The 135782-nt window shown below is 54.4% G+C and overlaps 10 protein-coding genes and 1 non-coding gene across 44 annotated transcripts in view; 4 read left to right on the top strand and 7 right to left on the bottom strand.

Annotated features, from left to right (window-relative positions):
* Positions 1-8368, bottom strand: part of RCN3 (reticulocalbin 3) — an 11929-nt gene extending 3561 nt beyond the window's left edge. Inside the window, exons 1-5 of one of the 2 annotated variants that reach the window (XM_003127328.5) lie at positions 8024-8368; positions 7375-7622; positions 5328-5530; positions 3826-3998; positions 1317-1377 (exon numbers count right to left, since the gene is read on the bottom strand). In XM_003127328.5, coding sequence (XP_003127376.1) covers positions 1317-1377; positions 3826-3998; positions 5328-5530; positions 7375-7613 — 676 coding nt within the window. In that variant the 5' untranslated portion in view covers positions 7614-7622; positions 8024-8368. Of the gene's footprint in view, positions 1-1316; positions 1378-3825; positions 3999-5327; positions 5531-7374; positions 7623-7881; positions 7995-8023 lie in introns of those variants that run through there. The other variant, XM_013998651.2, reaches the window with a different exon arrangement.
* FCGRT (Fc fragment of IgG receptor and transporter) lies at positions 8522-26612 on the bottom strand. 7 transcript variants are annotated; one of them, XM_021093552.1, is made up of 8 exons: positions 26466-26577; positions 24773-24888; positions 17291-17377; positions 16728-16979; positions 16325-16600; positions 10304-10576; positions 9542-9658; positions 8526-9012 (listed from the first exon to the last, which is right to left on the bottom strand). In XM_021093552.1, the coding sequence occupies exons 1-8, from the start codon at positions 26474-26476 to the stop codon at positions 8933-8935; spliced, it is 1212 nt and encodes a 403-aa protein (XP_020949211.1). In that variant the 5' UTR covers positions 26477-26577; the 3' UTR covers positions 8526-8932.
* On the top strand, positions 26727-26803 carry MIR150-1 (microRNA 150-1). Its single transcript, NR_128420.1, has one exon. It is a non-coding gene; the product is annotated as a microRNA 150-1 (primary transcript).
* RPS11 (ribosomal protein S11) lies at positions 27918-30301 on the bottom strand. Of its 2 annotated transcripts, none has more exon segments than NM_001244070.1 (5): positions 27918-28095; positions 28526-28655; positions 28906-28981; positions 29177-29308; positions 30011-30301. In NM_001244070.1, coding segments are annotated over 5 exon segments (477 nt in total). In that variant the 5' UTR covers positions 30026-30301; the 3' UTR covers positions 27918-27971.
* Positions 38963-55943, bottom strand: RPL13A (ribosomal protein L13a). 14 transcript variants are annotated; one of them, XM_013998642.2, is made up of 15 exons: positions 55075-55117; positions 54691-54757; positions 53874-53993; positions 53571-53624; positions 53228-53371; positions 52622-52760; positions 46313-46500; positions 42883-43107; positions 41305-41380; positions 40876-40941; positions 40593-40694; positions 40309-40394; positions 40066-40125; positions 39683-39805; positions 39373-39488 (listed from the first exon to the last, which is right to left on the bottom strand). In XM_013998642.2, the coding sequence occupies exons 2-15, from the start codon at positions 54721-54723 to the stop codon at positions 39402-39404; spliced, it is 1503 nt and encodes a 500-aa protein (XP_013854096.1). In that variant the 5' UTR covers positions 54724-54757; positions 55075-55117; the 3' UTR covers positions 39373-39401.
* ALDH16A1 (aldehyde dehydrogenase 16 family member A1) lies at positions 56070-78810 on the bottom strand. 11 transcript variants are annotated; one of them, XM_021094740.1, is made up of 18 exons: positions 78002-78176; positions 72463-72565; positions 71151-71277; positions 70128-70306; positions 69967-70044; positions 69661-69842; positions 69422-69574; positions 68775-68960; positions 68318-68413; positions 67980-68116; positions 67716-67821; positions 67503-67633; positions 66983-67150; positions 66475-66676; positions 62479-62664; positions 62023-62145; positions 59842-59949; positions 56070-59114 (listed from the first exon to the last, which is right to left on the bottom strand). In XM_021094740.1, the coding sequence occupies exons 1-18, from the start codon at positions 78089-78091 to the stop codon at positions 58905-58907; spliced, it is 2565 nt and encodes an 854-aa protein (XP_020950399.1). In that variant the 5' UTR covers positions 78092-78176; the 3' UTR covers positions 56070-58904. The 11 variants fall into 11 exon arrangements, with proteins under 11 accessions (XP_020950399.1, XP_020950397.1, XP_020950400.1 ...); XM_021094738.1 differs by having other exon boundaries at positions 66983-67327; positions 78002-78167; XM_021094741.1 differs by having other exon boundaries at positions 66475-66695; positions 66983-67107; positions 78002-78167.
* On the top strand, positions 78015-83543 carry PIH1D1 (PIH1 domain containing 1). 3 transcript variants are annotated; one of them, XM_005664716.3, is made up of 10 exons: positions 78015-78149; positions 79268-79361; positions 79665-79731; positions 80103-80282; positions 81775-81836; positions 81935-82016; positions 82404-82533; positions 82760-82835; positions 83148-83291; positions 83421-83543. In XM_005664716.3, the coding sequence occupies exons 2-10, from the start codon at positions 79272-79274 to the stop codon at positions 83448-83450; spliced, it is 861 nt and encodes a 286-aa protein (XP_005664773.1). In that variant the 5' UTR covers positions 78015-78149; positions 79268-79271; the 3' UTR covers positions 83451-83543.
* SLC17A7 (solute carrier family 17 member 7) lies at positions 86099-96594 on the top strand. Its single transcript, XM_003127311.4, has 12 exons — positions 86099-86315; positions 90305-90557; positions 91622-91740; positions 92019-92133; positions 92212-92299; positions 92489-92575; positions 92672-92814; positions 93479-93628; positions 93802-93934; positions 94565-94675; positions 94838-94965; positions 95163-96594. Exons 1-12 carry the CDS (start codon positions 86254-86256, stop codon positions 95457-95459), a joined length of 1686 nt encoding a protein of 561 aa, XP_003127359.1. The 5' UTR covers positions 86099-86253; the 3' UTR covers positions 95460-96594.
* On the bottom strand, positions 96716-99468 carry GFY (golgi associated olfactory signaling regulator). Its single transcript, XM_021094736.1, has 3 exons — positions 98141-99468; positions 97756-97929; positions 96716-97095 (listed from the first exon to the last, which is right to left on the bottom strand). The coding sequence occupies exons 1-3, from the start codon at positions 99300-99302 to the stop codon at positions 96896-96898; spliced, it is 1536 nt and encodes a 511-aa protein (XP_020950395.1). The 5' UTR covers positions 99303-99468; the 3' UTR covers positions 96716-96895.
* On the top strand, positions 101566-102844 carry PTH2 (parathyroid hormone 2). The gene is made up of 2 exons (XM_003127313.4): positions 101566-102144; positions 102633-102844. Exons 1-2 carry the CDS (start codon positions 101933-101935, stop codon positions 102805-102807), a joined length of 387 nt encoding a protein of 128 aa, XP_003127361.2. The 5' UTR covers positions 101566-101932; the 3' UTR covers positions 102808-102844.
* Positions 106616-130726, bottom strand: CCDC155 (coiled-coil domain containing 155). The gene is made up of 20 exons (XM_005664724.3): positions 130538-130726; positions 127903-128039; positions 124177-124281; positions 123584-123770; positions 123065-123129; positions 121842-121908; positions 121444-121605; positions 121067-121184; positions 120684-120734; positions 115247-115324; positions 114965-115021; positions 114661-114720; positions 113868-113932; positions 113618-113705; positions 113206-113328; positions 110971-111029; positions 109109-109154; positions 107275-107339; positions 107070-107198; positions 106616-106972 (listed from the first exon to the last, which is right to left on the bottom strand). Exons 2-20 carry the CDS (start codon positions 127943-127945, stop codon positions 106828-106830), a joined length of 1713 nt encoding a protein of 570 aa, XP_005664781.2. The 5' UTR covers positions 127946-128039; positions 130538-130726; the 3' UTR covers positions 106616-106827.

The raw sequence follows: 135782 nt of genomic DNA, 5'->3' as shown, positions 1-135782 counted from the left end.
GCCTGGTGGGCGCTCTATTATCCCCATTTACAGATGAGGAAACTGAGGCTCGGAGAGGGTGAGGGGCTTGTTCCTGGTCACAGGGTTGGGGGTGGCAGGTGGGGGCAGGCAGGCTGGCTCTGGTCCTGTCCCAGGAGCACCACCTTGCCCGCCTCCTCTGACACCCACCCCCCAGTCCAGGTCACGGCCCATGGCGCCCTGTCAGTACTGCGCCGTGGCCTTCCTTGTACCATTCAGCAGTGATGACATTAATGTGGGGGGAGGACCCTGGTGTCCTGCCCACATCTATGTCCCCAGAGCCCCCACAGGGAAGGCAGGGCAGCAGCCTGGGTGTCAGCGTGGGACCCTGGGGTCAGCCTGCCCGGACACAAATCCTGCTCCACTTCAGGCAAGTATCTATCTATCCCTCTGGGCCTCAGCTTCCTCATCTGTCAAATGGGCTAATAATACCCATCTCAGGGTGGCTGTGAGGAGGAAATGCATTTATAGGATGTTAACCACTTAGAACTGGGTCTAGCCCGTGGGAAGAGACTGTGTTTATCAGCTACTGCTCTTATTCAACTGTGGTGCTCCATGCTTTCTTACGAAAAAGAGAGAGAGAGATGAGAGAGATTTCTGTCTTCCCCCAAGATATAAAAAAGTAAAGGACACTTAAAAATGTCTTGCTTGCGGGTTTGTTCCACGAAAGCATTCTGCAGAGAAGTGCTTTCACATGCCAAAAACTTCCATTAAGAGCCTTCTCTTCAACCAAATTCTTCGCCCCCTGAGGACAAGGACAGAGGCCAGACCAAGGGGGAAATCTGGGGGTGTCTCAAGGGTGCCCCCAGATCCCGAATAACAGGAGACGCCCTGTGTGCTGTGCAAATGCAGGCAGGTTCAAGACAATTTCCTTGAAGTTCTACCCCAACCAAACACAGCACCAGAACCCCGATTCTGTAGAAATTCCAGACCCTCCCAGGAGGGGACCTAGGCCTTGAGACTCTGCTCTCTCCTCAACCATCCACATACAGTAGGTGCTCAATAAACGTTCCCTGGCCCTGGCACACCGTAGGTGTTCGATAAATGCTTTTTCTGTCTGGCACATGAAAGGGACTTGAGCAATGTCTCCAGGGCCTGGCATGTGGTAGGGGTTTGATAAAGATTTGCTGGGCCCAGCAGAGGCACCTGCTCAGTAAATGTTTGCTGGCTGAACGGACCCAGGCAGGCGCCCTGCCCGCACTTCAGAGGGCCTTTGCTCTAATGGCTGATACACATCAGCCGCCACACAGGCCAGGGAGAGGGCAGGCATCCTGGGGAGGAACCCGGGGCCCACTCACCAATGTACTCCTCCACCTGTACGTAGCCGTCTTTGTTCTTGTCCAGATCCTCCAGGGTCTCCTGGGAACAAAGTGACGTCAGGACTCCTGAGGGGGCTGGATCCCTAGGCTCCTCCCTCTGGGAATCTCACTCTAGGTGGCTCTGGGCTGGCAGTAGAGCAGCTGGGCATCCCACTCCCTGGGGGGCATGTAGGAAATTGGGAGGCTTCCCTGGGTCCTCGGTGGGTGGGGGCCAGGCCACCCAGGTTTCCCATGATGCACAGGCTGGTCCCTGACAACCTTCCAGCGACCCTGTCCCAGGGCAGAAGCCTCTTTTCATTCAGCAGCAGAGGCTGGACCCTGATGCTTTTAGCAATCAGCATGGTGTTCCGGGGGGATCTTTTCTTTATTTTTTTAGGGCCACAGATGTGGCACATGGAAGTTCCCAGGCTAGGATACAAATCGAGCCAACCAGAGCCACAGCCAACCACAGCCACAGCCACAGCAATGCCAGATCTGAACCACGTCCATGACCTATGCTGTAGCTTGAGGCAATGCTGGATCCTTAACCCACTGAGCGAAGCCAGGGATCAAACCTCGTCTTCATGGATAGTTTCGGGTTTTTTTGTTTTTTGTTTTTTGTCTTTTTGCCTTTTCTAGGGCCGCTTCCCCGCGGCATATGGAAGTTCCCAGGTTAGGGGTCCAATCGGAGCTGTAGCTACCAGCCTACACCACAGCCACAGCAATGCCAGATCCGAGCCGCATCTGCAATCCTTAACCCACTGAGCAAAGCCAGGAATGGAACCCACAACCTCATGGTTCCTAGTTGGATTCGTTAACCACTGCACCACAACGAGAACTCCAGTAGTTTCGGGTTCTTAGTACTTTTTTCTTTTTTGCTTTTTTTAGGGCCACACCCGCGGCATATGGAGTTTCCCAGGCTAAGGATTGCATCAGAGCTACAGCTACCCACCTACACCACAGCAACACAGGATCCAAGCTGCACCTGCGACCTACACCACAGCTCACGGCAACGCCAGATCCTTAACCCACTGAGCAAGGCCAGGGATTGAACCTGTGTCTTCAAGGATTCTAGTCAGATTTGTTCACTGCTGAGCCACCATGGGAACAGTTTTAAATGTATTAATTCATCTAAAACCTATAACCACCCTCGATGTAGCGATCGCCATCAGTACCACTGTTTTTACAGATGAAGAATTACAGATCCAGAGAGGTTAAGTAACTTGCCCAAGGACACACAGCCAGGAAGCTGCAGGGCTGGGATTTGAACGCAGGTCTCCTGGCCTCAGAACTCTGGATCCTAATAGGCTTGCCATGGACTCTCAAAGAAGCTCTGGCAATGGAGACATAAGAGAGGGGTTACTGGACTTCCCATCATGGCTCAGTGGTGAACAAATCTGACTTCTATCCATGAGGACGCAGGTTCGATCCCTGGCCTTGCTCAGTGGGTTAAGGATTTGGCGTTGCCATGAGCATAGGTCGCAGATGCGGCTAGAATCCTGTGTTGCTGTGGCTGTGATGCTGGCCAGCAGCTGTAGCTCTGATTCGACCCCTAGCCTGGGAACCTCCATATGCTGCAAATGCAGCCCTAGAAAATAATAATAATAATAATAATAATAATAATAATAACAGTAATAATTTGTGGAAAGTTAGGCATGGTAGAGGTGGTCTAAGTCCTTCTGTAAGAGTGAACCCCAATGTTAACTATGGGCTTTGGGTGATAATGATGCATCAGTGGGTCCATTGCCTGTAACACAGGTGCAGTCCCCCTGTTGCTCTAAGACATGTACAGCAACCCCTGTGAGCGATGCTGACCGTGGGGGATGCGTGTACAGGAACGGGGTACAGGGGAAATCTCTGGACCTTCTGCTCAATTTTGCTATGAACCTACAATAGTTCTAGAAGTTAATGTCTAATGGGAAAAAAAGAGAGGAGAAAAAAATTCTCCCATTCTGAGTTCCTGCTGTGGTGCAGTGGCTTAAGGATCTTGTGTGGCCACAGCTGGGGTGTAGGTCACAGCTGCAGCTTGGATTCAGTCCCTGGCCTGGGAACTTCCACATGCTGCAAGTGAAGCAAGAGAAAAAAAAAAAATCTTCTCACTCTAGAATAGAGACAGAGCTGGCAAAAAACCTATAAAGGACTAGAAGATGGGGAGCCAGCAGGAATGGCCTCAGCATGGACACCGCATGTCGAGGGCTGGGGTTTTCCTGGGATTCAGCCAAGATGGGGGCTCCCTAAGGCACTCTCGGGGGGATATGGTTTTCTAAAGGCAGGCTGGGTACCTGGATGCCAGATGTGAGCAGAGAAAGGGGGAGGCCATACCACCCTGGGAGCTTGGGGGGTGGCCAGGGGAGATGTTGCCCCCCTACTAATCTGGGGTCCCTGGGGAAAGGGCGGGAGGTCCAGGCGACGGGAGCCCCAAAGGTGAGCACCACGAGGCTAGCCCTGGCATCAGACGCCTGGGTCCCGGGAAGAAGGTGGGCGGCAGGGCTCCTCGGGCCCCACTCACAGCGATCACGATGTCCCGCATGTGCGGGAACTCCTCCGGGTGCAAGAAGGCCGTCAGCTCCTCCCGAGTGGCCATGGAGTCCCCATCCTGGTCAGCCACCCGGAAACGCCGCTCATCCCGAGCCAGCATCTTCTTGTAGGTCTCAGCATCCTCCACGTCGTGAAATTCTTCACCTGGGGGAGGAGGGCTCCTGTGAGGTGGGATTTAAGCCAAAGGGAAAGAACTCAAGGGAGTACAGGGCAGGGAAACCACCACCAAATGAATAATAATTAATAGTAGCTACCTTGTAGTGAGAGCTTCTGATGTACTAAGCTTTTTTTTGTTTGTTTGTTTTTTGTTTTTTTGTTTTGTTTTGTTTTTTAGGGCCACACCTTCAGCCTATGGAGGTTCCCAGGCTAGGGGTTGAATTGGAGACGAAGCTGCTGGCCTACACCACAGCTAAAGCAACTTGGGATCCAAGCTGCGTCTGTGACCTACACCACAGCTCAAGACAGTGCTAGATTCTTAATGCACTGAGCGAGGCCAGGGATCAAACCTGCAACCTCATGGTTCCTAGTCCGATTCATTAACCACTGAGCCACAGGGGGACCTCCTGATGTGTTAACCTCTTTATCTACAAAACTGCAATCAGCTCTCACAAAGAGTGAGCAAAGTGAGTGCTTTCATTCATCCTCACTCGATGAAGGAGAAAAACAGCTCTCAGAGAAAGGAAATCACTTGCCCCAGGTCATGCAGCCAGGAATGATGAACTCTGAGTTGACACTGGCCCATTGGGCCCTGAAGTCACGCACTGGTGCAGCATACTGACTCAGCTTGCTGGACAGAGAGCAGAGGAAGGCCATTCTCAACACAAGGAACAGCAGAGCATAGAAGTGTAGAGGTTTGAAGAGCAGGGTGAGTTCAGGGGAAACTGCAGAAGATCCATTTAGCTGGGGCAGAAAATGCAGCAAAACAGAGGGCTGGGTGAGGCTGCTGGGTGAGGAGTTCCCACGTGGGGACCCTGGGGAGCCAGGGACAGTGGGCAGGGGAAGGTCAGCATCAGCTCTGAGGGTGGAAAGATCCCTCTGGGGGTGTATGAGCAACCGGATGCTGGAGGAGGCTTGGGTCAGGGTCCAGGAGGGAGAGAACAAGAGCTGGGGCCGAGGGCTGAGGCACGGGGGTGGAGGGGAGGGAGAATCGAGAGTCAGCCAGAGTAAGTGGCTTTGGAGTTCTCGGGATGAGAGGTCAGAGGTCAAGGGTCATGCTGATAGGGCTTGGGAGGTAGATGTCCCTGTCAGGGATCCAAAGTTCCCCAAAGGGTGTCAGAATGAGAAGCCAGAGATCAGGAACTGGGGGGGTTTCAGGGTGATGGGGTCCTTTCTAGAAGCGAGCGGTCCCGGCCAAGGGTCAGAGGTCAAATACCAAGGATCTAGTTAACGGGCTTAAGGTTCTCAAGATAAAGATGCCAAAAAGGTCCCAGTCACGGTGTGTGTGGGGAGCAGGAGTCCGGTCTCGCCACGTACCAGGCTCATAGTGGCCGTAGGTGGCATTGCGCAGCTCCTCCCAACCAACACGCCCGTCTCGGTCTGTGTCGTACGTGTTCCAGGCCGAGCTCACTGAGTCCCGTATGTGCCGCTGCTGCGTGTGTGCGATCCATGCGCGGAGCTCGGCCAGCGATACCCAGCCGTCCCCGTCCCCGGCGCGGTCCATGCGGTCCACAATGCGCCTGCGAGAGCGGGGGCGGGCACGCCTCAGTCTCGGGCCCCCCCCCCCGCCCCGGGCCCCGCCCTCTCCCAGGCTCTCGAGACCCACCCCCACAGACGGCTGAAAATGTGGTACCCGAGTCGCCGGGCGGGGAAGGCGCCTGTCAATCATTGGCCCCGCCCACCCGGGGCCCCGCCCCCTCCGTCTAGGCTCAGCTCCCGGAGTGATAACGTGCTCTCCTTCCCAGACCCAGAGGGCCTCCGGCTGGCGCTGATGTCCACTCCACGCCCGCTTGGGGGAGGGGCCTAGGGCAACCCGAGGTCCCGCCCTCCACTCTGGCCCCACCCGTCAACCTTGCACGTGCTCCGTTTCGCCCTTGATTTGGGGTTGGGGGCAGGGGACGGGGAGTCACACTGTGCCCCTCGCCCGCATGTGCCCCGTCCCAAGACTGGCTCTGAACGTCGACTGCCACGGCCCCATGTGCTCCAGACCTCTCCCGGTCTCTCGCCCTGGCTCTGCGCCCCTCCCCCTGGCTCTGCGCGTCTACAGGCCACCTACCCCTCAAGGGGCCCCTGCCCCGCCCCCTACCTGGCTGCGCGCGTCAATTTCAGACGCTTATCCCTGCAGCCCTGAGATACACCTCGACTCGCCCCTTTCCGCTTTCCCAGCCGTTACCAGGCTTTGCCCTAAAGCCATCAGCCCCAGCAACGCAGGCTCGGCTTCCACCCTCTCCTCCCCGTGCTCCAGCCTGATCCTGTGCACCTCCACGTCGCAGGTCAAGCCCCTCTAGGCCACACCTCATGCCCCTTCTCTCAGGCCACGTCTATAGGCTCCCAGTCCATTTCCTCTCCACTAGCAAGGCCCTGCCATTGATCTGTGTCTTTCCCCCCTACCGCTAACAGACCCTCCATAGAGCTCTCCTTCCTCTCACTGTCACAAAGCCCTCCTCCAGCCCCCACCCCCCGAGACCCAGTCTCCAGGGTCGAATTTGAGAGGGCCCTGCCCAGGTCGCTGACCCCCTCCCTCCCCAAGGTTTGAAGCTGTGGTTAAAGAGGTTGGGCTTTAGAACCAGATATTTAGGTTCAAATCCTGCCTCCTCCTCTTGCTGGCTGTGTGACTGCTGGCAAGTCACTTCACCTCTCTGTGCCTCGGCTTCCACCTCTGGAAAACGGGGGTAAATAATAGAATCTACCCTACAGCGTGGATGTGCGGATTCAACGAGCTAAGCATCAGAAAGCACTGAGAACAGTGTCCAGCTCTGTAGTAAATGCGACCCAAATGTGTTAGCCTGTCACTGCCCTTCCTCCCCATCCCTCCTTCTCCCGACCCCATCCATGCACAATATCCCAGCCAGCAGACTGCCACCGCCGCCATGCCCACCTTGACTCTGTCCCCCTAGTCTCTCGTCTCCCTCCCGGTCCATTGCAGTCACCTTCTCACTGGGCTCCCTGCTTCTTGCTCCCTGTAGTCTGTTTCCTGCATGGCAACCTGGGGGGGAGTCTGTTCAACCTGAGGGCAGCTCACATCCTCCTTTTGCTCAGAGCACTCATCTCACTCAGAGAAAAACTTCAATCTTCACTGTGGTCCCAAGGCCCTCCGACCTGACCCCTTGGTTGTCTCTCTGCCACCCCCTGTTACCTTTCTCTCTCTTCCAGTCTCTTAGGCCTCACTGATCCTCAGACATTATCAGGCACATCAGGTTCAATCCTGCCTCAGGGCCTTTGCACTTACAGTTTCCTCTGCCAAGAATGTGATGCCCCCGTATACCCCCATGGCTCAAAGAATATCTTCTCACTGAGGCCTCCTCCCACCGCTGTCTTTAAAATTACAACCTTGAATCCTCCTCCCCTTCCATCTCTTTCCTACCCCAGACGGGCTTGGCTTTCCTCTGGGCTGAGTTGGTCGAATTCCTTGGCCACGTCTCGTCCCAGAAAAGCCTCATGGTCATATTGGAAGTTCCCGTGAGCGTCATCATGAGGGGCCTCGCTCAGGGGGGCTGCCTGGTGCACCCTCCCCTGGCCATGAGGGCCGGCTTCAGGGGACGGCTTCCCGTGGGCTCCGCGCCTGAGCAGCAACAGCAGCAGTAGAAGTGACGGTCGCCACATCGTCAATTCCTGAGGAGGGGTGGAGGCTACAAGTCAGGGTAGTAGCCTGGCAGAGATGGGACAGGAGATGGGGGTGGGGACAACCTAGGACAGGACAGAGAGTTGGTCGCTGGCTGCCAAGGTTTGGGCTCAAAAAAGGATGGTATGGGGAAAAGGGAGGTGGGGTTCTCAGAGGTAAAGCCAGCTGTGGGGGCCGAATCTTCTGAGGAAGTCCTAGAGCCGCAAGTGGGGGGATTCAGGCGGGAGACGTGGCGCACTTCCCACGCACAGCTCAGGGCGCGGCGGTGGCCAGGGAGAAATCATGCAGGCTCCTGGGCATCGCTTTCAGCCTGGTCCGCAATCCTCCACCCAAGTGGCCCCTCACCGTCCTCCCTGGCAGGCCCTCCGCCCTCGCCCCCGCCCCCCTTTACCCAGTTAGGCTGCTTCACTTCACTCTGCGTGCTCCACGCTGCGTTCTCCAAAAAGATGCCCAATTTGGCGGCTCTCCCGCTTGGCCCCGCCTCCTGCAGCTCAGAGGCCCCGCCCTCCGACCAATGAGCGCTCCTGACGGCCCCAAGGGGCGTGGCGGATGGGAGCCGGGAGGGCCACCAGCGCCCCTCGCCACGTCCACAAAGGAAAGTGCGGCCCGGGAGGACAGGGTGGGCAACGCCAGAGTCCTGCGACCCAGAGAACTACAACTCCCGATAGGCATCGGGGGACCCTGCCCTACTATCTCCGTTTACTCTAGCTGAAAAGCCTCACGGGAGATGTATTTTTGCCCCTTTTGTCCGCATGTTTTAAGAAAGAAGAGGCAGAGGAGAGTCGTTCCTTTCCCTCAAAGAGGAGACACCTTTTCTATTCCGCTCCAGTAAGGAGTCAAATCCGACTCCAGCCAAGGATTCCTCAAATTGCCTGACACAGTGTAAACATTCGGTAAATATTTGTGAAATTTATTAATTAAAAACACATGACTTGGTATATAAAATTGGCAGATTCCACCATGCCAGCAAGTTGGCCTCTGGAGAGATTTGAAGCCCAAGGCTTATACCATTTAATTCCCCCCACGATTGCCTTAAAAGGTGAAACAATGAGAACACAAAGAGTCAGGCCCAAACCCGTGTTATATATGTGGAGGTGGAATACAGCCATGTATATCAGGAGGGGGAACTGAGGCAGACCACAGGAGGAGAAATCCAGAGGGAGGACATCCGGCTCCTTCCAGAGGCTCAGAAATACCAGGATTCCAGGAGGTCTCACAGCATGAAGAGGACCTGACTACAGTAGCTGGTGGCAGCCAGGATGGGGGACCAGCAGGCAGTTGCTGGGAATGCATTCATATCCTAAGATTCAGCATCCTTGGCCAGGTCGGGGGTGGGCAGGAGGGCCCCTACGTCGTCCCCATGAAAAGAGATCCAAGGGGCTGAGGAAAGAGGAGAAGGGGAGGTCGTCAGAATCTTGAAATCCCCTGGGTATCCGCCCCTCCCCTACAGGTGTGTGCATCTGTTCCTGCCTCTGTCCTGCTCTGAAGGTTTCTATCCCACTCTGTCTGTTTCTCCCCCCCAGTTTTCTTTCTTTTCTTTTTCTTTTTTAGGGCCACACTCTCAGCATATGGACGTTCCCAGGCTAGGGGTTGAATTGGAGCTGCAGCTGCCGGCCTACGCCACAGCCGCAGCAACGTGAGATCCGCGACCTACACCACAGCTCACAGCGTGGCCAGATCCTTAACCCACTGAGCAAGGCCAGGGATCGGACCTGCATCCTCATGGATACTAGTCGGGATTGTTAACCACTGAGCCACGAAGGGAACTCCCTGCCAGTTTTCTGTCCCCATGTCTCTCTAAGTCTCTGTCTCTCTCTGTCTGGATCCCTGTTCCCCCAGGAATGTGTCACCCTCTTTTTTGGGGTTTCCGTCCCTCTCACGGAGGCACTTCCCTCTCCCCGTCCCACACCTGGCAGCCCCTTCCTCATCCTCCTCCACAGCAGAGCTCCTCCTCCAGCCACGATCAAGAGCAGTAGGAAGCCGACCATGATTCCAACCACTGGCATGGAGGACTTCGCTGGGGATTCTGCAGCCAGAGAGGTTGTGAGATGTTTAATGGACCCTCCACCACATCTGAGTCAGTCCCTCCCAACCTCAGAGATCTCAACACCACGTTTTGGGGAGTGGGTGTGGGTCCAGGAGAGGCCACTCAGATGATGCTCTAGATCTAGAAAGCCCCCAGGCTGGATGTCAAAACCAGCCGTGGCAGAAGGGGTCTCAGTCACTCTCGAGGGACCTGTAGCAGCAGGGTGGGTGGTGGTCCAGCTTGGAGAGGAGGGGCGAGCACAGAGCAGCAGCCCATCAGACTCATAGAGGACTGGCAGCAGCAGACAGCGAGCGCCCAGACTCCGTGAAGACTAGTCAGCAGCAGAAGGACGGAAGGTGGTCAGACTTACGGAGGACTTCCCAGAGTGGTTTAACAGCTGGCCAGATGGTGAGGCTAGCAGCAGCAGGACGGAAGGCAGTTAGACTTGGGGAGGACCAGCAACACAGGACAAAAGGCTGTCAGGCTTTGGAAGAACTGGCAGTGGTGGGGCTCAAAGCAGTCAGGCTCAAGGAGAACTGGCAGCAGTGGGCTGGAAGGCGGTCGGGCTCAGAAAGGACGGCCGCAGCAGAGGGGAAAAAGGCAACCAGGAGGAGGGCGTATCGCCCTCCCTCCGCGGGACCTCACCCAGCTCGACGGTGAGGGGCTGAGCCAGCCCCGCGTGCTGCACCACACAGCAGTAGTGGTGCTCGTCGCCGCTCTTGACTGTTAGCGACGACCAGGCATGGAAGGAGCCGTCGCCGTTGGGGCCGATGTCACTCTCCCCGGAGCCAGCCGCCAGCCCGTTCCGGAGGAATCGCAGCTGCAGCTCCGGTGGGTAGAAGGAGAAGGCGATGCAGGTGAGCACGGAAAAGCCCGGCGCGGTGCCGGGTCGGGCCTTCATGCGCATGGAGGGCGGCTCTGCAGAGAGACAGGCCGACGGGTCTCAGCCCCAGGCCCCCGGACCCCCGGGGCCGGCCGAGTCCAGGGCTGAAGGGGGACACCCAGAGGTCTTCCTCCCTTCCGCGTTACCCGGCAGCGCCCCCACGCGGCCTGCGCTGTGCGGAGCCTGGAGAGTAAGAGCGATGGGGAGGGGCCTTCGCCGGTGCAGACGCCCAACCCAGGCACCGCGTTCCTTCCTGCAGGGACACGTACTGAGCACCTGCCAAGGGCCAGGCACCCTTCTAGGCACAAGGGATACAGCAGTGACCAAGACCGACAAGAGTCCCTGTCCTCATGGAGCTCATGTGCTAATGAGGGGAGAGAGATGAATATTTGCACGTGTAGAGATGAAAGGGAGAGAGTTCCTGTCGTGGCTCAGCGGTAACGAACTCGACTAGCATCCCTGAGGACGCGGGTTCGATCCCTGGCCTCCCTCAGTGGGTTAAGGATCTGGCGTTGCCGTGAGCTGTGGTATAGGACACAGACACGGCTCAGATCTGGCGTTGCTGTGGCTGAGGTGTAGGCCAGCAGCTACAGTTCCGATTCGATCCCCAGCCTGGGAACCTCCATGTGTCGCAGCTTCCGCATGGCCTGGCCCGCAGCAGCTTGATGTAGGGTCTCAGCTCCTAGACCAGGGATTGAACCCCAGCTGCAGCAGTCAAAGTGCCGAATCCTAACCACTAGGCCACCAGAGAACTCCCAAGAAGAAATGTTTTTTTTTTTTTTTTTTTTTTTTTAGGACTGCACTTGTGGTATATGGAAGTTTCAGACTAGGAGTAGAATTGGAGCTGCTGCTATGATCCCCAGCCTTGCTCAGTGGAATAAGGATCCCATGTTGCTGTTATTGTGGCACAGCCACAGCCTGAGCCTGATTCGACCCCTAGCCTGGGAACTTCCATATGCCACAGGTGCAGCCCCCCCCCAAAAAAAATCCTAACAGAATCTTTTTTGGCAGAAATCGACAAACATAAATGTATATGAGGATATAAATGACATAGACTAACCGAGGCAATAAAGCTGAAGAACTTTACTGCTAGATGTCAAAACTTTCTATAAAGGTACATTAATCAAGTGAGTGAGGTCCTGGCTCAATTTCAGTCCAGTTTATCAGTGGAATAGAAGAGACGAGAAAGAAAGAAAAAGGAAAGAAGGAAAGTAGTGAAAAAGAAAAGAGAGAGGCTAGAAGCAGATCTACACTTACTTTAGGAAAAAGACTTCCCTGCACTTCACGGGGATGAAGGGATGATGGTCTTGCAACAAATGATGCTGGGTTGGAGTTGCCGCCGTGGCGCAACGGAAACGAATCCGACTAGGATCCATGAGGTTGCAGGTTCGATCCCTGGCCTCACTCAGTGGGTTAAGGACCTGGTCTTGCTGTGAGCTGTGGTGTAGGTCGCAGATGTGGCTTGGATCCTGTGTGGCTGGGACTGTGGTGTAGACAGCAGCTATAGCTCCGATTAGACCCCTAGCCTGGGAACCTCCATGTGCCTCAGGTACAGCTCTAAAAAGCAAAAAAAAAAAAAAAAAAAAAAGGAGTTCCCATCCTGGCTCAGCGGAAACGAATCAGACTAGTATCATGAGGATGTAGGTTCGATCCCTGGCCTTGCTCAGTGGGTTAAGGATCTGCCATTGCTGTCAGCTGTGGTGTAGGTTGCAGACGTGGCTCGGATCTGGCCTTGCTGTGGCTGTGGTGTAGGCCAGGGGCTACAGCTCCAATTTGACCCCTGGCCTGGGAATCTTCATATGCCGTGGGTGCGGCCCTAAAAAGACAAATAAATAAATAAATAATAAAAACCAAAAAAAAAAAAAAAAGAAAATGATGCTGGGTCAAGTTGATTACCGTGAAGGACTTGCACCCTCACTTCACTCCATTACACAATGAACTTGTGACAGATCATATAGCTAAATATGGAAACTATTTATCAGTCAAGCTGCTAGAAGAAGACATAGGAAAATGCCGTTGTAACTTTGAGAGAGGAAAGTTTTCTTAAAAAGAACACACCAAAGTGCTACAGAATAAAAGATCGGTAAATTAGTCTTCATTAAAATTAAGAACTTTTAGGGAGTTCCCGTTGTGGTGCAGTGAAAATGAACCTGACTAGTATACATAAGGATGCAGTTACATCCCTGGTCTCAATTAGTGGGTCAAGGATCTGGCGTTGCCGTGAGCTGTGGGGAAGGTTGCAGCTCTGATTCGACTTCTAGCCTGGAAATGTCCATACTTCCATATGCTGAGGGTTCGCAGCCCCCCAAAACTTAAGAACTTTTGTTCATCAAAAGGTTTCATCAAGAGAGTGAAAAGACAAGCGACAGACGGAGAGGAGTTATTTCCCCTAGAACCACCTGACAGATCCAACGTTCATATTCAGTATATATTAAGAACTCCAATGAGAAAAAAAGACAAAAATTCCAATTCAAAAATGGGCAAAAGGAATTCCCATTGTGGCGCAGAGGAAACGCATCCGACTAGCAACCATGAGGTTGCGGGTTCGATCCCTGGCCTCGCTCAGTGGGTTAAGGATCCGGGGTTGCTGTGGCTGTGGCAAAGGCTGGCAGCTGTGGCTCCGATTGGACCCCTACCCTGGGAACCTCCATATGCCATGGGTGTGGCCCTAAAAAGCAGAAAAAAAAAAAAAAGGCAGAAGATTCAAACAGCTATTCAAACAGCTAATAAAGAGGGCACCTGTCTGATAATGTGACAAAGTACTCAACCTTGGTAGTCATCAAATCATTTACCTGATTTTCATGTATCATCCGATAAATGAAAACTGAAATCACAATGAGACACCACTACACACCCAATAGAAGGGTTAAGATTAAAGACAGACAATACCACATTCTGGCAAGCCCTTGGAGCAACTGGAATTCTCATACATGGAGCAAGCAAAAAATTGGTTCAACCACTTTGAGAAAATGTTTAGCACTACCTCCTGGAACTAATTCTATGCCTACGCTTTTTTTTGTGTGTGTGTGTCTTTTTAGGGCCACACCCGAGGCATATGGAGGTTCCCAGGCTAGGGGTCTAATTGGAGCTACAGCTGCCGGCCTACACCACAGCCACAGCAACTCAGGATCCGAGGCATGGCTGTGACCTACACCACAGCTCAAGGCAACGCCGGACCCTTAACCGGCTCAGCGAAGCCAGGGATCAAACCTGCATCCTCATGGATGCTAGTCAAATTCATTAACCACTGAGCCATGGCAGGAACTCCTATGCCTACACTTTGATACAAGAATTCCACTTACATGCAGCTCTAAAAAGCAAAAAAAAAAAAAAAAAGAAAGAAAGAAAAAAAGTGCACATGCTCATAGTTACATGAAGTTCAAAGTCAAGCAACGGCATGGTGACAGAAATGAGGGTTGTTAGCTTGGGGGATATGGAATGTAAGGGGTCACAGGGAAGGATCCTGAGGTGCTGTCAATGTTTTATAGATTTATTTTTCTTTCTTTTCTAGGGCCGCATCTGCGGCATATGGACGTTCCCAGGCTAGGGACTGAATCAGAACTGCAGCTGAAGCCTACACCGCAGCCACATACCCCTACACCACCAGATCAAGCCGCGTCTGTGACCCATTCCACAGCTCACAGCAACGCCAGATCCTTAACCCACTGAGCAAGGCCAGGGATCCAACCCACATCCTCGTGGATACTAGAAGGGTTCTTAACCCACTGAGCCACAATGGGACCGCCACCAACGTTTTAGATCTTGATGCAGAGAGCAGGTACATAGGCATATATAAAAATTAACCAAGCCACTACTTGAGGTAGGTAAGTCACACCTCAACAGAAAGACAAAAAAAGGGAGTTCTCGCCACCTTACACCAGCCAGAATGGCCATCATCCAAAAGTTTACAAACAGTAAGTGCTGGAGAGGATGTGGAGAAAAGGGAACCCTCGTACACTGTTGGCGGGATTGTCAATTGGTGCAACCACTGTGGAAAGCAGTATGGAGATTCCTCAGAAAACTAAACATAGAACTACCATTGGATCCAGCAATCCCACTCCTGGGCATCTCTCCAGAGAAAACCACGATTCGCAAAGACAGGTGTACTCCAATGTTCATTGCAGCACTATGTACAATAGCCAAGACATGGACACAACCTAAATGTCCATCGACAGAGGAGTGGATCCAGAAGATGTGGTACATATACACAATGGAATATTACTCAGCCATTAAAAGGAAAGAAATAATGGCACTTGCAGGAACATGGATGGACCTAGAAATTATCATGCTAAGTGAAGTCAGTCAGACAATGAGACACCAACATCAAATACCATCACTTACATGTGAAATCTTAAAAAAAGCATACAATGAACTTCTTTGCAGAACAGATACTGACTCTCGACTTTGAAAAACTTATGGTCTCCAAAGGAGACAGGTTGTGGGGTGGGGGGATGCCCCGAGGGTTTGGGATGGAAATGCTGTAAAATTTGGTTGTATTGATTGCTGTACACCTATGAATGTAATAAAATTCATTAAGTAATTTTTAAAAAAGGGAGTTCTCTTGTGGCTCAGTGGGTTAAGGATCTGATGGTGTCACTGCAGCAGCTTGCATTCTTGCAGTGGCGCAGGTTCAATACCTGTCCCAGAAACTTACATGTGCTGTGGGTATGGCCAAAAAAAAAAAAAAAAAAAAAAAAAGACAAAAATGAAAGATGCTATAATGAAGGAAGGCGTGGACAAAGCAATGGCACGAGAGACATTAATGGGGATGGGAGAGAGGCACGTTTCACCAGGGTGGTCAGAGGTCTCTGCTGGAGAGCTGACATCCAAGGTCAAATCTCAAGCAGGAGAAGGACCCAGTCATGGTAGGATCCCAAGGAAGAGAATCCAAAGCAGAGCGAACAGCAGGTGCAAAGGCCCTGTGGAGGTGAAGAACCTGGCATACGGGAGGAAGGGAGGAAGTCCACTGTAGTTGGAGCCACTGTCAAATTACAGTAGCAGAAAGCAGCCAGATTATCTGGGGCTTGCAGGCCTCTGGGCAGAGTTTGGATTTTAGCCTAAGACTAGTGGGGATCTATGGGATGCTTTTAAGTAGTGGCGGAATGGGAGCTCATTTATTGGTTTGTGGGGGTTTTTTGGCTGTGCCTGTGGCATGCAGAAGTTCCCAGGCTAGGGGCTGAACCCGTGGCACAGCAGCAACCCAAGCCACGGCAGTGAAAATGTCGATCCTTAACCCACTGAGCCCACCAGGGAACTCCGCGTTTAGGGTTTTTAAAACATTTCTCTGACTGCAATGGAGGAGAGTCTGCAATGAGGGCGGAGATGAGACGGAAGCAGGAATTGCCATGTGGGGGCCGATGAGGAGGAAAGAGCTCTAACTGCAGCCCTTGAACTCTCTAGACATGGGTGTAATTATAGCTCAGAGTGACATGTGCTGTATATGTAACAGAGGTCACTGTGGGCGTCCCAAAGAGGCAAGCGAAACCTCACAGGCCAGAGGGGAACCTGATGCCGGTGGCATCTGGCACCAGGGGAGCTGGCAAAGATGAAGGAATGGGAGGGCTGCTGGGAGCTCAAGGGACTCTGGGTGATTCTGTCTGGAGCAGATGGAGAAACGTCAGGAGAGGGACAGAGGTCAGGCCGCGTGGGGCCTCAGGGCCAGGCTGAGGGGCAGCTGGGCGTGGAGGAAGACCCCCTGGGACGCGGCTCGGGAGGAGGGGGTAGACTGAAGGCCAGGGGGTCGGGAAGGAGAGGCCTCGCGGGACCCTCAGGGGGCTGCTCACCCTTCCACTCCAGGTTGCCCCGGCCCCTCTCCAGATGCCCCAGCAGCCGGTGGGGACAGGAGTAGAGCAGGAAGGTCTTCTCCTTGTTGACCGCGTCCGGCTCCTGCATCCACTTGGAGCCAATGGTCCGGGCCTCGGGCCACTCCCCATCCCAGGTGCCCAGCTTGGTGTCGAACTTCATAAACTCCTCGCCATTCAGGGCGAACGTGGCCACAGGCACCGAGACATTGTCGGGGCCCAATTCGCAGCCCAGAAGGCCCTGCAGGGTGAAGGGCCCTGGGGCGCCGCCAGCCGCGTGAGCCGCGCCCAGGCGCCGAGGCCACAGCCCCCCGCCTCCCTCCCAGCCAGGACCCAGGCCGCCCGCCCGCGTCCCCTGCCTGCGCCCCCGGGGTCCCAGGCCCACCTCCTTCCTCCAAGGTTTTGAGAGCCTCGAGAAAGAGCTTCTGCTTGTTCCTCAGGTCTGCGGTCTCCTTCTCCCAGTACCAGGACACCTGGCTTTCCCAGACCCAGGCGCCGTAGGGCTCCGCCTGGGCGCGCAGGTTATTGTAGCTCAGGTACTGCTGGGGCCCCAGCCAGCCCGACACCCAGAAGGCGGGAGCGCCCGGGGTGGGGGCGGACACGGCCGTGAGGTGGTACAGGAGGGAGCGGTGGTTGTCTGCGGGAGACACGGGCGGAGGGGGCGGATGGGGCAGTGACCCTCGCCCCGAGGGGGAAGAGCCGGCACCGCGGACGGAGGGGCCAAGGCAGCCAGCGGGCGCCGCACGCAGACCGAGGGCCAGCGACCCAGCGAGGGGGGCCGGGAGCTTCCCAGACACACCGCCAGAGGGAGGAGGCGATGAAGCCCAGGGAAGCAAAGGAGGAAGTGCCCGGCTCGAGCGGGGCCTCGGATGTTGCTTCCTTTGCTCTTTTCCCGGCCGCCGGCACCTCCCCGGTGCCCGGCCGCCCCGGCCCCGGAGCCCCCCTCACCTGCGCGCGGCGTTCCGGGCAGCAGGAGGAGCAGCAGAGCGAGCCACCAGGGCTGAGGCCGGGGGACCCGCATCCTGAGCGGGAGACCTGGGGCGGGAGGGGGCGCGTGACTCCCTGGGACCCCCGCCCCGCCCCGCCCTGCGTCCCCCAGTCCCTGCGGCGGCGGGCTCCGGGGCTCCTGTCCCGGAGAGTGACCGAAAGGCCCGCCTCCCCGATGAACTTTCACCCCTTCGTTTGCTCCGTCGGGGTTAATGAGTGACAGAGTCTGGATAGGCCGGGAGGCGGCGGAGGCGGCCCCTCCTCCTCCTCCTCCTCCTCCTCCTCCTCCTCCTCCTCCTCCTCCTCCTCCTCCTCCCTCGGACCCGCGAGTCCTCGGCTCCCGCCCGCCCGCCCGCCCGCCCCTCCTCCCTCCGACCCAAAGGTCCAGACCCGGGGCTCCCTCCTCCTGGAGAGCCGAGAACCCGGCGCCCGGCCCTCGCCTCCCAGGCTCTGGGGCCCCAGCCCCGCTCACAGCAGCCGCGATCCCTTCCCGCCGGCGGCCCCAGCTGGCTCCCGTGACTGGAGACCCCAGTTCCTCTCTCACATCCTGTCCGGAGAGGCGCCTCCACTCCGGGAATATCCAACCCCGCCCCCCAGCTGCAGGGCACACCCCGGGCCCTGGGCCCAGCCGGGAGCTGGTCTCAGCCTCTCTCTAGAAACTTGGGTCCTTTTTTTCCCCCGTCTCTTTCTTTGTGGCTCCCTGGTTTGAGTTTTGTTTGGGGGCTTTGTTTTGTTTTGTTTTTCGAGGGTGCCGGCGATCCAGCAAATTCATGACAACGTTGGGAGTCAACCTTATCGGAGCCCCACCTTTAGAGATCGGCGCAGGCCCCCTTCTTACCTCGTCAGCACCCCCCCCCAGGTCTTCACTGGCTCCTGCTGTGATAAGTCTTCCAGATACTTCCACACTTCCTCCTTTGAACCCCTCCCCCAGGGTACCCTTAAAGTGCTCCTGCGGTACTTTGATAGCTTCTGATAGGACCTCAGTAACAGAGTCCTGATATACCTTCGTGCTTGGGGGCCTCTTCCAACCCCCCCACCCACCCCCGCAGCCCACACTCCCGCTATAATGCTTCCATTCATCCGTTTTATTGCGGTAAAATGCACAAAACAAAAGCGTTCCTGTTGGTGACATTTAGTGCCTTCTCTGTTGTGCCACCACAGCCACTACCTAGTTCCAGAACCTTTTCATCATCCCCAAGGAGACCCCGTACCCCTTTAAGTAGCCCCGCTGCTCCCCTCGGCTCCTGGCAATCACCGATGTGTACGTTCTGTCTCTAGGAATTTGCCTCTTCTGGATTTTCAGAGAAATGGAATCCTACAATATGGTGCCGTTTTGTGTCTGGCTTTTTTCACCATGTCCAATACTGTTTTCAAGATTTATGCATGTGGTACCATGTGTCAAAACTTCATTTCTTTTTTGGCCTCGCCTAGGTCGTGCAGAATTTCCTGGGCCAGGGATCAAATCCAAACCACAGGTGTAGTCAGAGCCGCAGCAGTGATGCCAGATCCTTAAACCACAGAGCCACCAAGGAACTCCCTTAATTTCTTTCTATGGGTGAATAATATTCTATTGTCTGGATCAACCACATTTTGTGGATTCATTAATCAACTGATGGGCATTTGGGTCGTTTCACTTTTTGGCTGTAGTAAATAATGCTGCTGTGAACATCTGTGTCTAAGTTGAGTGTGTGTTTGCGTGCGTGTGTGTGCAATTTGTTTTTTGTTCTTTTCCTTTTTACAGCAATACATGCCATGCGGCATCTGGAAGTTCCCAGGCTACGGGTCCAGCTGAAGCTGTAGATATCAGCCTATACCACAGCCATAACAATGCGGATCCTTAACCCACTGAGTGAGGCCAGGGATTGAACTTGCATCCCTGATAAGAACCTCAGTCGGGTTCTTAACACACCGAGCGGAAATGGAAACTCCCATTTTTTGTTTTGTTTTGTTTTTTGCTTTGCTTTTTAGGGCCACACCCACGGCACATGGAGGTTCCCAGGTTAGGGGTCGAATCAGAGCTATAGCTGTGGGCCTACACCACAGCCACAGCAATGCTGGATCTAGGCTGCTTCTGTGACCTACACCACGGCTCACAGCAATGCTGGATCCTTAACCCACTGAGCGAGTCCAGGGATCGAAAGCACATCCTCATGGATGCTGGCCGGATTCGTTTCTGAGGAGCCTTGACGGGTACCCCCTCACTTTTTGGGGATTTTTTTGGAATCACTGCATTCGGTTCTTTTGGATATATAGCTGGGAGTGGACTCGCTAGGTCATATGATGTGTTAGTCAGGGTTCTCTGGAGAAACAGAATCAACAGGATGTATGCATATATATAGAAAGAGACTTATTATAAGGAATTGGCTCATGTGATTGTGGACACTTGGCGCATTCAAAATCTGATAGGGAAGGCTGGCAGGCTGGGGACTCCGGAAAGAGTTTCAGTTCACGTCTAAAGGCAGGCAGTCTTGGAGTTCCCTGGTAGCTCAGCAAGTTAAGGATCGGACATTGTCACTGCTGTGGTGCAGGTTTGATCCCTGGCCCAGGAACTTCCACATGTCACAGGTGTAGTCAAAAAAAAATGTTTTGGTTTTTTTTTGTCTTTTTAGGGCCGAACCCATGGCATATGGAAGTTCCCAAGCGAGGGGTTAAATTGGAGCTGTGGCTGCTGGCCTACACCACAGCAACAGCAACGCCAGATCCTTAACCCACTGAGCGAGGCCAGGGATTGAACCCCTGCCCTCATGGATATTAGTCGAGTTCGATACCACTGAGCTACAATGGGAATTCTGCAGCCACATTTGTTAAGAAAATTCTTTTGGTGGGGGCACAAGCCACATCATGGTGAGGAGTCTGATTTACTCCGAGCTCACTGCTTTCAGGGTAGATCTTATCCCCAAATAACCTCGCAGAAACATTCAGAGTACTGTTCAAACATCCAGGCGCTGTGGCTCGGCCAAGATGACACATGAATTTAACCATTAAAGCTATGGTAGATCTGTGTCCACCTTAGGAAGGGATCACCATGCATTTTCATTATTCTCCCTGGGTCCTGCTAGAATAGCCACTAAGAGCCACCCTGAGGCTCTTCCTACAATGATGCTGGAGGATCCTGCTTCCATGTCCCTTGAGTCCTAAAATAACTTGTGGAATCTGCCATGCCCAGCTGTCCCCTCTATGTCCCTTGGGATCTGGCTATGTCTCCAGATCACCATTCCAGCAGCCTCTGGGCTCTTGTTTTTTTTATTATGATTATTATTATGATTTTCTTTTTAGTGCTGCATCTACGGCATATGGAAGTTCCCAGGATAGGTGTCAAATCAGAGCTGCAGCTTCCGGCCTACACCACAGCTCATGGCAATGCCGGATCCTTAACCTGCTGAGCGAGGCCAGGGATCGAACCTGCATCCTCATGGCTACTAGTCGGGTTCTTGACCCACTGAGTCACAGTGGGAACTCCTGGGCTCTCATTTTAAAGAATGGGGGTTCAATTCTTGGCCTCCATTCGTGGGTTAAGGATCTGACATTGTTGCAAGCAGTGACATAGCTTGCAGATGCAGCTCGGATCTGGTGTTGCTGTGGCTGTAGGTCGGCAGCTGCAGCTCTGATTTGACCCTTGGTCTAGGAATTGCCATATGCCGCAGGTGCAGCCCTAAAAAGGAAAAAAGAAAAATAAAAGCCCTCAGGGAGTTCCCTGGTGGCTCATTCGGTTAAGGACCCAGCATTGTCACTGCAGTGGCTTGGGTTGCTGCTGTGGTGCAGGTTTGATTCCCGGCCCAGGGACTTCCATACACCATAGGAACAACCGAATAAATAAATTAGTGGAGTTCCCATCGTGGCTCAGTGGTTAACGAATCTGACTAGGAACCATGAGGTTGCGGGTTCAATCCCTGGCCTTGCTCAGTGGGTTAAAGATCCGGCATTGCCGTGAGCTGTGGTGTAGGTTGCAGATGTGGCTCGGATCCCTCGTTGCTAGGGCTCTGGTGTGGACCGGTGGCTACAGTTCCGATTCGACCCCTAGCCTGGGAACTCCATATGCTGCAGGAGCAGCCCTAGAAAAGGTAAAAAGACAAAAAAAATAAAATTAAATAAATAAATAAATAAATTAGTAAAAGGCCATGGTCAAGTCCCCATTTCAGCCTCCTCTCCTTCCTGTTAGAATGGCCTCAGGGTTTAGCCACGAGGCATCTCAGAGGTTGACTGGAACATCCCCGGTATGGTCCCTCATTCCTGCTCCAAAAGAAAAAACCCTCAAGGTCCCTTAATGCCCACTAGGAATCCTTAGGGGATTCCTAAGGTCCTACTGTCTTCAGGGGCCATTTATAGTATCTGCTATGAGAAAAAAAAAAAAAGGAGTTCCACTGTGGCACAACAGGATTGGCAGTGTTTTGGGAGCACCGGGACACAGGTTTGATCCCTGGTCGGGCACGGTGGGTTAAGGATCCAGCACTGCTGGCAGCTGCGGCCTGGGTGGAGGCTGTGGCTTGGGTCGAGGTTGCAGCTTGGGTCTTGACTGCGGCTTGGATGTCTGAGCCCTGGCCCAGGAACTCCAGATGCCTCAGGGTGGCCAAAAATGGAAAAAAAATAATAATAATACAGCATCTGCTGGCTGGCTCCTGACTTTTCCCCAGGGTCCTCTGTCCTAAGGATCCCTGCCTAACCCTCTAGATCCCTGGGGGTCCTACTATCATGTCCCCAGGGGTCCACCATAAAGCAATCGAAAGCCCATTAGGACAGGCGCTACTGTGCAGCGCCACTGCCAAAGGAAAGCATGGGGTCGGGTCTCTTTCCCAACTTCTTTTTTTTTTTGTTTAGGCCACTGGAATCATATGGAGGATCCCAGGCTAGGAGTCGAATTGGAGCTACAGCTGCCAGCCTCTGCCACAGCCACAGTAACTCGGGATCTGAGCCACATCTGCCACCTACACTACAGTTCACACCAACGCTGGATCCCTGCTAGCAAGGCCAGGGGTTGAACATGCATCCTCATGGATACTGGTTGGATTCATTTCTGCTGTGCCACAAAGGGAACTCCCTGTCCCAACTTTTTTTTTTTTTTTTTTTTTTTTAGGGCCACACCCATGGCATATGGAGGTTCCTGGGCTAGGGATACAATCTGAGCTACAGCTGCTGGCCTATACCACAGCCAGAACAACTTGGGATCCAAGCCACATCTGGGACCTACATCACAGCTCATGGCAATGCTGGATCCTTAACCCACTGAGCAAGACCAGGAATCGAACCCAAATCCTCATCCATCCTAGTCGGGTTCGTTAACCATTGAGCTACAAAGGGAAGCCCCCTCCTTGTCCCAACTTCTAAATGAACTATTCATGGTCCCTTCCAAACAGCTGCTCCACCAGCGTGGGGAGCTCATCCATGAAGCCAAGTTGGCCCCTGGGCACTAGGTACTACAAATGGCTCCAGGCAGCCGAGTTGTCACCCTGAATCTCTGCCTTGACATTCACCCCTTCTTTCTGCACCTACCCCGTAGTGCCCCCTCCCCCGTAGCAATCACACCTGAGTTCACAACCAAATTCTCCCCCTTCCAGGTGGGCTTCTCTGAGCCTCAGTTTCTTCATCTGTGAAATGGGATAATAACTGTACCTACCTAAGTAGAAAGGCTTCAACAGGTCAAAGGTTTGGCCCGGGGCACACAGCAGGGCACAGCAGTAACCTGTTCCCTTCAGGGCTCCTCTCCCACCCCAGGATGCTGTTAAGGTCCCCGGGGTTGCTGAGGAACTTAGGCTCACAGACACCAGGTCCTGAATCTGTCTCATTCACTCTGGCATCCCCAGGGGCCAACACAGGAAACATTTGCAGAATGAATGAAGCCAAATGAACAACCCTGGGCTGGGTGGATGTGCCCCTAAAACTTTTTTTTTAGGGTCACACCTGCGGCATTTGGAGGTTCCCATGCTAGGGGTCGAACTGGAGTTACAGTTGCCGGCCTATACCACAGCCACAGCCACAGCAGATCCGAGCTGCATCTGCAACCTGCACCACAGCTCACGGCAACACCGGATACTTAACCCACTGAGCGAGGCCAGGGATTGAACCCACATCCTCATAGTTCCTGGTCAGATGTGTTAAACTGAGCCATGAAAGGGACTCCCTTAAAACTTTCTAGAATGCCTGTGGTCTCCTGCTAGAATCTATATCACCCCTGGAACAATCTGTGGCTCTCTGCTGTTTCATAGAACTGGGACCTATTGTCATATTAGACCCCAAGGTCTTCCCACGATGGGCTCAGGGCAGGGCTGCTCAAACACACAAAGCCACTCAAATCCCACCTCCCTAGACTCCACTCAGCCCTCAGGGCCAGTTAAATGAAATCAGGCACCTGCCACACACATAATACCCACGGGCTGGTTCTGGTATAAATGGGGGAGCTGCAACCACCAACAGGACCTGTTACAAGACCCTGAGGCGCCGCTGTAACCCATTATTCCTAGGCCCCTATAACAGACCACCACCGGGGCTGAAACAATGCTCGCCAGGCTGGCTATCACAGTATACTCCTAAAAAAGGACAAAGAAAGGAAAAAAAGATCCGGTGTTGCCGTGAGCTGTGGTGTGGCTCGGATCTGGCGTTGCCATGGCTGTGGCTAGACTGTGGCTACAGCTCCAAGTAGACCCCTAGCCTGGGAACTGCCATACGCCGCGGGAGCGGCCCTAAAAGGACAAAAGACAAAAAGGAAAAAAGAAAAAAAAGGCGGAGGGTTCCCTGGTGGCCTAGCACTTATGGATCCGGTGTTGTCACTGCTATGGCGTGGCTTCAGTCCCTGGCCTGGCAACTTTCACATGCCACGGGCACCTTCCCACCTCACCCCCACCCCGGAAAAGAGACAAATACTCCTGTGGCCTGCTGCTGCGGCAGATGCGAGGCCACAACACATTACGACACAGCCAACATCTACCCTGTTTTCCTTTAACAGACCCGACGCCTGCATCATGAGAGCCCAGGACCACCCCCCCCAACCAGGAAACAGTGCTTGGAGCAAATTTCCCTGGGAAATGGCCCTTGGGGCCTCGGATAGGAGGCATGCAACAGAACATCCCAGAAGCATGTTGAGTCTCAAGATCCGTCACGAACCACCAGGATTTGCGATAGTAGACCCAGGATCCCACAGCCACGTGACACCTTTGGGGCCACCTGCCAAAGACTCTTGTCCCTGGGCCCGCCCAGACCTCACTGGGCTTTTCTCTCACAATAGGCTCAGGACCGCACCGGGATTACTTTCCTAAATACCACTAACTAGGACTGGTTCTACCCCAGGAACACTTGTGAGTCTACTTCATCCTCCCCGTGGGGCGGGGAAGTAAGATTTTACAGATTAGGAAACTGAAGCTCTGTGGTTCCAGGTAAATCACACCCAAGGTCACCCAGCTTGGGTGTGGCAGGGCCAGACTTTGGACTCCAGCCTGCAGGCTTCGTGCTTACGTTTGGAGGTTTCTCTGCCTGTTCCCTGCTTCCAGTTACTCTGCGCCTTGAGACGTGGTGTAAGCCGACAGGTTAGGGAGTCCCCGGGAAAGAGAATCGGGCACGGCTTTCTTGACCTAAGAGAAGCCATTTTGGCCTGAGCCATTTTGTGATCTAAGCCTGGCCACCATGCTTGTTCTTCAACAGGACTAACTAACGATCTTCAGGGAAGGAAGGGAAGGCAGGAGCAAAGGAGAAGCAGCCCAGAAACACTAGTTCAGAAACAGAGTTCCTCCTCAGAGGACCCAGACAGCTGATAGTCTGAGTTCTGCAGGAAGTAGGGCCCCCACCCAGGCGGAGGTCGAGGTTAGCTTGAAGATGCTGACCTTCCCCACTCCAGTCAGCTAAAGCGCTGTTGACCTTTGCCCTGGTTCTAAGCTGAAGTCTCCTCTGCCCAAGTCCCTTCATAAACATGCGTGGCCTCTTCGCTTAAAACTTCCCCAATTTTGGGAGTTCCCGTCGGGGCGCAGTGGTTAACGAATCCGACTAGGAACCATGAGGTTGCGGGTTCGGTCCCTGTCCTTGCTCAGTGGGTTAACGATCCGGCGTTGCCGTGAGCTGTGGTGTAGGTCGCAGACGCGGCTCGGATCCCGCGTTGCTGTGGCCCTGGCGTAGGCCGGTGGCTACAGCTCCGATTCAACCCCTAGCCTGGGAACCTCCATATGCCGCGGGAGCGGCCCAAGAAATAGCAACAACAACAACAAAAAAAGACAAAAAGACAAAACTTCCCCAATTTTGCTGTTCAGGGTGACACTGCTTTGAGACAGATTTCTAGTGTTCTCCTTACTTGCTGCGAACAAGAAGTCCTTCCTTCTCTCAATCTTTGGCTTGACTGTGACCTTGGGCTCAACACCCACCAAGAGGGGAACCCAGTTTTCAGGTGACACGAGGAGCCAAGCCCAGCCTGGGAGAATGTGGGGATTGAGCTTGGAACTAGTTCCAGGCGCCTGGGAGGCAGGGGCCCCTGCCTTTCTGGAGCCAGTATTCTAGTGGTCAGCTGGTACACAAAGAATCACGCAGCACCACAAAGGACTGGCACAAGCCAAGCGTACGCCATAAAGCACTGTTTCCTGTGTCTGTAGGACCACTAGGCAGGGAAGGGTCATCGGGAGGGTTGGAGGTTTTGTCAAGTGACAGGAGGTTGGCGAGAATCAGGCTACATGAGGGAGGGAGTTGGGGGGAAGCCTGGGTTAGAGGTTCCGGGCAGGGAGCACAGCCAGGGCAAAGGCGCAGAGGAGGGAGCGTCTGGGGGTGCAGGCAGAGGGGATGCACTGAGGCTGTGACAGGGGCTAGGAGCTCTATCTCTAGCTGTCACAGGGCGCCAAGAATGGCAGGTACAGTGCTCTCCCCACTCATCTGGCCAAAGAACTGCTACAGCCCTGGGGGCTTTCTCCTTGGATTTTTGCAAAATGACCCACCGGGGCTATCAGGTGTCCCCACCAGGCACACTCAGGCTGCACCTGAGACTAGGGAGCCTGACGACGGGGTGCCAAGGAGACGCCCAGCAACACCCTGCTGGGAGGAAGCAGGGGAGCTGGGCTGTTGTTGTTGTAAACACGGCAGCCCCACCCCAAACGGAAACACCTGCTGGTGGGGGCTCGGGAGCGGCCTCCGATCCCTCTGGTCTCTGTCCCTCCACTTCTGAATCTCTTACCTCGCCTCCATACCTGGTCCCCACTCTCTCTGGGCCCCGTACCCTCCTCGGGGTCTCTGTCCCTCTCGGAGCGGGCGGGCGGGTGGGGCGGCTCGCAGGCGGCAGCTCGGGGCGGCGCCCCCTCCTGACCCGTCCCTGCCCCTTCCTGCCCTCTTTGATGCGGCCCCACTTCCTCTGGCAGGAACCCCCGCCCTCCCTGGGCCCGGGTAAAAAGGAGCCCCCGGGCCGGTCCAGAGGCAGCAGCGGCAGCTTCTCTCTCCTCTCGGCCCTATCTCCCAACCCTTGTACCAGTGCGTGCCTCAGTCCCTGGTACAGGAATGGGGGGCAGGGACCTGGGGACCCCAGCAGCGCCAGGCCCCCAGGGGCGAAGTCAGCAGGGTGACTCCAGCGCCCCCCCTTTACCCGTGCCGCCTCCTCTGCCGGCCGTGGTTCGGTGAGGGTCTCCCTCTCCCCATCCGTCCCCTTTGGTGTGCATCTGTCACCCCTGTCACCCTCCTGTCTTGACCCCATTCTCGTCTCTAACCCCGTGTGGGCCTCTGGAGCCATCTCTGCCCTGGCCCAGTTCAGGGACCAGCTGCAGCCCAATCTCTCCTCTCCCTGCTCAAGGTCTCTGGTTTTCCTCTGCATCAAACAGGAGCCCTTCCCGCTCCTGCCAACCACTGGCTCTCACTTCTCAAGTTTTCTCCCCCACACTCAAGGGTGCTGACCAGCCCTCCCCTTTCCCTTCATCTGCCTGACCCTGCCCCACTTCTCCCCACCCCAAGGACTGCGGCCACTGCTGAGCAGCCTGCAAGCCCGCACGGAGTTGGCTTCCCAGGTGGCCTCTCGGCTGAGCTTGCCCTCAGGGGCAGCTTCCTTACGTGGCTTTCCAGGCAAGGGTCTCCACCATCCCAGACCTAGAGCTCAGCTACCTCCAGGGCCCCAAGCAGCGACCTTGCCCCAGAGTCTGCTAAGCTGCCAACAGGAAGCTCACTCAGGTGGGGTGGGTGGTGGGGCTTGCAGGGGGGCAAGGGGGGCATCTGGCTTCCTGCCCACTCAGGCCCATCAGGAACAGTCCAGTTGCAGGTTGAAGAGAAGACCTTCAAAGCTCACAACCGGGCAGCTGTGAACTTACCCCCCCATCCCCCAGAGGGCCCCTACTTCTTCCTCCCCCTCCCCACAGAGGCCAGAGAACCCAGGAACCTCCACCCTCACTCACTTCCTCCCCAGAGACTGGGGGGGGGCACCACCAGGTGGAAGGCCTTTTCACTGACACCAAAAGGTGACAAGGACCAAAAGACCAGAGGAGACAGTGTCATGATCCGAGTTTTGTTGTCACCCAGAGGGAGCAGGAGGCAGGACCTGGTGTCCAGTCCCCTCTTCCTGCCCCGGAGAATGGAGAACGCAAAGAACCCCGGCGCTCATGTCAACCCCCCCACTGCCCTCCGGCGGGGGCAGATACCGGAGCCTGGCCCGCAGCTGGGAAAATAGCTTTATTTTGTTCAGGGCAGTGGATGGGGTGCAGTCTCAGAACTTCTGGAACTGCTTCTTGGTGCCAGCAGCCTTGGTGACCTTGAGCACATTGAAGCGCACCGTCTTGCTCAGGGGCCGACACTCGCCCACTGTGACAATGTCGCCGATCTGGACGTCCCTGAGGAGGTGAGCGGGGCCGTGTCACGGGGTGGGGGGAGTGGGGGAGATGGACCAGGAGGACGGGGCAGGAACCTGCCCCGAGCAGAGGCCTCTCAGGCTTTGGCTCCTCCAAGGCCACCAAACTCCTCTCTCCAGTCCCATCTGTCCCCGTCATCATCTCCAGAGGGCAAATCACGTGCAAGGAACTGAAAACTCGAGGCCACGCAAACAGCGCTCCAACGGCTCCAGGAATGGAGGCCCTCCATCTATCACCTCCCTTTTGCAGAGAATTGGAAGCTTCTGGGGACCGTGGCTGGCTTACAGCCTCCCCTGCCATCCACCCCCCCAGCTGCCGACCCCCTCCACGTGGCAGCTAGGGCGCAGGGGGGGTCCCCGTGTCCCCCACACCCACCTACCTCCTCCTGGGCCCTGGGGGCCACGGCGCTCACCTGAAGCAGGGGGAGAGGTGCACGGACATGTTCTTGTGGCGCTTCTCAAAGCGGTTGTACTTTCGGATGTAGTGGAGGTAGTCTCGGCGGATGACGATGGTCCGCTGCATCTTCATCTTGGTCACCACGCCTGGGGAGGGGGCGGGGCAGAGCCTAAGTCAGGCCCCTGGGGGGGCATCGGGGCCGCTGGGCAGGTTCCCAAGAAGCCCTGCTTCTGGCATCATCTATGCATAACAGCTTTCTCAGCAGTGCCCGCGGTGGCCCTCTGAAGACCATCGTGAAATTACTAGACATCACCTGCCAGTACCCCCAGGGACCAGGAGCCGGTGCCCCGCCTCCCGCCGCCCCCCTCCCCCAGGACCCAGGCGGTCCTCACTCACCAGACAGGATCCGCCCTCGGATGGAGACGTTACCAGTAAAAGGGCATTTCTTGTCAATGTAGGTGCCCTCGATGGCCTGAAGGGAGAAAGAAGACTCGTGAGCCTGGAACAGTACTTCTCCACCACACTAGGGGGTGTGGTCCCCCCTTCGACACACACTGCAACTCCCAGCAGCTCTAGCAGCCGCCACTCAGATGTGGGCGGGGCAGTTCAGTTGGGGCACACGTGCCAGGACACAAAGACTCCCTCTTTCTTCTGAGGCGGCCCATACCTCCTTCGGTGTCTTGAAGCCCAGGCCGATGTTCTTGTAGTATCGCGGGAGCTTCTCCTTGCCAGTTTCGCCAAGCAGGACCCTCTTCTTATTTTGAAAGATGGTCGGCTGCTTTTGGTAGGCACGCTCGGTCTACCGAAGAGGAGAACAAGGCAGGTAAGCCGGGAGCAGGTAGTAACTTGGCCTGGAAAGCTCTGCAAAATCCCCCTGGTCCCATCCTCTCCGGCATTTATTCCCAAACGCCGGCCTCCAAGGCCCAAGGCCCCAGAATTATCTTCCAAGACACTCATTCAAATTTACTTCTAATTCAGACTCCATTCTGAACCCGAGGCTACTTCGCCATTTTTGGTCTAAAACACCTCCCTCCGCCCGCAAAATTCACCCCTTAAAACCCAAAGATAACCCCCGCTCTAGACACCTTTGAGCAAGAATTATTCACGAAAACACAAAAGACCCCCACCCACGACTCACTCCTAATACATGCGGTTTCAGAATTTAGATGCCAAAACGAAGGGCTCCCTGGAATAGCCTTTAGAACTTAGCTCTCACAATATTAACCCCACAGCCCAAGGCTCCCATTAAAACACCCTATAAGCTTTGAGTTTTAAGAAACCTGGGCCTTCATTAAATACCAAATGCGGAGTTGGCAAAACATAAGAGGCACTAATCAAGATTAACGCCCAGACACGCGCCTAGTTTGCCTGAACTAATCCCTGGGAAATGGAGGATTTCCGGAATGAACCCCTAAATAGCGCGCGTAGTCCCGCTCTCCCCGACAGGCCTCTGAAGTCCGGGGCCGCCCGCGCAGGGTCGATGTCAGCCCCGAGCCCGCACCTGAATATCCGCCATCTTCCCGGCCGCTAGAAAAAAGGAAAGGCGCAGTGTCGTCCGGGTTTCCTTATCGACTGCACAGGGGCCAGAGAGGAAGTGACGAAAGAGGGGGCGGGATAACACGGCTTGGGGCGGTGCCTTAGCGCGGCTTGGATTGACGGACAGCCGTACCTAAGCACGCTATTCGGGGACTACACGCATGCTGACCGGGCCACGAAGGGCAGCGAGGCGGGAAGAAGCCGACACCACATCGCGAGAATCTTAGGCCATCTTTGCGCGCAGGCGTACTAAGATACTTGGAAGGCGTGGCCAGCTTTGAGCCTGCCTATGTTATCGCGAGAGTTGTTGGGAGGCGGTGGTCCCGTTTCTAAAGGCAATGGGATCACGTGGGTTGGGGGGGGAACCTCGTGTTTCTGTTCGCGCAGAGTTCAAATGGGATGTGGTGGCGGCCATCTGTTTGCGGGGCGGGAGACCGGAAGATCATAGGAGCCTGCATGGGCTGCCGCGCCGCCATCTTTGTGAGTGGTGGACACTACCCCTGGGGCTTTCAGTTTAATGAGGTTTAATGCTTCTGTGAGCGATTTCATTCCCCGGACAATGGTTGAATGAAAATAAAAATCAAATAATAATGGGATGGCTTTTTGCCAATTGCTGTAACAGCGCTGTCCGATAGTAACTTTTCACTATGTTGGAAATGTTGTGTAACTGCGCTATCCAATGTGGGCAGCCACTAGAGCTTGAAGTGGGGCGCATGAGACTGAGGACCTGAATGTTAACTTTACTTTTATTAGATTTTTTTTTCTTTTTCTAATTTTCTAGGGCCGCATCTGTGGCATATGGAGGTTCCCAGGTTAGGGGTCTAATTGGAGCTGTAGCCGCCGGCCCACACCACAGCCACAGCAACGCGGGATCCGAGCCGCACCTGCAACCTACACCACAACGCACGGCAGCGCGGGATCCTTAACCGACTGAGCGAGGCCAGGGATCGAACCCGCAACCTCATGGTTCCTAGTCTGATTCGTTAACCACTGAGCCACGACGGGAACTCTATAGAATTTGTTTTTCTTTTTTATTGTTTTTGCTTTGTTAGGGCTGCTCCCAGAGCACATGGAGGTTCCCAGGCTAGGGGTCCAGTCGGAGCTGCAGCTGCCGGCCTACACCACAGCCACAGCAACACCAGATCCTTAACCCACTGAGTGAGTCCAGGGATGGAACCCACAACCTCATGGTTCCTAGTCGGATTTGTTCCTGCTGCACCAAGATGGGGAACTCCGCATTAGGTTTAAATTTAGGTAGCCACTTGAAGCCAGAATCTATTGTGTTGGTCAGTGCAGATCTATGATTGAATACTGACTTATAAGTTGTTAGGAAGCAACTAAGAGCAAGTCCCATGTGCTAACACTCTAAGGGTGGCTTTATTACCATTTTGCAGGTGGGGAAATTGAGGCACAATTGCTCCACGTTTCACAGAAAATGAGTGGCAGAGGTAGGAATTTAACCTGGGCAGTATGGATCCAGAGTTGCTCTTCCTTTTTTTTTTTTTTTTTTTTGTCTTTTTAGGGCCGTACCTGTGGCATATGGAGGTTCCCAGCCTAGGGGTTGTATGGGAGCTATAGCCTCTGGCCTACGGCACGGCCACAGCAACATGAGATCTGAGCCGTGTCTGCAATCTACACCACAGCTCATGGCAACTTGGTTGATCCATTGTTCTTAATCACCTGCCTTTAAAGAAGGAAACCTCAAGTCTTAGTAATTAATTAAATAAATATTCTTATTATAAATTAATTTATGGCCGTGCCAAGGCTTGCAGAACTTCCCGGGCCATGGATCAAACCTGAGCCACAGCAGTGGCAATGCTGAAACCTTAACCTGCTGACCCGCTAGGGAACTCCCTGTACATATTCAAGCTTCAGGAGCACCTGTTACATACCAGCCCCCTGCTGGGCAGTGACGGCAACAACCCAGGGTCTCAAGCCAACTTTGAAAAAAACGAAAAGAAAAAACAAAACAAAAAAGAATAGAGTGCATATATTAAAAAAGAAAAAAAAAAGAAAGAAAGAAAACCAACCTTGATAGCTGTCCACTGACCTGGACCTTGTTGCAGGATTTCAAAAGCCAGGAGTGTCTATCGTGGCTCAGTGGTAACGAACCTGACTGGTATCCATGAGGACTGGGGTTAAAGATCCCTGGCCTCGCTCAATGGATTAAAAAGCCCACATTGCCATGAGATGTGCAGGCCAGCAGCTACAGCCCCAGTTCACCCCCTACCCTGGGAACTTCCATATGCTGTGGGTGCAGCCCAAAAAGACAATACATAAATAAATAAAAAGGTTTCAGGTGTCAGAGCTTGGCACAGATAGGTGTTTTATGCCTCTTTCCTTAGTTAAGTCTTGGTTAAAGTTTCCCCTAACTCTAGAGCTATGCTTCACATTCACCAAAGACCTCAAATTGAGGCTTTTGCCAATACGTCGAGCTCATAATCAAGGCATATATGACTTAAACGTGTTTTTTTCCTGGTCCAAACTGCTGTGAATTAATCATTTCATAATAAATCCTGGGAATTTCTGCTGTGAGCCAGTGGGATCTTCTGGGTTAGGGATCCAGCGTTGCCACAGTTGAGGCTTAGGTTGTGATTTCGCCTCGGATGTGGTCCCTGGCCCACATATGCCTATGGGAGCGCCAAGAATGAAAAGATAAATAAAATAAATCCTGTAACAGTATATTGTTGTGGGTGTTTTAAATGCAATTTCTTTTAAAAAAATAAAAGTTGATTTCTTCAGTGTCAAGATTTAAGTAAAGATTTAAGCAAATACTATGTAAATATTTAAGTAAAAAGTTAGCTTCTTGGAGTTCTCACTGTGGCATGTGGGTTAATGATCCGGCTTATCTCTCTTGAGGCACCTGTTTGATCCCCAGCCCAGCACAGAGGGTCAAGAATCCGGTGTTGCTGTTGCTGTGGTGTATCTCCCTGGCCTGGGAACTTCCATATCCCATAGGTGTGGTCAGAAAAAAAAAAAAAGATAAAAAATTTAAAACATATATATATTTCTGAAGTTAACTTTTTGGAAGTTCCCATTGTGGCTTAGCGGTAATGAACCTGACTAGGATCCACGAGGATGTGGGTTCCTTCGATCTCCGGCCTCTCAGTCAGTTAAGGATCTGGTGTTGCCGTGAGCTGTGGTATAGATGTGGCTTGGATCCCGCATCACTGTGGCTGTGGTGTAGGCTGGCAACTGCAGCTCCTATTCCACCCCTAGCCTGGGAACGTCCATGTGCTGCAGGTGCAGCCCTAAGAAACAACAAAAAAAAAGAAGTTAACTTCTTCAATGTAAATATTTAAAATAGGGAGTTCCCATTGTGGCTCAGCAGAAACGAAACCAACTAGTACCCTTGAGGGCTGGAGTTCCATCCCTAGCCCAGCTCAGTGGGTTAAGGATCCAACATTGCTGTGAACTGTAGTGTGGGTCAAAGACACGGCTCATATCTGGCATCGCTGTGGGTGTGGCAGAGGCCAGCAGCTAGGCCCTAAAAAGACAAAAGAAAAAAAAAAAAAAGCTCTTATAGACAGAGAAGGCCAGGTGCATAATGTGTATACATTATATATATAAAATATGTATATATATTGTCTTTTACATTGTAATGACTTCACAAATGTAAATGCTACAAACTTGCAAAAAAATCACTTGCGGTTGAATTGTTTACATTTCTTTTACACCTAACAGCTTTGTGCATTCTGAATGATACACGATTTTGGCCACACCCACGGCATATGGAAGTTCCCAGGCCAGGGATCAAACCTGCGCCACAGCAGTAACCTAAGCTGCTGTGGTGATAATGCACAATCCTTAACCCACTGCGCCACCGCCGCAAGAGAACTCCCCTCAAAGATAAAATGATTAAAGTTGTCATTGTCATTGTTTCAGAACCTCTGGGGGGACTTTTCATTTTCATAGCAGGTTCTAAAGCCCCTATCTTCCCTGCAGTGACCTTATAGTAGCTTTACAATTTATTTTTTGGCCACACTGGCAGTTATGGGGAAGAGTTCCCAGGCCAGGGGTCAAACCCACACCACAGTAGTGACTCCTTAACTGGCTGAGCCACGAGGGAACTCCCTACAATTTATTTTTTGAAGAAAAACTAGGTTCTGGAGTTTTTAATGTCTTGGAAAGGTTTTATAATATGTATTTTAAAAACAAACAAAAAAGCAGGACCTGGAGTTGCTGTCCACAAGGCGTGCTAGAGTCCATACAAAAATTAACTTCGAAAAAAGCCTGGAAGGAAATGCATGACAAGGCCCTGGTGGTTAACACACCTCCAGGTGGTGAGATTTCCTGTCTGATTTTTTAAAAGCTCGGTATTTTGCAAATTGCTCAGAGGAGCCGGTGAGATTTTGATGATAAGACAAAAGCAAGGCAAAGAAACACTGCTTCACTCTGAAGGGGTTAGGACAATTTGGGGCTGTGTAGGTCCTTAGCTTCTAAACATTTTTGATCACAACCCACAGTAGGCAATGCTTTCTGCATCATTGGATTGACTAATCACCCACACACAGACACACATACCCCTCTTGATACCCATGGCCTTCCTTTTCTAAATTAACTCTCTCTTTTCCTTCCTGTATTACACCGATTTTTTCCCCCTTTTATTTCTATTCAATTTCAATATTACCTTAAGGCTGTTTTCAGTGCACCACACTGATTTTTTTTTTTTTTTTTGTCTTTTTGCCATTTCTTGGGCTGCTCCTGCGGCATATGGAGGTTCCCAGGCTAGGGGTCGAATCGGAGCTGTAGCTGCCGGCCTACGCCACAGCCATAGCAACGCAGGATCTGAGCCGAGTCTGCGATCTACACCACAGCTCACAGCCATGCTGGATCGTTAACCCACTGAGCAAGGGCAGGGATCGAACCTGCAACCTCATGGTTCCTAGTCGGATTCATTTCCCCTGAACCACGATGGAAACTCCCCGGAAACGGCTTTTAATACAAAACCTTCCCCGGTGCCCCACTCTTGGGCCAGGGTCTCCCAGGGTGACTAGAGCCCAGGGGATGAGGCTGACTGACCTGGGGCTGGTGGGTCTGCACACGGCTGATGGGCACTTTGCTTGGAACTGGAGCTTTGGAAACAATCCTTCTGCTGGCCCCGAGGTTCTGATTCTCTGTATTTGTCCTACAAGAAAGATTAAGGTTATGCACAGAGATGTCATTTGCACTCTCCAATGGAGAATGATGTTGAGTAACTTCTCATGTGCACCCTGGCATTGGTGTATATTCTTTGGTGAATCATGGTTTTTTTTTTTTTTTTTTTTTTTTAGGGCTGCACCCACGGCATATGGAGGTTCCCAGGCTAGGGGTCAAATCGGAGGTGTAGCTGCTGGCCTGCACCACAGCCACAGCAACACTGGATCCAAGCTGTGTCTACAACCTACACCACAGCTCACAGCAACACCGGATCCTTAACCCACTGAGCGAGGCCAGGGATCGAACCCGCACCTCACTGTTCCTAGTCGGATTTGTTTCCGCTGCACCACAACGGGAACTCCTTGAATGGTGTTTTCAAAATTTGCTTAAGTTTTATTTGCTTGTCTCCCTGTTCCCTGTTACTTTTTTGGTTACCCCCTCAATGAACAGGATCAAGCCCACATCACAGCAGTGACAATGCCAAATCTTTAACTGCTAGACCACCAGGGAACTCTTTTGAATGTCTTTTTTTTTTTTTTTTTTTGTCTTTTTTATTTTTTTAGGGCTGCACCAGCGGCATATAGAGGGTCCCAGGCTAGTGGTCAAATTGGAGCTGCAGCAAAATACTGAGCATTTAAAAAACCAGACACGGAGTTCCTGTCGTGGTGCATCGAAATGAATCCGACTAGGAACCATGAGGTTCAGGTTCAATCCCTGGCCTCACTCAGTGGGTTAAGGATCTGGCGTTGCCGTGAGCTGTGGTGTAGGTGGCAGACGCAGTTTGGATCCTGCGTGGCTGTGGTGTAGGCCAGCAACTTCACCTCTGATTTGACCCCTAGCCTGGGAACCTCCATATACTGTGAGCATGGCCCTAAAATTTGGAAAAAAAAAAAAAAAAAAAAGACAGGAAATCTCACCTAATCTCACCACCTGGAGGTGTGTTAACCAGGGCTGTGTCATGCATTTCCTTCCAGGCTTTTTTCAAAATTAATTTTTGTACTGACTCTAGCACGCCCTGTGGACAGCAACTCCAGGCCCTGTTGTTTTTAGTTTTTGTTATTATTATTATTATTTTTTTTTTCTTTTGTCTTTTTGTTGTTGTTGTTGTTGTTGCTATTTCTTGGGCCGCTCCTGCGGCATATGGAGGTTCCCAGGCTAGGGGTTGAATCGGAGCTGTAGCCACCGGCCTACGCCAGAGCCACAGCAACGCGGGATCCGAGCCGCATCTGCAACCTACACCACAGCTCACGGCAACGCCGGATCGTTAACCCACTGACCAAGGGCAGGGACCGAACCCACAACCTCATGGTTCCTAGTTGGATTAGTTAACCACTGCGCCACGATGGGAACTCCAAGTTTTTAAAATAAATATAAAAACTTTCCAAGTCATGAGAAACTCCAGAACCTACTCTTTCTTGCTTGCTTTTTAGGGCTGCACCTGAGGTTTATAGAGGTTCCCAGGCTAGGGATTGAATCGGAGCCACAGCTGCCAGCCTACAACACAGCTGCAGCAACACCAGGTCTGAGCCGCATCTGTAACCTACACCACAGCTCCTGGCCATGCCTGATCCTTAACCCACTGAGCTACGCCAGGGATCGAACCCGAAACCGTATGGTTCCTAGTTGGATTTGTTCCCGCCCACCATGACGGGAACTCCAGAACCTACTTTTTATTAAAAAAATAAATTGTGGGGAGTTCCCCGGTGGCTCAGCAGTTAAGGAGTCACTGCTATGGTGTGGGTTTGACCCCTGGCCTGGGAACTCTTCCCCATGACTGCCAGTGTGGCCAAAATATAGATTATAAAGCTACTATAAGGTCACCGCAGGAAAGACAGGGGCTTTAGAACCTGCTATGAAAATGAAAAATCCCCCCAGAGGTTCTGAAGCAATGACAGTTACATCCTTTGTGTGTGTGTTTTGTCCTTTTTAGGGCTGCGCCCGTGGGATATGGAGGTTCCCAGGCTAGGGGTCAAATCGGAGCTGTAGCTGCTGGCCTGCACCACAGCCACAGCAACGCCAGATCCACCAGATCCGAGCCGCGTCTGCAACCTACATACACATCTCAGGGCAACGACGGATCCTTAACCGGCTGAGGGAGGCCAGGCCTCAAACCCATAACCTCATGGTTCCTAGTTGGGAGTGTTTCCCTTGGGCCACAACGGGAACTCCTATGATGACATCTTTAATCATTTTATCTTTGAGGGGAGCAGTGGGTTAAGGATTGTGCATTGTGGTGGCGCAGTGGGTTAAGGATTGTGCATTGTCACCACAGCAGCTTAGGTCACTGCTGTGGCGCAGGTTTGATCCCTGGCCTGGGAACTTCCATATGCCGTGGGTGTGGCCAAAATCGTGTATCATTCAGAATGCACAAAGCTGTTAGGTGTAAAAGAAATGTAAACAATTCAACCGCAAGTGATTTTTTTGCAAGTTTGTAGCATTTACATTTGTGAAGTCATTACAATGTAAAAGACACTGTCTATTATGTATATATAATAGATACATATACTATATGTGTGTGTACATATATATGTAAGGCGTACAACAAATACACATTATGCACCCTGTCTTCTCTAAGAGCACTTTTTTCTTTAGGGCCGCACCTGAGCACATGGAGGTTCCCAGGCTAGGGGTAGAATTAGAGCTACAGCCATCAGCCTACACCACAGCCACAGCCAACGCCAGATCTGAGCTGCGTCTATGACGTACACCACAGCCTACTGCAACAGAAGATCCTTAACCCACTAAGGCCAGGGATTGAACCCGTGTCTTTGTGGATACTAGACAGATTTTCACTGGATGAATGAGTGGGAAGTGTTAAAAAATTTTGTACTTTCAAACCAAATTTATTTTTAAGGGATAAGCAGCTGATACTTCCCTGCTGTGGGGGTTTGATCCCAGGCCATAGGCAATGGGTGCTGCAAAATAAAAATCCCCCCAAAATAAAACAAACCCTAGGAGTTAAAACTGGTTTTTCTGTCATTTCTGGAGGCAGCTCCACTGGAAAGTGGGGGGTCCATGAAGAGTAGGGACACCAGCTGCTTATGAAATGCAATCCAACGGGGTCTTTTGGATATTCTGGACATGAACAGAACAGCAACTTTGTTAGATGGAAGTTGTATTATAACCTGTTTTGTGATCTACAGTAAAATACATACAATAAAATTATACTCAACTACCAAGTACTGCCCACCTGTTTCAACCAGCCTTGGTCAAGCTGGATCTATCATCCTCTCAAGGCCGACATCTAAGTGAAATGGGGTTGGGACTCACATGGGCAAGTGTTGAAAGGTGTCAGGGGCTGTGTGCCCTCTAACCCTTGCCCAGGCAGATCCAACAGGCCATGTCTCATTCTCACGAAGCACCAGAACTTCAGAAATTCCATTTTCTCTAATGCCCAACAGGCCTTCGAGTGTCTCCTGTGCAGGTTTCCTCACAGCCCAGCACAAAACCTGAAGAGGCCATGGCCCAGGAGGGACTGGTCTGGAAGGTTGGCAACGCCATACTTTGCAGCTGAATTGGGGAGACAAGTGCATGCAAGCTGGGCCACAAGAGGCCAGCCACGCAGGCCATTTCTGAGAAATACCAATCCCGCAGGCCAGTCAAATTCCTTGGCAAGGACCGTCTCTGCCAAGACCACCTTCCAGGGAGGGCAGGTTCTAATCCCCCATTCGTGGGAAGAGCACAGCCAGCTTCATTCTTCTGCCTTCCCCTCCCTGCCAAGGGCTTTGCTCCCTGGGGCCTGCCTCCACAGCAGACACACACTGCAAAGACGCCGAAGTCCTTCAAAAATAATTTATTAGTTCGGGATCACAATGTATAGGGGAGATGCCCTGTGACCCTTTGGCTGCACCTGTTTCCACAGCACCTTTGCGCAAGAGCCCCCGACTCACGCTGCCTGGCCAGGCAGCCTCTCACCCCCTAACAGCTGCAGAGTATGGTATCCGCCCGCCGGAAGGTTTAACAGATGCCCTGGGCACAAGTGGAGGCCCTTCCTCTTGGTTCACTCCTGCCAACAACACTGCACCTGCACAGCCCTCGGCCCTGTACTTCTAGAAAGGCCTTTCTCGACCAGCAGTAAACAAGGCCCCTTGGCTACACCCAGGCTCCTAAGCTCCAGGCTGCCCGTGGCCCCTGGAGGTCCCCCACATCCTAGGGTGGCGATGGAGGAAGGGCAGGCCAGGCGACGCATGAAGAATAAACAGTCAATTTTATTGTGCTCAGACTAGGAATCCATGGGTCTTGAGGACCTCCGTGAACCTGTCGATCTTCTTCTCTACGTTCTTTTCCGCCTGCTTCCGCAGCCTCTGTGGAGCGAATGACACCATCAGCAGCTGCTCCCTGGGACACCCCCAACCCCCAGAGCCCAATCTCACTTTCCAGAGCCTCCCACCCCACTGGTGGTGGGCAGAGCCTTCCAAGGGCACAGAGCCCACTTTTTCTAGCTGCCTGATCCTGCTGGGAACGTGACGCCCCTCCTGCTCCAGCCCCGTGCCCTCACCATGAGCTGCTTCTTCTTGCGGTAATGGATCTTGGCCTTCTCCTTCCTCTTCTCCTCCAGGGTGGCTGTAACTGCCTGGTACTTCCAGCCAACCTCATGAGCCAGGCGTCCCAGGTAGGCGAACTGAGGGGAGGGGAAGGGGGAGCAAAGCTGTAGGAGGAGACCAGGATAACCAGGGAGGGATTGGGGAGAGGCCTCAGCTCAACCCCCCAGGGCTCCCCGCTCCTCCTGGCATCAGCTGAGCCATTGGCAGTATCGGCACCGTGGCATCCGCAGACCATCGTGAGAAAAAGCCATCATCTGCCAGTCTTAGGCCCTGGCGGGCACACCCCACACGACACCCAGGTGCCCAAGCTGTCACTCAGCAGGACCAGAGAACTCACCTTCCGCGTAGGCTTCAGACGCACCACCTTGAGGGCGGCAGGCACCACCATGCGCTTTTTCTGTTAGAGAAGGAGAGGGGCTTAAGGGACCTGGTGTGAGGGACAGACAGGGAGGAAGGCTGGCGAGGGCGGGCGTCTCAGCCAGTGCTGTTTTCATGAGGATCAAACAATGTAGGTAATCGCGGAACATCACGGACGCTGGAGCCACGGCTGCTGCTGCTGCGGGAGCTGGGCCTCGCTCACCTTGTCATAGGGTGGCGGGATCCCATCGAACACCTTGAGACGGTCCAGGGCGGCCTGCCCTCGCTTGGTCTTATGGGGCAGCATGCCTGGGGGCAGAGGACAGCGGGCCTGCTCAGCGGGCCGTGCGAGGACCCTGCCGCAGCGAGGTGGGCAGGCAGGCAGGTGGGTGGCCTCAGATGGTAGTGCATGTCCAAGTCATATCATGGCCAGAAGCTCGAACACAAGTGGGAAAGTCATCACTGGCCACCTGCCCTGTCACCCCCCCACCCTCAGGCCCAGCTCACCTCGCACCGTCCGCCAGAAGATGCGGCTGGGGGCTCGGAAGTGGTAGGGGCCTCGGGACGGGTTGGTATTCATGCGCTTGCGGAGGAAGGCCAGGTACTTCACTGTCAGAGAGGAGCATGTCTAAGTTGCAGTCGGACGCCGGACGCCAAGTCCCCCCAGGGCACAACCATTAGTACCGGGCCTGTTTGGATCAACTGCCAACGGGACTACTTTTGGAGCCAGTGAAGCCTGAGAAGCCCACAGCCCAACCCTCTCCAGCCCTCTTTGCAGGCCCTAACTTACGTTTGTTTCTGTAAAAATTGCCAGAAATGTTGATGCCCTCACAGCGCACAACCACCACCTTCCGGCCTAGAGTGAATGGAAAACCAGGCGTCAAGGAGGGGAAAGGTTAAGGACCCGCCTGTTACCCAGGACCCTGAAAGAAAGGAGACCCCTTCCTGCCTGAAACTGGCCACAGTGCACAGGGCAGGCGGGGAAGTCTCCTGCCCAGTCACAGAGCACTACTCGGCAGAACGTTCAATCTGTTGGACCCACAGAAAAATGTCTGAACGCAGAGCCCCCAACCCGGGAGGGGAGGCGGCTGGCAGGTCTCAGAGCGGTGCATGGGGTTGATCTCATGGTCGTGAGACTCAAACGAAAGATGGTGATTGTTGCTCATCACTGACCTTGGAGCTCAGATCCAGGGGAGCTGTGGACCAAGGGCAGACTTACCCAGAAGTACCTGCTTGGCCACAATGGCCGCCAGGCGGCCCAGGAGATGGCCTCGGCCATCGAGCACCAGCACCTGCTGGAGATAGGATGAGAGGGCTCAGAGGCGCCCACAGCCTGCCTTGACACCCCCACCTCCATCATTCCTTCCTACGTGTTCATTTCACCCGCTTCCCAGGGTGCCTGCTAAGCTGGCATGAGACCCAAGGTTCCCTTTACAGATGAGGCCAAGAAGGTCAACAACTAACTCAGGATCCTGGTGAGTGAGCTAAGATACCAAAGAGTTCCCCTCCAGCTTGCTCAATTGGCAGGAATTTCTGTACTCAGATTACGTTTGATGGTAAAAGAAACTACAATGCGAACCAACCGTGGCCACACTGAGCATCCAGGGAGAACGTGGGACCTGGATGCAAGCTGTAAAATCTTGACAGAATCCCATCCCGTCCCTATCTCAAAGGGTTGCTGCATGAATGTCAAAGCGAAGAAAACCAAGGTTCAGGGTGGGTGATGCGAGACAAAAAAACCCATGCTGGCCCTGTGTCTCCGAGTGTGAACTGGTCAACTGCTTAATCCATGGCTTGTCAAGAGTCAAAGTCCCCGTATCAGGTGCTTGCTATACAAGTTGGGATTGTTGAAAAGCAGCGTAAAAGGCTACCGACGCTAAAGCCAGATTCCCTGCCAATGTGACTTTGATCAATCAGAACCCTCCAATCTCCAATACCAGCCTCAGGAACACTGCGATAAATTAAACGAATTACACAAAACATAACGCAAGCTGTGCCAGACACCGTAAAAGCCGGGACGCATGTTCTGAGAACCCTATCATATGCCTGGCTCCAAACTTGGTTTTCCCTCCCTAACCATAGACCCATCACGTGCAGACCCCCTCCAGAACCATCCTCCTTTTATTATCCAAGAAGTCACACAAAGAAATCAGGCAGTCAGAGCACGGCTGCTGCTGCCTTCCTTGAGGGCCTCCAGGTGCTTAAGGGCAAAAGATGTGGAGAGCGGTAGAACATTCCATCCCAGTCCTCAGCACCAGCAGGACTCCATCAACCCCGAAGCAGAGGGACAAAAACCAGTTGGCTCCCGCATGCCCTGTAGGCAGTTTTCTCAATCCACTGCAAAAGATTTCCTGCCAAAATACCCACAGTTGGGGAAGAACCCAGGAGGCCGAAGGAACCCACGGCTCTGGCCGGGCCTAAGTACCCTCCATTTTGGCCAATCCTCTGCCGCCGCGGGGCGGCCTTCCGCGTGCTTCCCCAGCGCTGGGGACACAAGGGTCTACTTGGGCCAAGAACAAGGTAAACGAGACCTAGTTTTTAAGTATCCTTTCTTGTGCTGAAGGCCCTAACACGGCTCCTCAAGGGAAGAACGACGCCGCATCCTGGCCAGCCCAGAACGCAAAAGCCATCTTAAATAGCCGTTTTGGACTCCTCTTACCCTAATGGCTTTCTGTTTTGGTCAGTTATCGATCCTAAATTCCTTCCACAGCACACTTGCGGGGGAAAAGAGGTCCAACCTCGGCCCGACCTGCACGACCCCGACCCCACGCCGCCCCAGCCCGCGCGGAGCCGATACCTGCCCCTCCGCCATCTTCGGCAGCTGCCTGGGAAAGAAGGAACTCTTGGCGCAGGGTTTCTTATCCCTTGAAACAGGGGCGGAAGAAGTGACGCAACAAAGGCCGTTTCCCGTCTTTTCATTGGCCAGAGTGTCGAGCGCGTGCGCAGAAAGGCCCCACTGCAAGGCGGGTCTTCTTCTGGCTGACCAATCAGTGTCGTTCCCATCCGACCTGGGCGTCCACGGCTATACCGGGAGAGATCGCATTGGGGTAGGGGGCGGCCCTGCTGGGGCGGGGCCCTCCAGCCTCCGCCCCGGTATTTCTGAGGGGCTAGCAATCCTCGCGCGAGCTGCCCGCGGGGTTTGCAGAAAGCGGGGTGGGCCCAGGGCTGGAGGCGAGCGCCGGGAAGGCGGGAGGAGAGAGGCAGTTACTCCCTAGAGCAATGACTGGCTGCTGGGCGCGTGGTGGCAGCTCTCAGTCTAGGCTTAGAGATCTGGATTCCGGTGCCTGTTTGGCTTCCTTGCGACCTGGCCAAATCCCTGGCCGTATCTGGGCCTCAGCGTCCCCATGTGTCAAGCAGATGGAGCTAATCTTCCCGATGAGGTCTCATGTTTGAAGGCATGACTTCTGGATGCCTGAGTGCCCCACAATGAGCTTCGGACTCTCTGGACAAAGCTTTTGCTTTGGCTGTGCCACTCGGCTGGGATGGCCTCCCCTCCACCCCACCTTCTAAGATGCGGCCTGAGTTCTTTGCTCCAGAGAGCCTCCATGATAGCTCAGGCTGGCTCAGGTCCCTTCTCTGGGCTCCCACAGTTGCCTATACCGCTTCCATTAGAGCGTGTGTAATCCTGTACTCAGGGCCCTCTGTGTCCCTGTCCTCTCCAGGGACCAGGAACCCTGAGAGGGCTGGTCCCAACCTCTGGGCCCCCAGGAACCTCAGAAAGTAGGTCCTGAATGAAACGTTGCCTTAACTGCAAAACCAACACCCAAACCCAAACTGCGCCATCCACACCCTGTCCCCTCACAGACAGGCCAGGCTAGAGCTGGCAGAAAAGAATGATTTATATACAGTTTCCTGGGGCTAAGGGCTTTGTACAGAGGGGGGAAGGTGGGGCCGGGGTCGGGTGCTGGCGTTGCCTCCATCCTGGGGAGACAGTAACAGGGGCAGCGTGGCCAAGGAAGGGACCAGTCTCTAACTGATTTCCTCCAAGTTCCGCTCTGTGTCCTCTGGCAGGTGACTCCTCTCTCTGGGCCTCGGCGTCTTCCTCTGTAAAACGGGATGGTAGATGACTCGTGGGCTGTCTGAGGCTCCACGGTCAGAGGAGAAGAAGGCCCATGCTCAGGGCTCAGCACAGACTCGGGGCCCCAAACAGCTCCATTCACAGTGAGCTCTCACTGTGTGTTGCGGCAGCCCTGTCCAAGAGGACTCTCTGCAATGGTGGAAGCATTTTAGTTCTGTGCTCTCCAGTACGGCCATGGTACTGACCTCATGTGAATGCTGGGGACACCTCAAAAAGAAAAAAAAAAAAATTCCCTTGTGCATGGCACATTGGGTTAAGGGTCTGGGGCTGTCACTGCTGTGGTGCCGGTTCAATCCCTGGCCCAGGAATTTCTGCATGCCACGGGTGCAGCCAAAAAAATAAAGAAAACTTTATCTTTACTTTTAAAAATATGTGGCTACTAGAAAATCGAAAGTCACACGTGTGGAGGAGCTCCTGTTGTGGTGCAGTGGGTTAAGAACCCGACTAGTATCCATGAAGATGTGAGTTTGATCTCTGGCCATGCTCAGTGGGTTAAGATCTGGCGTTGCCGTGGCTGTGGTTAGGCCAGCAGCTCTGATTGGACCCCTAGCCTGGGAACTTCCATATGCTGAAGGCAAGGCCTTAAAAGGAAAAAAAAAAAAAAAATCATATGGGTGGGAAGTTCTCTTGCGGTGCAGCAGGCAAAGGATCCACTGGTGTCACAGCAGTGGCTCAGGTGGCTGCTGTGGCGCAGGTTTCATCCTGGGCCCAGGAACATCCACGTGCCATGGAATCCTACACCCGTGACTTGTGTTCTATTTCTGGTGACTTCACTTCCATGGTAGGATTATTTTGAGAGTCTTTTGTAGGGTAAGGAAGCTGAGGCAGAAGAGTGACAAGGCACTGATGCTGGAATCAGAAGGCCCAGAGTCAAACCTTGGCCATGAGTTCTGTGACTTTTGGCAAAGGATTTACTTACTATCTGGGCCTTGGTTTTAGCCTCTGTGAAATGGGCATAATAATGGCACCAGCTTTTCAATTAAGTGAGTTCATTTTTAGAAAGCTCCAGTAAAAGGCCTGAGGCACTGGGACACTCAATGTGCCCCAAAGTATTTTTTTTTTGTTTGTTTGTCTTTTAAAGCTTCGCCTGCAGCATGAAAATTCCCAGGCTAGGGGTCCAATCAGAACTACAGCAACCAGCCTATACCACAGCCACAGCAATGCATGATCTGAGCCACATCTGCCACCTACACCACAGCTCATGGCAATGCTGGATCCTTAACCCATTGAATGAGGCCACGGATTGAACCTGCGTCCTCATGGATACTAGTTGGGTTCTTAACCCACTGAACCACAGTGGGAACTCCCACAAATGTTTCTTGTTAGATCCCTCTGGGCCCATCGGGAACCCACGGGCCCCTCCGCTCCTTCCTCCCTGGGGCAACTCCTGCCTCCTGCCCCCACTCTAGTTCCCAGGTTCACCTCCTGGGCTTGCTGCTGTCCTGGGCAGTGAGCCCCAGCTCCTCACCTCGCCTCTGATGCCTAGATGTTTCTGTGCTCTTTTTCCATCTCCCACCCCCATCCATCTCCAGCTGGGCGAAGCTTCTAGAACACCCTGAGCTTTTTCACACCTGGAGGGCTTTACAGAGGGGTCCACTCTCTCCTGGCTTGTGGACTCCAGCACCCAAATCTCTCCCCCCACTCTGGGAGGGGCAGATCCTGCCCACGGGACCCTGGCGAGCTCTGTGTCTTCCCCTAATCTCCCTCCTCCCCCCAGGCTCCCGTCTGGGCCTGACCCAGGGTCTTCGGGCACCACTGCCCCAGGCCTGACAGTCTCCAGCCCCATCCCTCCAGCTCCCTGAGCCCTGACTCTGCCAGGCCCCTCCTCTCCATCCCCGTGGCCCTGGCTCAGGCCTCGCCTTTCTCTCTGGACCTAGCCTCCTCTTTGGCCTCCAGTCTGTCTGTTTCAGCCTGTCCCTCTCCATGGCCCCAGAGGGGACTTCTCGCATCTGGAGCTGACCCACGCGTTCCCTGCCTACAGCCCTCCCGTGCCCCCCACACCTCCCACCAAATCCAGGGTCTTCAGCTCCGTGGGGCAATAGCGCTCCAGGAGCCTCAGGGGGCAGTGCCTCTTGGGGACCGGAGGGGCAGGGCACCTGCGGCCCCCGCCTCTGCCACCCCTTCAGCTCTACCCACCCCGATGGCTCACCCGCTCCCCGGGGCAGGGCATCCTCCGTCTCCTCCTCCTCCGGCGCAGGCACCAGGCAGTGGCCAGCAGCAGGAGGGCGGCAGGCAGCAGCAGCAGGAGCAAGAGGAGCAGAAGAGAGGCCTGAGGTGCCGGCAGGGATGTGGCCTCCAAGGCCCCAGGACTCCTTGGGGGCAGCAGGGTGGAGGGGTCTGTGGGAGAGAGGGGGCTGGGTGACTGAGGGGAAGGGTCTGGCTAGGCAAGGACAAAAACGGCCTGCCTGGGGCTGGCTGTGTGGCCCCAGCTGGGCTCCTCACCTCTCTGGGCCTCAGGCTCCTCATCTGTAAAATCGGGGTGATTTTTTTTTTTTTTTTGTCTTTTTGCCTTTTCTAGGTCCGCTCCCATGGCATATGGAGGTTCCCAGGCTAGGGGTCTAATCAGAGCTGTAGCCACCCACCTACTCCAGAGCCACAGCAACGTGGGATCTGAGCCGTGTCTGTGACCTACATCACAACTCATGGCAACGCCGGATCCTTAGCCCACTGAGCGAGGCCAGGGATCGAACCCGCAACCTCATGGTTCCTAGTCGGGTTCGTTAACCACTGCGCCACGACAGGAACTCCAGGGGGTGATTATTTTTTATTTTTTACTTACAATTTTTTTTATTATAGTTGATTTACAAGTCTGTCAACTTCTGCTGTACAGCAAAGTGACCCAGCCATGCATATATACTTTCTTGTTTTTGTTTTTTCGCTTTTCATCATATATCCACTTTCTTTTTCTGAGGTGCTATCATGTGCTATCACAAGTGACTGCATATGGCTCCCTGTGCTGCACAGCAGGATATCATTGCTTCTGGGGCGATTAGTTTAAGGACACACACGGTCACAAAGATTAAATGAGTGAAAATACAGAAAACGCTTAGAAGACTATCTGACATGTAGGGAGGTTGCATTGGATTTTATCATCTAGTGCTGATGCATTGATCCATTGACTTCCCCCAATTGTCTGTGACCTCCACGAAGGCGACAGGAAGTTATCTGTCTTGTCATCAGAACCTACCACTCAGTGCTCACTAAATACAGTTACAACAGTTTGATTTACATAAATATTTGAGTGAATGAACAACAGATCATTAAACATAAAAGATATAACGTGTGATGTAACGATGGCTCACCAGGTCCCATCAATCTGTTCCCTCACCTCCATCTTCTCCCCCTCACTTATGTGGCCTCAGTCACTGGGGCCACCTCCCCATTCCTGGCACAGTAGGCAGGTTTCTGCCTCAGGGCTTTTACATTAGCTACTCCCCCCCCACTTTTTTTCTGTTTGGCAGTGGCCTGCAGCAGCTTGATGTGGGATCCCAGTTCCCAGACCAGGGATTGAACCTGGGTCATAGCAGTGAAAGCGCGGAATCCTAACCACTTGCCCACCAGGGAAATCCCTGGCTGTTCCCTTGCTTGCAACCTGCAGTGACTTTCCAGGCAACCCCCTCAGACCATGGTTCCATCACCCTGTTTTAATTTGCCTGCGTGCCCCTCCTTCATACTCAGATACTCTCTTGGACTTCCCGTGTTGCTCACAACATACTCAGATACTCTCCTGTTTAATCATCTGTTTACAGGTTTCTTGTCGCCCTGATGAGCACGTCAGCCCGCTGTGTACAGAGACATGGGCTCGATCTGTACTCTGTCACCAATGCCAGGCAGCAAGGAGGTGGTTAATATAACTCGCTTGAGGAGTTCCCAGTGTGGCACAGCGGAAACAAATCTGACTAGGAACCATGAAGTTGTGGGTTCGATCCCTGGCCTCGCTCAGTGGGTTAAGGATCTGGTATTGCCATGAGCTGTGGTGTAGGTCAAAGACACAGCTCGGATCCCGCATTGCTGTGGCTGTGGTGTAGGCTGGCGGCTACAGCTCCAACTTGACCGCTAGCCTGGGAACCTCCATATGCTGCGGGTGCGGCCCTAAAAAGACAAAACAAAAACAAAAACAAAAACAAACTTGGTTGAGTAAATGTATGCAAATAAATGACAACATTAAATATAAATGACTACATAACTGGACATGCAGGGAGAAACTGAGAAAAACAGAATTAGAGTAGAAGGTTGTTTTTTTTCTTGGCTGCACCCACCACTTGGGGAAGTTCCTGGACTGGGGATGGAACCCGTGCTACTTCAGTAAGGGGAGCCACTGCAGTGACAATACAGTACCCATAACCTGCTGTGCCCCAAGGGGATGCCTAGAGTGGGAGAGGTCTTTCTTTTTTTTCTTAAGGGCCACACCCTCACCGTAAGGAGGTTCCCACGCTGGGGGCTGAATCAGAGCTACAGCTGCCGGCCTACACCACAGCCACAGCAACGCCAGATCCAAGCTGCATCTGTGACCTACACCGCAGCTCACGGCAACGCTGGATCCTTAACCCAATGAGCGAGGCCAGGGAGCGAACCCGAAACCTCAAGGTTTCTAGTCTGATTCATTTCCACTGCGCCCCAATGGAAACTCCTAGAGTGGGAGATTCCTCATCATCCCTGGCAGAACTTGACAATCTGTAGACAAATCGGGGAGACAAATACAAGGACAGAAAGACTGGGGATGGTATCATGGCAGAATATATACACCCAGCCTCAACTCGGATCCTACCAAAACAGTAATCCTTCTTTTCCTAAGACCATGTTCAGTTACAAAACTGATTATATATGTGGCTGTGAAGAAAACGTTCATAAACTGAAAAAGTGAAGTTTTCCCAGAGAATAGCCTCTCGACACATTCCAGTAAAGTTATTTTGTTTTGAAACTTTAACGCTGGCCGGTCCAATGTGGCAGCTACACGCCTCGCACGGCGACCAAACACGTGACCCTGGCTGCTCTGAACTGAGATGGGGTGTCCATGAAAATTACACACCGATTCTTAACAACGTAGTAGGGAAAAAAAGATGTGAAATAGCTTATTTAATCATTTTTTAAAATATTGGCTATGTTTTGGAGTTCCCTTGTGGCACAGCGGGAATGAAAATGAATCTGCCTAGCATCCCTGAGGATGTGGGTTCGATCCCTGGCCTCGCTCAGTGGGTTGGGGATCTGGCGTTGCCATGAGCTGCAGTGTAGGTGGCAGACACAGCTCAGATCCCACGTTGCTGTGTGTGTCTGTGGTGCAGGCCGGCAGCTATAGCTCTGATTTGACCCCTAGCCTGGGAACTTCCATATGCTGTGGGTGTGGCCCAAATAAGAAAAAAAAAAAAAAAAACCTATGTTTTGAAATGGTACTATTTTGGGCTAAAATATATTGGGTTAAGTAAAAGATTGTGAGTTAGTATAATCTGTGATTTAAGTAATTATTTAAAAAATTATAGGAGTTCCCATTGTGGCTCAGCAGGTTAAGAACCCAACTTGTATCCATGAGGATGTGGGTTCAATCCCCTGGTCTTGCTCAGTGGGTTAAGGATCCAGTGCTGCTGTGGCTATGGTGTAGGCCAGCAGCTGCAGCTCTGATTTGATCCCTGGCCTGGGAACTTCCATATGCTGCAGGTTCGGCCCTAAAAAAATTTAACTAAATTTATTTTTTATTTTTTATTTTTTTTTGTCTTTTTGCCATTTCTTGGGCCGCTCCCGCGGCATATGGAGGTTCCCAGGCTAGGGGTCTAATCAGAGCTGTAGCTGCCAGCCTACGCCACAGCCACAGCAACTCGGGATCCGAGCCGAATCTGTGACCCAGACCACAGCTCGTGGCAACGCCGGATCCTTAACCCACTAAGCAAAGCCAGGGATCGAACCCGCAACCTCATGGTTCCTAGTCGGATTCGTTAACCACTGAGCCACGATGGGAACTCCAAATTTAATTTAAAAAGAAAAAAAGAAAAATAATAAAATTATAAAAATCTAATGCAGTAACATCTTTACAGCGAACAGACTACTGGTTGTCACGGGTGTGGGAAGGGAGTTTTAAGAGGGGGGATCAAGTTACACAAACTCACACTGGGTTACAAGATGGTACATGAGTGATAAAATTACATAAACACACTGTTTTAGGGGTTGAATTGTGTCCCTCAAAATTCATATCATAAAATCCTAACTCCCCATACCTGGGAATGTGAACTTATTTAGAGACAGGGTCTTCAAAGAGATTATCAAGTTAAAACGAAGTCAAGTGGTTGCAAAGGGGGCAGGATGGGGTGGGGGAGGGATGGAATTAGCAGAAGCAAAGGGTTTTTTTTGTCTTTTTAGGGCCATACCCGCTGCATATAGAGGTTCCCAGGCTAGGGGTCGAATCGCAGCTGTAGCCACCGGGCTACACCACAGCCCCAGCAACTCGGGATCTGAGCTGCATCTGTGACCACCACAGCTCATGGCAACGCTGGATCCTTAACCCACTGATGGAGGCCAGGGATCGAACTTCTGTCCTCATGGATGCTAGCTAGATTCTTTTCTGCTGAGCCTCAATGGAAACTTCCAGCAATATGCAAATTATTAGACGTAGGATGGATTAAACAAAAAGGTCCTCCTGTGTAGCGCTGGAGACTACATCCAGTACCCTGTGCTAAACCATCACGGGGAAGAGTAGGAAGAAAAACACGTGAATATATAACAGGCACGTGGCTGTGCAGCAGAAATTAACAAACACTATAGATCAACTAAACTTCAATAAAATAAATTCTTCTTCTTTTTTCTTTTTCTTTTTAGGGCCGTACCCACAGCATGTGGAGGCTCCCAGGCTTGGGGCTGAATCAGAGCTGCAGCTGCCAGCCTCCACCACAGCCACAGCAACACAGGATCCGAGCTGCATCTGTGCCATGAACCACAGCTCACAGCCTTGCCGGATCCTTAACCCACTGAGCGAGGCCAGAGATGGAATCCGCATTGTCATGGATTCTAGTCAGGTTTGTTAGTGCTGAGCCACAACGGGAACTCCCCTAAACATTTTTTTTTAAAAAAGTTAAAGTAAAAAAGTCAAAATGAAGTTATTAATGCCTAATTAGTCCCTAATCCAATATGACTTATAAGAAGAAGATCTTTTGGGGGGGAGAGTGCCCTAGGAACAGGAAAATGGCCCTTTGCCAGCCCTGGAGAAAGACCTGGAACAGATCTTTCCTCACAGCCCTCAGAAGGAGCCGGTCCTGCTGACACCTGGATTTCAGACCCAAGAGTAATAAACTTTGGCTGTTTAAAATCACCGCCTGGGGTTCTTTGTTACAGTGGCCCTAGGAAACGAATATGCACATATATGTTGGGTAAACTGAGTGCAGCCAAGAAAAAAAGAAAAAAGAAAAAGTTTGAAAAATAAAACCACCAATAATATGCTAAAAAACAACAAATATTGAAAAAAAAGTGAGTTTACCTTTTTTTTTTTTTTTTTTTTTTTTTAAATGGCCGCACCCGCGGCACATGGAGGTTCCCAGGCTAGGAGTTGAATCAACACTATAGCCAATGGCCTACACCGCAGCTCACAGCAATGTGGGATCCTTAACCCACTAGTTGGGTTCGTTACTGCTGAGCCACGAGGGGAACTGCCCAGGCCAGGGACTGAATCCAAGCTGCAGCTTCAATTTATGTGGAAACTGTGCAATGGCAGATCCTTCTTTAACTTACTGCCCTTGGCCCAGGGTCAGACCAGTGCCTTCACGTAACCCAAGCTGATGCAATTGGATTCCTAACCCACTGTACCACAGCGGGAATTCCTGAATTTTTTTTTTTTTTTTTTTTTTTTTTTTTGGCTTTTTAGGGCCCCACCGTATATGAAGGTTCCCAGGCTAGGGGTTGAATCAACACTATAGCCAACGGCCTACACCACAGCTCACAGCAGTGCCGGATCCTTAACCCACCAAGTGGGGCCAGGGAGCAAATCTTCCTCCTCATGGATACTGGTCAGGTTCGTTACTGTTGAGCCACGATGGGAACTCCCCTTTTTTCTTCTTAATTTTTTTTTGGGGGGGGCTATGCCCAAGGCATGTGGAAGTTCCCTGGCCAGGGACCGAACCTGGGCCACAGCTTTAACAAGAGCCACAGAAGTGACAATGCCAGATCCTTAACCCTCTGTGCCACAAGGAAACTCCCTTAACTTCTGAAAAACACTTGGCTACAAGAACATTCACGTTCAAATGTATGGCTCTCACTCTGCTCTCATTCTGTTTCTACGGGACAGAGCTGCCTTAGAGAAACAGGCAGCTATGGTTGTTCCCTTCTCAGAGATGGGCAAACTGAGGCCCAGAGCTGGATGAACTTGGGGGGACCTGTCCAAAGTCACACAGCCCATGGAAGCAGGGTGGGTTCTGGGGAACCCTGAGCGGAAGGGGTGAGAGGTGGATATGGGGTGCAGAGGGGCACTGGGAGCCTTTACCCGGCTGACACTGCAGCTCCAGGCAACGGGAGAAATTCCGGCGGGTGATCCAGGGCTTCAAGGCCACCAGCTGCTGGGAAGTGTCCTGCAGGAGGTGGGAGATGTTGGCCTGGACGAAGCGAAGACAGCTGGGGAGGGGCTGGGGGCAGGGGAGGGAGACGTCACCACCGCATCGCCCCCAGCATCACCTCAGGTCAAGGGCGAGGCCTGGGTCTCACAGAGCATTTGCACTCCTGCTCCCCCTGGTTGCTAGGGGGAAGCGTTCTTAGCAACACCTAGCAATGGGGCTCCGTCAGACCCGGATCAGGGGGGAGTTTAGATCCCCTCCTTCTCCTGGTTGCCAGGGTGAGAACCTCCTTAGCAAAACCCTTCAACAGCGCCTGAAGAAATAAACTTAGAATTGGTGCATTGGGCCCAGACCCCTGGCCATCCTCCAGAGTTTAGCAAAATGTCACTTCCCAGCATGGCAGCCCCCAGGGGGACTGGGGGTCCAGTTCCACCTCCCTCCGTCAAAAGAAATCTCCAGTAGGGCCTAGCAGACCTTTGCTTCCAATCCCTAGGAAAGCATCATGCTTGCCTGGCTTGCTCCCCAAGTTCAGGGCTGACCTGGAGGGCACATGAGGTGACAAAGACTATCTCGGTGTTGACAGCCTCCAGCAGCTTCTGCATCTGGGACCCAGCCACGGTCTTGAGCTGTCCCATCCAACGCTGGGCCAGGACCAGGCGCCAGAACGCCCCGCAGAGCTCGTCCTGGGGAGAGATGGCCCAGGCTCTGGGTCCCCAGGGCAGAGGGGGCCGGGGGCTGGGACCGGTGGGGGCTGGGGGAAGAAGGGGCCAGGCCCGGGGGAGGGGGAGGAGGGGGCTGCACCAGCCTGGCCCCCTGAGGGGTGGTGCATCTTGCCCCTCTGCTTCCCACCTGCACTCCAGGTCCCTCCCATCTGTGACTCACGTCCTGCAGGTTGGAGGCGACAGTGACTGGGTAATCCTGAAGCAAGTAGTCAGACTGCGGGAGAAAACGGGGTCAGACGGGAGGAAAGAGAACTATGGGGATGGGGGGGATCCAGAAAAAAAGAGGACAAGGACGGGGGAGAGTAAACGGGGACTGGGGTGGGGGACAGGGACCCAGAGTCAGGAGAGTGGACCCACAAAAAAGAGGGTCTGGGGGGGTACAGGTAACCAAAGAGACCTGGACAGGGGGAGCTCAGACCCAGAGACAGAAGCTCGGCCTCAGAAGGGGAGCGTGGACGCTCACCAGCTGGCGGATGGTGTTGGCGAAGGTGGAGGAGATGGGGCTGTGGGGGAAGGAGCAGTCCGGGCTCCCGAGAAGGCCGGGGCTCAGCAGCAGCAGCAGCAGCAGCAGCAGCAGCGAGGTCTGGGGTGAGGTGGGGCGGGGGCTCCGTTGGCTCCACGCAGGGCCCCTCCCTGGACGCGGCTGCCCCCTCCAGCACCCTTCCCTGCCTCCTGGCCGGCCACCTCTTCCAGGCTTCAGCCCCCCCTACCTCCGCCCCGTCTGGCTGCTGAGTGCCCATTTCTAATCATCTTCCCCTGTATCTCTGCCTCTTGTCCGCCACTGACCACTGACCTGTTCGCCCTCCTCTGCCCTGTCTGTCTCGCTCCTCATCTCCCCAGCCCGGCCCATCGTTCTCCGTCTCTGCTCACTTCTGTCCAGGATTTTCTGTCCATCCCTCTGCCCTTCCACGCTCATCTCTCCTGTTCCTCCCTCGACCTGGGTCCTATCTACCTCATTTGTACCCACCTCTCCGTGTCCTGCCCTTCTCCTGTCCATCTATCCCCACCCCACCCACCTCCTCCATCCCTGTCCACCCACTTGGGTCCATCTCTCCTCCCCATGCATCTCCTCCATCTCCGTCCACCCCGTCCATCTCCCCCACCCCTGTCCATCTGCCGCCACCTCTGTCCATCTCCCCCACCCCATCCATCTCCTCTGTCTCTGTCCACCCCTGTCCATCTCCCCCACCGCGTCCATCTCCCTCACCCAGTTAGTCTCCCTTCTGGGCTGCCCATCTGGACACCGACTTTCCCCCACCTTGTCCCCCAGGGATACGCACAGTTGGGCTCCAGGCTGGCGCCGGCACTACCATTTCGGCCGGGGGCCCCTCATGCCTGTGGCCGGATCTCGGAAGGGACAGAAGAGCGAGTCTCGGACCCCTACACCCCAGCCCCTTCCTCGCCCGCCCCTTCACCTCCCCGCCCCTCCCCCGGTTCCTTGATGTGGCTAAGTTTCCGCCTCCTACTCTATCGGGCTTCCTGCGTGAGCCCCAGTTACGGTGAAAACTCCTCATCTCCCCTTCTAAGAACCCCGACGTCCGGTGCCGGAACCCTCCCCGGGCCAGGGACCCAGGAGCCCGACCCCAAACCCTCTCCGCTCAGATCCAGGAGAGGGACCCCGGCCCCGCCCCTCGGGGACCCGGAGCCCATTTCTCCTCACGCACCAGGCTTGCCCCAGCTGGGTGTGGAAGGGGCCACGGCGGGTGACAGCCAAAGATCGAAAGTGAAAGGAAATTTTTGGGGGGAGAAAGTGAACTGGGGTGGACCAGGCTGTTGCAAGGAGCGCCACCTGGCGGTGACAGGTGGCCACCGACGCTGACGCTGCAGAGGGCGCCTCCGCGGGATTGGGGCTCAAGAGGGCTGAGAGGGTTGATCCTGGGGTGGGACACAGCGAATCTGGGGCTGGGGGGATGCAGAGCTGTCTCCAGCTAGAAGCAATGCACACAGGGCAAGGAGGAGGTCACCCTGAGCCCTGAGCCTTCACACCCCACCCCCAACACAGGTCACCTTGCACATCCAGGCAAACAGCAGCTACATCCTTCCAGGAGTTCAGTCCAAAAGCCTCCGAGTGGTTCTCTTTCCTCTCACTGCCTGCTGACAGTCCAGTTCGCCAGCAAATGCGTCAGCTGACCATTAAAGTGTATCCAGAATTCAACCTCGTCCCCCCCCCCACCATGCCACCACCATCTTCCACCCGAATATCACTGTCCCTATGCACCTCGCCAGCCTTCCTAGCTCAGCCACCCTTCTGTTCTCCAGGCAGCCAAAGACCTCACGTCCCTCCTCTACTCCAAACTCTCCCCTGGCACCTGCCACAGAGGTTTAAGTCTTTACTGTCACCTAGACAGACCTGCAGGATCTAGCCCTGTCCCTTCTGCCCTTACCTCCACAACCAGCCATGCTGACCTGAGGGAGGCACACTCCGGCCCCAGGGCCTTTGCACCGGCTGTTCCTTCAGCCTGGAATGCCCTTCCCCCAGACACCCAGGTGGCTCAACCGATGATCTCACTCAGGTCTTTGCTTAAATAAAACACAAGGCAAAGCCTCCCCCCCAACCCCTTTTCAAATTGCACCCCCACCCCCTAGCACTCATCCCAGCTTTGCTCTCTCCCCGTCACTTATCACCTTCTGACACACCATTACAGAGTACTTATCTTCCTTTTTTTTTCTTTTAGGGCCCCACCCGTGGCTCATGGAAATTTACAAGCTCGGGGTCCAACTGGAGCTAGGGCTGCCCACCTGCGCCACAGCCACAGCAATTCGGGATCTGAGCTGCATCTGCCACCTACACCACAGCTCACGGCAACGCCGGATCCTTAACCCACTGAGCAAGGCCAGGGATCGAACCCTCATCCTCATGGATCCTAATTGAGTTTGTTAACTAGTGAGCCACGACGGGAACTCCTGGTGGGTTTTTCGGGGGGGGGGTTGTTTTGTTTTTCCTTTTGGCCATACCCAGGCCAGGTACGGAACCCATGCCACAGCAGTGACAACGCATGCTGAGCCACCAGGGAACTCCAATCAATACTTGTTAAATGAACGGGAGTTGGCGTTGTGGCTCAGTGGGCTAAGACCCTGACACAGCGTCTGTGAGGATGCAGGCCTGGCGCAGCGGGTTAAGGATCTGGCGTTGCTGTGGCTGTGGTGTAGGCTGGCAGCAGCAGATCCGACTCAACCTCTAGCCTGGGAACTTCCATATGCTGCAGGCATGGCCCTAAAAAGAAAAAAAAAATTTGTGAAATGAATTTGTTAATTTGTGAAATGAAGTGGATGCTAACTTCCTTCCTTGCACGCTGGGGAGGCTTTGGCTGTTTCCTGGAAGTCCTTGCCACTTCCAGGTCAGTCGTAGGAGGGCCTTTGTTATGCACGGCGGGAGGTGGGGGGAGGGCGCGGCTGGTTAGGACCCGAAGGACCAGTCATGTGATTAGAGGGTTGGGGCTTTGAGGCACAGGATGTCGCTTCACTCGCTAGCTCACCTCCACTGAGCCGGGAAGGGGAGGGAGGCTAGAAATTGAGGTCAATCTCTGTCTCCATCTTCACATGGCTTTTCCCCTCGCTTGTCTTTTATAAGGACACGTGTGTTTAGATGCAGGGGGCACTTGGATAACCCAGGAGAGCTCATCTCCAGATCCTTAATTACATCAGCAAAGTCTATTTCCTTTTTTTTTTGTCTTTTTAGGGCCGCACCCACAGCATATAGAGGTTCCCAGGCTAGGGGTCGAATTGGAACTACAGCTGCCGGCCTACACCACAGGCACAGCAATGCTAGATCCAAGCTGCGTCTGCAATCTACACCACAGCGCATGACAACACCAGATCCTTAACCCACTGAGCAAGGCCAGGGATCGAACCCGAAACCTCATGGTTCCTAGTCGGATTTGTTTCCGCTGTGCCATGACGGGAACTCCAAGCAAAGACTATTTCCAAAAAAGGTGACATTCACAGATTCCAGGGGGAGAGGACGTGGACATAGCTTTTGGGGTCACCCCTAAAACCACTAGTTGCCTCAAGGCAGTTTCTCACCTCAGGCCCTTTGCACAGGCTGTTTCTTCTGCCTGGGATGCTCTCCTCTCACTTTATTTATTTATTTATTTGTATTTTTACGGCAGCATCTGTGGCATATGGAAGTTCCCAGGCTAGGTGTTGAATTGGAGCTGCAGCTTCCAGCCTACACCACGCCACAGCCACATGGGATCCGAGCCGCATCTGTGACCTACACCACAGCTCATGGCAACGCTGGATCCTTAACCCACTGAGCGAGGCCAGGGATGGAACCTGCGACCCCTTGGATACTAGTTGGGTTTGTTACCACCGAGCCACAACAGGAACTCCTTCCCCTCCCCTCACTTTTTGAATCTAATTAGATCCTCTTTGTTCTTCGAGACTCGCTGCATCACTGACCATAGCAAAGAGCAAATCAGAACTACAGTGAGCTCTATCACCTCCCACCTGTTAGGAAGGCGATGCTCAAAAAGAGTGTTGGGTGTGGAGAAAAGGGAACCCTTAGGTATTGTCGGTGGGAATGTAAATTGCTAAGCCACTGTGGAAAAAGTTCTGAAGATTCCTCAAAAAATAACAAGTAGAGGAGTTCCCATCGTGGCGCAGCGGAAACGAATCCTATTAGGAACCATGAGGTTTCGGGGTTCGATCTCTGGCCTCATTCCTTGGGTTAAGGATCTGGCATTGCCGTGAACCGTGGTGTGGGTCGCAGACGCGGCTCGGATCTCGCGTGGCTGTGGCTGTGGTGCAGGTCAGTGGCTACAGCTCCGATTGGACCCCTAGCCTGGGAACCTCCATATGCCACAGGTGCGCCCTAAAAAACCAACCAAACAAACAAACAAGTAGATCCCTGGTGGCTCAGCAGGTCCAGGGTTGTCACTGGTGCGGCACAGATGCGAGCCCTGTCCTGGGAATTTCTGCTTTCAGTGGACTTGGCCAAGAAAGAAAGAAAGAAAGAAAGAAAAAGAAGGACGAAAGGAAGGAAAGAAGGAAGGAAGGAAAACAAAACAAGTAGAGCTACTTTGTAATTCAGCAATTGTACTTCTGGGTAAATAACAAAAATAAATTAAATCAAGGTCTCAAAGACATACCACACTCCTGTGTCCACTGCAGTGTTATTCACAATAGCCAAGGAGTTCCCACTGTGGCTCAGCGGTAATGAACATGAGGGAAAAAACAAAAACAAAAAAACCCGAAAAACAAAAGCAAAACCAAAAAACACAACAGCCAAGATATGGAAACGACCTAAGTGTATTGATTAATGGAGAAAGAAGATGTGGTGTATGTGGGAGCAGCCCAAGAAATGGCAAAAAGAGGAAAAAAAAAAAAAGTCTTAACTCTTCTCACTACAGATAAAAAAAAGTGATGTGAGGTGACAGGTATGTTAATGACCTTGATTGTGGTAATCATGTCACAATGCATATGTATATTAAATTATCACGTTGCACACTTAAAAAAAAAAATCACATTGGGGAGTTCCCTGGTGGCCTAGAGATTAAGGATCTGGTGTTGTCACTGCTGTGGCCTGGGTTCCATCCCTGGCCCAAGAACTTCTGCATGTGGTGGGCAAGTAAAAAAAAAAAAAAAAGAAAAAAAAATTACATTGTAGGGAGCTCCCTGGTGGTCTAGTGGTTAGGATTTGGTGCTTCCATTGCTGTGCCCCAGCTTCAATTTCTGGTCTGGGAACAGATCCTGCATCAAGCCACTGCACGTCGTGGCCAAAAAAAAAAAAATCACATTGTACAACTGAAATACATGCCACTTTAATTTGTCTACTGAACTTCAAGAAACCTGGGCGGGGGGTGACTCAGTGAAGGCGGCATTTTCCTTAGGAAGATTTTTGCCACCTCTCTCGCCCTCACCTCACACAGATGCACACACTCGAGCTGGGAAAGGTGTCTTCTACAGTCTAGTACTGTTCCTGCCACCCCAGGTCAGGTCTGTGTATCTTTCAACCAGAGCTGAGCCCACATCTCCTCTGTTCACAGACCCTCTATGGCTCCTTAGTACCCTTGGGACATTCTCAGCCCCTGCTGACACCTTGATTGTAGCTCAGTAAACCCATTTCAGACTTCTGACCTCCAGAATTATAATACATTTACGTTGTTTTATTTAAGCCACTAACTTTTTTTTTTTTTTTTTTTTTTTTTTTTTAGGGCCACACCTGCAGCATATGGAGGTTGCCAGGCTAGGGGTTGAATCAGAGCTGTAGCTGCTGGACTATGCCTCAGCCACAGCAATGCAGGATTCAAGCTGTATCTGTAGCCTACACCACAGCCCACAGCAACGCCATGTCCTTAACCAGGGATTGAACCTGCATCCTCATGGATGCTAGTTGGATTCATTACCACTGAGCCACAGTGGGAACTCCCTAAGCCACGATCTTTGTGCTAATTGTCACAGCACCAACAGGAAACGAATACACCTCTCACCCATGACATGAGGTCCAGGAGGCTAAGCGCCGGCTTGTTCGTGCCTGTCTTCCCAGGCACTCGACTGATTTGTGCGAACCCAGAGCTGATTGGGCCAGAAGTGGATACCTGTTCCAAGACAGGCCAATCAGATTTTCTCTCCCTCAGGTGTGGCGCGAGGCTCCTCTGTGGGGTGGCTGCAGGTCCAGACCCACTGCAGTGGGCTTTGGCTGGTTAAAGCCACAGGACTAACAGGAAGGGCACTGAGGCAGCCCAGGGCATCTGGGAAGAAGTTATCGAACCCCAGAGAGGAACTAGGGCCTTCCAGGGACTTTCCTGTCCAAACATCCAGATCCTGGGAGAGGTGATCTATTCTGCCCAGCTTCTGGCAAATACTGACGGGAGGCTGCCTGTTCTCATTTGCCCCAGGACAAAAGCAACCTCGAATTAACAGCATGATCTGTGTACCCATCACAGAATCTACCCAATGAGGCTGGGATGATTAGCCCCAATTTATGGATGAGGAAACTGAGGCCCAGAGCAGTTAGGAAGCTCTCCTAGAGTCACATGACTAGAAAGATCTGGCATGAAGCAGGCAGACATATACAAGAGACTCAAGAGACCACATGGCCCACAGCAACAGGACCTGTCTCAGCTCCTGCCTGCATTCAGGTTCTCAGGACCTGGGGTACCTGCCCGTGTTTCTTGCCCACCTTCCATATCTCTGTAGTCTTCCAGAAAATTCCCTTTTACCCTAAGCTAGTGTGAGTGGGTTCGTTGCATCAGAAAGAATTCTAGGAAGTTCCCTGGTGGTACAGTGGGCCAAGGATCCAGTGTTGTCACTGCTGTGGGCCAGGGTGGCTGCTGTGGCATGGGTTCGATCCCTGGCCCGGGAACTTCTGCATGCCACGGGTACACCCAAAAAAATAAAGAAAGAATTCTAAAACAGTGGTATGCCGGAGTGGCTTGTGGGAGCTGACTGTTAAAAATTCAGGAATTGTCAGCCCATTCTGGAGCTTGAAATTGACATGATCAGAGCGTTTACACCACGGAAATGGGCCAAAGTTACTTACCGGGGCTTTTATTTTATTCCAGAGAACTACTGTATTTTATTTTATACCAGCACACCATGGATTATGAGGCAATGCATAGGCAGAGAGTGCCTGTGAGCAGAAGCCACCGGATGGAAAAGATCAGAAGAGACAAGCGTCCCTGAAGCCCTGTCCGAGATTTCTCAGAGTCCCCTTTATCTGTTCCACAAACACTGCGTTGTCTGGGCGCCAGCCCACTGGGTGGCGGAGGCTCAGGACTGAAATGGCCTCAATAGACCAGAAGCTGCTATTTCCTCCCTTCCTCCCCTCAGAAGCAAAGCCAAGATTGGTCAGAGTTTATTGGAAGGCACGGGAACCATAATAAAAGGAAAGTTCCAGACGTCTGGCATCGGTTGGGGTCCATCTCATTTGTCCCAGATGGAACCGAATGGCGCTTGGGTGATCAGTCCCCCATGGGCAGCCACAGGGCCTTGGTCCGTGCTGCCCGCAGCCCCAGCTCTGGGCCTGCCCCCTCGGCCTCCTGATCCCAGGCCCGTGGGCAGCCTCTGTTCACCCACACCGGCTTGAGGTTTCCTGCTGAGGCCCACTCCACAAACTGGGAGCCCTGGCGAAGGGAGACAGAGGGCTCAGCATTTCCACTTGCTTGGTGGCTAAGCAGCTGCTTCCTTGGCAACAAGGACTATGACTGAGGAGGAGCCTAAAGGCCTGACCTAGGCTCTGTGGCTAGAATGTTCAGCTCCTAGCACGCAAACCTTCCAGATGCTGAGGGAAACAAGGCTGACCTTTCTGGCTGTGGAATTTCCTTCCCTTTAACAGCCCACATTCGAAGGAATGGGAGCCCGAGGTTCTTGTTGACAAGGAATTCCCACCTCTTATCATCGGGGAGGGGGGGGTGTTTAAGAGGGTGGGCATGGGCTGCTGGCTCTGTTACTAGGGTGTGGTCCTTAGCAACGGGTTGTCCAATGAGGTTAGGTCTTTGGGTGGGGAAGGCTCTCAGGTCCTTGTTGCTAAGGAGATCCTCAGAACCTGGTGGCCATGGGGTCTCTCCCCCTTAGCACCGGGAGTTCTAAGGGGGTGCAGCCAGGTTCCCAGAAAAGGAAGTCCGTGTTGGTGAAGCTTAAGACACTGAAGATGGCAAAATGAAAGGTACCTGGGCGGATCCGAAATACCACAGGGCCTGGATGTCCTGGTGCAAGGCCAGGCAGCGGGTCAGGTGGTCCGGGTCTCCTGTCACCACATTCACCAGGCCCGCTGGCAACAGGGCAGCCATATCCTAGGGGATGGGAGAGCGGGTCATCCAGGGTTAGGAAGAGGGGAGTCGGAGGTCCCCGGGCACTGGGGTCAGGGTGAAGAGGGAGCATCTGGGGAGTGGCCGTGGGGGTCCTGGAAGGAATGGGACTGGGGTCCTGACGGGTGATGGCTCACAGTCTAGAGAGAATCATCAGCGGGTCTGCAAGGAATGAAGGCTTGGATACCAGGCTGGGGTTACCATGGTTACCAAGGGGGTGGCGTGAGAGCTGAGCTCCTGCAGGCTCTGGGGCACCTTTTATCCATCTACTGCCCCAAAGGCTACTGGGAGCAACAGCAGGCAGGCAGGCAACTGTACCTGGCAGACCTCCAAGGCAGGGATGGGACAGGCCCCACTGGGCACCAAGACCACGGTGTTGCCGTGGGCCAGGGCGGGAGCCAGCAGAGACACGAAGGCAAGCAGGGGCCACTCGTCTGGGCACACAATAGCCAGCACACCCAGCGGCTCCCGCAGCCGAAGCACGGGGCCTCTCAGCTCTGCTACCTGCAGGGACAGGCAGGAGGTCAAGGGCAGGGCAGGGGAGCCTGGCTGCCCCCCACAGGCTTCTCTATTACCCGCCCTTTTTCTTCTCGCATCCCCAACTCTGATTCGCCATAATAACTCCGATATGGAGTTCCCTTGTGGTGCAGCGGGTTAAGTATCTGCTGTTGTCACTGCAGCAGCCTGGATTGCTGCCGTGGCTGGGGTGTGATCCCTGACCTGGGATCTTCTGCACGCCATGTGGGCATGGCCACCTCCTAGCCAAACAAAAAACTCCTATAATAATAACATAACCAGGTGACAGTTCACAGCACAGACTCTGGAACCAGATGCTAGGTTCACAGCAGCTCTGTGACCTTGGCTGAGTTACTTAATCTCTTGGGGCCTCAGTTTCCCATTTTTATTTCTTTATTTATTGCTTATTAGGGCCAAACCCGCGGCATATGGAAGTTCCCAGGCTAGGAGTTGAATTGGAGCTGCAGCCGCTGGCCTACACCACAGCCACAGCAACAGAGGATCTGAGCCTGCAACCTACACCACAGCTCATGGCAATGCCATATCCCTGATCCAGTGAGCGAGGCCAGGGATTGATCCCGGATCCTCATGGATGCTAGTTGGATTTGTTTCTGCTGTGCCACAATGGGAATTCCAGTTTCCCATTTTAAAAATGATGACAATAGGAGTTCCTGCTGCAGCTCAGCAGTCATGAACCTGACTAGTACTCATGAGGATGCAGATTCAATCCCTGGCCTTGCTCAGTGGGTTAAGGATCCAGCCGTGTTGCCGTGCGCTGTGGTGGAGGTTGCAGATGTGGTTCAAATCCTGCGTTGCTGTGGCTGTGGCATAGGCCGGCAGTTGCAGCTCCAATTCAACCCTTAGCCTGGGAATTTCCACATGATGTGGGTGCAGCCCTAAAAAAAAAGAAAGAAAAAGAAAAAGAAAGAAAATGAAGATAATAATAATGCCCATCTCAGAGATTTGCTGTTAGGATAGAATGAGTTAATATGTATAGAGATCTCAGAACCTGGCGGGTGGGTTTGCGTGCGTGCGCTTGCGCTCGTGTGTGTGTGTGTGTGTGTGTGTGTGTGTGTATTTTAAAGCTTTATTGAATATAATTGATTATCACTAAACTGAATGTACTTTAAAGGGTAAAAAAATTTTTTTTGGCTGCACCTTCAGCATGTAGAAGTTCCTGGGACAGGGATTGAACCTGTGTCACAGCAACAGTGACCCAAGCTGCTACAGTGACAATGTCAGATTCTTAACCTGCTCTGCAGCAGGAGAACTCCAAAGGTTACAATTTGTTAATTCTTTTTTTGTGTGTGTGACAATGCTGGATCTTTAACTGCGAGGCCACCAGGGAACTCCTGGATCGCACATTTGGCTACTATGAATAAATGTTAGTATATACATTTGTGCCTAAATCGTTGTATGGGTATATGTATTCATTTCTCTTGGGTTAAAACCTAGAAATCAAATTTATTTAGGTAAGTAACTAGGAATCATGGTGGATCATATATTAAGAATATATTTAGGAGTTCCCTTGTGGCACAGCAGGTTAAGGATCCAGCATTGTCACTGCAGTGCCTTGGGTCACCACTGTGCTGCAGGTTTGATCCTTGGGCTTGGTCATGGCCAAAAAAATTAAAAAAAAAAAAATAAATAAAGAGTTTATGTAATTTTTTAAGGCTACACCTGCGGCATATGGAAGTTCCCAGGCTAAGGGTCTAATCAGAGCTGCTGCCAAGATCTATGTCACAGCCATGGCAACCGGATCCAAGCCGTGTCTGCAACCTACACCACAGCTCACAGCAATGCCAGATCCTTAACCCACTGAGCAAGGCTAGGGATCCAACCCACATCCTCACGACACTATGTTGGGTTCCTAACCCACTGAGCCACAACGGGAACTCTAATTGTTTTTTTCTTTTTTTTTAGGACTGCACCCATAGAATATGGAGGTTCCCAGGCTAGGGGTCCAATTGGAGCTATAGCCACCGGCCTACACTGCAGCCACAGCAACTCGGGATCCAAGCTGTGTCTACAATCTACACCACAGCTCATGGCAATGCCAGATCCTCAACCCACTGAGCGAGGCCAGGGATCGAACCCGAAACCTCACGGTTCCCAGGAAGATTGTTTCCATTGAGCCACAACGGGAACTCCCTAGGTTTTTTGTTTTTTTGTTTTTGTTTTTGTTTTTTTTTTTTTTTGTCTTTTTGCTATTTCTTTGGGCCGCTCCCGTGGCATTTGGAGGTTCCCAGGCTAGGGGTCCAATCGGAGCTGTAGCCACTAGCCTACGCCAGAGCCACAGCAACGCGGGATCCGAGCCGCGTCTGCAACCTACACCACAGCTCACGGCAACGCCGGATCGTTAACCCACTGAGCAAGGGCAGGGACCGAACCCGCAACCTCATGGTTTCTAGTCGGATTCGTTAACCACTGCGCCACGACGGGAACTCCTTTTGTTGTTTTTTAAAAGAACTCTAGGAGTTCCTGTTGTGGCACAGTGGAAACTAATCCAACTAGGAACTGGGAGGTTGCGGGTTCGATCCCTGGCCCCGCTCAGTGGATTGAGAATCCGGCATTGTCATGAGCTGCCGTGAGCTGTGGTGTAGGTTGAAGACATGGCTCAGAGCTGATGTTGCTGTGGTTGTGGCTGGCAGCTGTAGCTCCTATTGGGCCCCTAGCCTGGGAATCTCATATGCTACAAGTGTGGCTCAAAAAAGAAAAAAAAAAGAAGAAAAAAAACTCTTTTTAAGAAACTGCCAAACTATTTTGCAAAGTGGTTGCCCCCAAGACAGTCCCGCCAGCAGGGTGGGAGTTCCAATTTCTCTGTGTCCTCACCAGCACTGGTAAGGTTGGTGATTTCAGCCATTCTAGAAGGCGCCTCCTGATACCTCTCACCAGAGTGTGCACTTGTACTTCTCCAGCGACTAAGAATTTTGAGCATCTTTTCATCTGCTTGTTGGCCATCCACAGCAGATGTGTTCGGAGCCCTTGGCTATACCTCAGACATTAAGCTCTTAGCTCAGTTTTCGTAACAACGTCTCAAGGTCAATACCGTCAAGTAACTCGCTTGCCTTCCTTCCTCCCTTCCTTCGCTTCTTTCTTGTCTTTTTAGGGCCGAACCCATATGGAGCTGGTATATGGAAGTTCCCAGGCCAGGGATCGAGTCCCAGCCACAGTGGATCTTCTGCTAGGGATCGAGCCCACGCCATCAAAGAGACAACGTGGATTCCCCCTCCTTTTTTTTCTTTTGACAGCCGCACCTGAGGTGACAATGTGGAGCCTTAACCTGTTGCACCACAGTGGGAACTCCACAACCAGCTCTCTTTCCATTCTCTTCCTATTATCTCTAGTCCTGGTTGCACCTGAGCCAATGGATGATTCACTGAATCCTCATGCTTTTCTTCACTGGCTGCCAGATATTTCAGACCAACCCAGGATCCATATTTGGTTGCATATTATTATACATATAAATGAAAACAAATTTCATACCAAGCAATAATCTATGCAGCATACTGTATATTTTCTATCCTATTCTTTTTTGCTAAAAACAAAATACAAGATACCAAAACAGGCCTATGACCCACTAAATTAATTTTATGACCCAGTAATGGATCACTAACAACAATTTGAAACACTATTCTATGAGGTGGGCTGGATACCCATTACACAGACTAGGAAAATGAGGTGCAGAGAGGTGAGGCCACTTGGGCCTGGATCCCCAGTCTGGCTCATTATGGAGCCCTTGCTCTGACCCCACTCCAGACCACCTGCCCCGTCTGCCAGCTCACAGACCCCTCTCACCTGTAGGGTGCAGCCTTGGGCCTGGACGCGGGCCCCCCATGCCCGAAGCCGCCTCACGCTCAGCTCCACCTCTGCCTTGGCCACCTGGAGCTCCACTCCGTGTCTCTCCAGCCTCGAGGCCAGGGTGGACTCTCGGCGCTGCAGGGCGGCTGCCAGGGCCCACAGCAGGGCCGCCCGGGCCCCTGGTGACTGTCCTACCCAGCTGCGGGCAGACGGGGACACTGCGGGTGGGCTTCCCATCCTGACTCTTCCCGGGTGCCCCACCTCTGCCCACAACCCTCGCCCCGAGGGTCCAGGCCCCACAGCCCATCCGCTCGGGGAGGAGAGGGAGGGGCCAGAACCACATCCCACGAGCCCTGGGAACTCAGACTCCTCAGCCCGTCCTCCCTCGGGGTCCAGACCCCATGTCCCTTCAGCATCAGCCCAGTCCTGGGGTTTCAGACTCCCCTCTCTGACACCCCAGGACCCCTGGGCTGTTGTTGCAGGTTGACATTCCCCCGCTCCTTACCCAGGGGCGGCCTGGTGAGCGGCCTCCACGGCCCCACGGATATCCTTGGCTCCGCCCTCAGCCACGTAGCCGTGGAGCTTCCCGTGGGAATCCCAGATGGGCCTGGAGCTCCGGGCGCCAGGAGCCTGGAAACGGCCCCCCACAAAGAGCCCATAGGGGGGTGCTGGGCTGGAGTAGGGCGAGGTGTGAGGGTGGCTCCTGGGGCAGGGGCGGCTCAGACCCCGGGCCCCAGGCCAGGGGATGCGCCGCTCCAGCTCCCAGGAGCCTTTGCGGGACCCCACATTCCCGGCCCCGCGAGTCTCAGAGACACGGAACTTCATTTCGCAAAAGTGATTCTCATCAGGCCTGGCGGGTGGGGCGGTGAGGCTATAAGGCCCAGATGCAGTTCTCAGCGGGACTCAGGGACCTGTCCGTGGGTCTAACGCAGCTCCTTCCAGCCCACAGGGGAGCCCGTCACCGCCTCCCCCTCCCCTGCCACGCACCAGGGGTTCTGGGAGTTGTAGTTCTCAGAACAGCTCACCTAGGCCCTGTTTCAGGCCCAGCTGGCAGGGTTGAGGGAACAGCGAGGCCAAAGGTGTCATAGTTCAGATTCTCGGACAGGTAGGGCAGCCGGGCAGGGGTCCCTGAGGGCCGCAGATACTCATAGAGACCCTGGGAGAAGGATGGGGTTGAGAGAGCGGGAGGCGGGTGCAAGGTGGACGCCGCCGGGGGGAGCGGGGAGGGGGCCACTCACATCCAGGCCCCCGTGCCAGGAAGACCCACTCTCCTTGCAGCCACCTGTGGGCACCGCCGGGTCTCTGAGACCGTGGGCATTGATCCAGACTGTGCCCATCCTGAGCCTGTGAGGAGAGAGAAAAACAGAACGTTGAGGGGGGAGGGGGGAATCAGAGCTGGGGGTCGGGCAGGGGAGAGACCCACAGAGAAGGAGCGGCATGGAGGCGGAGCCTCGGGCCATCCCGACAGGCCACCCTGTGTGTCCCAGAGGGTGTCAACTGACCCGTAGGCCAGCTCCAGGGCCTGCCCCAGTCTCTCGCTCCAAACGCTGGCACTGCCTCCTCCGGGCGTCCCATTGGCCAAGGCCAGTGCCTCCTTGGCCGTGCGGAATGGGGAGGCCACGACCAGAGGCCATGGCACCTGGAGGGGGTGACAAGGGGGCTCAGGCAGCCTGGCCAGCCCTTCCCTCCAACACCCCACCCACTAGGAGTCCAGCCTACAGCAGCCAGCAGCCCCCAGACCCAGTCCAAAATGGTCACCCCAGGGGCCTCTGTGTGTTGCTGCTGCCCATGTTGGCTGAGGATGGGTGGACAGACGTGTCTGGGACCCTAAGGCGCTCACCTCCGCCTGGGTACACGGGGAGGCTGGAGGCAGGTCAGAGATCAAGGTTGGGGGAAAGAATGGGCTGTCTGAGGGCACACTGCCAGCCTGGAACACCTGAGGGGGAAGAGAAATAGGTCTACAAGCCCATTTCTGCCCCCGCTCAGACCCAGGATCCAGCCCCCAGCCCCTCCTCCCTCAGACCCAGGAGTCCAGACCCCCAGCCCCTCCTCCCTTGGACCCAGGATCCAGGGCCCCCAGCCCCTCCTCCCTCGGACCCAGGAGTCCAGACCCCCAGCCCCTCCTCCCTTGGACCCAGGATCCAGCACCCACCCCCTCTTCTCTAACACAGGCTCCAGGCCCCCAGGGCTCCATCAGACTGAGGATCCAGGTCCCCAGCTCTGGCCCCCTCAGATCCAGAAGTTGCATCTTGAGGTCCCTCCTTCCCTGGCACCTCAGAGTCTGCACCCTGGCTCACCTGCGCACCCTGTCTCTGGGCCTCGCTCACATAGCGCTGGGCCTGGTCACGTGCAGCAGTCCCCCGGGCGCCCATGTCCACAGCCCCATCCAGCCCTCGCCCTCCACGAAGCCGCCCCATCCGCGCCTGGAGCCGCCTCATGGTCTCATCCCACACAGACTCCTGGATGAGGAGCCTGAGGCCCCCCTGTTAAGAGACGGGGGGGTCAGGGTTGGCAAACTTGGGGGCCACATAGGCGGGCCACAGCCCCACAGAGGGCAAGGCTGGGGGACATCCATGTGCAGATCAGAGGAGGGTCAGGAAGAAGAGGTGCGGACCTTAGACTCCCTGAGGCCCAAAGCCCAGGCCGGATGCGGGGTTACAGAAAGCCGGGGCCAGAGTGACGAGAGAGGTAGGAAAACTAGGACAGGGATGCTCAGAAAAATGAAGGGAGTCAACTCAGAGGGCCCCCGCCCCCCACCCCCCGACAATCAAGACACGGAGAGCTGGTTCGTGGAGATTCAGGAAGCTGCGGGGGTGAGGACTGCGGCAGTTTGGAGACGCCAAGAACTGCAAATTCAAATGAAGGAAGACCCGGGGCCCCAAGTTCTGGCGACAGCCGGGCACGGCTCCCCGGACAGCAGAGGCCACGCGCCCATGGGTCTCACCAGGCTGCGGTCGGACCAGGCCGCGTCCACCACGCCCTCCACCGCCGAGTCCACATCCGCCGCTTCCGTCATCAGCAGCAGCGATTCCGCCCCCAGCGCCAGGCCCAGCTCGGGACCCTGGCCAGCCAGGAACCGCCGAAGGGCACGGCCTTCCTGTGGGATCCGTGCAAGCATCAGCCACAGAGGAGCCGGGAAGGCGTCTGAGATGCACCTCCACCCCGCCCCAGCCCTGAAAATACCTCGACTGCTCCGCAGAAGGCCACCTTCTGGACTCCAGGCTGGGAGGACAGGACAAGCCCCAGGACGGCAGGCCCACTGATCACATTGAGGATTCCTGGGAACTGGCCTAGCTCCCCTGCCAGCTGGGCCAGGAGGAGGGGCGTCGGGGAGGCTGGGGGCACAAGGACCACCACAGTGCAGCCTGGGGAAGGCGGGCAGCTCAAGGACCTTGGAGTCCAGGCCCCCAGCCCCTCCTCCCTCGGACCCAGGGGTCTGGAGCCCAGCCCCTCCTCCCTCAGACCTAGCAGCCCCAGCCAATCACTTACCCACGGCCAGGGCAGGGCAAATCCTCCACATCATCTCAAGGAAGGAGAATGTGGGAGGCAACACGAGACCAATTACTCCTGCAAGAACAAATGAGACTGGGGCGGGCACTGCTGGACAGTGAGGGAGGAGGCGGCTGGGGGCTGGGACTCCTGCTTCTCACCCGTGGGCTCCCAGCCTGCCAGTGCCTCCTCCTGGGTGTGCGCCTGGATTGCATGGTACTGGAGCAACTGCTGGGCCAGGGGGACATCCCTGTCTCGAATTTCTCGAACGGCCCGTCCAGTAACCAGGGACTCCAGGGTCCAGAACAGCCGCTGGTGTTTCTGAATCATCTTGGCCAGCCTGTGGAGCAAGCAGGGGAGATGGTCATTTCCCACCGCCCCAGGCCTGGAACACACCCTGCACACCCGAACTATAATCCCCATGAATCTGTGGGGCATTCCCACTATTTACCAGAGGAGGAGGGCACCAAGGATTTATGGGAAATGTAGTCAGGGAAACTCTAAACCGGAGAGTATCTCAGGATCTAAGGATCTCGGCCTCCCATAATCCCCCAAAGGGGCTAGGAAATGAAAGCTTAGCCTCTCATCTCAATTGTTCCTTGGGAGTTGGACTCTTTGTCTCTAACTTCCCCAAGAATGTGCTGGAAAAGTTTTGGGGGCTTCGCCAGCTCCAGTGAGCTGTTGAGAAATGGCACCATGATGAGTCCCAAGGATATTCTGGGAAATGGGCTTTGCCATTACTAGTGCAGGCAGAGAGTAGGAAATGGATGTTTTGGCTGCTGAAGGCTCAAAGGCATGCCGGGAATATGAGGCTTCGCTGCCAGTGAATTCAGTGGGATACTGGGAAACAGTCTTTAAAAAAAAAAATTTATTTATTTTCTTTGTCTTTTTTAGAGCTGTACCCATGCCGTATGGGTTCCCAGGCTAGGGGTCGAATCGGAGCTACAGCTGCCAGTCTACACCACAGCCACAGCAACGAGGGATCCCAGCCATGTCTGTGACCTACACCACAGCTCACGGCAATGCTAGATCCTTAACCCACTGAGCGAGGGCAGGATGGAACCCTCGTCCTCATGGATACTAGTCAGGTTCATCAACCGCTGAGCCACGACAGGAACTCCAGGAAACAGAGGCTTTGTTCTCAAGTCCTTCCCCACCTGGGGTCCAAACGTCAAGTGCATTACCTGGTCAGGTATTGGGCCCGAAAGGCTCCAGGGAGTGTGCTCCAGTTCTCCAGAGAGGCCCTGGCCGCTTCCACGGCTTCTGCCACATCCTCAGTCTGTGCCTGCAGGCAACTGGCCAGCTTCTCTCCTGGGGAGGTGAATGGGGGGGGAATCCAAATGGAAGGTGGGCAGCTCATGTCAGAACTGGCAGGAATGACATTTCTGGAGCCTGGGAGCAGCCCCAAGGCAGTAAAGCTGGTCTCCTGTTGCATTCTGGGTCTCAGTTTTATCATCAGCCAAATGGGGACAAATCTCTAAGTCTTTACTCTGACTGTGTCTCACTGGTAAGGAAAAGATTTTTTTTTTAGGGCCGCACCCGTGGCATATGGAGCTTCCCAGGCTAGGGGTCAAATGGGAGCTGCAGCTGCCAGCCTATGGCACAGCCACAGCAACGCTGGATCCCAGCGGCATCTGCAGTCTATGCCACAGCTTGCGGCAATGCCGGATCCTTAACCCACTGAGTGAAGCCAGGGATCCAACATGCATCCTCAAGTTCTTACCTTGCTGAGCCGCAGTGGGAAGTCTAAATTTTAAAATTTTTAATTTATTATTTATTTCTTTTGGCTGCACCCGTGGCATGCAGCAGTTGTCAGGCCAGGGATCAAACATGCACTACAACAGTGACCTGAGCCATAGCAGTGACAACACTGGATCCATAACCTGCTAGGACACCAGGGAACTCCCAAGGAAGAGATTTATTTATTTATTTGTTTATTGTCTTTTTGCCATTTCTAGGGCCACACCCGCGGTATATGGAGGTTCCCAGGCTAGGGGTCTAATCGGAGATGTAGCTGCCGGCCTACACCACAGCCACAGCAACGTGGGATCCAAGCCGAGTCTGTGACCTACAGCACAGCTCGTGGCAACGCCGGATCCTTAACCCATTGAGCGAGGCCAGGGATCCAACCCGCCACCTCATGGTTCCTAGTCGGATTCGTTAACCAATGAGCCATGACGGGAACTCCCCCAAGGGGGAGAGTTAATAGACGGTGACTTGAAAAAGCGCCCACAGGGATTTGGAGCCATACTGAGGGTGACTGTTATCAGGAGGAGCCAGACACTTTGCGGTACAACAGGAATGATTAGGATGCTGTAATCAATTATACTTCAATAAAACATTAAAAAATGAAAAACAAAAGAGGAGCCAGAAATCTCAGCCTTCTCCCACCAGTTACCCCCTGCCCTAAGGGGGCAAAGAGAATGGGGTGCTGTTGGTGGCTACGTCTGGGGCCCCTGACCCCTCTCCCTCCCAAGCCTGGAGCACATGGCATACCTGTGATGGGATCCTGGCAAGGCACTGAACTCCGGTGTTCTGGCTTTAACCATTTTCCGTTAACATAGTGACCCAAGAGCCGGTCCTGGGTGTCCAGCCAGGCCTGGGGGAGGCAGAGACAGTTTGGAAAGGGGTCTGAGAGGCAGCTGGGGGAGCTCAATTCCTACCCAGAGTCCTCTGGGAGGGGGATACCTGCTCCCTTTGCTACATCAGGTATTTACCTGTGTAGGAGGAAAATACACATAGACATAAAAAAATGCATAACATTCACCAATTCAAAATGTACAATCCAGGGCATTTAGTACATTCACTTCTTTTATCTTTCGCATTTTAGGGCTGCACCCCCAGCATATGGAAGGTTCTCAGGCTAGGGGTTGAACAGGTGCTGCAGCTGCCGGCCTCCACCACAGCCACAGCAACACCAGAAGCTGCGTCTACGACCTACACAACAGCTCACAGCAATGCCCGATCCTTAACCCACTGAGCGAGGCCAGGGATCAAACCCAAGTCCTCATGGACACTCGTCAGGTTCATAACCCACAGAGCCACAGTAGGAACTCCTAGTATATTCGCAGTGTTAATCAACCATCTCCACTATCTCATTCTAGAACTTTTCCATCACCCCAAGAGAAAACTCAGTACCCATTAAGCACTCTCCCTCTTACTGTGACCTCAAGCCCTGGCAACAAGTCATCTACTTTGTATATCTACGGATTTGCCTATTCTGGAATTTCACATAAATGGAATCCGACAAATATGTGACTTTGTGTGCCCGCTTTGAGGTTCATCCACATGGCAGCATGGATCAGAACTTCCTCTCTCTCCCTCTCTTTTTTTTTTGGTTGGGCCCATGGCATGCGGAAGTTCCCTAGTTGGGGATCAAACCTGCACCACAGCAGTGACAAAGCTAGATCCTTAACTGCTAGGCCACCAGGGCACTCCCATGAACTTCATTTCTCTTTATGGATGGATGCTATTCCCTTGTCGGCAGAGACCACATTCTATCCATCCACTCACCAGCGGATGGACATTGGGGTCATTTCCGCCTTGGGCTTTTGTGAATGAGGCTGCTATGAACATCTGAGCACAAGTCTTTGTGTGAATACCTGTGTTTCTTTATTTGGGGCCTGTATACCTCAGAGCGGTGCTCCTGGGTCACAGAGCAATGCCCTGAGTAGCTTACGGAAGGCCCACCAAACTGGTCTCAGCCGCAGCTGCACCATTTCACATTCCCACCAGAAATGCACAAGGGTGGTCCTGTTGACTTTTATACAGGAGAATGTAAACAAAGGATTAATAAAACCTTTTCTTCCCCATAGACAAATGATCTTCTTGAACAGAAATGACTTTCTTCTTTTTTTTTTTTTTTTCTTTTTTGGGCTGCACTGGCAGCATATGGGGGTTCCCAGACGAGGGGTCAAATCAGAGCTGCAGCTGTTAGCCTACGCCACAGCCACAGCCACTGGGATCCGAGCGGCGCCTGCAACCTACACCACAGCTCACGGCAATGCCAGATCCTTAACCCACTGAGCGAGGCCAGGGATCGAACCTGCAACCTCATCATTCCTAGTCAGATTCGTTTCCGCTGCGCCATGATGGGAACAACCCCCCCCCCTTTTTTGGCCACACCTGCAGCATGCACAAGCCCCTGTGCTCATGTTTGTATATCCCCAACTCTTTCAAAAACGTAGGAGTTCCCATGTGGCTCAGTGGGTTAAGGACCTGGTAGTGTCACTGAGGTGGCTCAGGTCACTGCTGTGGTGTGGGGTCAATCCCACATTGCTGCAGCTGTGGCGTAGGGTGGCTGAGAAAGGAAAATATATAAATAAAACTCAGGAAAAAAAAAAGAGTGCTTGTTAATGTGAAAATGGCCTTGTGGTTATGTTACAAAGTGAGTCTTTATCAGTCAGAAATGAAGACTCAAATATTTATGGGAAAATAACGTGACATCTGGGTTTTAACTCATTCCAGAAAAAAAGAGGCCAAAGAGACACGACATTGGATGAAGTGTTGACACTCGTTGGCACTGAGTGATGGGTAAACGGGAGTTCCTAATTTATGTACTCTGTGGATGTTTGCAAAATTTTCCCCCAAAAGAAAAACAAAACCACCAAAAGAATGTTCCACAGGGTCCTGGCAGGCCACACTGGTGTGAGAAGAGGGCCTGGTGGGGAAAAGGAACTCACGCACTGCCCAAAGAGCCAGTTAGCTATTGGGTCCAGATGATTTTTGTCAGGGAATGTGAGGCAAAGGTTGCCAAACTTGGGAATTTTATTTTCAAGAGAAGCTGGAATCCCGGATGTTTACATGGAATCCATTATCTACCAGTTCACATCAAAAAAAAAAAAATCGGTTTCAGGCCAAGAAAACACATCTGTTGTTGAGTCTGGCCCACAGACTGTAAGATTGAGCTTGGGGGAAAGCAGGGGGTGGTGTGCGCTCTGCAATCCCAGGGCTTAGGTTCAAATCCCAGTTTCACCTTTTTTAAAGCTATGTCCACGACAGTTGTCCAATTACTTAACTCTTCAAACCTCTGTGAGCTCAAGGCAATAATCCCCTTTCATAGCTGTTTTGGGGATTAAATGAGATCATGCTAAGCACAGAGGTTGGCACATAGAAAGCACCCAATAAATATAAACTGTTATCACACTACTGCTGTTTCAGGATTTCATCTCTAACCAGCCTCCGAGTATGGGAACTCTCTGTACTCCATCCCATATCCTCTTAGCTGAGTCTACACTATATTTCCAGATCATCTCATTGTCCTATTTTTTTTTTTTTTTCCCATTTTTGGCCACCCTGCAGCATATGGAGCTCCCAGGCTGGGGATCAGTTCCGAGCCACCACTGCAACCTAAGCAGCAGCTGTGACAATGCCAGATCCTTAACCCACCATGCAGGGCTGGGGATCTAACCCATGTCCCAGAGCTCCCAAGACACAGCGGGAGCTCTTCCCCACCATTCAATTATCCCTCTCTCTCTTTTTTTCTTCTTTTTCTGGCATATGGCAGTTCCAGGTTAGGGGTCAAATTGGAGCTGCAGCTGCCAATCTACACCACAGCTCATGGCACTGCCAGATCCTTAACCCACTGAATGAGACCAGGGATTGAAGCCACATCCTCATGGATACTGGTTAGATTTGTTTCAGCCACGCCATAATGGGAACTCCTCAATTATCTCTCCACTATGAGGTCCCTGTCTCCAGACTGGAGGGCCAAGCACAGTTGCATTTGTCTCCTGCACGTGACCTGAGGTCCTCAGGTCTCTCTCATTCTCAGCATGTGATAACCAAGCCCAGGGCCCTTTCCCAACCTTTCTGATACCCTCTTCCTTCTGGGTTCATCATGGAAAGTGAGGTGGGAGGACAGGGATTGAGCCAGATCGGAAACCATGTACCAGACCCTAAATCTTTGGGTTTTGAAGCAAAAGACCTTTCCTTTAGCCTCCCCTCAGTCTCAAAAGGCTGACTCAAGGAGTTCCTGTTGTGGCTCAGTGGTTAACGAATCTGACTAGGAACCATGAGGTTGCAGGTTCGATCCCTGTCCTCGCTCTGTGGGTTAAGGAGCCGGTGTTGCCGTGAGCTGTGGTGTAGGTCGCAGACGCAGCTCGGATCTGGCATTGCTGTGGCTCTGGCATAGGCTGGCAGCTACAGCTCTGATTAGACGCCTAGCCTGGGAACCTCCATAAGCCACGGGTGCAGCCCTAGAAAAGGCAAAAAAAAAAAGACAAAAAAAAAAAAAAAAAAGGCTGACTCAAGAGTTAACGATTGGGAAATAAAACCAGTTAAAACAGTCTCCATTATGTTATGTCCTACCTTGGCCCACTAACTTCTTACTAATATTTACTTTCTATTATTTATATATTTCTTTTTCTTTTTTTTTTTTTTTAAGGGCCAAACCCACAGCATATGGAAGTTCCCAGGCTAGGGGTTGAATCAGGGCTGTGGCTGTTGGCCACAGCCACAGCCACGCCAGACCTGAGCTGCGTCTGCAACTTACACCACAGCTCATGGCAATGCTGGATCCTTAACCCAGTGAGCGAGGCCAGGGATCGAACCTGAGTCCTCACGGATACTGGCCGGGTTACCACTGAGCCATGACGGGAACTCCTAATACTTTCTAATTATCTTGCACCTAGTGTCCGGTTTTTCACAAATGATCTCTTCCTTGCTAACTGCTTTCTTTTACTCACGGTTACTTTCTAGAGTTATATTGCGCCTAGTGTTTTCTCTTCTAATTCAAGCACTAACACCCCTTCCCTGTAAGCAATCTTCAGTCCACAGAGGTCAAGGAATGATAAGCACGAAGACAACCAGAAACCATCACGGGACCCGCTGATGCCGGCCTTGATGACACTGAAATGATCTATGGGTGCGAGTAACAAGGACCCCTCAATCAATAACCCTGACTCCCGAGCTAAACCTGTAAAACTCCTTGATATCCCCTCTCCAGGCAGGGCATGGTTTTGTGGCATCAGCCTGCTGTGTCCTCCTTTGCGTGGCAAAGCAATAAAGCTCTTTGTTCCCTTCCTTAAAACTGTCTCCGAGGACTTAATTGGGACTTAAATCCGAGGCCACATTTTCAGCCACAGACCCGCGGCCTTGTCCCTGCCCTCTCAACACGCAAACCCTGTCCCTCCTGCGTCTCTGCCTCACTCCCTCCTCTCCATCTCCAGAGCCTACGGCAGGCTCTGGTCTCACCATTATTCCAACCTCCTTCTTTCCCTCCAGGAAAGGCCAAGCTTCTCACGCCCGGGCGCTAGAGGGCCCTGTGCCTTCATGATGGCCCCGTGGGGGAATGCTGAGGGTAGTTACAGAAAATTCGAGGCACCCTACTTTTATAGGGAACCCCAAGAGCGTTCTTGGGGGACCCTGAGGGATCACGGGAGTCTTATGGAAGTCCTGAAGAATACGGAGGGGTCGCGGGAGCCCCATGGGGTTATTCTGAGGGGCTGAAGGTTATTACAGAAAGTTCTGATGTATTCTGGGGTTCTGAGAACTCCCGAGACTATAGGAACCCCACGAGTATTGAGGTGACCCTGAGGAATCACGGCGGCTCCGCGGAGGTTTTGGAGGTCTCTGGTTGATCAAGGGAGCCCCTCCAGGAATTCCGGGGAAACTCGGGAGCCATAGGATGTTCTGAGGAATCAACGGTAAGTCTACACGTGGGTTCTGAGTCCTCGGAAGATCACGGGAGCCCCCCAGGGAATCGCGGGAGGTTATGAGGGGGCCTTGATGAATCACAGGACCCCCTCGGGGGATTCTCGGAAGCACCCTCGGCGAAGCACCACCGTGAATTCTGGACCATGTAACGGGACAGCCACTGGGCCTCATGAGAAGAGACTATCGGGCTGAGGCAGCAACTCTAAGAAGCTCAACAAACCATCCTCCAGGGGTGGGTCCTAAGGAGTGGCGGGAATCGCGGGAGCTGAGAGGGGCGGAGTTACTGAGCTGCCGCGGTGGATCGTGGGAGTCCGCGCGCAAAACTCGGCTCCGAAGACTGGGGAGGGGGATGGGCAGCGCGGGCCGGGCGAGCCCTCACCAGTGCGCATGCGTGGCTCTCCGGCACGGGTCCGTACTCCAGCGTGGTGAAGATCTCGCTGGCGCGGGATCCTGTACACGTCTCGGCCATCGCGCTCCCCCGCCGCTTTCCACCGACTGCAGGGCGCTCTGCCGGAGGAAACCTCGAGGTCCGAAGGGTAGCACCGCCCCCTCCTACCCAAAGGGCGGGGCTATGGGAGATAGAGCGTAACCCCGCCCAGGACCTGGTGACCCCGCCCATGGGTCTGCGCACGGAAGTGTAGTTTGGATCATGCGCAGTCCTCAGAGCGGGGCGAATGGGGAACGAAAGTGTGAGTGACTTCAAATAGTTGTGAGAGCTCCAGCGTCTCGCTATCCTGTTTGTGTTGGATACCGGAATTGCAGTTTTTAGTCCTAAATACATTTTATCGAGAATAGAATCTAGTTCTGGAACGAGGTGGTTGTTCAGAGGTCAAAAGAGAGTCTTAGGATGGACACTGAAATTAATGTTTTTTTTTTTTTTTTTTTGTCTTTTTGCTATTTCTTGGGCCGCGCCCGCGGCATATGGAGGTTCCCAGGCTAGGGGTCAATCGGAGCTGTAGCCACCGGCCTACACCAGAGCCACAGCAACGCGGGATCCAAGCCGCGTCTGCAACCTACACCACAGCTCACGGCAACGCCGGATCCTTAACCCACTGAACAAGGCCAGGGATCAAACCCGCAACCTCATGGTTCCTAGTCGGATTCCTTAACCACTGCGCCACGACGGGAACTCCATGAAATTAATGTTCTTAAAGTGTGACAGATTTGCCCAGCTACTGGCCGGAGTCGGCTATCCGGAAGGAGCCGGAAGCGTGGCTTGAATCCCGCAGGAAGTGTGGCATTTAGTGACTATCAGGACTTTGTATTGATTGGTTGAGATGAGAGGCGTGGCTTCAGCCTTGGACTAGATTGGTCTGTGATTGGTAACGGAATACAGTTGCAGGATTGATGAAGCGTTGGGGTAGTGTGACTTACTCAAGTTCCTGATTACGCAGGGATCAAAAGAGTGGCTGTAGTTTGCACCTTTGGCACGCAGGACTTAGCATCTAGAGACACTGGCTCTTAAGAGATTTGACGACAGTATCTGGTCTGAGTGAAAGTGTCTCGGGCCAGATTCTCAGGTTTTCATACAGAATAGTGGGTGTCGCGATTTGGTTAAGGGCCCAGGAACTAGTCTCAGAGTTCAGATCCCGCCGATGGTTCCCCCACGCCGGGGTTGCTGAGGACGCCAAGGTCTCTCCCCCAGGGCCATGGCCGACTCGACGTTGCTGGTGCCGGAGCTAAACGAAGCAGAGACGATGGGCACGGAGACGACGCCTTTCGAGGAGCTGCTGCTGCAGGTGCGATTGAACGCACTCCTGGGTCCCTGGGGATTCGGGGAATACATATGTGTGTGTGTGTGTGTGTGTGTCCGTCCGTGCGGGAATTGTAGTTGTTTACCTTCAAGTTTGCTAGTCTCTGGAAGACATGGGAGCAAAATTGGGCTTGTTCTTCAGATTCCTCAAGGTAGGAAGGGGCCATAGTATGTCTTATGCCCTGCCTGGCTAGTATTCATAAAAATTGCTCAGTAAACATTTGCGAAACGAATGAGGGGGTTCTGATAGCACAAAGGCCAAACTTGAAAATTGCTTTCCTTCACACAGGCCTCCAAGGAGCTCCAGCAAGCCCAAACAAGCCGACCAGAATCTACACAGATACAACCTCAACCTGGTGAGAAAGACAGAAACGTAAAGAGAAAGAGATAGTGTCCCAGAGAGAGGTGGACCCTGACTGGGGGGCAGGGGACACAGGAAGAGGAGGGAGGGAGGAGAAACAGTAATGGTGGGGTAGAGAGGCTTTGAGCGGGAGGAGTGATGGAGACCCAGAGAGCAGGGAAGGGGCCAAGAGCCAAAGAGAGGCAGGGAGGACAGGTGTGACCAGCGGGACGAAGACTCAAAGGTAGTCAGAAATTCCAGGGCGGGGAGGGGAACAGCCCCAGAGAGTGGAGGACTAATACTCAAGGAGGGCGACAGATCAGAAGAAGGCTGGACCCCGAGATCCAGGCAGCAACAGAGGGTCACGGCCAAACCCATTTGCTCCAGGTTTCTGCATAAAGACCAACTCATCTGAAGGCAAGGTTTTCATCAACATCTGTCACTCTCCCTCCATCCCTCCTCCGGCTGACTTGACTGAGGACGAGCTGCTTCAAATGCTGGAGGAGGACCAAGCCGGGTTCCGCATCCCCATGAGTCTGGGAGAGCCGCATGCCGAACTGGATGCAAGTCAGTGCCTTGAGAGGCCCCAGGAATCTAGTCCTCTTGGTCCTTTCTTCCCAAGGATCCAAGAAGCCAGGGCCTGAGACCCTGGCTTCCCCTTCAGGACCTAGAAACCCGGCCTCCTGATCTGATCCTCTTCCCCGTGGCATATCCCAAGCCTTCTGGCATCCAGCACCTGCACTGGACAGTCCCGGTTCTGGTCACCTGGCCAGGCTGACTCTTCTCCCTGCTCTATCCCAGGGCGAGAGAGGGCTGGGCAGGTGCTCCTTAGCTGATCTCCTGGCTGGAGTCCCCGGGCAGCTCACATGTGTCCCCTGAAGCTTCCTGGGATGAAGCTTTGGCCAGTGCCCTGGGGAGTAGGGACTCATCAAATCCAGAAGCTGCCCTTGAGAAACTCTTAGTCTTGGATGAGGGCAAAGGAGGCAGATGCGATTTCCATACGGTGTGATTCTGTGCCCCGCTGGAGGAGGGTCTTCACTTGCACTGAGGGATCAGGGAAGGCTTCCTGGAGGAGGAGGAGGTGTTGGGTATAAGATCTGAAGGAACCTCAGGAGTTCATCAGGCCAAGACAGAGAAGAGGGTTCTCAGCAGAGGACAGAGGGGTCCAGAGGCTGGAGGGAATGATCGAATTGGATTGGTCAGTAATTCAGTAATTTCTTTCCAGACCAGAAGAAAATTTTTTTTGAGGGCTGCACCCTTGGCATATGGAAGTTCCCAGGCTAGGGGTTGAATTGGAGCTGCACTTGCTGGTCTACACCACAGCCACCAAATCCAATCCACAGCTGCAACCTATACCACAGCTCACAGCAATGCCGGATCCTTAAGCCACTGAGTGGGGGCCAGGGACGGAACCTGCATCCTCGCGGATACTAGTTGGGTTCGTTTCCTCTGAGCCCCAGCAGGAACTCCTACTGGAAGAAATTTAAAGGAATGAGGGGTGTTCTCGTTGTGTTTGGCGGTAACAAACCTGACTAGTATCCATGTGGGTGTGGGTTCCATCCCCAACCTCGCTCACTGGGTTGGAGATCCAGCGCTGCCTTGAGCTGTGGTGTAGGTCGCAGACCCGGCTCGGATCCCTTGGTGCTGTGGCTGTAGTGTAGGCTCCCAGCTGCAGCTCCAATTCGACCCCTAGCCTGGGAACTTCCATATGCCAAGGGTGCAGCTCTAAAATAATAAAAATGAATGAATAAAGAATTAAAAATAAAGGGATGCCCTCATTGGGAAAGTGAGCTTTCTCTCCAGAGGGGAGGGGCAGACCACACCCCCGACCGGTGCTGGGGAGCCCTGGGAGGGCTGTGAGCAGAGGCGGGGCAGGGTCAGCTCCGGACCCGATGGGGAAGGACGGGAGAGGAAGGCAGGAGGCCTGCGCGTGCAGATCTCGGCTTCCTAACCCTCTCCGGGTCTGTGGCTGCTGTCCGGGACTGTGTTTTCCCCAGCTCTGCCGGCCGGTGGGGTTCCCACGGAGGCCTGGGGGTCTCACCCCCTTTCTCTCCCGCAGAAGGCCAGGGTTGTACCGCCTACGACGTAGCTGTCAACAGCGACTTCTACCGGAGGATGCAGGTTGGGGGCGGGGCTGCGGGGGAGGCCTGGGCGGGGGGCCTCTTCCCCCCCCAGGCCTCCCCCATTGCCTTTCTTCTCCCTCCCACCCTCCCTCCTAGAACAGCGATTTCTTGAGAGAGCTGGTGATCACCATCGCCAGGGAGGGCCTTGAGGACAAATACAGCCTGCGACTGAATCCAGGTGGGGGCTGGGGCCTGGGCCTCGGGGAGGAACAGAGCCTGGGGCAGCCCGGGGACAGCCCCTGGGAGAAGTGGGGGGTGGGGGTGGTTAGTGAGGGCGGGGGTCGGATGAGCCCCTGGGCTGTGCCGTTCTGGGAGAGGGAGCCGGAGAGGCCAGGTGCCTTCGGGATTCCAGACGAGGGCCGGATCCCGACCGCTTGAGAGGGCGGGGCGCAGGCTGGGAGGCCTTCCTGTCGCCAGCCTTGGGCTGTGGTCAGCTCCCTGTCATCCTCCGCGGGGTTGGAGCCTCTCTCCTGAAGCTCTGGCCGTGCTAGACCCCTACTCTCCCTAAGGAGGAGGAGGAGCAAAGGAAAGCCTGAGCCCATGGGACCTTTGACCCTTCCTCCAGAGTGGCGCGTTTTGAAGAACAGACCTTTCCTGGGTGCCATCTCCCAGCAAAACATCCGCTCCCAGCAGCGTCCTCGGATCCAGGAGCTGGGGAACCTGTACACACCCGACTCCCCTACACCTGAGGACCGGTGGGCATTTGTTGGGTCCCTGTCATCTGTCTCCCCAACATTCTTTGGAATCTCCCCCGTCCCCCCTCTCCACGGGGATCAGTGTCTTAAGACTCTGTGAACCTAGAGGGAGGAGAAACAGACCTTCCCCTGGGAAGGTGTCCTGAGGCCAAAGGCCGGGAGGGAAGAGAGGGAACAGCCCTAGCGGCTCTCCACCATGGCCATGCCGGGTCTTGTTCCTCCCCAGCCCCGAGAAGCCTCATCTGAACCTTTGGCTGGAGGCCCCTGACCTCCTCTTAGCGGAAATCGACCTCCCCAGACTGGTGAGTGCACCCTCCCCCAGAGCAGGAGGGTGAGGTCTGGAAGGGTTGGGGTCTCAGAGGGGGATTACTCTGTCCCACCTGCCACCTTTTTTTTTTTGGCTGTGCTCACAGCATGCAGCGGTCCTGGGCCAGAAATCAAACCCGAGTCACAGGGGTAGCAATGCTGGATCCTTAAGTGCCAGGCCACCAGGGACCTCCTAGATTAGAGTCTTTAGATATGATATCCCCAGATGCAAGAGTTCTCCCTGGTCCACGATCTTATCGCCCTGTTGCTGGGAAGGGGCGGGTGGGCTGATGGGAGTGCATCCCCAGGATGGAGCTCTTGGGCTGTCGCTGGAGATTGGGGAGAATCGCCTGGTGATGACGGGCCCCCAGCAGCTGTACCATCTGGATGCCTACATCCCCCTGCGGATCAACGGTGATGAGAGCAAGGCAGCCTTCCATCGGAAGAGAAAGGTACCTGCGGGGCTGGGGTTGTAAGGAACCAGGGACGCTGAGGGGCCTGGACTCCTGGGTCTGAAGGAGGGGGCTGGGGGCCGGACTCCCGAGTCCTGACTCTTCTCTCCTCTTCTTCTGTCTCCTCAGCAATTGATGGTGGCGATGCCTCTTCTGTAGCCCCTTCTTGACCGGGTGTCTCCCTGTGCTTCTGTGTGAAGAGGGGAGGCTGGTGGCTTCCCTAAACCTGAAATAAAAGATTTTTTGCCTTTGTTCTGTGTCTGGCTAAAGAGTACATGGGAGCGGGAGGGACGAGGGACATTGGGCTGGAGTCTTGGAGTCCCGTTGAGTCACCGCCCCAGCTCAGGCCTCGTGCTCCTCTCTGGATCCACTCCCTGCTCTCCCGGCCCCAGAACTGACCTTGCCCCTCTCGGGTTCACGGCCCCTCTTGGGCTCCCTGGTGCTCCGAGGAGAAGGTCCTCGCCCCTCAGCCGAGCACTTCGGGCTCTGTGCTGTCTAGTCCCCCTCACGCCCCCTTTCGGCCTCTGCTTCCTAGGCTAGTCGCACCAAACCGAGTCCTGACCACACCGGCTTTGTGGCCTTTTCTTGCTTTCTGCTGTTGCCCTCTGCTAAGTAGCCTCGTCTTCAGGACGTCTCTGCGCTGCTCCAGTGCATCTGGTTGTTGGCTCCCACAGGGCAAGTCTCCTCTACCCTCATGCCCCAACCCCACCCTCTCAGTCATCCCCTTGAGTGAGCTTTCCCTGGAAAGCTTTTCCAACTTCAGACTTTCTCTGATCTTCCCTGGCTGAGTTAGTGCCCTCCACTGGTGGTCCTCAATACCCGATGTTACTCTAATTAGAGCTATGTCCCCTAGGGTATGACAGGGCCTGATGCGCTGTAGGAACTCAAATTATTTGTTGAGTCAAGAATGCTTGCCAACACTCTCTTCCATAGTGAGCCCTAGGAGGATCGGTAAATGCAGGAGCCTCGGTGGCAGATGCTAGAATTGTGAGGCCAGGGTGGCTGCACGTGAGTGAACTGGATGCGGAAAGGGGGAGTAGAAGGTGAAAAGTGGGGGATGCCATTGGGTACGGTCAGTTGGGCCTCCGAAGGAGCGAACTTGGGAGCCATGTCCACCAGAGGGCGCAACGCAGCTTCACTGGCTCCGAAACTACAACTCCCAGAGGCTCTCGCAAGCAAACAGCGAAGTCCCGCGGCCGCTGGGACCTGCAGTTTGCACAGGAATCCTCCGTGGGAGGCCGCGAGTGTGGGGCTGAGTCCTTTTTGCCTTCCTCGGTCGCCATGGTGATGGTTCCGGCGACCGCCCGGGATTTGGCAGCGGCTGGGCCCCCTTCCCACTCCCTCCTCTTCACCATCTGCTCTACCTTCACACCTGGCCCAGAGCCGCGACCGTCGCCTCCGCGCGCAGACCCGGGATTCTGCCGCCACAGGGTGGCGCGTGTGGACGGCTCCGCGGGCTACTCCTCCCTCGGACCCTGGAGTCCCAGACCCCAGCCTCTCCTCCCTGGGAATCCAGGATTTTTTAAAACGTTGGCAAAATTGTGACATAGACCCAATGAGACAAAGCTAGAGGCGAGAGGCCGCGGCCAACAGTGGCTGCCGGGCCACCCTGTCCTTGGCGCCCGCCCGCCGCGCTGGCTTCTCCCTCCCACTCCCTGGAGGACCTATGCCATACACATCATGAAAATTTAATCCCAAATGCATTTTTGGCTCGTCGCAGGGAGGCGGCGAGGAAAGGAGCACCCTCTTGGGGCTTGGAGCTGAAGGTAGACTCAGCGTCAGGGAGAGGGGCTGGCGGCGAAGGGAGCGAAGCCGAACCTGCCTGCTTGCTGGAGACAGAGGAAGAGTCCAGGTTCAACCGCAGAGGGGCGGGGCTGGATATCAGGGGTGGAGTAAGAACTCAGGGGGCGGGGACCGATCCCATAGGTACAGAGCCCGTGGACAGATTCCCGAGGCCGATTCCAGGGGGTGGGGGCAAAAATCACAACAGGGACAGATCCCAGGGGAGGGGACAGAACTCAAGGGGTGGAGGAATATCCAAGGAGAAGGGTACAGAACTCAAAGGGCTGGGATGGATCCTAAGCGAGGGAGGGAATAATGGCCGGTAACTGAGGTAGGGGGGACACAAATGTAGTGGCTGGAACTTGGAAAGGAAATCGGAAATAAAGGAACTGGAAGGAGGGATGAGCCTAGAAGGGAAATAGAACCGGAGGGATATGGAATTCAAAAGGGGAAAGATGCAAACAGGTGGATGGGAGTCAAGGGTACAGAAAATGAATGAAGAAGAACTAGAGGGGACAATGGGTGGATCGAAATGGGGACAGGAGTCGGGGGTGGGGGATGGATTCTCTGAATGAGAGAAGCCTCTGAATGAGAGAGTTGGAACTGAGGATGAGGTGGGATGCAGAACCAGAGGGCACAGAAGTTCCGAGGGATAGGACTGGGACGGTGAAACGCAGAGGGCTCCTCCGTAAGATGGAACTGTAGGGGACAAATGAGGGGACGAAATTAGGGGGAACTGAATTGGGGGAGTAAATCCCAAATGGTAGAGAGAATTCCGGAGACGAGAAAACCTGGGCTAGAAGGAACTGGTGGAGGATGGATGAGAGGAGAGTAACTCCAGGAAGGCGATGTAACCTAGACAAGCGCGTTCAGAACCTAGAGGCGGCGTGGTCTTGGAGTGGAAGGGCGGGACGAGAATCGGGAAGGAGTGCTGCAAGAGATGGGCGGGGCTAGAACGCAAGGGGCGGGGTCTGACTTGGGTGGGCGGGGCCTCTCCCACCCCGCCCCCGGCGCGGAGTCCAGTGACAGCCCCTAGGCAGCCGGCACTCGCAGCCTCCTTCCCCCCGAGCGGAGCTGCGGGGCCGGCCGGGCCGGGGCGGACCCCGGGAACCCGGACGCGGCCGCCCGGGCCCGCGGGCGGGGGGATCGGCGGAGGGGACTGGCGGCGGGAGCAGCCACCATGGAGTTCCGCCAGGAGGAGTTTCGGAAGCTAGCGGGTCGCGCCCTCGGGAGGCTGCACCGGTGAGCGTGGTGGGGATCCTGGGCGAGGGAGAGCGCGAGGTCCAGGAGGACGGTCATTCCCACCTGGGCGCAGACGGACAGCTGAAAGGGCGATACCCACGGGTGGGGGGGCACCTCTGTCCAGTTTTCTTTCTCCGTCTCAGACGGCGCCGCTCTCTCTGGTCCTGTCTCATCCATCATTTTCGGAGCCCCGCCCCACCCCAGGCTCTGCCCTTTTCTCTGGGACTATATATTGCCCTCCATTGGGGTCTTTGACTCCCTCCCCACTTCTGGGTTTCTGTTCGCCTGTCTTCTCTCTGCCGCTTTTCTCTGATCTCTGTCCCCTCTCTCTTGGCTTCTGTTTCCCTTGATCTCTGAGTCTCTGGCCATTGCTCTCACAAGATCTCTACAACCCCCCTCTCGGGGTCTTTGTCACGCTCTCTCTCTGAGTTTCTGGTCCCCCCCCCCCACCCAGGATCTCTGACCATCTTTCTGGGGTTGTATTCCCCAAGCTGGGTCTCTCCATCTCTGTGTGTTTGTCAGTTTCCATCCCTCAGAGAGTTTAATCTGAAGCTAAATCGGATTGGGGCCCATTGGTCCTTGTCCTTGAGCAGAGTTAAGCTGGGAGGAAGAAGCCAGGGTATCCTGGGTCTCTGGTGGAGAATGGAGTTGCAGGCCAAAAATTAGGCTCCCGGGTAGGACAGACTCCCCCAAAGGTGCAGGCTAGAGCTAAGAGGAGATGACCCCGGTGACCTGGGTGTCCCCAGAGCCATCTGGACACCCCCCCAAGTCTCTCACCCCCAACCCCAGCCCTGGCTCCAAGTCAGAGAAATTACTCAGCTGCGGCGAAGCCTAAAAATATCTGACCACAGCGCGAGGAGGAGATGGCCTCATGGGCATCATGCCCCTGCCACCATTCCCTCAGACCCTGTCCTCTTGCCTACAGCCTTGACCCTATCTTTAGTTGACCCTCAGTCCACCTCACCAGATCGTGCAAGTCCTTCCCTAAGTCTAACACGGATCCTGCTTGCTTCAGGTCACCTCTAGTTCCAGAGTTACCCCCTCCCCCCCAGTTACATGAGATGGGAATAAGGCTGGATAGAAGGAGGGGGCAGGAGGATGGCGCAGTGTTGGGGAGGGGGTGGGGGAGCTGAGATAACCTCACCCCTTCGTGTCCCAATCTTCCAGCCCCTCCCCATCCTTTTTCTCACCTCCCTTCACGAGTTTCTCAAAATACATCAGTGCCTCAGTGCGAAGTCAGGAGAGGGAGAGAGACGTGCTGATGGAGGGGGCTGGGAGGGGAGGCGGCAGCAGGAGGGATGTGTTTCTCAGGGCCTCTCCCTCAGTCTCTGCTTCTCAGCCTCTCATCTGTATCTATTTGGTATCTCTCTGTCTCCACCTTGCCCTTACCCCTTTGAGCTGCCTCTTGTGCCCCTAGAGACCCCGGAGTTCAGGGCTCCCTCCAGGACAGTCACTGAGGAGTTTGAGCCCAAAGAGCATGTGTGTCTGAATCTCCGGGTTCACTTTGATGGTGGGTGGGACAGGGGATGCCCTGTGTTGGACAAAACACACTGATTCCTTTTAATCCACTAGACAAAGCTGGGGAAACCGAGGTGTAGAGGAAAAGGGGGAGAAATCAGTGCCTAGGAATATAGGGTGTCGCTTGAACCCAGGTCAACCTCCCTCCCAAGTCTGGGAGGGAGGCTGCAGATTTCCTCAAGATGAGTGAGGCTGGAGTAGGTGGAGAACTCCCTCAGACCAGGAAACACACAGTAACCCTGGGCGACTTGGGACAAGGAAGAGGGGGGAAGGGACTACAAGAGAGACAGGAGCCAAAATGCCTCCTTTCTCTGAGCCAGTCTTTGGGCAGGGCCATACTGAGGGCCAGGAAGTGATCAGGCCCCAGTGTGTGACCTTGGACATGCTGCTTCCACTTCCTGAGCCTCAGTTTCCTTAGCTGTACAATGGGGATATAAGGGAGAACTGCAGATAAGGGGACAGAGACCTGGGGAGGGGGAGCAGACTGAGAATCTGAGAGAAGCCGAGACAGAGGCGCAGAGATAGGGAGCTGACACCCAGTCTTCATTGTGGTTGCCTGCCTCCCAAGCGCTACCTGAGTTCCAGGCATCGGTGACGGGAGAGGGATCCCCATCCAGGCTCCTGCATCTCTGTCCTTGTCCTCTCTCAAGCACTGGGGCCACCCTCATCTCTGCACCCCTGGTTCTTCTCTTCTGAAATGATAATATCACTTTGACGGTCCCTCTCGGTAACCTCACATCTTCCCCTTGCCCCCATTTTCTGGCTATGGGAATGCTGAGACCACCTACCTCGGGTTAGAAAGCTTTGATCTGAGATCTGACAGGTCCTAATATGAACAATGAATATCAAATTTCAGAGCCCGCGATGCTGTCAGGGTCAAAGGGCCTCTGAGAGCAACCTGGGTCAGAGTCTAATCTCATTGGCTGACCCGGTGTGATGGGAGGGTGTCCCTACCACCCCGCACTCTTCCTTCTGGGGGCTTCCATTCCCCTCTCCCTGGCTCCCTGGCTCCCCCTCTCTCTGGGTCTCATTCCTCATTCTCCCGGGTTCTGTCCCCTCCCCCAGCCTCCCCCCCCCATTTCTTAACCCCTCCCCCACTTCCTTAAGTTCTAGGATGGGGAGGGCAGCTGTGTTCTCCTCTCTTCCATCCGCCTCCTCCTCCCAGACCGTCTGGCTGTTCTTTCCTCCCCCGTCCCAGTCTCCCTCGCCTCCATCTGTTCTAGCCCCTTCCTGGGATCCAGCCCGATACCCTGGCTGCCTCCCCACCTCCGAGAGGGACCACACCTCGCAAATCACATCCTCAGCCTCTCTCTCCGCAGGCTCCTGTTCTCCATCTTTCTCTCAGCTCTGACTGGGGTGGTCTTGCTCCCCGGTTTCTGTCCCCACCTGGCTCTGGTCCTCTGTCTGTCCTCCCCAGGTCTGACTCTCCCCGGATCTCTGCTGCTTTTCTCTTCATGTCTGGATGTCCGTCTGTCCTTCTCTGAACACCTGTCCCTTCTCTCTGGGTCTCTCTCCTTCCTCTGTGTCTCTGACCCTCTTGCTTTCAGCCTCTGCCCACCCCCACCCCCAGTCTCTGTCCCCCTGCTTTTGAATCTTTTCACCCCATCTCAGGGCACCTCCTTCTCCCTGCAGCCTCTCTCTGGGTTTGAGGTGGCCCTCCGAGAGCGCCCTATCCATCATCACAGACTCAATCCTGGATCCAAACAGGCGGGGGCGAGAGCCATGCTGGGGACTGAGCCAATCCCCCTACCAGGGCCATCTGTCCCTTGCCAGGACACCACCCGCCACCACTCCCCCTCCCTCCCCCTAGGCTGACGGCCTGAACTCAAGTTTCCCCAGGGATATCTGGCTGGGCTGCTGGATTCCACTGCCCTGGAGGTCTCCCCATCCCTGATTCCTGGGAATGGGCTTCTAGTGGCTGAACGGAGTCAGCTGGATGTCAGCCCCGCACCGGGGACCTGGAAGCAGGGAAGGGCACGCCACAGAGCCAGGGAGGAGGGGGGCTGGTATATATAGCAGACGTGGCTGAGAAGCATCTGTTCTTTGACACCTTTGCTGAAGCATCTCCTTAGCGCCTTTTGCTTCCTCAAATATACTCATATCTGGAAGAGGGGGCTGGAGAGTCTCCGGGCCTTGAGGTGGGGGCTGGGGGCACGGTGTTGGGATCACAAAGGGTAGCTTGGGTCTAAAACAACTGAGTGGAAAGGTGACTGGGCTCAGGGAGAAGGGAACTGAGGCAGTCCATACCTGAGTCTGGCAGAGGAAGGGGCTGAGGGTGTGAGTACTTGCTGGGAGGGAGATGGAGACCAGGGCCCAGAAGGGATTTAGGGACTGGATTCCTGAGGAAAGAGGGAGATTGGGCTTAGAATCCTGTGTCCTGAAAAGCAGGAGGTTTTGTCCTGGGCTCTTGTGTCATGGGGGGAGAGGGCTGGGGGTCTGGACGGCCAAGTCTGACCCTTGCTGCCTCGCAGTCTTCTGGAGAAGCGGCAGGAAGGTGCAGAGACGCTGGAGCTAAGTGCTGATGGGCGCCCGGTGACGACACAGACCCGGGACCCGCCGGTAGTGGATTGCACCTGCTTTGGTCTCCCTCGCCGCTACATTATCGCCATCATGAGCGGTCTGGGCTTCTGCATCAGCTTTGGCATCCGCTGCAACCTGGGCGTGGCCATCGTCTCCATGGTCAACAACAGCACGACCCACCGCGGGGGCCACGTGGTGATGCAGGTAGCTCAGGGCGGGAGCTACCTCCGGCTGCTGCTAACCCTGCCCACGCCCTCTGGTGACGTCACGCTCGCCCTCGCAAGGCCCAGGCCACGCCCCCTCCACGCCACAGCCTCCGCAGCCCCGCCCATTTGGGCTGCCCCCTCAGCTCCAGCTCACCTCAGGGGTCTCCCCTGCCTAAGCCCCGCCTTGATCAAAATGAAGCCCTGCCCCCATTTGTTTCCAGTCTCGGATTTCAAAACTCAGGCTGCCAGGCATTCAGTTCCCTATGCGCGGCCCCTGCCCCATTTTGGGCCTCCTAACAAATGCGCTCCACCTCTGCCCACATCTGTTCCAGGCGCAACTCAGGCTCCACCGTGAATTTTTTTTTTTTTTTTTTTGGCCGCACCTGCGGCATCTGGAAGTTCCTGGGCCAGGGATCAAACCCACGCCGCGGCTGCAATCTGCTCCACAGCTGGGGCAAAGCCGGATCCTTAACCTACTGCACTGCAGGGGAACTTCCTCCACTGTGAATTTTGATTCTGGCTTTCCTGAAGTTCTGCCGCAGCTTACATCCCTCCCCCATCTGCTCTGGACCTTCCCTTGAACCCTGCCTCATCTCAGATTTTGTCCCTATTTTAATTTCAGTATAGGCCATGCCTCTGCCTCAGAAAAAAATTCCTAATTTGGGCTATGGCCTCCCCGGCCCTTGTTCCCTTCCAAACAGGCCCGACCCTTTGGCTACTTCTTGTCCCTGCCTAGATCCGATCTAGGTCAATTGACAAATGGTTTGTACATTGGTTAGAAGTGGCGAAGGAATCCCCAATCCCTAGACATTCAGAGAAGGGACACCGAGGCAGGGAAGCAGGCAGAGCTAGGCTTCTAGGCAGCAATAGGCCCCATTGCTAAGGTAGTGTGACCCTAACAACAGAGTTGGGGTGGATGGATTGAGTTTTGATAGGTAGTGTATTGACAGCAAGAGGGGATCCTTGCTGCTCATTGGCCGAGGGACCCTCTATGGGTGCTGACTGGTGGAGGAGCAGAGCATGGGGCAGGATGGCTGGTTTGATGTGCCTTTTGGCCCACAGAAAGCTCAGTTCAACTGGGATCCAGAGACAGTTGGCCTCATACATGGCTCCTTTTTCTGGGGCTACATTGTCACCCAGATTCCCGGAGGATTTATCTGCCAAAAATTCGCAGCTAACAGGTATGGGATGTGGTCTCAAAGTGGGTGGAAGCTACACTTGTGTGCTGGTGTGGCCTTGCCTAGGGGGCTGGTTCCGGGGAAATGGGAGGAGCCTGGGTTCGGGGGCGGGGTCCTAGAGAAAGGCTGGGCTTGTGATTGTGGAAGGTGAGACTCCTGGAGAAGGTGGGGCCTGGGGTGCTGCGGGTGCAGGGCCTGGCCTGCGCGGGAGGAGAAGGCAGAATCCGAGGTATGGTGTGACAGCTGGACTCTTTCCCCGGACCACAAACTCTTCCCATCAGGGTTTTCGGCTTTGCTATTGTGGCTACCTCCACTCTAAACATGCTGATCCCCTCGGCTGCCCGCGTCCACTACGGCTGCGTCATCTTCGTGAGGATCCTGCAGGGGTTGGTAGAGGTAAAGCCCCGCCCCCTACGACCCCGCCGCAGCTCCGGCCCCGCCTCTTCCCGTTAACTTTGGTTTTCTCCTGTCTAGGGGGTCACGTATCCCGCCTGCCACGGGATCTGGAGCAAGTGGGCCCCGCCCTTAGAGCGGAGTCGCCTGGCGACGACAGCCTTTTGCGGTGAGAGGAAGGGGCTGGAAGCCAGGCTTGTGGGTCTAAGGATGGAGGGGGCTGGGGGGTGACTCCGGGCTGAGGGAGGAGGGGCTGCGGCCGGTACTTCTATGTCCCAGAAAGGCGAGGGCTGGGGATCCGCACTACTGTGTCTGAGGGAAGATGGGACCCTTCTCCATCCCGTGTCCTCCCCTTTAGGTTCCTATGCTGGGGCGGTGGTCGCGATGCCTCTCGCCGGGGTCCTGGTGCAGTACTCGGGATGGAGCTCAGTGTTCTACGTCTACGGTGAGGGGCCCGGACGCCTGGGTCCGGGTGGCGCTGGGGTAGAGCGAGGCCGGTCGTCACCTCGCTTCCGTTCCCCTCCTGACACCCCCCCCCCAGGCAGCTTCGGGATCTTCTGGTACCTGTTCTGGCTGCTCGTCTCATACGAGTCCCCGGCGCTGCACCCTAGCATCTCGGAGGAGGAGCGCAAGTACATCGAGGACGCCATCGGCGAGAGCGCCAAACTCATGAACCCCGTCACGGTCTGAGCCCAGGCCTGCGGGGCGAGGGCGCGGCGGGGAGAAGAGAAAAATCTAGGAAGGGAGACAGGAGAAAAGGGGGCTTTGATCCCGCACTGCATGTAGATCTTAGGGGGTTGCTGTAAACTCTTGGAGGCTGGAGGGGAACGCAAGGTGGGTGGAGCTAGAACCTAGGAGGTGGGGTTAAAGCCGGGGCGAGGGGGAGGGGGAGGGAGGACAGAATAAGCTGGGGCTGAGGCCCTGCTGGGTCGCAAAGTGGTCGGAACCACTGATGGGCGTGGTTAAACCTGCGGAAGCAGATTAGAAGGTGTGGCTTTGCTTAGACCTCGGGGTGGGTGAGGCTAGAATTAGAGGGCGCGATTAGATGGAAAGAGACTCTTGGGGCCACATTTATGAGTTTCCGAAGGTCATCGTGGGGTCTGGACACCTGCAAACCTGTGGGCCACTGTAGAGTGAGGACCCCAGCATCCCCAAAATGTTACTGTGAGGCTAGGATGCCAACTTCCCCACAGGGACACGGTCAAGCCGGCGACCCTGCCTCCCTGGAGGTTTTAGTGAGGTCGGGAAACCTGGGTCTCCGCGGACCTACCGCGGGATCCCTGAAGGGACACGGAGAGAACCCAGCCCTGGTCTCTGTCTTAGCCGCCCCTCCTCTCACCCACCACAGAAGTTTAACACACCCTGGCGGCGCTTCTTCACGTCCATGCCAGTCTATGCCATCATCGTGGCCAACTTCTGCCGCAGTTGGACGTTCTACCTGCTTCTGATCTCCCAGCCCGCCTACTTCGAAGAAGTGTTCGGATTTGAGATCAGCAAGGTTGGGCCCAGAAGGAGAGGGCTGGGGGCGCGGCAGGGATGAGGGGCTGAGGAGAGCAGCCTGGATCTCAAGGGGTTGGCACAAGGGACAGGGAGGAGCCAATGGCGCCTGAACGGGTGGAGACGCCGGGCTGGCGGCCGCTGAGCCCGCTCCCTCTACACCCGCTGCCGCAGGTGGGCCTGGTATCAGCTTTGCCTCACCTGGTCATGACCATCATCGTGCCCATTGGCGGCCAGATCGCCGACTTCCTGAGGAGCCGCCGCATCATGTCGACCACCAACGTGCGCAAGTTGATGAACTGCGGGGGTGAGTGGGGCAGGGCCTGGACCTCGTCTGGGGCAGCCGGGGAGGGGCAGAGCGTGATGGGCTGGATCCAGGGGGCTGGGCCTTGGGGTGGGGCGGGGTCAGGGGCGTGTTCAAAATGCGGAGCCGGGGTGAGACCCCGCCCGGCTGGAACAGAATTTCAGGTGGCAGCCTCAGGGGCCGAGGCAGAAAAGGGTGAGGCAGGTGTGGTTGTCCAGGTGGAGCCAAAGCGAGATCACGTTGGGTTTGGAAGGCCGGCGCTGTTCCGGGCAGACCGCAGTAGGATGGGAAGTGGGGGATGAAGAGGGGGGACTGGAGTGACAAAGGTCTGAGTGTAATGAATGGGGACAGAGGGGGAAAGAGTGGGGTGCTTGGGCGAGGCCGGGATCCGGCGTCTTCGGGGGCGGGGCCAGGGAGGGCCCAGTAGGGGCGGTGGACGCTGTGCCCCTGGTCAGGGGCCGGGTCTTGGGGAGGAGAGGCTCGGGAAGGGTGGGCTCGGGCGGAATGGGGGACGAAGCCGGGGACAGGCGTGGAAGTGGCTAAACGCGGGAGAATGGGGGCGGGCTGGGGCGGGAACGGATCTGGAGAGGTGGCTTGGGGCCATGGCGCTCAGAGGAGGCGGACCGTCTGCAGGCTTTGGGATGGAAGCTACGCTGCTGCTGGTGGTCGGCTACTCGCACTCCAAGGGCGTGGCCATCTCCTTCCTCGTCCTCGCCGTGGGCTTCAGCGGCTTCGCCATCTCTGGTGAGAACGGCCTTCCGCATCCTGGGGGGAGCTCTGGGCAGCTCTTTGGGGATCTTCCCGGCTCAGGAAGGGGACTTCTCGGCCTGGCCGAAGGTGGACTCGAAAGAGCGGCGGGGACGGGGGAGGCGAGTCCCGTGTGACGCCTCCTGGCTGCCTCGCCAGGGTTCAACGTGAACCACCTGGACATCGCCCCGCGCTACGCCAGCATCCTCATGGGCATCTCCAACGGCGTGGGTACCTTGTCCGGCATGGTGTGCCCCATCATCGTGGGTGCCATGACTAAACACAAGGTGTGCGGACAGCCGGGCCCTGACCCACTCGCCTTCCAGATCCGTGTCCGGGACCTTCCTGGCCTGGGTCCGCCTCCCCGGGTTCCATCCCTGCCCTCTCTGGCTCCCTTTCTCTGGCCTCCCTACCCTGCCCCCCATGCTCTCTCCCCCTCCTGCCTCCCCGTCCTCTGACCGCCCCGCCCCGTCGTCCCCCGCAGACGCGGGAGGAGTGGCAGTACGTGTTCCTCATCGCCTCCCTGGTGCACTACGGTGGCGTCATTTTCTACGGGGTCTTCGCTTCCGGAGAGAAGCAGCCGTGGGCAGAGCCTGAGGAGATGAGCGAAGAGAAATGTGGCTTCGTTGGCCACGACCAGCTGGCTGGCAGTGACGAGAGCGAAATGGAGGATGAGGCCGAGCCCCCCGGGGCACCCCCTGCTCCCCCGCCCTCCTATGGGGCCACGCACAGCACAGTTCAACCCCCGAGACCCCCGCCCCCTGTCCGGGGGGCCTACTGACCACGTGCCTCCGACCGGATGGCAGTTTCCAGGGCCTCCACTCCACACACCTCAGGCCTGAGTGGCCGTGTCGAGGAAGCCCGGTCCTCTGCGCCCTGCCTCAGGCCAAGAAGCACTCTCCCTGTTCCCAGTGCCGTCAAATCCTCCTCCCTCCCCGCCGCCTCTCAGGGTAGCGAAGCTCCGGCCCCCCCCTCCCCGCAGGCAGTTTCAAGGATACCCACCAGGGACACCCACCAAGGATACCCACTTCCCCTGAAGGCTCCCTTCTCCACCTGGTCGGCCTCAGTAGTGTCAAAGCTCTCCTTTCAGGGCTTTGTTGGAAGGGACAGTTCCATCTCTTGTGGTTTTGGGCACTTCCCCCTTTCCTTGAACCCCAGGGACTCTCAGGCTGACCCCCTGAGACTACTCAGCCCCCCTCTCATTTCAGAAAAATTCAAGGTCTTCCCCTAGAAGTTTCAAATCTCTCCCAACACTACTCTGCATTTGCCCGGTTGGTTTAACTCATCACCCATATGCACCATTCTCGGGGTTGATTCTCACCAGCGTTTCTGGGGGGACATGGCAGTTTCAAGCACCTCCCCCACCTATCCACCCCTCCCTCCACCAGCAGACTCTGCTGAAGCACCCAGTCCCCAAGACCTTCTCCCTAGCTTTGCCCAAGGCCTAGGGAAACCAAAAAGTGGCGGGTTTGACACGAGGCCGCTCCTCACCCCCATGCACTTTTTCTGACACGGTTTTCAGGTCTAAACAGGGGCTGCTCCAGTCCATCACCTCCGTGGTTTGAAGCCACCACCATTGAACTTCCCCATGGCGGTTTCAAGATGCTCCTTCTCCCCTCATTCCTTGCACTTTATTCTCTTGGGTGGTTTCAGACTGCCCTCGTTTTCTCAGTGGCCATTCGTTAGGTCCCTCAGGGGCTAAATGACTCCAAATCTGGGATCCTTCCCTCTCAGACTCCCCTATTTCCGCTTAGAATTTGGGGAACGTATATAGGAGAAGTCACAGAATCCCAGGAAAGGGAATGGGGCTGGGGGAAAGGGGTGTTTTTCCCCAGGCAGGGTTGTGTCTTTGTGTCTCTCTCTGTGACTGTAACTCCTGCCCTGCCCCCTCCCAATAAAATGCTTTGGTGTACACACCCAGGTGTCACTGGCCGCGAGAGTCCCTCCGACCCAGGAGTCCAGGCCCCAGCCTCCTCCGCCCTCACACCCGGTGTCCTAGGACCCCAGCCACCCTCCTCCCCCAGGACTCAGACCAGAGCAGGTGTCTAGCTGTGGGAACACGTGATTTATTCGGCCTCAGTGTTCTCCGGTCACTTCTAAAGCATCTCTGGGTGTTGGACCCTCTATCTAAGAGAACCACTAGGTAGCAGAGCGAGCCAGGACGACGGGACCTCTGGGTCCTTGCTCCGTTTGCGGATGGCGCAGGTCTGGCGGGGCTCACACGAAATTGTTGGGGAGCGTGGAGGGGGAGAGCGGTTCCAGGCGCTGGGGGCGGCCCCCGCGGGGCGGTGGGGGCAGCTTGGGCGGCAGCGGAGGAGTGGGTGGTGGCTGCTTGGTGGCGATGTGTGAAGGGACCCAGGCGTCTGGCGCATAAAAGTAGAGGTCATAGGGGTCCTTTGGGGCGTCCAGATGCATAACTGTGGGGGCAGAGGAGCAAGGTCATCCCTAGGCTGACAGCGACTCTGGCCAATGAGGAGATGGGGGAGAGGATTCGGAGCAGCCACTGGATCAGGTTTTCGAATTAAAGAGCCCCTGGGAGTTCCCGTCGTGGCTCAGCGGAAATGAATCTGACTAGCATCCATGAGGACGCAGGTTCCATCCCTGGCCTTGCCCTGTGGGTTAAGGATCCGGCGTTGCTGTGAGCTGTGGTGCAGGTCGCAGACGCGGCTCGGATCCTGTGTTGCTGTGGCTGTGGTGGAGGCCGGCAGCTGCAGCTCCGATTCGACCTCCAGCCTGGGAACCTCCATATGCCGTGGGTGCGGCCCTCAAAAGACAAAATAAATAAGTAAGTAAATAAATAAATAGCCCAGGACAGGTGAGGGGGCGTGGCGTTCGTACAGCCAGGGCGGGGCCTGCCGCGTCCCCGGAGGGGGAAGGGGCGGGACTTGTGGGGCCCGGTGGCTCCGAGCCTCAGGCCACACCTGGGCTGGGGGCGGAACTGGATGTGTCTGCCTGAAATTTTAGAGAATTGGGGGTGGGGAGCAGAGCTTGACCATGGAGGGGGTCAGGGCTTCTACTGACCCGGTGAGGGAAACGGGCATGAGGTCAAGGAGCCGTTCGCTGCGAGAGTTGCTCACCCGGTTCATCCCCGTCGTTCGGCAGCCGGTGGTGTGCGAAGGGCCGATGTCGAGCCGCCCGGCGGTAGAGACACCACAGCAACAAGCAAATGCCGATAAGCAGCCCGGTGCCGGCGAGGAATAGGCACAGCGCCCCTCCAGCCACGCCCCGGGGACGTCCCACCAGGGTCACGCCTGAAGGAAGGAGGCCCAGGGACGGAGCGACCTCAACTCCTAGCTCCTCCTCCCCGAGACCCAGGAATCCGGATCCCACCCTCCTCCTCCCTAGGCTCCAGGAGTCCGGGCCCCCGTTTCTCCTCCCCGCTCCGACACAGCAGTGCCAGCCCTGGGCCTCCTCCCACCTCAGCCTCCCTCGGGCCCGGGAGTCCGGGTCCTGGTCCCTCACCGGTCTCCTCCACTCGCTCCACCACGATGATGGTGTTGACTCTCTCACCTCGGCTGCGCCGCTGGGGGGCCCGCGGAGTGGCAGGCGCCGGTTGACGGGGGGGCCCTGAAGGAGCCAGGGGCCCCGCAGTCCGGGCTGAAGGAGGAGGGGCGTCAGGCCCTATAGGGCCAGCGTTCTGGGGGGCCTTCAGCTCAGCGGTTCCAGGGGAGTCTGAGGCGGGCAATCTCAGGGCGTCGGGCTGGGTGGCTGCAGGTGTTTCTGGTTTGGGATTCAGGGGCAGCACGTCTTCCTTGAAGGGTGCAGGCGTTTCTGCGTGGAGACTAGTGGCGACCCCAATGTCAGAGGCCCTGGGGATCTCTGCTGCATTTTGGTAAGGGGTTGTGGGGAGTTCTGTTTGGGGAATTTCAGTGGGGTTGGGGCCGTGGCCTATATGAGATTCTGGTTGGGGGGTTTCAGTTGGGTCAGGAGAAAGGGTCTGGAGGAATTCAGAGTCTGGGGTCTCAGTGTTGTCAGGGTCATGGGTTTCTGGAGACTTGGGTTCAAAGGTCTCGGTGGGGTCAGCATCTGGGGTCTCAGGGGATTGTGTGTGAGAGATTCCAGTGGAGTTAAGTGTGGGAATCTCCGGGGATTCTTGGTATGGAGTTTGAGTGGGATCAGGGTGTGGGGTCTCAGAAGATGCTGGGTGTGAAGTTTTGGAGGGATTGGGTTTGAGGGTCTCAGGGGATTCTGTGTGTGGAATTTCAGTTGGGTCAGGTTTGGGGGTCTCAGAAGGTTCTGGGTGTGTTATTTTGGAGAGGTTAATTTGGGAGGCCTCCAGAGATTCTGATATTGAGGTGCTGAGTGAGTTAGGTTTGGGGGTCTCAGGAGACTCTGGGTGTGGGCTTTCTCGGAGGTCAGGTGTGGTAGTCTCAGTGAGGTCAAGGGAGGAGGGCTCAGGGGAAACCGCCTGAGGTGTCTTCAAGGGCTCAGGATAAGCAGTCCTGGGGGATTCTGGGCTAGTCCCACGGAGAGTGGAATTTTCGGAAGCCCGAGGGGAGGGCTGGGAGGAGTGGCCCATCCCGGGATAGTCAGAGCCCAAAGGCAGTGAGGCTGCAGGGGCGGCCTTGGAACCCAGCCCAGCGAAGAGGAAGACAAGGAAGAGGATCGGGCTGAGGGATTTCATAGCTCCAGGAGGTACCTATAGCACAGGAGGAGCGAGAAGGAAAGAGTTAAGGCCAAAAGACGCCCGGGAACCTCCGCCGTCTCCTGAGGCCACGCCCACTCCTGGAGACCACGCCCACTGGTCCCCAGGTAGACCCAGTCCCCGCACTGCCAGGCGCCAGGTTAAGGAGGAGGGGCCGTCTGCAACTCCCTGAAGCCTGTGGGGCGGTAGCCACCGTAGCTAAGGGAGACCGAGGCGCGGGGCTTCTTGGGATTTCCCGTTTCCCGGGGGCGGGTGTGGGGGGGATCCTCAGGAAAATTGGGAAAGAATGACAACTTTTCAAGCCCCTAGACCCCTTCGACTTTGGCTTCGAAGGGTGTAGACCTCTGAGGGGACACGGGATCCATTCCTCCCCAAGGGCCCTGGGGACAGCTTGATTCAAGAGTTGTTTACATTAGAGGAGGCTCAGAAGGAACAACTGGGGGCTGGGGTGCTGGGGGCCTAAAGCCTGGAACTGGGAGTGGGGGAGGGAGACTCTCAAGAAGGCTGCTTCGGAGGAGTTCGCTTGTGGTGCAGTGGGTTAAGGATCTGGCGTTGTCACTGCAGCACTGCAGTGAGATGGGTTGCTGTGGTGGCTTGGGTTCTGTCCCTGGCCCAGGAACTTCCACATGCCTGCTAGCTCAAACAAAAGGAAAAAAAAAAAAAAAAAGTGGCTGCTGGGGATTCAGACTCCTGGTTCCTGGTGGGGCTACTTTCCTAATTCTTTCTTTCTTTTTCAACGACAAAAACCCTAATACTTTAGAAAGGAGAGGCCTGAAGTTTCAGATGCCTAGACTTGAGGGAGCAAAGCTTGAGGCGATGGATTAAGGGGAGAAAGGAAATGGGTGTCTTGAACTCTTGGGCTCTGAGCTAGAAGGAGATTGGGATTTCTGAGCCTTGTGTCACCTGGAGGTAGGGGTGTGGGGGTCTGGATTCCTCAGCCTTTGGGAGGAGAGAGCTGTGGGGCAGGACTCAGGTCTCTGCTTATTGAGGATGGAGCTGGGGTCCCAAGGTCTCAGGGGCTGGCCTGAGAGCAGAGATGCCTAGGTCTGTGGTCAGGTCGAGGTGGGGCTGGCAGATCCCCAAATGGGACAGGATCACTTGGGGTTCTGGGGGCTCTTACCTTCTCAGTGGGGTCCAAGATAACAACAGGTGAGCAGAGCTGGATACGGAGATCGGTGACTACTGCAGAATGGCTCTGGGCGGGATGGCAGGAGGTGGGGTCCCAGGAGCACAGGTGACGCATCTGACCCCCTCCCTGGGGATGCTGGGAGCCTAGCAACAGGCTTGGGCTTTTAAAGGGACAGAGGTAAAGGACTTTGACTCTGGATTGGGGAAGGGACTTAGGGACTGGATCTGGCCAATCAAGCTGCCTTCTGTGGCAAAGCACGGGCCGAGCTCTCTGCCCTCTCCTAAGCCTGAACGCAAGAATCCAGGTCTCTGCTAGTCTCTCACTTCAAGACCCAGGAGTCGCACCTCAAGACATCTTTGCTCAGGTCCAGAAATCCAGGTCCCCAGGCCTCCTCTCTGGGGAACTAGGAGGCCAGGTTCCCATGTCCTGTCAATCACAGACCTAGACTGCTACTGCCCTTTGGGGTTTCCTTTGCCTACCATTCCATTATGAGAGCCATGTCTTAAGATCCAACTGGGGGATCTGGGCCTTACCTTCACACCACATCCAAATTTCCCCCGGGAAGGCCTTGGACACATCCTCAGGGTAGTCAGGTCCTCTCTGTCTCTTACCCCTCTTCGCCGTGTCTCTAAGACGTCCCGGATTTTGCCAGCACTAGACTTGCGGTCACACCCACTTCCACACATACCCTTTGCCTTCTCTTGCACCCCCCATCTCTCACGCCTGCTGCATCTGCAAAATGCAGAACTTCCCAGGCAAGGGATCCAACCCATGCCACATCCATGACCCCAAGCCACGGCAGTGACAATGGCAGATCCCTAACCCGCTAAGCCACCAGGGAACTCCTCTCACACTATCTTTAATCCAGGTTCTCATCCTGCCTGGATTTATCGCTGGATAGCTCTGTCCAGGCTGCTGTCCTTCTCTGTCCTTCTGCCTTTCTGAGAGCACTTTACCTCATCCCTCCATCTCTAGCTGGCTCTCTTGGTTCCTTCCTCACTCTTTTCTCTCATCCTTTCTTTCCTTTTCTCTGTCATTCTTTGTCCTTCCCTCTTCTGGTTACTTCATCTCTTTGTTTCTCTGCTTCTCCTCATCAGTCCCTCCTCTGTTGCTTCCCCTCTCTTTCTCTCTCTGCATCTCTGGCTTCTGCTCTGATGGTCCTTCCGCAGGCCTCTATTTTTATCCCTCTGACACACCCCCTGTGTCCACTTCTCTGTCTGTCTGTCTCTCCCCCTCCCGATTCTCTCGGGTCCCAGCTCCTGGTCCCAATTAGTGGGTGGCCGCCAAGGCAGCGGTGAGGCCCCCACCCCCGGCTCATTACCGCTGGCAGCTCCTAATGAGCCTGAGGGGGGCTGACCCCGCGCCCCCGGCCCCCTGGTCTGCGTCATTGCCCACTGCGGGGGTTGTGAAAGCGATATAAGGGGGCTGCCAGCCTCGCTGCCTGCGGAGCCCATTGTGCGGTAGGAGGGGGGGCCTGCAAATGGGCTGCTGGGAGTGGCTGGATGGTGGGGCAGGGGTTCTGGGCCAGAACATGGGCCTCATTGAGCTCTTTCCTGTCTCTCCACAGGTGATGGAGACCCACCAGGTACCCAGGAGCCCCCGGGTGCGGCTGCTGCTGCTGCTCCTGCTGCTTGTGCCCTGGGGCCACCACGCTGCTTCAGGAATCGCCCTGCCCCCCGCGGGGGTCTTCAGGTACAGCGATGTCCAGGTCTCTCAGGAAGGGGTGGGGACTCAGTGGTGGGAAGAGACCCAAAGAGAATGGGGAGGGACTCAGTGGAACAGTGACCTAGAGGGAGGAGGACAGAGATGCGGGGTGGACAGAGAATGAGCAAGAAAAAGATACCAAAGGATTCTGAGAAGGGCTTTGAGAGACTTGAAAGCAGGAACAGATTTGTCTCTTGAGCAGCGTTTATTGGGTCTCCGGTGTGTGCCAGGCATGCGCTGAGTGCTGGGACCGGACAGGTGCATCAGACTCGATTTCTGTACTCAAGCAGCTCCAAATCTGGTGAACATAATAGAGACAGAGACCCACACAGAGAAAGAGAGAGACGGGAGGACAGAGAGAGACGGCGCAGTAACAGGGCTTCCAGTTAGCCCGAGAGGAGGACAGGAGGCTGCAGGCGGCGGGCGGCGGGCCGGGGGGCGCCGACACTCGGTAACCTCTCTCCATTTCCCCGCAGACTCCGCACCCCCGACGGGGCTTGGGCGGGTCCCGCTACCCCGCAGTCGAGGCGGAGCTTGGCGCTGGCGGACGACGCGGCCTTTCGGGAGCGCGCGCGGCTGCTGGCCGCCCTCGAGCGCCGCCACTGGCTGAACTCGTACATGCACAAGCTGCTGGTGCTGGACGCGCCCTGAGCGCCCTGCCCGCCCCACCTTAATAAAGACCCTGCTGTTCGGATAGCGTCTCCTTCCTGTGCGTCCAGTGTGTGTGTGTGGGGGGGGGGGGGTAAGGAGGAAGGCCCTGCATCAGCTACGCTGGTGTCTGGTCTCTCAGTTCCCTCTCTTTTTTTTCTCATCTTTCTCTCCACGCGTTCCCTCTCTCTCTCTGTCTCTGCTGTACATCACCGGTCCCCCCGCCCCAGCACTGTTCCTTCCTCTCACTCTGGGCCTCTGTTCCTCTCCACCATGCGTGTCTGTCCTCGTTCCTGGGAATCTGTTTTCTTCTCTTGTTCTCTGCAACCTCCCAGATCTCTGTCCCTCTCTGACTTACTGCCCCTTTCTCTGGGTCTCTGTCCTCTTCTGAGTCTCTATACTTCTCATTCACCCTCCCGGCTTCCCGGCCCTATGGGGATCTTTCTCCTCTCTCTGGTCTTCTGCCTAAAACTCTTCCTTCCATTCTTAAATCACTCCCCCACCTTCTTTTTTCTCTGCCTGACTCCTTTGTGTCTTCCTTTTCTTTGTTACATTAGGTCTCCGTCTTTTTTTATCCCATCTCTTATTTTCTCTGAATTTCGCTCTTTCTGCTCCCGTCACTTTCCCATTTCTCTTTGGACACAGCGGGAAGATGTGTGTGGGGGTGGGGTGGGGGGGCGGGCTCTAGAGATGCATCTGCCATTCAAGACCAGCTTCCCCTAAAGCTATCTTGTGCAATTGGGAAGGGCTTCTAATCTTCTAGCCTCCTTTTCCCGTTTGAGACTTAAACCAGACACACCATGAGAAGACTAGCACGGGACTCGTCACAAAGCAAAACTCATTATAAAAAGGTTTCCTCCTCGCGGTAGCGTGCGGCAGTTTCTTCAGGGTTTTCTAACTTCGCCTTCCCCGGGGGATCATCTGGGCGCCCCGAAGGGTGGGAGGAAAGGAGAGCGGGGACCAGCGTCAAGATCCGGGAGGCATGGGGCGAAGGTTGGGAAACACCTGGGCCACCCATGAAAGAAGCGAGGAAGCAGCCAATCAGAATCTGCCTCTCTCTCTCTCTCTCCTCCTCTCTCGGCTCCGCCAGACCTTCAGCCCCACCCCTCAGTGGTGACCATGGTAACGCACTCACAACCAGGCGCTGAGCTTTCTGAACAGCTTTCCCAGGGAGCAGCTCGTGCGGACCACGCTCTGATTGGTCTAGAGAAGAAGGTGGAGCTGGGCGCGCCGACTTTGGGAGAGGGGGCCGGGCCAGCGCTTTGTGATTGGCACACTCTCCCGTAATTTGCATTCCGAGAGGCGGACCGTGCTATTATTGGCCCTTAGGCTGTGGGGTGGGGCCTGTTTCCCGTTACTCGGAAATACTGAACTATGAGTAAGGGCATTTCTAACCACCAACCATCTGCAGTTGGCCAAATTTTACAAATAAACAAGACTATGAAAGTCAGGAGTAATCTCCCCAAGTTGTCAGCACTAGCAAAGGCCAGTAAGATAATCGGAACTCCCAAATTCATGCAAGTTGAGAAGTCTAGACAATTCCACTACTTTCATAGAGAAATATAATTAAAATGTTATGTGCAATTACTATATTTTGGGCACGCTTCCAAATACTGATGTATTGGTTCTTTCAACCTCACAACAACCCTGTGAGAAGCCTCATCCTCTCTTTTCTGGAGGGCCTAGTATCTGGATCTTGGCCTGTGCTCCTCCTGTATTTCCTCCCTAGATCTCTTGCCTAGCATTTGAGGCTTTTCACAAGTGGTGCCCAGAACTCTTCCCTTCTCACTCTACTCCCGTCCTCAGGACCCCAGACACCCATCTCCAAACTGAGAACTCAAGGCTCAGAGCTCCAGCTGCTGCTTCTCCCTCCATCCCATATGATCTCAGAGTGTTCCCCCAAACCGACTTCACCTCATGGGCTCCCTATGCTGGGACTACTCCACTGTCTATTAGGCACTGGGTCAGATGTAGGTGCTGTCCTTGCCCCTTCTCTCCTCATCGTCCTCCAGAGCCTGTCAGTACTTGGCTCCTTCCTTCCTGCTCTGCCTCTCTCTATCCTTCCCTTCTTTCCATCCATGCACCTGGCCCAGCTCAGGCCTCATGCTCTCTCTCCTGGACCATTCTCCTCACCTCCTGCCTCAGCCTCAATTCATCATTCATCCCCTACACAGGGTCAGAAGGTCTATTTTCCACCCAGAGTTGATTCTTCTCCTTCCCTGCTCACAAACCTTTCTTGAGCACTTGTAGTAGAGTTAAAGCTGGTGTTCAAAACCTTTAATGGGAGTTCCTGTTGTTGCTCAGAGGTTAACTAACCCAACTAGGATCCATGAGGATGTGGGTTCCCTCCCTGGCCTCGCTCAGTGGGTTAAGGATCCAGCATTGCCGTGAGCTGTGGTGTAGGTCACAGACGCGGCTCAGGTCTGGCATTGCTGTGGCTGTGGCTGTGGCTGGCAGCTGCAGCTCCAATTCAACCCCTAGCCTGGGAACCTCCATGTGCCTCGGGTGTGGACATAAAAAGACAAAAATAAATACACTAAAAATTAAAACACTTAATGGGCTCTTGCCTCCCTCTCTACCTTATTTCTCACAACCCAAGCCTCAAATCCTTCTCTGGCTTCAATATTTTAAAAAATTCCAGCAACATGGTGCTACCTGTGGTTCTCCACACACAGAGGCTCTTTCCAACCACCTGATCTTTACACACTTTTTCCCTCTGCCTGTGACACCCTTCACTGCCTCTGCTCACTGTAATCAATCTCACCCATCTTTCAAGACTAAATGCAAATGTTTCTTATTTGGGAAGAAATACCCAACCTCCTGCACTAGGTTAGGTGCTTTTTCTGAGCTCCCACAGAGCCTGCAGCTACCTCTACGACTGTCCCTCCCTTGCTCAAAACTCTCCCAAGGAAGCCTCTGCTGAAACTGTTCTACATCTTGACCTGGATTTTGGTTTCTTGGGTGTTTTCATGAATTAATTTATCCAGCTGATACTTAAGGTTTGTCTGTTTATCACTGTATGCAAATTACACCTCAATTACAAATAACCAAAACCAAGTAATAAACATCCCAAAACTCTCATCATCCTTGGGAGAAAAATGCTTCTCAGCCTGGCATTGGAGGGTCTATTTTTCTATCTTGTAAGGTCTAGCTGTGGCAAATAGATGATCACTAAGTGTTTGTTGAATGAACAAAAGGCAGACCTTTTCTGCTGGCCGTTGGCACTGCAGCGACAATCTGTGGTGTGTGACTGGTCCAAATCTCTCTCTTTTTCTTCCAGAAGAGGTGCTTGGTCTCCAGCTGCCCTTGTAGCAAGCGGTGGTCATGCCAAACAGTTCTGGCTAGTGAGACAGTCTCTTGCGGGCTCTTGGAAGCCTAGTGCTTTTCTTTATAAAAAGGAAGGGATGTGTCCCCTTCTCTCTGCACATATGACATATGAAGCTAAAATACCCACCATCTCCTGAGCACAAGAAAGGGGCCAAGAGAATCACAGAGAATTCACAGCCTGCTGGCCCCGGTGCTGTGGAAACTCTGAGCTGTGGGCCCGCAGCTGCCCTCCTCCAGACTTGTTTTATGAGGAAAATAAAACCCCTAGTGCTTAATCCATTATTGGGCGTTTTGCTATTGTTAAGAAATGTAGTTGCCAGTGTTAAAAAGCCAAGAGACTGAGAGTTCTCTGTGGCACAGTGGCTTAAGGATCCACCATTGTCACTGCAGGGGCTTGCATCACTGCTGTGGCGCAGGTTCAGTCTCTGGCCTGGGAACATCCACATGCTATGTATGGGTGTGCGCCCCCCCCCCCCCCCGCAGAGGGGAAAAAACCCAAACAAACAAGAGACTTCACATAAAAAAAAAAAAAAACCCGAAAAACAATACAGGGGTGTGGATTCTGGAGCACAGTGTCTGGGGTCCTAGCAATGGGTAATCCCAAGTCACAGTGGCACAACCATGGGAATAACAGTAACAAGAGCTCTGGGAAATTCATTGAACCAGACTTTGCTCTGAGGCGGTGGGGAGCACGGCTCACACTGGAGGAGGCTGGAGGTAGCAGAGCTGGAGGTGGGGCCAGGTGGGGGGCGGAGACTGGCCCAGCAGCAGGACCGAGAGCAGCAGCAGCAGCAGCAGGCCCAGGACTGGTGCTGGGATAAGTGGGTGCCGAGTGACCCTGCTGGGGGGCAGGACAGTGCTTGGGGGGGTGTCCAGGGGAGCCCACGGTGTCCCAGCAATGCCCTGATGCCTGACCACCACCCTCCTTCTGCAGATACCTTGGGGTACACCTGAGATGCTGGGAGTGCAAGGGGCACAGGCAGAGCTGGCTCCAGATGGGCCTCCTGACTGGGACCAGCTCCCTCACCACCGGCACCAGGGCTAGCTGCGGCTCTGGCTCTGAGGGGCTGTTGGCGAGAAAGGAAGGCAGGGCAGTGGCACTGGTGCCCCCAGGTCCCCTCCCGGGCCCTTGGGTTCCACTACCTCTCAGGAGGGGTTCCTGGGATGTCTGCAGGGTCTGAGTCTCCCAGAGGGATGGGTAGATCCACCTTGGAGGAAAAAGGAGACAAAGCTGAGGCACTGGGTCCTGGACTGGGAGAGGTGCTCAGTTCAGCCCAGGAGACAGAAGTGACCACACAGAAGGGGTGGAACACAGAGATTCAGCGCCTAAGCTTCTCTGAGCTTACTACAGCGCTGGGCTCCCCGCTCTGCCAGCTGCCTGCTGTGCATCCCTTGGCGTGTCACCCCACCTCTCCAGGCCCCATTTTCCCATCTGCCAGACAGGGATGAGAAGGCACTCACCACACAGGCCTGAAGTGGGGAATGAATGAGTAAATGCAGGAAAAACCAAAGTATGAGGAGGTGGGCTCAGAACAGTGCCTGACAAACAGTGAGCCCTCGATAACTGCGTGAGCTCCTCAGTATTATTATTTCCATTTTCTATCTGATTCTGGAAGTATCCAAGCCCCTGAGGGCAGAGCCCCTATCTTCTCCAGGAGCCCAGGCCTGGGCTGGGCCTGGTCCAGCATGGGCCCTCCACAAGCCCATTGCACTGCCCTGTGCCAGGTCCAGCAGGTGATTTAAGGTTAAAGCCCCAAATATTCCTCCAGGGGCTTTGCTCTGTGGACAATGATTATGGCAATAGCAATAGATTTAGAAGGGTAGAGTTCCAGCAACACCAGTCCGAGCCCCTCTCCTCGCTGTTGTTGCCTACCCTGCCTCTGCTCTGGCCAGGCTGGCCCTTGTGATGTGTTGCGACTCTGACAGCTGACTACAGATCAAAATCACACCAGCCATGAGGAAAGTGAGGTGGGGCCCCAGCCTCCAGGGACGGGAGCATGCTGTGGTGGGAAAGAGGTGGGCTTTGGGGTCAGGCTGCCCAGAGAGACCATCTCGGATGGTTTGGACCCTAGTCTCCCGATTATCTGGGTGCTCTCCTGGGCATACCTTGAAGGGTCCCGGGTGCCTGGAATGGAGGCTGGCACACCTTTGGGCTCTCATGTTTTTCTTTCTTTCTTTCTCTTTTTTTGTCTTTTTAGGGCCACACCCTCAGCATATGGAGGTTCCCAGGCTAGGGATCCAATCAGCGTTGTAGCCGCCGGCCTACACCACAGCCACAGCAACACGGGATCCAAGCTGTATCTGCGACCTACACCACAGCTCAAGGCAACGCCGGATCCTTAACCCACTGAGCAAGGCCAGGGATCGAACTTGTGTCCTTATGAATGCTAGTCAGGCTCACTAACCACTGAGCCACAACGGGAACTCCTGGGCTCTCACGTTCCTTATCTGAGGACCACAGGCTTCTGGCCTCACCAAATTTCCTTCCCTCCCATCCCTTGCCTGAGAATCGGGATTGTTGCCTGCAAATTTGAGGAGCAAAGGAGCCTGGGTATGTGGTGCCAGTGTGTGTGGTGTCGGGCAGGGCAGCTGTGACAGGCGTGGTGCCCCAAGGGAGTTCTGGGGCTGGTGGGGAGGGTCCGGCCCTTCCTGTGCAGGGTGCATGTGCGTTTTTGCAACCTGGGGGTGTAGCATGCCTGTGAGGCCTATGGCATGGTGGCTGCAGCCCTGAGTGTGAGCTGGTGGCGGAGGGGGAGGGGGGGGTCCCTTGGGAACATTCTGGCCGCCCACTGGCTGCAGCCTCCCTCTACAGCATCGTCTGCTCTCATTAGCTACCAAGAGGGCATTGTTATCTCTTGGCTAAACGATTTTTCTGTCTGGTGGGTGGAATGGGGGTGTGGGTGGGGGCTGGGGAGGAGCTGTGACTACAGCAGCCTCGTCTGAGGGCCTGGAGTGGATGGTGCTGGGGACTGCCTACCGTCACCTGGCTCTCCGCTTCCTCTTCTTCCTCTCTTCTGGGCAACCTGGGGTGGTGACAAGAAAGTCACTGAAAACATCTGTCATCCCTGCCTGGCTCCCTTTTGCCTGCCGTGTGGTGGAATCTTTAAAGCAGGGGCCTGGAGGTGGAGGGGCACCAGGGATGGGCCTGGAGGGTACTCTGGACCCCCATGAGCAAACTGGTGTGTGTACGTCAGTGTCTGTATTTTTCAGGGGAATTTTCACCAAATTCTCCAAAGAGTCTGTGACTCCTGAAAAGGATCAGGGGCCTCTTCACCTCACTGGCTTTTTCAGCTGCTACTTTCCCAGCTGATCTCCCAACTGGGAACTGAGGCTTCTGTTATCTCACACTTTAAACACTGGAGACTCGGACCCGAGACACACCCACTGCCCCAACTTCCTGTCTGGTGGGTTGGCCATTTTCACTGAGTCTCACTGAAACTCTTCTCTGAGGCCTGGAACTCCAGCTCAGACTTCCCCGAGCCCAGCATCCAACTGTGTGAGCCCTACACCCACCCCAAATCATTTCTCTGAGGTGCCAGCCCCCACCCTCCGTGCCTCCTACGGTCACAGCTGACTGAGCACCTGAAAGGCCTCCGTGGGGACTCAGGCCTCAAGCTGCCCAGCCCCAGAGCCCCTTGGAGACTCTGCTGTCCACATCATCCACTGGCACCTTCACTGGGGAGCAAGGATCCAGCCCTCCAGCCTCGGCCACCAGCTGCAGACCCAGCACCCTTGGGATACAGCTGTCCCCTCAGTTACTGCTCAGGAAGGCAGCTTGGCTCCTGGGCCCCCAGCCTCTGCCCCAGTCAGACACACGGCTGTCTGATCCTTTGGGACTTCTACTCAGGACCCCCGGTCCCTCTCAAGGTCCAAGCCCTCATCCCTGGTCACCTCCAGGGGACACAAAATTCACCACTTCCCTCACTCCCAGCTTCCCAATCTGTAGCTCATGCTGCCCCAGCATCCCTCTCCCCAAAATCCAAATGTCCAGCCCCCACACCAGCTTCTGTCCCCGCAGCTCAGCCCCATCTTCCTCCCTTTCCCTGGTGACGCAAGCAGAGGTCACAGCTCTGGGGCCCCCATCCTGCCAGATCTCAGCTTTCCCAGACAAGTCCAATTAGAGGCCGAGGCAGCAGCCTCATTAGTGGCCGAAGCTGGGAGCCTGAGGGAGGCCGGGGGAGGGGGGCGGGTTGGGGGGGGGTGGAAGAGGCACCACAGGAAGGCAGAGGCCCCGAGGAGGAGGGGCAACCGGATATCTAGCGCTTTCTCTGTCCTCAGAGGTTGCACGTGAGCCTCTAACGGTCTCACCGGGCAGAGGCTCACCCCATCCCATCACCAAGCAGCCAAGCTGGGATCTGAACCCAGGCTGTCTGATTCCAGAGCCCCTGACGTCTCCCAATTGTCTGGTTGCTCTCCTGGGGCACAATCTGAGCCTCATTCATCCCAGGAAGCCGTGGGAGGGGTGCGTTCAGTGACCGGGACTGAGTGCCTGAGCTGTCCCCCTTGCCTGACAGCTGTATTCTTGTGTAAGGGTCTCCTACATGAATGCCAGCCCTGCTGGACCCCAAGCAGGGCCTCCCGCAAAGCCACCCCCTCTGGGTGTCCTCCCAGAACCGTCTGGGTCAGGGGCTGTCTCCTCCACAGACGGAAGGTGCTGAGGGCAGGACTGGGTCTGACTCAACCCAGTCCACGGGCCCAGGGTCGCCGCAGCATGAAGGAACGAGGGCAGGAGTGACCCACTGCTCCTTCAGGGCTCTTCCGGGCTCTGCACTCTATCCACTAAGAAGGGGGCGTCACCCCAAGGCAGAGCCGTGGCTCAGGGAGGACCACTCTTCTCACCACATCGATCGCTCCTTCCTTTCGTCAGGAGGGTGTGCTGGTTCTCCCTGCAAGTTGTTCTGCGGGAAAGAAAAGCTCGGGTTTCTCAGGCTGCAACCCCTGCACGAATTCACCAGCTGCTTCTAAGACCTGCCTCCCCCTGGACCCCTTCTCAAGGATGGCTCTACTACCCCTCCGGGGGCAGAAACCAGACACTGGACGGTTGCTCCGGACCCCACCAAGCCTCCTTCCTCCTCGGGACCCGGGACCCAGGTCCTCCCAACCCTCTCACACTCACACAGGCCCCAGAGAGGCTCAGCGTTTGCCCTCCAGGCCCCTGCTCCTCCCAGGTTCCCAGTCTTGGGGCGGCCCTGCCAGCTGCTCTCCCTCAGGACCCAGGTCTCTCTCCATTTTCTGACACCCAACCTTGACTCTGGCCTCATCCACCCACTTGGCACTGTTTACTAAATCCAGCCCTGAGCTCCCGCCTTGTGCACCCGCTGCCCCCAAGCAGCGCCCCCCACCCCTCAGGGCGCCCACCTTAGGAGGTCAGGAAAGGAAAGTTCAGCATCTTGCTGTCTATGCCCTTCCCAGCACCCAGGCCCTCAGCAGGTCGGCAGCCCCATCTTCCCGGGCCCAATTCTCTCTGCCCGTCCTTTTTGCTCCAGCCCCAAGCCCTGGCCTGGCTCGAGCTTCATCCGCTACCTCTGGACCACTGCCCCAGCCTCTTCCCTGGCCTCCCAGCCTCCGGTGGGTGCCCACGTGGCCCTAGCCAGCTTCCCATATCTAGAGCTGACCTGGTACTCCCCACTCACAGCCCTCCCGTGCTTTGATGGAGAACAGCGCAGTCTCTCAGCTTCAGAGACAGGGAACGCCTTTCTTGGTCTGGTCCAACCTCATCTCTCGCTCGCCACCCCCAGCTGCCCTCTACTCCCCAAATATGTTATATGCTTTCACGCTCCATGTCCTTGCTTGTACTGTTCCCGCTGTCTGAGAGGCCTCTCCTCCCTCACCCCACTTAACTGCTCTCTCTCTTTTTATTTATGATTCACCTGCGCCATATGGAAGTTCCTGGGCCAGGAATTGAATCTGAGGCACAGCTGCAACACAGGTCACAATGCTGGATCCTTTAACCCACTGCGTTGGGCTAGGGATCAACCCTGCACCTCCACCACCATCCCAGCCACTGTAATCATATTCTTTTTTCTTTTTTTTTTTGTCTTTTTAGGGCTGCACCCGTGGCATATGGAGGTTCTCAGGCTAGGGGTCGAATCGGAGCTACAGCCACCGGCCTACACCACAGCCACAGCAACACAGGATCCAAGCCTCGCCTGTGACCTACACCACAGCTCATAGCAACGCCAGATCCTTAACCCACTGAGCGGGACCAGGGATCAAACCTGCAACCTCATGTTTCCTAGTCAAATTCGTTTCCTGTGGTCATATTCTTAACCCACTGTGCCACAGCGGGAACTCCAACTTCTCTCTTTTTCTCTTCAAAATAAACTCAAATGTTGGTTTCCCTGTACAAACCTGTGGTTCCTTTGTGGTACAGCGGAAACAAATCCGACTAGGAATTATGAGGTGTGGGTTCGATCCCTGGCCTCAATCAGTGGGTTAAGGATCCGGCATTGCTGTAGTGTAGGTCACAGATGCAGCTCGGATCCCACCTGAATTGCTGTGGCTGTGGCGTAGGTCGGCAGCTGTAGCTCTGATTCAACCCCTAGCATGGGAACCTCCATACGCCACAAGTGCAGCCCTAAAAAGCAAAAAAAAAAAAAAAAAAAAAAAAAAAAAAAAAAGATAAACGCTTAATGTACCTTTATGGTGTCAGGAAGAACAATTCACATACCCCCTTCTCACTGTAGTACCATTTTATATAAGGTGAGTCCTGCCAGTGTTTTTGAAACAACCATCACCACCACCACTACAAAATCTATGTGTTTGCTTTGTTTACTTTTTTTCCCCCTCTTTTGGAAGCGCCCACAGCATGCAGAAATTCTCAGGCAGTAACAATGCCAAATCCTTAACCACTAGGCCACCAAGGAACTCCCACTATGTTCATTTTTATTTCCCACATCAGCTGGCAAGTGCCTAGAGAGGTGGTGTCCCGTTGGGCTTGGGGCTCCATGGCCAGCACCTAGCGGGCCCTCAGCCAACCTCTGCCCTGGGCTGGGGAAGAGGGATGCACATAGCGTCCCAGGCCCCTTTCCCAGTCCCCGGACCTGGCCCTTTCAGCACCCCTCCCATGCTCACCTGCCCCCCAGGTGGGGCTTCAGGTGGAAACTCAGCTTCCTCATTGCTTTCATGGACGACCTCCTCCCACCGCCACACTCCACACAGAGGGCTGGAGAGACCCGAGGCTGCCACTTCTTGTTTCTGGGAGAGAAGTTATTTCTGAGGCCAGGGAGAGTCAGATTAATGCAGAAGATAGGCAAGAGGTGGGCTGGACATGGGCTGAAGTGTGAGGACAGGAGGTGGAAGGGAGCTGGTGTGAGGCTGGGTTGGGGAGTGGGTGGAGGGAGCACCCAGGAAGGGTTTGGTGCCCAGAAAAGGACTGGGTTAGGGATGAGGTTAAAGACGGAGATGGTCCTGGGGAACCGGGATGGGGTGAGAGTCAGGGGTGGGTCAGAGTTGCGGCTGGCAGTGGGTTGGGCGTTAGGCCCACCTGTTGAATGGCCTGGATCTCCACACCCAGTGATGGTGGCAGCAGCCTGGTCCAGTCCACTCTCTTCACCTGAGCCCCTTCGGGAGGCCTGGCCACACAGTTGGGAGGGGGAAGGCTACCTCTGAGCCTGCCCGCCACCTGTCAGTCAGCCTATGCTGGGGTCGCTGCACTGCCCATTCAGGGCTGGAGGCCGGTGGGCCCTGTCTTTGGGGTCCCCTTCTGCCTCCTCCACCCCCACTGTTTCACTCACTCATCCAGACCCTCATGGGTCTGACTCAGCTGCTCCTCCAAGTGTGAGATTTCCAGCCTCAGTTCCTGCAAAGGAAGGAGTGGGGGCCCACTGGCTCTCCATTCTTCCCCATTCCCCCACCCCCAGGCTCCTCTTTCAAGGTCAGCAGCAGTGAAAGTATCGAATCCCAGCCACCAGACCACCAGGGAACCCCCTCCCTTGACCTCTTTGGGCTCCTCCAAACACCAAGGGAGAAGGGGAAGAAACAGCGACAGACACTTAGGAAGCCAAAGAGAGGCAAAGAGCAACAGGAACCCTGAAGGTAACCTACCCTCCAGGAAAATTCAGAAAAGAAGGCAGAGCTGGAAACACATGGAAAATGACACAGATGGAAACAGATTCACAAAGAGGCAAGAGACACAGGGGGTATAAGAGACTCTAAAGACCAGAGACAGAGAGGGGAGTCACCCCAGGAGACAGACAGACTAGACCCAGGGAGATGCAGAGACGAGAACCTAAACAAGCCAGGCAGAGATAAAGAAATAGGAGGCTGTGGTGAGAATTCACCCCCAGAGAATGCAAGTGGCTGAGTTACGGAGATACAGAGAGAGAGAGAGAGAGAGAGAGAGAAAGGAAGGGACCGAGGAAAAGTGAAAAGGCCAAGCGACGAGAGGGGAAGACACACAGTCAAACAGCAGAGACAGTAAAAACAAGACGTGGAGACTCTGAAAGAGACTGACGGAGACAGAAAGAGGCAGCAAACCCCAGAGACGGCAAAAGAGAAGTGGGGGGAGTGAGGCCGCCGGTGGGTTACCTGGGTTGTGGTTCTGTACTCCTCCAAGGTCTTGGCCAGACTCTCGGCATGGCGAGTGCGCTGGGAAAGGCCAGAGCTGACTGAGACTGGGCCTAGGCCACCAAAGGCTGGTGCTGGGGGGGAGGGGTCTGGCAGGGCGGGCTTGGGGGAAGAGCTAGGGCCTGAGGGACAGCCCCGGTTTCCCGGGAAGCCCTCTGATCTCTCCGGACTGCTATCCAAGGATTAGAGCCAAGCAGGACTTCTCTTTTCAGACTCCAGGCAGGAGACACACAGAAGGCAAATGTTTCTCCCCCAGACCCCTCACCTCGGAGAGGATGGCATCTCGTTGGCAAATGAGGCGTTCACACTCATAGAGCTGCCGCTGCCAAGGCAAGAGTCAGTCTGTCTGTCTGGCCTGCCCTCCCTGGCCCGCCCTGCTCTCCCAAACCCCTCTCCTCAACCCCCTCCATGTCTCTGGACATCAGCCACACTGAGGGGGATTTCAGCTGGTTTGCCCATGAGACCTGGGAACCTGATGGCTTGATCGAAGTCCCTGCTCTCTCCAGGGGCGGTGGGAAGTTGTCAAGGCACTAGGGAGGGGTGGCACCTTCAAAGCATCCTTTTCGGTGGCCAGCTCCTCACTCCTCCTCTTCACTCCATCACACTCAGCCAGCAGCTTCCCGTTCTAGAAGAAAGCACCCAGGTTACATTTACATCAGCAAATGGCCATGTTAATACTCTATTGACATGGAGTGTCAATATCGACATCTACTGAGCACTTGATGTTCACTGGGCCTCATGCTCATCTCTTTATATGTTGTAGCCTATTTAATCCCTCCATCCAACCATCCTATGGGATCCCAAGTTTGACTTGCAGACGGAGTTGGTCCTCTCCCTGCAAAAAGAGAGATACAATAGGACGCATGGGGTGGCTGGGAGGATTAAATAAGCTAGTAATTATTGCTAACATTTACTGAGCACCTTGCCAGGGTTAGCTTGTTTCTTATCCCGTATTTTATTTTTATTTGTCTTTTTGTCTTTTCTAGGGCCGCACCTGTGGCATATGGAGGTTCCCAGGCTAGGGGATGAATGAGAGCTGCAGCCGCGGGCCTACACTGCAGCCATAGAAACTCGGGATCTGAGCCTCATCTACGACCTGCACCACAGCTCATGGCAATCCTGGATCCTTAAGCCACTGAGCGAGGCCAGGGATCAAAACTGCGTCCTTATGGATGCAAGTCAGATTCATTTCCACCTAAGCCACGATGGGAACTCCCTTATCCCCCATTTTAAAGATAAGGATAATTGACAGAAAGGTTGAGGAATCTGGCCCAGGTGGGAATTCATAAAAATACATGTTTCTGAATGTTAATGAGCACAAAGCATTTGGAATAGTGCCTGACATATACCAAATGTTCATTAAATGTTACATATATATATATATATATACACATATATATATATATATGTATTTTTTCTTTTCTCTTTAGGGCCACACCTGTGGCATATGTAAGTTCCTGGGCTAGGGGTCAAATTGGAGCTGCAGCTGCTGGCCTACATCACAGCCACAGCAATGGCTAGGTCTGACCTGCATCTGTCACCTACACTGCAGCTTGTGGCAACACCAGATCCCCAACCCACTGAGAGAGGCCAGGGATCTGCATCCTCATGGAAACTAGCTGGATTCTTAACCTGTTGAGCCACAAAGGGAGCATGTAATATTAAAAAGATATATCCCAGTATATGTTATATTAAAAAGATATTTCTAGGAGTTCCCTGGTGGCTTAGTGGGTTAAGGATCCGGCATTGCCATGAGCTGTGGTGTAAGATGCAGATGTGACTTGGATCCTGTGTTGCTGTGGCTGTGGTGTAGGCCGGCAGCTGCAGCTCGGATTCAATCCCAGTCTGTGAACCTCCATAAGCCGCAGCTGCGTTCCTAAAAAGCAAATAAATAAATAAATAATCCCTTAATATCATCACCCACTCAGTACTCTTTCCGTTTTGGTTATCTAACAAATATCTTTGCACTTTTAGTTTGTCTGAATGAGGATCCAAACAAGGTCCACCATAGCTTTTGTTTGAAATGTCTCGTTTCTTTTCATCTGACGGTAACCTCCCAATTTCCCAATCCTGGCACTTCTTCATTTGTGGAAGAAACCAGGTTTTTTTTCCCTGCAGAACTGGCACATTTGAGCTTGGTTCACTGCCTTCTTGTTTCCTGTGCAGGATGTTCACCGCGTTCCTCCCACCTCATTATTTCCTATAAACTGATGGGTAGATTCTGGACCTTGTCTAGACTCTTGTTCAATATTTCTCTTGTTCAGTTTTTTGGCAGCAAGGTTTCATGGGTGCTGCTATATGTGTCATGCTGTGCCATTCAGGAAGAATGTCAAGTCTGGCTGTCCCAACTGCTAATGTTTACACTGTCATCATCCCCAATTTTACAGAGGAAATGGTGCAGTGGAGGGGCTGAGGTCAGATAGTAAGTGGACTCAACCCAAATCTGATTCCAAGTCTGGCCCTTTTAACTCCCAGACTCTCCTCTGAGCTAGATGCAGTGCTGGGTGAGAAGGGGGAACTGGCTTCAGCCCTCGTCTCAAGCTGCTCATCACTGGACGTGAAGGCAGACACAGAAGCAGATGATAGCAATGCATGAGGTGGGGCTCTGATGAGGACTAAGTCATGGGCCTTGTGGGCGCCCAGATGAGGGGTTTTGCAAGAAGGCTGTACCTGGGTTGAGCCCTCAAGGTTGAGCATTATCTGGGAAAACAAGGGGGCCAGGAGAGGGCAGCCCATACCAGCCAAAAAATGGGACCTGAGAATAAAGTGGACCAAATTCTAGTCTGGAGTTTCTGGGCACCAAAAACCTAGGATGTTGCACTGAGTTTCCACATGAGGTGGTCACTGGGGGAAAGCACTCTGGAGCAAAGAGGCAGTCTGAGTTCCCTTTGCCACACCCCTCCTCCCAGCGCCCCTGGGGATACTGAGGCTGGCTCCTCCCTCTCTCCAGCCCAGCTCATCTCCTCAGCTCCAAGTCCTCCATCGGCGGCCTCCCTCCTTCTCAGTCTCAGCGGGCCAGGGCTGCCAGGTGAAGGGCGGAGGAAGGACGGGCCAGGAATGCTGTGTCAACATCTGTCCACCTGGTTGGGATCTGCAGGCTGGATCCTGGGCCACTCAGCAGGGAACCTGGTTACTCAGCTGCTCCTGCCTTCTTCTGCAGTAACCTGAGCCTGGCTCTGTAGGTTAGGTTCTCGTAGGGAAGCTGAGTGTCTGCGTGTCCCTTACTCCAGCATTATTCTACTGTAACTTGAGAACTCCATCTATAGATGCTCTGTAGCCAGCAGCCGAGAAGGAAAAGGTGGGGGTAGGGAACCAAGAATAGCTTGTTTATCGAGCACCTAGGATGTCCCAGGCGCTGCTCAAGGCACGTGACCTGGCAGCAGGCCTTCTGGGCTGGGAGGAGGCCGAGACCATTGGCTGTCATTTACTCTGCTTACTCCTTCTCCTGCTTTCTTTGAGGGGTCCACTCTCTACATGGGTCCCAGCCCCAGCCCTGGAGGTGAATCAAGATGGAAATCTCTTGGCTGGTTAACTAACCCAGAAGCCATTCTCGCCCCCTCACTCATTTGCTGCCCACTCGAGGCTGAGACGGTCAGAGATTCTCCCAGCCTCTCGTGTGGTATGGTTCAGCTCCATCCAGTGAGCTGTCAGAGGACTGCTGGTGTGTGTGTGGGGGGGTGTGCTCCGGGAAAAGCTTATCCCTCTGATGAAAAGAGAGAGCCGTGAGAGGAGCACTTGCCCCTCTCTGTCCTGCTTTGATTGAGAACATGAGGTCTGGGGCTGCTGCAGCCATCTGTGATCCCGAGGCTACAGGAAGGCAAAGTCAAAAAGCTGCCAAACTGGCCCAGAACCTTCAAAATGTCTTAAGTAAATGACTGTCTTTCAGATTGAAGCCATCGTTTCTTCCGTGTTTTCTTCCTTGGAGCTGAAAGTATTCCAGACCTATCAGTGGCTATGTTACTCATGCCAGGGAGTGGTTTGGCTACAATCATTTGCTGTCACTTTGGCCAGTGAGATCTAAGAGGGAGGTCCAGTCATGGGGCTTCAGGGAAAGTTTCTCCTTGTTCTTCAAAATGCTGTTCTATCTGTACCCCACGCTTCACACCACAGCAGCCATCCTGCTGCAAGATTGCCATTGCTCCAACAGGAAGAATTTCCATGGAAGAGCCAGAGAACAACTGTGGGAAATTTTTTGGTTTAAATGTAAAAGCCATAATACAGATGTAGGACAAAGAGACTTGGAGGGATCAGGCAGAATGAGTATCATTGCCTAGACTGGGCAGAGGTCCTTAGGGCTGAAGGAGGGTTCAGTAGAGTCAAAGAAGAGAGCAATAGAGGGCAAACGGGCCCTGAGCCAGCCCCAAGCACCAGGTTAGCTGTGAGAGGTGGATGCAGTTGAACTACAGAACCCCTGGGACATCTGGGAATCTGAGCGTCTCAGAGCCAGCAAGGTGTGCAAATAACAGAATAGAGGTGGCCATGTGAGGAGTTGAGGCCCAGTAAGAGCCCAGTAAGGCCCCTGTGGTCTCAGAGTCACAGCTAAACCTCCTCTGTGCCCCTTGAAGATTGTGGAGGATCCCAAATGGCACTTGTGGGTTGTGGGGTGCAGATGAGGGCTACCACCAACAGATACAGTGAGGACAGTACGTCCAGAGACCAGAAGGCAATGTCAGCCTCCTGGTGGATGCCAGCGTGCAGTGGTGACTAAGGCTGAGGACCAGATGGGACAATGAACATCAGTCTTGTGACTAGCAGAGAGGACAGACACTGAGTGAGGAGCACTGAGACACTGCGTGGGTCTCCAGCAAATTAGAGGCCACCTTGTCATGTGTGGGGGGGGTCAGTGATGAGCTTCATCATCGGTTGATGAGTTTCAGTTTCCACCTGAAAGGACTAGGTGGACCCAGAATGAACTAAGATGATGCTTCCTGTCTCAGACAGAATGGGGCTTGAATCAGACATGAGGTTAGACTGGCCTGTTCATGTTATGTGCTAGGCTCTGGGCTAAAAGTGGCCATTTAATTCCCACAACAATCCTAGTGAACAGATTCCCTTCTCCCCTGTTTTTAGAAAATAAAATTAAGGCTGGGGATGGGGACATCACATGCCTAAAGTTGTCTGATGTGTAAGTGGCACAGATGGGATTTGAACTCAGGGTTGACTTTAAGGCCTGTGTTCTTTTTTTTTGGCTGCACCTGAGGCATGCAGAAATTCTCGGGCCAGGAGCTGAACAGCTGTGGCAACGCCAGATCCGTACCCCGATGCACCACATGGGAACTCCCAAGACCTGTGTTCTTTCCACCATAAAAGATACTAGTATATGAACAATATCAGCTAACTTTTTTTTTTTTTCTTTTTTGCCTTTTCTAGGGCTGCTCCCATGGCATATGGAGGTTCCCAGGCTAGGGGTCCAATCGGAGCTGTAGCCGCTGGCCTACACAGCAGCCACAGCAACGCGGGATCCGAGCCGCGTTTGTGACCCACACCACGGTTTACGGCAACGCCGGATTCTTAACCCACTGAGCAAGGCCAGGGATCGAACCTGCAACCTCACAGTTCCTAGTCAGATTCGTTAACCACTGCGCCACGACAGGAACTCCAATACCAGCTAACTTTTAATGAGCTCTTCCCATGTGTCCTACCGTATGCCTAGGACTTTATATAAGCATCCACTTGTTTAAATTTCACACAGTCCAACCAGGGAGATCCTATTATTTTGCCCCCTTTCACAGGTGAGCACACTGAGGCACAGAGAGGGGGAAGATTGCCTTGGGCCCCACACCCCACACTCTTACCAGCTGTGAGGTTCTCACATGCAGCTGTGTAACCTTCAGGGACAGCCCTACATTATTGGGATTCTGAGATGTCTATCACCAGACTGAAGGGTGTTGTCACAGGCTGCTGGGGAGGTTTGGGGCAGCAGGAGGAAGGGCAGAGAAACTGCCGACTAGGGGAAATGTCGGGGTGGACACTGGGCCTCTCACCTCCTCCTGCAGAATCGCCATCTCAGCCACCAGGTGCTGCTGCTCCTTTTCCTGACCGAACCCAGAGAGAGAACAAAGGCTTCTTTTCAGGCTTCCTTGCCTCTATCTTGCCCCCCTGCCCCCCAAGAACATGACTCGGGCCTGGGTCACTGAGGAGCAGGACGAGGAGAATGGGTCTGGGGAGCCTGGATGGCTCCTGCTGCCTCTTTTATCATGAGAGGATGGCAAAAAGATCTGGACCCAAATCTGGGGTGAGTGGGACCTGGACTGAGGGAGGAAGCCCAAGTGACCTCTGCCCTTTCCTGATCTATAGTCAGGCTCCGCTGCTCAGACTTCAAGGACGTAGGAAGAGTGCACTTTTGTGCCCCTTGCCCAAAACCCACCGTCTGCCGGGCCTGGGCCAGAAGGCTGCGGTTCTGTTCCTCCAGGCTCTTGGCCAGAGTCTTCAGATCCTCTAGCTCTTCATCCATGGCCTTGGCAAACTGCAGAGCCTGCTGGGTACTGAGTGGGTTGGGGGCATGAGAGAGAGGAAGAGAGAGATCACAGAGATAGACCTGTTCAGAGCAACAGAGAAATCGCAGGCAGAAGCCCGGAGAGAGAGGGACTTCAAGAAACCCAGACAGCAAAGGAGGGAAAGAGCCCGAAAGTGGGGGACGGAGACCCAGTTTATACCTAAAAGATGAAGGGACTGGGAGCAAGCCTGGGCCTGTGGGAGGTGGGACACGGGGGTGTGGGAGGGTGGCCAGGGGGCCTGGCCCACCTGCGGAGCTGCTTCCGCAGGGCCAGAATCTCTTCCCCGAGGTGCGCGGACGCCTCCTCGGCCGTCTCCACGCTGCGATGCAGTTTGGCATTCTCCCCTGCCAGCCGGCGGTTGCTGAGCTCCAAATCCTCTAGGCTGCTCAGCAGGTCGGCCGTGGCGGGCCTGGGGGGAGGGAAGGTCCAGGGTCACTGCCCACCGCCCTGGCCTCCTTTCCTTGGGTGGAGGGGAGATGCAGCTCCTCTAGAGAAACAAGACTGCCCTGCTCTCCCTGAGTGACTGGCTCAGCCCTGTCCCTCACCCACTTCCCAAAGGACCCCAAGCCCCAGGCCAGGCCCGGAGCCCTGGGGAGGCTGGAGGGCACCGGCAGGGGCGGGCAGGGAGGGGCTGAGGATAGGTACAACTCAGGTCTGGGGTCTTCGCCTCCAAAGCTCTCCAGGTTGGCTGGGTCCTCAGCTTCTGGGCATCCTGGAGGGGGAGAGACAGAGGGTGGTGGGTCCCAGGTGACCTCAGATGTTGGGCTGCCCCAGGACCCTGGGCTTGGTCCTTCTTTGGCCTCCACCCTCACAGCATTCTGGGTGATTCCACCTGCTCCTGAGGCTGCAATTACATCCGCCATCCCCAAAGCCTCGTGCTCCTATGGGTACCTTGAGCTCAGGTTGGATCTCCCTACAGCCTCCGACCACCCTGCATTCATCATGCCTGACACTGAGCAGCACCTCAAAGGCCCCAAACTTGTCTCTCCTCCCCGTTCCCTGGTCACTCACCCTCCCAGTCCCCAGGCTGTCCTGTCTCCCTCCCTCCTCCTGCCTCTGGCCTTGCCTATTCCTCTGGAGAAGAGGAGCCTCCTCCCTGGCCTCCTGGCCTCTACACTCTCCCTGGTCCTTTTCCCATTTGGCCCCACAGGGGTCCTTCCTCCCCTGGAGCCGACCTGCTTCTCCTCTGCTCACAGCCCTCCCCTGGCCCCCAAGCCTGATTAGAGCAGGTTCAAGAGAATGTCAAGAAAGCTTTATTTTTTTTTTTTTCAGCTTTTGTTTTTAATGAGACTGGAGAAATATAACACGAATGCTTTTTTCATGGAGCACCTCCTATGTGTGAAGGCTTTTGGGACAGAGTGGTGAGCAAATCAACCAAAGAGCAGCAGAGGTAATTAGATTTCTGCAGGGAAGGCCCAGAGGCCTGTGCTGAGGGCTGGAGAGTAAGGGACCTTAGCCTTCGCCATCCCAGGGCGTCCCCACCAGCTGTGGAGGCGGAGGGGCGGTGTGGAGGCAAGTTCAGGCTGAGAAAATAGCCAGAGCCAAGGCCCCAGGTGGGCCAGGCCAGAGGGACTAGAGTGCGGGGAGGGGCAGGCAGAGGACCAGGGCGCTGAGGCAGGAGGGCCTCTGTAACAGGGCTGGTGTTAGGGAGAGGAGTTGGAAACAACCTGCAACAGAAAAAAACCCAAACAAAGGGCAGGGGAAGAGGCAGTCATGGAGGCACCTGGAAAAAGCCAAACTCACAGCACCGGGTTAGAGCAAAGGTCTCTGGGGTCCCACCCTATTCCCTGCTCTGTCCCTGGGTGGGACGGTCCACGCACTGCCTGACCTGGTGCCTGCCTGCTTCATTCTATATATAGCAATCTCACCAGATGGCAGTTGCTGGGAGGTCATAGCTCCCTCGAAGGCGGTCTCCTCTTCAAGCTCTAATCCCCTGTATCAAAGGGATGAGGCTTAGAGCCCCCTGCCGCCACCCCCTCAATCCTGACCAGCCCCGGTGGGGGGGTGGCGGGTGGTGGGAGGAGGGGCCGGGTCAGGTGAGAGGGAGCACTGTGGGGCGAAGGTGAGGCCAGATGGCAAGCGCCTGGGGCCAGATGGAAAAGCAGGAGGGGCAAGGACTGGGTTTGCCGGAGGCATGGGGAGGGGCCCCTGTCAGCCCCTCAATATCCGCCTTCTCTTCCTTGGATTTCTGACCCCCAGACTCCCTCTGCCTCCCTTTGTCCTCAGACCTTTCACCCCTCCTCAACCCCTCTCTTTACTTTCCTCTATTCCTCAGCCTCCTTCCAACCACAGCAGGTCCCTGTGCCCAAAGGGTGCTGGCTGCAGTAGTAGGTAGGAGGTTAGATCTTAGGAAGGGTTTCCTGGGAGAGGGAGGTGTGGGGACCCACCCATTCAGCTGACAGGTGGCGATCCAGTCCCGCATGACGACCAGGAAGGTGTCCAAGTCCACGGTGGCCTGAGGGCCTTCTCCATGGGGGTCCAGGCTGCAGGCCAGTGTTTGGAGGCGTGCATCCTGGGGGCCCCGTCCCGTCACAGCCTCCAGGTAGGCTAGTACATGGGTCACAGCCACAGTGCCTAGGGATCGAGCTTGCTGTGAGGGAGTGTGGGGCAGGTGAGGGGCAGGAGATGGCGTCGACGTGGGACCATGGCTCTTGGGCAACTCCTTTCCCTCCCCCAGTTGACTCTTCTACCCCGCCTCAGAGGGTGGACCAGAGAGGACCAGCCGTGCCCCGCCAGGCCCACAGTGGCTGCCCTTCCTGCCTCTCCCTGGCCCCAAAGCTCCCCCCTCCCCTTCCACTGTCAATGTCCCCCAAATTTTCCTCCCTCCACTGTCCTTGTCCCGAAAGGCCTCCATTCCCTTATCCACGTCCCTCCTGGCACTTCCCACAATCATTCGCATTGCCCCAGCCCATCCCTCTCCCTGCAGCTCCCTCATTCCCAGCCCCCACCTCCATCACTTCTTATTTCTTGTCTCTCTGACCTGTCCTCTGAGGGTCACAAGCTTCGAACGTGGAGTTGAGTATTTGCTCCTCTAAGCTGAGTGTCGTCCCCAGGCTCCCCTCCTCCGTCTGGTCCCAGAGGTACACTGAGGAGACAAGAGGGCCAGCCTACCCTGAGGAGGGCTCCTGCTGAAGGGAAAGAATTCATTCTGAGCTGCCTGGAGTTCAGGCTGGTGGGGAACAACAGGACGCTTTGGGTTGGGGAAGCAATGTTAGGGTCTTTGAGTCATCTCCTCCACCCCCTGACCTGGGGATGTGGGCCCCTTCTTTGGGGCCAGAAATTGTCCCCTGTTGTATAATCCTTTGTGTCCAATCCACTCAGGAGCCCAGAAAACAAACGCTCTGATTACAGCCTTTTCTCCTCTCTTCCCCTGCTTCCCAGGCTTGGCTCAGAAGGAGTTAGGGGTGGAGGAGGGCAAAGAAAAGAGGATTCTGGGAGAAGCCGAGGGTGAAAGGGTTCCCAGGAGCCAGGAACAATCCGATAACGCGCGGGCAGCCTGGATCGATCCAGCCCGCATCGTCTCCGGTCTCCCAGCCCACCTCGGGCTGGGTCTCTCTCCTCCTGATAGACACCTCTGAGACTGGCGTCATCGGGGGCCAGAGCTCCCCCTTTCCGCCTCCCCGCCCCCAGGTGAAGGGGGATGGGGGCAATTCAGGCAGGGTGGGTGGTGGGGGGTCGGTTAGAAGCTCAGAACCCAGTTGCATGACTGTGGGCAAGTTTCTTCTGCTTTGGAGCCTCAGTTTCCCCACCAGTAAAATGGTGAACAGAGTGCTCCCCGTCCCCAGGGCTGGGAGGGTTGGGTCTGTGTGTGTAAAGCGCCCCCCCGCCCCCGCCACACACACACTGTGAACATCCTGGGGTCTGTCTGTCCACTGCTGTACCCACGGTGCTCACACATAATAGGCACCCAATAAATGCTCCAAGATACAGGAGGAGTCTATAGATTCTCTACCCCAGGAGCCGCGGGCAGCCGGTTGGGGTCGAGCAGACCCCGGGGGGAACCTGGGCAAGGCACTCAGCCTCTGAGGGACTCAGTTTTTTCCCTCTGGAAAATGAGGGAAGGTTACTTCCCTTCTAGAGAAGAGATGAGATAAAATCTGGAAAGACCCCAGCAAAGGGCCTGGCCCCTGGTTGAGACCCAGTAATGGAATTGAGTATTTATTCAGCATTTAATAGGTGCCAGGCCTCTTCTGAGCCTTTTGCATGGGGACCACAGTGGCTGCAATGATCAGCCCCACCTTACAGACAGGATACTAGAGAAGCTCCCAACCTACCCAAGGTCGCATGGGCAACATCCGAGTGCCCTTTCTCCCCCCTTTAACTCTTCAGGGGTTCTCGGCAGTGAGCTAAAATTCAGCCCCCTTGGGCTTGAACCCACGCTCTTGGGGGAGGGGAGCGGAACAGTTGGGGGCGACACCTCCTCTCACTGTGCCCCTCCCCATGTTACAGAGGAGGAACCTGGGGCCCAGTGAGGTCACCCAGGACCATCTGGCTCCAGATGCTGTGGGCCGTGAGGATCTGTGAGTATCTGCAGTGCAGATGTGACATTGCCTCCTGAGGCCCCTCAGGAAGATGTCACTCTGCTTCTCTCCTGTTCTCTTTCCTTCATCTTCCTCCTCCGTGTCACTATCTCTGTGTCTCTGTGCCATCCCCTCTCGAGTTTTCTTTCTAGCTCTTTCTCTCCATCCTCCTCTCCATCTCTCTCTCCCCTGCGCCCCACCTCTGTCTCCATGTCCCTCGCTCCCATTTTCTTCCCTGTCTCTGTGTCTCTGTGCTTCTCTTCCCCTAACTCAGCAACTCGCTGTTCCCTGAGCCTTCTCCCTCCTTCCTTCGCTCTCTCTCTCTCTCTCATCATCCCCCGTCTTCCTCGGTCTCCATCTCTCCTGGGTGTGTCCCTTCCTTTCCTTCAGGAGCCTCTCAGTACTGGCTCAGCCTTTGGCCACCAATTTCTCGGTGGCCGCACGCCCTCTGCTGGTGCAGACAAAGTTTAGCTGCTGGTCACTCGCTCAGCCCGCCCCACCTTCCCGAATGCCGGTGTCTGCCTCTTGCCTTCCTACCTGGAGAGCGTCCTAAAGCCAGCGTCCAGGTCTGCAGCCTTGAGAAAAGATGCAGGTTCTGCAGCTGGACGCTGGGAGCCCCTAAGAAGGGGGCCCTGTCTCCCGTCTAGGCTGGGAGCCTCCTGCCCCACGGCAGTGGGCTCTCAGACGAGCTTCAGAAAGGGCACAGAGCATCTTTCCCCTGAAGCCCCCTTCACACCCATTTGGTTTGCATCCATCCAATTACTCAAGGACTGAGTAACTGCCTTTCTGTTACATGTCAGACATTGATCTAGGGCAGCATGACCAACAGGGTAGCCATTGGCCACAGTGGTTCTTGAGACCTGAACTGTGGTGAGTATGAATTGAGATGCTCTTACTGTAATGTATACACTGGAAGACTTAGTATGAAAAACCGAGAATAATTCCAATACTTTCTGGGTGGCCGCGCTCATGGCATATGGAACTTCCCAGGCCAGGGATCACACCTGTGTTGACCAGTGACAATACTGGATCCTTATCCCACTAGGCCATCAGGGAACTCCATCCATTTTCTTTTTTTTCTGTCTTTTTAGGGTCACGCCCTTGGCATATGGAAGTTCCCAGGCTAGGAGTCGAATCGAGCTACAGCTGCCAGCCTACACCACAGCCACAGTAACGCCGCATCCTTAAGCCACTGAGCATTGAACCCGCTTCCTCAGGGATACTAGTCGGGTTCGTTACTGCTGAGCCACAATGGGAACTCCCCCATCCATTTCTGTATTTATTACAGGCTGAAAGGACACTGTTTTGGACGTATTGGATTAAATGAAATCTATTACTGCCATTCATTTCATCTGTTTCTTTTTTTCTTTTATTTTTATTTCTTTATTTTTGTCTTTTTGCCTTTTCTAGGGCCACACCCATGGCATATGGAGGTTCCCAGGTTAGGGGTCGAATCGGAGCTGTAGCTGCCGGCCTACACCAGAGCCACAGCAATGCAGGATCCGAGCCGCATCTGCAACCTACACCAAGCTCACGGCAACACCGGATCCTTAACCCACTGAGCAAGGCCAGGGATCGAACCTGCAACCTCATGGTTCCTAGTCAGATTCGTTAACCACTGAGCCACGACGGGAACTCCTCTTTTTTTCTTTTAATGTGGCCACTAATAAACTTTATAATTACACATGCGGGATGGTTGGCCAGCGCTGCTCAATGGACCAGGAATACCAGAGTGAGTAAAACTGAGCCTGCCCTGTGGAGCTCATGTTCTAGTGGGGGAGACAGAGACTAGACAGACAAGTGGATGGCAGTGCCATGAAGAGAAGGAAAGCAGGAAGAGGAGAGAGGGCCATAGGGCAGCGGCCTTACAGGAAGCAGAGCTCTGAGTGAAGTGAGGGGTGAGACCGTGGGTCACCGGAGACAGGAAGGCACACAGCGCATACAGAGGCTTCGGCTCTCGCACTGTCCGGCCTCCCCAGGGCAAATGAGATACGGTGTCCAGACAGGTGGGGACACAGCAGGCACTTAATCAATGGTTACTCCTTCCCTACCACCCAGCATCAAGGTGGAGGCTCAGTCACCCCTGAGCCACCTCTCCCAAGTCCCAGGGTCACAGCTTGGTGCCCCCTTCACTCACTGCTTCCTCCTCACCCTCCCAGGGGACAGACAGGGACCCGGCTACTTACTTTTTGCAGTGGTGCCACCTGCAGGGCCCTCAGGCAGGTCCATGGGGCACCCCCGCTGCTCTGCAGCTGCCGGTGAAGCTAAGAGCTTCCCTCCATCAGTGGGAGGGACGGCGAGGGAGAGGCTGCTCTGAGAGCTCCTGGAGGGACAAACAGGGGAATGGCCTCTGCAGACCAGCCACCCGCGGATGGGGACCTGGCTGCCCCACCCCTGCCCCAGGCCATTCTGGGTTCTCAGAACCCGTTTGCCCACCCCAGCCTGGACCAGAGCAGATCCCTGGTCCGACCTGTTTTACGGATGCCGGGAAAACAGGGGCCCAAGGAGTGGGCAGCAGACGTCAAAGGGGGGCTGGTGGGTGGGGGGTCACTGCCTCTTGCCATCCCTCCTCTACACCGTTTGTCAAGCTCCCCGGCCCTGTCCCTTCTGCCCAGTGACTCCACCCTGTCCCCTCCTCTCCTTCCCTCTGGCCCTGGGTCAGCCCTCGGCCTCGTCCCCCGCCCCCAGGATCTTGACCCAGCTTCCTGCCTCTAGCCTCCTGCTCTAGTCCCTCCTCACAGGGCCCGACAGCCGCCCTGCCCCTCAGCTGCCCAATGTCTTTCCATGGCTCCCAAGCACCCCAGGGACAAAGCCTCAAACCTGAACTTGATATCAAAGGCCCTGAGTGGCCTGATATCACCACCTGCCTCCCCCAACCCCAAATCCCATGTGCTGTTCCCCAAACTGGACTGGCTCTTCCCACTCCAGGTCTCTGACTCGGACACCCTCCTTGCTGGCCCTTCCTGTCCAGTTCATCCCTCCTCTGGAAAACACTTCTTTCTTTTTTGTTTTTGCGTCTTCTTCTTCTTCTTCTTTTTTTTTGTCTTTTTGCCATTTCTGGGGCCACTCCCACGGCACATGGAGGTTCCCAGGCTAGGGGTCCAATCAGAACTGTAGCCACCGGCCTACACCACAGCCACAGCAACGCGGGATCTGAGCCATATCTTTGACCTACACCACAGCTCATGGCAACGCCGGATCCTTAACCCACTGAGCGAGGCCAGGGATCGAACCCGCAACCTCATGGTTCCCAGTCGGGTTCGTCAACCACTGTGCCATGACGGGAACTCCTGTTTTTGCTTCTTAGGGCTGTACCTGTGGCACATGGAGCTTCCCAGGCTAGGGGTAGAATGGGAGCTGTAGCCCACAGCCTACACCACAGCCACAGCAACGCCAGATCCAGGCCACGCTTGTGACCTACACCACAGCTAATGGCAATGCTGGATCTTAACCCACTGAGAGGGGTCAGGGATCGAACCCACATCCTTATGGATAGTAGTTGGGTTTGTAACCCGCTGAGCCACAACTCCCTTGAAAACGTTTCTGAATGATGCACGGTCCCTGGGCTCCCACACTGCCCTGGGGCACTAACATCCTTGCTCTATCAGCTTGTATTTGAACTGCTGGCCTCCGCTGTGAGTCTGACCCCTGTCTCTCTCCAGCTCCCAGCCCTTCCATGGCTCCCTAGTGCCCTCAGCCCCTCTCTCTTCATCCCAGCTTCTTAGGCTGGTGTGACACAGACTGGTCCCTGCAGCTCCTGGCTTCTGTCACCCTTCTCTCCACTGGCCAACCTCTAGGTCCCTCACTCTCATCATGGCCTATGGAGACCCAGCATTCTCTGGACCCAGCAAACTCCTCTGGGGAGCCTTCCCGGAGCCACTGGAGCAGCTAGGGACGCCCTCCTTTGTGCCCTGACGATGCCCTGACGATGACAATGGTGCCCACAGGGCTGAACTGGGCACGCTGGGGCTAATGGTCATCGCAGGGTTGCCTGGGGCCTCTCTGTCCTCACCCCACCCGCACAGCCCCTTTCCTCACCCAGTACTCCCCATACCCCCTTCTCCCTGGTGCCAGGCAGGAGCTACAGCTATGGCATGCACGCTTCCTGGCCATTTTTAGAAGGTCCTAGAAAAAGGGATCTTTGAAGAGAGACCCTTTCAGGGTGTGGACAAGGCGGGGGGGGGGACGGGCGGCGGAAGAGGGTCAATAGTTGTGGGTCCTGTGTGGGGAAGGGTCCCTGAGAGCCTCTGACAGGGTTTGGGGGACACACTCCTGGTGAGGGACCCAGGGAGGCTTTGGGGTCTTGGATGGGGAGATTCTAGCAGGAGGACCTGGGCAGGAATTCTGGGGATATAAGGGGGTCTCTAACTGGATTTCAAGAGGGTCTCTGACTGGATTTCTGGGGAGTCTCTGGGTTTGGGGGGGCGGACATTTCTGACAGGATTTTGGAGGGGAATCTGACATGATTTTTGGTGGATGTGACAAGACTTCTGGAGATCTCTGGGAGGACCTTGGGGGCTTTCTAGTAGGATTTACAGAGGGAGTGAAATGGGACTTCAGGGGGGCTCTCTGACAAGCTCTGAGGGGGAAGACTACAGAATTTCTAGAAGATTCTGACGCGATTTCAGGGGTCATCTATAAGATTTCGGGGGGGTTCCTTTCAGTATTTCTGAAGGAATTTGGTCAGGATTTCAACAAGGCTTTTTACAAGGCTTGGGAGGCTTCTGCATTGGGGCTCTAGCCTATGATTTGGGGGCTTCGCTAGTCAGGAGGAGTTCTGACGCGGCTACTCTGGGGAACCTCGCTAAGGCCGGAGCGCACCTGAGGCCACGGCCCAGTCTCGGGACACAGCTGAAGGCCACGAACGGGACAGTCTCGGGACACAGCTGAAGGCCACGAACGGGAAAAGGCAGTTGGGTCGTGAGGAGACGCGCGTGCGCTCTTCCCGCCAGAAAAAGCGAAGAAACAGAGGCGTGACCGAGAGCGAACGCGGTGCCTAAGCCACGCCCCTCCCGGGCTCCTCCCCCGACGCAGGCGCACACCGGGGCGAGGCGCGCGCTCATGCAGGTACCAGCAAGGCTGCGCATGCGTAGAGATGCCCGCGGGCGAGCCCCGCCTGGTGGGGCGGGGCGGGGCGGGGCGGGCGCATGCGTATTGGCCGAGCGTCTAAGGCAGAAGGGGTTCCCAACTGAGAGGAGGCGGCGGGGTCACCTACGTCCCCTGTACTGGGTCTTCTCTGTGGGCTCAAGTTTCGGTGAAACGGACCCCAGTGAGGGAGAGCTGTTATGAGCCACCAAGTTTTGCCCTCTGTTCAATGCTGGGCTGCCGGTCACCGTCACAATGCCGTCCTGCCTCACCCCTCCGGAGCCGTTTTGGGGCTCCAGTCACGAAGGGGTCATAGATCCCCGAAGAATTTTTTCCCAAACCGTTTAATTCATTCCCTTTCGGAGAGAGTGGAGAAAAAATACCTTCAGCTTTTCTGGCTAGAGAGAGGAAGAGGATTACAGCCCAGATTGACTCCCTGGGAGGGGCATTTGGGATAAAAGATGTTATGCCCACTCGGCCTCTTTGCTAGCCCAGACAGAGAAAAGGCATCCTTTTTCTTTAATTTTTATTTTTTGCCTTTTGTCTTTTTAGGGCTGCACCCCGAAGCATAGGGAGGTTCCCAGGCTAGGCGTCGAATCGGAGCCTACGCCACTGCCACACCAGATCTGAGCCGGGTCTGCGACCTTACCACAGCTCACGGCAACACCGGATCTTTAACTGAGCGAGGCCAGGGATGGAACCTGCATCCTCATGGATGCTAGTCATATTCCTTTCCGCTGAGCCACGACAGGAACTCTGAAAAGGCATCCTTTTGCATCCTCTTCTCCATCTCACCATCATGCGTTCAGCGGTCACTTCCTAAGAGAGGCCTTCCGCTGACACACTGTCTACACTTCAGATCCTCATCTCTATCCACTTACTGTTTTTTAGTGGTCCTCGTGGCACGTCTCACCATGTGATCTACTCTAAGTTTGTGCACTGTCACCTCCCTCCGCCCCCACTCCCCACCGCCTCCCCCGTTGTGAGCTCTTAGCAGTAAGAAGTTGTTTGGGAACCAAAACATAGCTGGTCCAGTGTGTACACCCCAAAATTTTTTGTTGAATGAATGAACGAATGGATGGACAGTATCCTTGCCTCTGAACTGCTGGGCAGTGTAGAGTGATAAGACCAGAGTCAGACATTCTTGGGTTTGAATTTTGGCTCCATCGCTTCCTTCCCGTAACCTCAGTTTTCCTCCCAGAAATGGAGATAACAATTGCTTCTCAGGTTACCTCAAGGACTTAAGGTGGTAATCCTTGTTAATTGATGGTTATTATTTTGGCTATTAGATGGTGGTTTGTTAAAAATCTGGGAAAGAACCTGTTTGGTAGGTGATGTGGTGAGTGGTGAAAAGCATGAGATGTGGAATGAGACAACCCAGCGCCATTGCTGTGTGACTTTGGCAAGTGATTTCACCTCTCTGAACCTTCAGCATCTTCCCTAAAATAAGAACAAATAATACCCACCTCAGTGGTCTTATGAGATTCAAAAGAATGTTTGCCACGTGTTTTCTTGGCAGTGGCTCTCAAGTGGTGGACCCTGTTAACTTTATTAGTATGATGTAATTCTTTCATTTTATTCCTTCAGTATTCCTTGCTTTTTCTTTTTCTTTTTTTTCTTTTTCTTTTTTTTGAGGAAGTTAATTTTGTGAAAACTAAAATAATTAAAAAACTGTTTTAGGAGTTCCCATTGTGGCTTAGCAGAAACGAATCTGACTAGCATCCATGAGGATGTAGTTTCTTTTTTTTTTTTTTTTTGTCTTTCTGCCTTTTCTAGGGCCGCTCCCGCGGCATATGGAGGTTCCCAGGCTAGGGGTTGAATCAGAGCTATAGCCGACGGCCTACACCAGAGCCACAGCAACGTGAGATCCGAGCCACCACGTCTGCGATCAACACTGCAGCTCACAGCAATGCCAGATCGTTAACCCACTAAGCAAGGCCAGGGATTGAACCCACAACCTCATGGTCCCTAGTCAGATTCGTTAACCACTGCGCCAGGATGGGAACTCCCATGAGGATGTAGTCTCGATCCCTGGCCTTTCTCATCGGCTTAAAGATCCAGCATTGCTGTGAGCTGCGTCGTAGGTCAAAGATGTGGCTCGGATCTGGCGTTGCTGTGGCTGTGGCATAGGCCAGCAGCTACAACTCCAATTCAACCCCTAGCCTGGGTCTGCAGTAGCGTAGGCTCCACTTCGACCCTAGCCTGGGAACCTCCATAGGCCGTGGGTATGGCCCTAAAACGACAAACAACAACAACAAACAAACCTGTTTTATAGTCACATACGTAAAGTGCTAAATCTTGTTGTAGCTCAATTACATTTTTATAGAGTAATGCTTTAATGAAACCACCCAAATTAAAAAAAGAATATTACCTGCAGCACAGAAGCCTTCACACCTCCTCCTAATCACTACTCTCTAAAGGTGAGCCATTTTTTAAAAATTTATTTAATTTTTGGTCCATACCTGTAGCACCAACAAGTTCCCTGGCCAGGCATCAAACTTGAGTCATAGCTATGGCAATGCCGAATCCTTAACTGCTAGGCCATCAAGGAACTACATCAAATCATATTTTAAAAAATTTCACCAAAAATCTTTTGTCGAGTTCCCATCATGGCTCAGTGGTTAATGAACCTGACTAGGATTCATGAGAATGCCAGTTCGATCCCTGGCTTCTCTCAGTGAGTGGGTTAAGGATCTGGGGTTGCTGTGAGCGATGGTGTAGGTTGCAGACAAGGCTTGGATCTCGAGTTGCTTCGGCTGCAGTGTAGGCCAGTGTCTGTAGCTCTGATTCAAACCTAGCCTGGGAACCTCCATCTGCCATGGGTGCGGCCTTCGAAAGCAAATACATAAATAAATAAATAAAATAATCTTTTTGTTCCTAATGTCTAGGGATAGAATTGATTTTGGTTAATCTTATATACAGAGAAAGGTAGCAGAGTACACCTCCCCAAGATATCCTCCTGCGGCACAAGGATCGTTTTTCTTTTCTTTTTTGGCTGTTGCGTGGCATGTGGAGTTCCCAGGCCAGGGATCCATTCTGAGCTGTGCTTGCAGCAAAGTGGGATCCTTAGCCAACTGTCAGGTCAGGGATATAATGGAATATTCGTCCCAGGCCTCCCAAGACGCCACTGATCCTATTGCGCCACAGCAGGAGCTCCACAAGGATCATTTTGAGCTGAAGACAGTTGAGAAGCAGATACAAGAAAAGCTCTCTGCACTTCCCCTATCTGCCTAAAAGCTGTATATAGATTTGTAAAGGCATTCCCTCTTCTCTTCCTGCCAGAAAGGACAGAAGTTATTAATAACTCTAGACTTTTTTTTTTTTTTTTGGTCTTTTTGTCTTTTCTAGGGCTGCACTCGCGGCATATGGAGGTTCCCTGGCTAGGGGTTGAATCAGAGCTGTAGCTGCCGGCCTATGCCAGAGCCACAGCAACGTGGGATCAGAGCCATGTCTTCGACCTACACTGCAGCTCACGGCAGTGCCAGATCCTTAACCCATTGAGTGAGGCCAGGGATTGATCCTGCAATGTCATGGTTCCTAGTCAGATTCATTAACCACTGTGCTACGATGGGAACTCCAATAACTCTAGACTCTTATCAACCCAGACACAACACCCAAAGAATCTGTATAATAACTCTACTAGCCAGCCCTTATTCTCCATTATTTCCCTTGTATATTGGCTTTCTTACAATTTGCCACCCTAGAAATGCAAGGTCATTTTTCTCTCTCTTGTAAACTGAGACATAGTAGTGATAATAATAATTTCCATGTATTTTATGACTGTCTAGTTATCTTTTTATTGTTGGTTTCTATTTAATTCCCTGTGGTCAGAGAGTATACTATGTATGATTTCAGTTCTTTGAAATTTGTTGAGACTTGCTTTATAGTCAAAGATTTGCTCTTTTTTAGCGAATGCTTCATATATCTAAAAAGAATGCATATTCTGCAGGTCATGTCATGTCATGTCAAGTTTGCTAAACATGCTGTTCAAATCTTTAATGTCCTTACTGACTGTTTCTTTTACCAGTGACTGAAGTCTATGTGGCTCTTTCCATTTCTCCTTTCAATTCTGTTGGTTTTTACTTTCTATGTTTTGAAGCTGTATTATTAGGTATATACAGGTTTATTTTACTTATTTATTTATTTTTATTTTTCTCATTTTTGGGCCACCCTGTGGCATTATGGAATTTCTGGGCCAGGGATCAGATCCAAGCTGACCTAAGCCACAGCTGTAGCAACACCACATCCTTAACCCTTTGCATAGATTTAGAATGCTTGTATCTTCCTGGTGAATTGACCCCTTATCATTATGAAATATCCTTTTTTACTCTTTTTGTTTTTCAGTCTTTTTGTCTTTTTCAGGGCTGCACCTGTGGCACATGGAGGTTCCCAGGCTAGTGGTCCAATCGGAGCTGCAGCTGCCAGCCTACGCCAGGGCCACAGCAATGCAGGATCCAAGCTGCATCTGTGACCTACACCACAGCTCATGGCAACACCGGGTCCTTGACCCACTGAGCGAGGCCAAGGATCGAACCTGCATCCTCATGGATGCTAGTCAGGTTTGTTAACCACTGAGCCACAACGGGAACTCCTCCCTTTTCACTCTTAGCAATGCTTTTTGGTCTGACACTTTGATATACAAAATAGGTACTCCAGCTTTCTTTTTGTTATTGTTTGCACAGTATACCTTTCCCATCTTGTAACTTTCCATCTTTCTGTGTCATTATACACACACACACACACACAAACACACACACACACACAAATGTATTTTTTTGGCTGCACTTGTGGCATATGGAAATTCCTGGGCCAGGGATGGAACCCAAGCTGCCACAGAGACAGTTCCAGATTCTTAGTTTGCTGTGCCACAGTGGGAACTCTTGTGTGATTATATTTAAGATGTGTCTCCTGTAACAGCATATAGTTGTTTTTGTGTATGTGCTCTGCTAATCTTTGACTTTACAGAAGTTTTCAGTGAAGT

Source organism: Sus scrofa, chromosome 6 (genome assembly GCF_000003025.6).
Source record: "Sus scrofa isolate TJ Tabasco breed Duroc chromosome 6, Sscrofa11.1, whole genome shotgun sequence".
NCBI lineage: Eukaryota > Metazoa > Chordata > Mammalia > Artiodactyla > Suidae > Sus > Sus scrofa.
This window is presented reverse-complemented; position numbering and strand designations above follow the sequence as displayed.

Excerpts from the sequence above, each read along its gene's own strand:
- FCGRT (XM_021093552.1), bottom strand. Across the intron at positions 16,980-17,290 it reads GCCCGGAACGCCGCGCGCAG|ACAACCACCGCTCCCTCCTG; the intron begins GTGAGGGGGGCT and ends TGTCTCCCGCAG. Across the intron at positions 10,577-16,324 it reads GGGCAACCTGGAGTGGAAGG|AGCCGCCCTCCATGCGCATG; the intron begins GTGAGCAGCCCC and ends GTCTCTCTGCAG.
- PTH2 (XM_003127313.4), top strand. The coding sequence starts at position 101,933 with ATGGGCTGCTGGGAGTGGCTGGATGGTGGGGCAGGGGTTCTGGGCCAG. Across the intron at positions 102,145-102,632 it reads CCCCCCGCGGGGGTCTTCAG|ACTCCGCACCCCCGACGGGG; the intron begins GTACAGCGATGT and ends ATTTCCCCGCAG.
- CCDC155 (XM_005664724.3), bottom strand. The coding sequence starts at position 127,945 with ATGGACCTGCCTGAGGGCCCTGCAGGTGGCACCACTGCAAAAA. Across the intron at positions 123,771-124,176 it reads TTGTGACCCTCAGAGGACAG|GCACTGTGGCTGTGACCCAT; the intron begins GTCAGAGAGACA and ends CTCGATCCCTAG. Across the intron at positions 107,340-109,108 it reads AAGCGGAGAGCCAGGTGACG|GTGGATCTACCCATCCCTCT; the intron begins GTAGGCAGTCCC and ends TTTTCCTCCAAG.
- GFY (XM_021094736.1), bottom strand. The coding sequence starts at position 99,302 with ATGAAATCCCTCAGCCCGATCCTCTTCCTTGTCTTCCTCTTCGCTGGG. Across the intron at positions 97,930-98,140 it reads GGAGCGAGTGGAGGAGACCG|GCGTGACCCTGGTGGGACGT; the intron begins GTGAGGGACCAG and ends TCCTTCCTTCAG. Across the intron at positions 97,096-97,755 it reads GAACGACGGGGATGAACCGG|TTATGCATCTGGACGCCCCA; the intron begins GTGAGCAACTCT and ends CTGCCCCCACAG.
- RPS11 (XM_005664714.3), bottom strand. Across the intron at positions 28,982-29,176 it reads GCTTCAAGACACCGAAGGAG|GCCATCGAGGGCACCTACAT; the intron begins GTATGGGCCGCC and ends TTCTCCCTTCAG. Across the intron at positions 28,354-28,525 it reads CACCTCTCCCCCTGCTTCAG|GGAGGTGATAGATGGAGGGC; the intron begins GTGAGCGCCGTG and ends TCTCTGCAAAAG.
- SLC17A7 (XM_003127311.4), top strand. The coding sequence starts at position 86,254 with ATGGAGTTCCGCCAGGAGGAGTTTCGGAAGCTAGCGGGTCGCGCCCTC. Across the intron at positions 86,316-90,304 it reads GCCCTCGGGAGGCTGCACCG|TCTTCTGGAGAAGCGGCAGG; the intron begins GTGAGCGTGGTG and ends GCTGCCTCGCAG. Across the intron at positions 92,134-92,211 it reads TCCTGCAGGGGTTGGTAGAG|GGGGTCACGTATCCCGCCTG; the intron begins GTAAAGCCCCGC and ends TCTCCTGTCTAG.
- PIH1D1 (XM_005664716.3), top strand. The coding sequence starts at position 79,272 with ATGGCCGACTCGACGTTGCTGGTGCCGGAGCTAAACGAAGCAGAGACG. Across the intron at positions 82,534-82,759 it reads TCCCCTACACCTGAGGACCG|CCCCGAGAAGCCTCATCTGA; the intron begins GTGGGCATTTGT and ends GTTCCTCCCCAG. Across the intron at positions 82,836-83,147 it reads AAATCGACCTCCCCAGACTG|GATGGAGCTCTTGGGCTGTC; the intron begins GTGAGTGCACCC and ends GTGCATCCCCAG.
- RPL13A (XM_013998642.2), bottom strand. The coding sequence starts at position 54,723 with ATGGTAGTGCCGGCGCCAGCCTGGAGCCCAACT. Across the intron at positions 46,501-52,621 it reads GGAGCTGCAGTGTCAGCCGG|ACCCCTCCACCCTGCTGCCC; the intron begins GTAAAGGCTCCC and ends TCTCTCCCACAG. Across the intron at positions 41,381-42,882 it reads CGAAGATGGCGGAGGGGCAG|CAGGTGCTGGTGCTCGATGG; the intron begins GTATCGGCTCCG and ends TCCTATCTCCAG.
- ALDH16A1 (XM_021094738.1), bottom strand. The coding sequence starts at position 78,091 with ATGGCCGAGACGTGTACAGGATCCCGCGCCAGCGAGATCTTCACCACG. Across the intron at positions 72,566-78,001 it reads AGAGCCACGCATGCGCACTG|GCCTGGCTGGACACCCAGGA; the intron begins GTGAGGGCTCGC and ends TGCCTCCCCCAG. Across the intron at positions 69,575-69,660 it reads CCTTCTGCGGAGCAGTCGAG|GAAGGCCGTGCCCTTCGGCG; the intron begins GTATTTTCAGGG and ends CGGATCCCACAG.